The sequence below is a fragment of the Mesoplodon mirus genome (genome assembly GCF_964341445.2).
Source record: "Mesoplodon mirus genome assembly, chromosome: X".
Lineage (NCBI taxonomy): Eukaryota > Metazoa > Chordata > Mammalia > Artiodactyla > Ziphiidae > Mesoplodon > Mesoplodon mirus.
In genome coordinates, this window is record NC_138981.1 from 99,616,471 (window position 1) to 99,759,608 (window position 143,138).

Genomic DNA, 143,138 nt, shown 5'->3' on the forward strand with positions numbered 1-143,138 from the left:
ACTTGTTCTTGAAGCTGAGGTTCCCTTTAATCCTAACTACGTATGACCATGTGTGTGGGTATTTGTCTTGAAATCGTGATGGGATACATTTCAGGCAGCAGGATTCTGAGAGCAGAATTGGTGAGCACGTAGATTTCAGGAACGGTGTTTGTCAGCCTAGGCCTCTCCTGCCTCCTACAAGGGTGCAGCAAAGCATGAAGGGGCCAGGATTTGTATCCCAGTGATTTCGGGGAGACAGCAATGAGCAGCAACTTGGAGTGAGATCTTAGTTCCCTGACCAGAGATAGAACTCTAGTCGTGACGGTGAGAGTGCCGAATCCTAACCACTGGACCACGAGGGCCAGGGGCTAGGGTCTGTGCCCCAGTTCTTGTCTGCCTCGAAAAAAATTTTTACAAAGAGACAGAAGGTAGAGAGGAAAGTAAGGTATTTATTACAAAAGCAGAGTAAGTACATGCTGACAGACACACAGGTGAGCTCAGAGAAAGTCGCGCCTTTGGGAAGTTTAAATCGTTTATAAGGGGGCAGTCTTCCAGGTCTTTGTTTTCCTCTGGCCATTCGTCTTGTTTTGACCCAATAGCTGATTTGTCTCAGGGCCCTCCCTTATGTGCACGTGCATCCTTCAGCCAAGGTGGATTTCAGCGCGAGGACCTTTGGGAAGTTAGCAAAACTTATTATTGATCTGGTGTCCCCTCCCTTTTTATCCCTGAGGAGCCTTTCTGTGCATGTGCAGTCAAGGTCTCCCTAACCCCAAAGATGAGAAATATGTGACCTCTTGACCTTTTGCCGAAGCAGGGTTTAGCCCCTCTCTGCCCCTGCCATTACTGTTATCTTAAAGTGTCCACAGGAGACACAGTCTAGCTATTTACCCTGTTCCTGATGTTATTTCTATCTCGAAGTATAAACAGGAGGCTGATAATAAATGTCTAACCTGGAGCCCATCTCTCTCCTGCCTTACCAGAAGGCCAGAGAGAATTGTGGAGTTCCAGGAGATGTAGGGGCCAAGGGAGTGAGCTTGATGCACTGAGTATTTGATCTCGGGTGGCCTCAGCCTGCAGCGGCTTGAAGCGGGGTTTTGGTTCCCAGCCAGAGACTGAGGTTGAGCCGCGGCAGAGAGCGCTGAATCCTAGCCGCTAGACCAGTGGCCAGTGACAAGGCCCTGGCCCTTCGGCTTTGCCGAAAAGAATTCCCACAAAGATGGAAAGTAGTGAAACAAAGTGTTTAATAGGAGGAAGAAGAGTACTGTACATGTGGATAGACACACGGTTGGACTCAGAGAGAGAATCGTGCCCTCGTGGTAGTTTAAATCACTTATATGGGGTATTTCTTCCGTGTTTCCTTTGGCCAATCATTTTGATTTGTCTGGTTCTGAGTCCATATTTGGTATATCTCAGGACCCTCCCGTGTGTGCATGCATCTCTTAGCCAAGATGGATTCCAGCGAAGAGGCCTATGGGTAGCTTGACATCACTCCCCTTTTGACCTCCAAGGAGCTTCATAGTCAGGAAGGTCTCCTTGACTTTGAGAATGAGAAATACGTGGTCTTTTATCTCTTATCTGGGCTCAGCCTCTCTTCATCTTGGAGTATCGGTCCACAGGAAACAAATTCCAGCCGCTCACCCTGGGGCCCATCTATCTCCTGCCTCATATTGAGCTTGTAAATCAAAATCCATCCACAGGTAGGGGTGGAGACACTGAGTGGAAGTAATCTTCAAGAACCTGAGCCAAACACTTTTCCTTCCTCATCAGGTACATGCAATTTGCATATCCTATTATCTGCTTATTAACCAGAGTGTCTTGTAACAATGGCAGATTGTGAAATAGGCACACACGGGCAGTTGAACACAAGCTCTGAGGGGTTCATCTTGCGATTACATCCCTGTAATGAAGAGGCAAAAGGTGAGGATGCGACAATGGGATATTCGGTAACATAATAAAATCAGGATTTGATCTAATGCAACATGACTTGCTCACAGCACAGGTAGAATATCAAATGATCCATGTGAAATTCAATCCTTGTATAATTTTCTTATTATATCCATTGTTCTCCTATTAATCTGAATGCCATACAGAACAGTATGTAAATTAGGTTTTCATTAACCTGATGCTTCCTTTTATCTTCAAAAAAAAAAAGAGAAAAAGAACCTGAGCCAAGGCAAAACTGGAGAGAACAGAAGCAAGTCAGAAAGCAGGTCATGATGGTCCTGGCCTGTGGCTGAGAAAGGAATTAGAGTATACTGAGCTCGCCTTTATTGGCATTGAAACTGGCCCAGCCCAGAGAAGGGTAGTTGGAGCTGGAGCTGAGGCTGGGAGTCTAGAAGCATCAAGTGTTATGAAGGTTTGCAGGTCAAGTTGGTCTCCGCTCTGTAGGGGAACAAAATTTGTCACCCCAAAATGTCTCTTTGGCATGCAGATTATTTCGAGCTGAAAATAATCAAGACGAAAAGACTCAGGAAGAAGATTTGACCTTCCCCTAAAGAATGTGGATAGAGGACCTATTCCAGGAAGGGAGCTATCACCATAGATAACTATAATATGAACTAGGTGTGTAGACAGGGAGGAACCTAGCAAAGTCTGTTTGTTACAATTCCTCTCTGTCTCCCACTGTCTCTGCCTGGCCCAGCATATATTTACCAAACATTTGCTTTTCCATCTCCATGTGAATTGCCTTCCTCCCCTGTGAAGTCCCAAACCACTACCCCTAACACCCTCTTTTGTCTTTAGCTGAAGATGGTATTAAAGGTGAGGGTTTCAGCCATTTTTGTGAATTACTCAGTTTTCCTGGGTCCCTCCCATGAATACGTTATTAAACTTTGTTTGATTTTCTCCTATTAATCTGTCTCATGCCAATTTAATTCTTAGACCAGGCAGAAGAACCTAGAAGAGTAGGAGAAAATGTCTTCCTCCCCGACAACCCTAAGATAAAATCAGAAGGTCCATGTATAGCAAGGAGAGAGCAATGGATTTGTAGCATGAGAGCCCCATGTGTGTGAATTTGTCACGTGAAACCCTGGCTCATAACGGCAAAAGCAAAGTCTATCTTCTGATGCAGGTCAACCCCTTGTTCATTACCTTGTCTCTTGGTTTGTTTCTACTCTCAATGGGCCACATTCATTGCCCTCTTTCTGTTTCAACACATACACTGACTAGCATGTACAGGCCAATGGCTACATGAAGTTCCAGATTAATACTTTTTGCTGTTTTGGGGTTCCTATATTTGAGCATTGCCTTATCACCAAGCCTATATCCTTTGGTAGACTCTCAAAACAAAGGCAGCTGTCTTTTGTTGGTAAAACATTTGATCTTGGATATGGTCTTTCCACTATTTGGAACCTTATTGACCATAAGTGATTTCTCTATCTCTGGCTTCATATCCAAATATTTACTTGTAGTCTGGTTTCATTATATTGATTACTAGTTTAGAAGGTTCATGTGGCTGCTTGATTAATTGTATCCTCTAGAAGTTGACGCTTTTTAAATTTTATTTATTTTTGGCTGCGGCGGGTCTTCATCGCTGCGCACAGGCTTTCTCTAGTTGCAGTGAGCAGGGGTTACTCTTCGTTGTGGTGCGCGGGCTTCTCATTGCAGCGGCTTCTCTTGTTGCAGAGCACGGGCTCTAGGTGTGCAGGCTTCAGTAGTTGCAGCACGTGGGCTCAGTAGTTGTGGCTCAGGGGCTTCTAGCGCACAGGCTCAGTAGTTGTGGCATACAGGCTCAGTTGCTCTGTGGCATGTGGGATCTTCCTGGACCAGGGCTCGAACCTGTGTCCCCTGCATTCGCAGGTGGATTCTTAACCACTGTGCCACCAGGGAAGTCCCCTAGAAGTTGACTCTTAAGTTGGTTTGTTAGTGTTATGGCTCAGAGTCAGATGATATCAAGTCCTCATGTAGCACCTAGACCTGGGCTTGAATAAGTACTTATGCTAAGTGAAATAAGCCAGACAAAAAGGACAAACATTATTAAATATTATATGCTTCCACTTATATGAGGTACTTAGAATAGGCAAATTCATAGAGACAGAAAGTAGAATGGTGGTTACCAGGGGCTGGAGGGGAGGAGTCAATGGGGAGTTACTGTTTAATGAGTAAAGACTTTCTGTTCAGGATGATGAACATGTTCACAAAATGGATAGTGGTGATGGTTGCACAACATTGTGAAAGTATTCAATGCCACTTAATTGTACACTTAAAAACTGGTTAAAATGGTAAATTTTGTTATATTATTTGATGATGATTAAGTAAAATAATATTCAGGAGAAAGATAGTTTCAATTGCCATATCTAAAAGCAATTAGGGGGCTTACCTGGTGGCACAGTGGTTAGGAATCCACCTGCCAATGCAGGGGACACGGGTTCAATCCCTGGCCCGAGAAGATCCCACACGCCACGGAGCAACTAAGCCCAAGAGCCACAATTACTGAGCCTGCGCTCTACAGCCCGCAAGCCACAACTACTGAGCCCGTATACCTAGACTTGCATTAGGACTCGAAATGAAACATTGGCTCTTCCTAGGTCTCAAGAGTGCTGGCTTTCCAACTATAAACCATTGGCTTTCATGGTTCTCAGGACTTTGGATTCAGACTAGAACTACACCGAAGGCTCTCCTGTGTCCCCAGCTTGCCAACTCACCCTGCAGATCTTGGGACTTGCCTGCCACCATAATCATGTGAGCCAATTCATATATATATATATGATATATATATATGATATATATACATGATACATATATATGATATATATACATATGATATATATATCCTATTGGTTCTGTTTCTCTGGAGACCTGAAAGTAATACAAAAGGGGACGCAAGTTTTCAAATTAAAATGAAAATTTTCTCTCAAAAACAGTTTTGCTTGTATAATACATTCCGTCACAAAATATTTAGGCAAATTTAAAAAAACTAATGCTCGAGTCTTTCCACACATGGAAATGATCTGTCTTAGGAAATCAGATCTGTAAAGTTATTTAAACTAAAATGTTGATATACAAGAAAGTCTGTTACTGGTCATGTTTTCCTTCCATTTAAAAGGTAATTTTCTATCACATCTTGACATGATAGAATATATATCTAGTTTCATTACCTGGGTTCAGCTTGCTGGAATTCTGTTCCAAGCTCTTTGATCTTTGCTTCCTTTTTTGGCATCTTATTTTGAGCTTAGGTTCAGGCTCTGAATTCTTCATTTATCTGCAATGATCATCACCATAAACACACACTTGATAACATATAATTTCCTGAAAGCATTAAACAACATTACATATAAAGTAAATGGAACATTCTTTGCTTCTTTAATTCCCAGCCTTTCACTCATGATTATTTTCATGAAAATTTAAAACCACTGTGTGGGGACAGGGCTAGTGCTGGTGGTGGTAGTGGTAGAAATGAAGAAATATGCCCTCAACCCAAGGCAAACAGCACCATTTTCACCGCTGGAAAAGAAAAATTATAAAAAATTTTTAAATGGGTGGGCCACATTTTCCTTCAAGTATCATGGACATTTTTATTGTTTACTGATGAAGATTAGATCTTAATAATTTATGCTGTTTTTTAATGTTATATACCATGTATTTAAGTTTAATCAATTGGAAAATGAAGGCTAAGGATAAGCTGTCAGTTCAACTTCTTAAATATATTTAACCTTGAAAAGAGATCACACTTCTAGAACATTCGAATCGATGCACATTAACACAAATTATAATCATTCTATTTCATTCTTAATTTTCTAGCTTTCTAAAAGATGTGCACCACGAAATCAGACAGTAGAATGATATTTGCCATAACGGCATTCTCCTTGAGATGGCAAATCAAAACACTTGTATACAATGTTATGAGATGGAACGTGAGAGGTAAAACCCAGTGTTAAGCCAGAGAGATCAGCTGAATGGTGGACATTCTTCTGCAGTGCCCTACCAAAACTCCTATCTCACTCAAGCCTCTAAGCAAGTCCAAACAAGCCTGCATACTTAGCATGAACACTTCTTAAGTTCAGCGAAGGAATGACATCTTATTTCACCTTTGCTGCAAGGTCACCTCAAGTCATTTTAGAAAGCTGGAGGCATATCCCAATAATGCTACTTCTATTTCTAAGAGTGAAAGATCATGTGGAACAATAAAAATTACATTAACTGTTAGTAAATATTCATTCTTAGAGTATGTTTGAACTTTAGAAATTATAAAAGGCATTCAGATCCAAGTCTGAAGAAAGAGTGGGTGAGCAGTATGGGGTCAAACCTGAAATACTACTTAATAATTGTTTTATCCATTCATACCAGAATCCCTGGAAAACGTGCCACAAGTGGTTGATCCAAATCTTCTCTAGTTTCATTAGATTTCAAACCCTCCCCAGAGCTTTCATGATCAATCAGTGATCTGATTTCCTAGTTCACTGAGATGTCAGCTTGTTCAACTTCACTACTCTCCGTGTCATGATTTCTCTGAATCCACACTCCCATCTCCCCTCCTGAAATTAGCTTCTCCTCGTGGGCTTTTTGAGCATAGTGCCTACACAAGCACACTGTCCACAACTTCCTAATGTAAATGTTCCATTGCTACCTTTGCAGAGAGGCACACAATCTTTCTGCTTGTAATTTAAAAGCAACCACACATAGAATCAGAATCACACAGGTCTGAAATATGTGAGTGGGAAGGAAGACCCTTCTTTGAAGTCCACTAATCCTTATCCTCCACGGTTAACGATGAAGAAGCTAAGATGCAAGGAGTGTGACTTACTTAAAGCCACAGCCAGGTAGTAGCATTGCTGAGATAAGATCTTACTGCTTATCATTCTATAACTAACTTCTTTCTTTTTTTTTTTGCTTTATATTGCTTCTTTAAGTGACAGAACAAGAGAGGAATACAAATAGTCATTGGGAGAACATACATGGTTTCATTCTAAATGTTAGTGAAGAGAATAAAGCATCAAACAAACACTAAAATGACTTTGTTATTATTTTCAGTGCTCCTTTCCCCAAAATATATCCTTACAGAAAGCTTTGGCAGATAGATTGTCACAGTTTGCTCCAGTCCTGTGTGACTGTTCACAGTGCCTAAAACTGAGTGGATTCTAAGATTCTCAAAGTGAGTGTTGAATGTGCTACTTAAAATAAGAACATTGGATATATAAAGGTCTATTAATCACAAAGCATGCATTTTTTTCACCAATATAAATGAAAGCTTCATGCAAACATGTGATGCTCAAGTTGTTAGAATCTATTCTAGTGACAGAAAAAGCAAAGGCATGTCTTTAGAAACCCTTAAGTAACCTCTGTGTTGCTCTGTGATGCTGGAGTGATAGAGGAAAAGTGATAATTTAATCTCCATGAAAACACAGTTTTGAAGAAATATGAAAGCACTTTAGTTTCTTGTCAGACAGATGAAAACTAGAGCTTTGAGCTTGTGCTTCAATCCTTCTCCCTTCTACCAATAGGAAAGAAATACTAAAGATTCATAGGATGTAAAAAGAAAAGGCATGAAACTTGGGTAGAACCTAGTATAACTGTAGCTATGCTTTCATGAAACAAGCAAAAGACAATCTAGGTATTTACAAAGCTGGCAATTGGGCTTCCTTGGTGGTGCAGTGGTTAGGAATCCGCCTGCCAATGCAGGGGACACGGGTTTGAGCCTTGGTTCAGGAAGATCCCACATGCTGCAGAGCAGCTAGGCCTGTGTGCCATAACTAGTGAGCCTGCGCTCTAGAGCCGGTGCTCCGCGACGAGAGAGGCCACCGCAATGAGAGGCCCACGCACGGCAATGAAGAGAGGCCACCGCAATGAGAGGCCCACGCACGGCAATGAAGAGTAGCCCCCGCTCACCTCAACTAAAAAAAGAAAGCCCACGTGCAGCCACAAAGACCCAACGCAGCCATAAATAAATAAATTAATTACTTAATTTAAAAAAAGGCTGGCAATTGCTCAAAAGCATTTGTGTAAGACATTAACATTAAAAGAAAAGAACCTCAACTTTCACCAAATCTACACGAGTTAGGAATATCCTTTTTAAAACGTGTAGTAGACAATCCGAAGAAGCTGAATGAGCTCACTCTAAGCAGAGAGGGTGGGGGGACTTGGTTTTTGTTGCTATCAAGAAGGCTGACTTTAGAGACCACAGAACATAGAACTGGATAGCCATCTCACAGATCTCCCAAGGAACTACCCACTGTAAGCAAGTGAAAGCTGAAGGAACACAGTGCGGATGTATTGAGGTTGATTGCTTCTAACCATATCTAATGTAACTTCATTTCATTTGTCACTTTAATATAATATGGCTAGTGTTTTTCTTCAATATGTATTAAGGGTGATGAGGAAGGAACAGAAGATTACACTGTAAGTGTATTTTATTAGGAAAAAGAAATTTCGGAGGTTATGGTTTGGGTCCAGAAGTATACAGTAGTTTATAATTGAAACAGTATTTAAAAGGTTTTGCAAAAGAGAAAGAAGAGGATATGTGATTAAATTAAAACTTTTAATCTAACATTTAATGATCCTTATCATTTAAAAAATTCCAACTGCTGTTTTTATCTTCTTCAAATTGGACTAGTCCATACAAGAATTAGGAAAGGAGCCTCTTTATCTCTGAATTAGAAGGGACGCCAAGAAGAATCCAAACAAACAGGCCTTGCTAAATGACCCCCCATTTACTACAATTACCTTATTTTCCTTAATCTATCATATTCCTCCATGACTGTCCACTCTTCATCACACCTAGCATAAGATACACAAGTCTAACCATTTGCTCATGAAGGATCCCATGTCACATAAAACTTATACCAAATAAATTTGTACGCCTTTCTTCTGTTAATCTGTTTTTATCAGTTTCATTTTCAGACCTAGCCGGGGACCCTAAGAAGGTTGAAAAAATACTTTTGCCTTTCTTACAATACATAACATTGACCATTTTCTAGATGGAGTGGACTTGCTAATCATGTGGTCACCCTATGTTTAACTTCTGGTGGAAGTGCCGAACTGCTTTACATGGTGTCCGCACCATTTTACATTCCCACCAGCCAGTGTATGAGGGGTTCAGTTCCTGCACATCCTTATTACACTTCTTATTTTCCATTTTTAAAATTAAAGCTGCCCTGGTAGACGTGAAGTGGCATCTCTTGTGATTTTGATGTTGATTTCCCTAATGACTAATGACGTTGAACATCTTCTCTTGCCCTCAGTGGCCATTTGCATGGAGAGAGCAATGGATTTGCAGCATGAGACCCCCCGCCTCCCCACCTCCCCCCCCCTTGCCCCTTGTGTGTGTGAACCCCTCCCAGCTCACATTGGCAAAGCCACGTAGCCTCTTTGGACCTCGATTTCCTGGCACAATGAGTAGTTACTGCATCTGTGTTCATCCAGGGAATGGAGACAGAAAAAAAGACTTTGGCTTGGATCTCTGCATGGAGAAACAGCCACTGCCCCCCAGAGTGAAGGAAAAGAAACTCACAGAGGAATCCAGATGGCCAGCTGAGATCCAGAGCCCAGGGACTGGTCAGGTAATTCCGCGTGGGGAGGAGGTGGAAGCTCTCTTCACTTTCCACCCTCAACAAGGTGGGCAAGTTGTAGCAGAGCATGAAACCCTCCCTTCACTCCCTAGGAGTTGAAGGCAGCTTCGCTTTGTGAGATTTCCTGTGTTGACCTGAAATGCAAAAAGGCAGCTGCCTGGCCAGAACTAAGCACCTCAGGGTCCTCACTGTCCTCCTCCCTTCTGCCCTGGAAATTCCCACCAGCTCTGCCCAAACAGCAGGGAATGGGTCAGAAAAGAGTCTGTGAGTCAGAGCCTGAGCCAAGGCTGGGACCAGCCGGACAGCAGGTGGTCTTGGGGGGCCCGGGCCTGTGCAGGTCCTCAGTGGGGGAGCAGAATGGAGGCAGGAAATCCTGAGGAGTTAGGGGCAGTCAGCAGGCCAGTTGTGCTGCCCTGGGGTCGTTGCAGAGCCCATGGATTTCTTTTAAGTGTTTCTTGGAAGGGTGGTTACACTGGGGAGTAGATCTGGGCATGGTGACTTTAGTTCTCCCTTGAAAAACTTCTGTATTTCTGGAGATATTTTTGCTTAAGAAATAACCAAGCAAGAATTACATTTGTCAATGGAAATAAAGAGTTAACAAAAACATCTTCACAGCCTCGACTGTTTTAGTCACCAAAAAGCTGCCGGTTACCCACGATCCTAGAGACAACTGTTTCTAAAGATCTTTCTTTGAATCTCTCTCCCGTGCTCTCTCTCCTCCGCTGCACCCCTCTGCAGGGAACAAGGTACTGGGTGGACACAAGCCCCAGTTTAACACTCCTCACCTCGGAGTGGCGGCATCACCTGTCATCTTCCTTTTCCTCTCTATGCTACGTGTGTCTCCTTGATGTGAACGTTATTTCTCTAGAGGAGCGTGTTCCTTTTCTCAACAGGAAAAAATAAGTCAAGGCACCCGCCAGGCAGGAGAAACCTGCGAGTCGCTGCGACTCCTTCGGACGCAGCACATCCCCACCCACCTAGGCGGTGTGGACACCACCTGCAGCAGCCCCGGAAAACCGCTTCGGAGGCGCTGGCTCCCTAACAGGTCCTTGGCAAAGAGCGGGAAGTGACGGGGCTTAGGGAGTGCCCTGCTCTTGGGACTCTGCCTCTTACCTGAGGAGGGAGCAATTCAAGTATTAATAACCTCAAGCATATGAAGGATACAAACTCGTCACATCGTTTGCAAGTGTACTTAAACTTCTTTCCTCTAAATAGTTTTGCGACTGTTGAACGGTAAAATTTCCCTTTTACTGTTCCTTCGCACACATCGTTGGCGGCAGGGACCCTACAAGGGGGACAAGTTGGTTCTCCCGAGCAGAGAGCAAAACACCGGAGGTTTCCTCTCAGACTTTCCCAAACTCACCTCTCCCACCTCTCGGCTCCTGGGACCAATTGAGGATGTCCCACCCCTCCCCTGGGCGGGGCCAACACCGAGGAACCCGGATTCCCAACCCCTCCTCTCCCCCTTCCCCTCCGCCCCGCCGCGCCCCACCTCCCGGGCTTCTCTGAGGAGACGCGGACGACAGGGGGCGGGGGTCGTCTACGCGGGGTCACGCAGGCGCCGCTTTACGGCAGGGGTGGGCGTGGGCGCCGTCGAGTCCCGCCGGCCCCCGCGCAAAGTTCAGAGCTGACCGGGTGTTTTCCGCTGGAGCGTGGCCTCAGCCAGGTGGGTCCCCTCAGCCTCCTTCGTTTCCTTTCCCTGACGCGGGGCGACGCGGGGCCGGGGGCTGGGCTCCGTCCGGCAGCCTTTCTGATCCCGGGGACCCTCCCCGTCCTCTAGCGTCTGGGCAGCCTATGCCTGGCGTGCGACGTAGGCCAATGGTGGCTGCATCCTGGCCGGCTCGGGGGGAGGCGGGGACGGGCCGAGGGGGCGCCGCGTGGGCCCGGCCGGGGTCTGGCGTTTAGGCGAGGCTGGCTGAGCGTGGGCGCCGGAATTGTACCGCCGCCTGAGTTCTGTGCCCTGGCGCCAGTAGGGAGAGCGTCCAAGGAGAGCCCCTCGGGAAGCGGTTCTCTGTGGTCAGAGGGCGGGGCGGGCAGGAGGAGAGTGCGGGGCCGCCAACTCCTTCTCCCTTTCCTCCCCATTTACGTGGCCGCAGGAGGGTCGGCTTGGTTGGGTGGGATTGAGTGCGCTGCCGACAGGGACTGGGCTCCCCGGAATGTATCCCTAGAGAAGTAGCATGTCCTTTCATGAATTTTTGACCTAAAAAACTGCTAGCTCCATTTTCACGTATGCATTTAACCACATGGAAGAATAAACCCCCAAATTTTCAGGGTCTCTCTGCAAGTGATGGGAATACTGGTGCTTTATGTTTTTATCTATTTACAGTTCTGTGCAAAACAGAAGGCCTTTTATTAATGAAAGAAGCAATGAAGCTTTTTAAAGAAATAATTTCAGGTTATCAAAGATAGAAGTTCATGGTCATAATACAAAATATGAATAAGGTGAGCAAGCTGTATGTGGACAAAAAACTCCAAAAGGAAAAAACCCACAAATTTTTTTTATGACACTGTTAAGGGTGCGTGTTCGTGCAAATGCTTGTTTCTTGTTACTGATAATTGGCAGAAGATTGGCCTTATTACCAAAATTTAAAAATTCGAAGAACTTCCGTAGAGATTTGATGGCATGAGAGGGCAATCGAAATTAAAGGGTCAGGGATTTTCATATAAAGGACTGTACTTTGTTTACAGTGGGATTATAACCATTTCATGGGTAAAGGGGATTTGAGACAAGTCACACTCAAGAGAGGTGAGGAAATGGCAGGTAATACAGGCCCCTCTGAAAGGGCAGGTCTTGGTTGGGAACTTATACTTTGTATGAAATTATACAGTAGTGTAGTTTTTGTTTGTATTTCCTTTATATGTGCGGCTGGGGAATCTTTTTGTGTATTTAAGAGCCTTTTGTGGCTCTTTTTCTGTGAACTAGTAATGTCTTTTTCTCTTGGTTGTTACTCTTAAATGATATCTAGAAGCTTGCTCTCTATGTTAGGAAGACTACTGATGTGAATTAAATATTTTTTTCCCGTTTATCAGTGCTTTTCTAACTTCGATTATGCTTTTTTCGTTAGCATGGTAAATTTTAGGTGTTCACATTTATCCTTTGTTTTTTTTAATGGATTTTTGGGTCAGACGTACAAAAGGCTTTTCCTGCTCCCGAGCTATAAAGGAATCTTGCCCATTATTTCTTCTAGTAGTTAGTTGTATGGTTCTGTGCATTGTACCTTTAATTCTTGGATGCCTGTACACTTCATCGTGGTGTATTGTGAGAGGTGTGGGACTATGAGCCTATTCTAGATGGGTATCACTTTGTCCCAAGGCTGTCTGTACTCATTGATTTGGGAGGCTGCCTCAGCGTATACTGAATTCTTGTATATCTTCACGTCTGTTCTTGAACTTTGTGTTCTACTATATATTTTCACATGTGGTATGACTAGTTCTCTCACAACATGGCTATTCATTGTCATAACGCTCTTGGATATCTCTGCCTGTTTGTTTTCCCTTATTAACAGTGGAAAATAACAAAGTGTTCAAAAGCCTTTTGGATTTTCTTTGGGATTAGAATGGATTGCTTGATTAACTGATGAAGAATTGTTATGTTCTGGAGTCTAAGTCTGTTTATCCGAGAATGTAGTACATCTTTATTCTTGTTTAAGTCTACTTGTCTGTCCTACGGGAATTTTACTAAAGTTTTCCTCCCGTAGATTTTCATGTGTGTATTAACATTGCCCTAAGCATATAATCTTTCATCACTGATAATTTAAAATCCTGTAAACTTTGTTTCTAACTGGATATTTATTTATGGAATTGGCTTATAAAAGACATTGGTAAAGCACTTGATTGTCAGGACTTTTGTTAATTTTCTCGGTTTCAGTGAATGGTATATTTTCCATATTCTAATCAACCCTTCGAAAGGTTAGAACTTTGTGAAACGTACCCCTCCGAGTGCTGGATTTTTGAGCACTGGGTGGGTAAAGTCGGGGAAAAAGAAGTTAAAAATCAACGTCTCTGAAATGTTTTCCCTCTTACGCGCACTGTTGCAGAGTCAAGTGTCACTAATTTTCTAAAACACCTCGTTGTAGGGATACCGAAACCCTTGGTTTCCCTTTTTTTTTACACACTTCTAAGATTTCTAAACATTTTGCAAGTTAATGTTAAGTGGAAAGGATGCTGAGACCCTCCTATTTATTAAGCCAGTGACTAGGTCCTGACCCACACAAGCTCCCTACCCAAGGCTGTGAGCAAGGTGGTATAACTGTGCCCTTTTGACCAAAGTTAACACCCGGACATATAAAGAGGCCTGTCTGCTTGAGGTCCCAGGTGTCTTTCCAAACAGGAGGAACTTGAAATCAATAGGAAACAAGGAATTAGGGGCTCAGTTGATTATTATGGACAAGAAGTATTGATAACAGACTTTGATCCGGTGATTCCAGAAGAGGATGAATATCTCAATAAATGTATAATGAAAGGGTAGAGACATCCTTCCCAATACATAACAAGATGGGCTTAAGAAACTCTAGAGATTAAGACCCAGACATTATTAACAGGGTCAGAACAAAACAACCGTAATATATTTGCATTACCCTTCCTTTGCATTGCCTAGTAAAAGGGATAAACATCTTCTCTGTTGAAACAAACGGTTACCAAATACTGATGATTTTCTTCTGGAAAGACTTCTTCCACTGATATTTTTTGTTCTTTTATGACGCAGAGACCCTACATTAGTGATTGGGTGGGTGAAGCTATAAAATGCTTTTAAAAAGGAAATGCTAGACTTGGCATTACCTAAAGATAGGGCTTTTTACACTGATTTAGAGCAATTTATATTTAATTTATATTTATAATTTATATTTAATTCCTGGCATTGTGTTAAACAGTGGTAAACAGAGTGACCCTCCACCAACACTGGTTCCTTTGGTGTCTCTGATACGGAATGTACCTCCTCTGGGCTGACCTGTGTGTAAAACCATCAGGCTGGCCTCTCTGTGACTGTAGACTGTACCTCAGCTAGCACTAGTAAGCAGGGGCTAGGACCACGTGTGGTGCATCTGCTGAGGTCTCTTGCCCTACTCCAGTGCTAAGGACACAAAAACGGATAGGGAATAGGTTCAGATCCACTGCTAGCTACCTGGATGAGGATCCTTTCGTTTTTCTGGCCAGGAGACAGGCTAAGATGACCAAAGGAGATGAGGGAGGGGTGATGAGGAAGGGCAGAATGGCATTTCTGGTGCAATACTGCCATCAAGAGGAACTCATTCCCACATGCCAAACACACTGCACTGAGACGCCACAGTGGAGGCCCCGCAGGATGGAGGGCCAGACGTTGAGGCGCGCCCCTCTGAAGTGGCCAGGTTGATGAGCCATGTTGCTTTTGCCAGGTTGGGCAGGGGTTGGCATTTCGTTTTTCCCTGGGCCAAGGGCAGAGGGAGAGGGCCTGGGGGAGGGGAAGGGGAAGGGGAAGGGCAGGTTGCCACTCGTGGTGCAGTACTGCCATCAAGAGGAACGGGTCCGCCGATGCCGCGAACCCCTATGCCGCGAACCCCGTACCCGTCCCTTCGTGGGGAGGAGTGACAAGGGATCGAAGTCGGGAACACTGGACAGTGGCCCCTGGAAGTCAAGAGCCCCGCCTGGGAAGGGGCGGGAAGCATGGCCCAAGGCCCGGCGGTGCCGTGGACGCTCCAGAGACGGGCAGTGGCACAGGGCGCACAGCCCGGCCGCCTGGCGTGTGGGGCTACAGGAAGCGGAGTCTCGGTGGACCCTGGAGGCCGCCACTTCCGGGCGGGACTAGAGGAAGCTGCTCCGAAGGAGGCCAGGCGATGGTTCTCCGGGCACTTGGCCGCGTGTCCCTTCCCCTCGGAGCCAGAGCAGGTTCGGCCTGGGCGGGCCCAGGGCCCCGGAAGCCTCTCTGGGCCGCGGGGCGGCCCAGCCAGAGACCACCGCGGGCCACGGGAGTTGTGCCGCCCTTGGCGGCAGCGGCCGAGGCGGGCCCAGTGACCTTTTGCTCTCCAGCTCAGAGAGGACACGTGGAGCCTGGCTACCCAGTGCCGAGGGTGCCCGAGGCCCAGTGAGAGCTGGCAGTCGGAGTCCAGAAGGGGACGGCGCTCGCGGGACGCAGGAGCCACCGCAGGAGGAGACCTTCACCTGTGCCCAAGAGTCTAGTCGGTGGCTGCGGTGCCATCTCCCAGGGTCTCCGGGATTGTGGCCCAGGCCTGGCCTGGCCTGTCCCGAGGGCTCCCGGACCGGGTTCCCGGAGAGGAGAGGGCAGGACCCGAGAGGAGAGAAGCTGAGGTGAGCCCCGCCGAGTGGACCCCCGGGCCAGGCATTTGCAGCACGCTTCAGCGTTCTCCCCACGAGGCCCTGAGCCTCAGTTCAGCGACGAGAAGGCAAGGCCCCGGCTTGCACTGCGGCCTGGCCCTCCAGGCCTCGGCCCTGTGCTTGCACCTGCAGCCCAGCCAGGGAATCAAGGGGAAGAGATCTGAAGAGGCTGCCTGAAGCTCACGTCTGTTGGACTGAGAGAAACGCCTCCCCGCCTTGCCCTCTCCCCCATGACCACCACTCATCCAGCTTGTCTGCGAAGGCCAGGAACGAGGTGCATGCCCCTGGGCACACGGGGCTGCCTTCAAGTCCCGGGCTGACCCGATAGGCCGCTTCTGGAACAAGCTGTGCGGTGTCTCGTTCCTGCCCTTTGCCCAGCTCTTCCCTGCCCGGGTGGGGGTGCGTGGTGGGCTGGTTTGGGGGCCCGGTCCCAGGGCGGGGGAGGGTCGGGGTGCGGTGTGGAGGGAGGGCTTCCGACTGGGAGCAAGTCTCCAGGCTGGACCCCTCCCTCCCTCCACACGTACCCCTCCTGGAAGGGTGCTGAAACCCGCCCCGCGCCCCTCTCTTTTCGCGCCTGTGAGTGGCCCGACACGTTGTCAGGCGACCTTACGTGGGCAGAGCCTTTCCTTGGGGCCTGGTCCTGAGGGAGCTATGCGCTCTGACTGTTCGCCGGCCCCAGGTGCTCTCAGTGTGCCCCTCTGGCCGGGGCCAGCGGCTGCCTCTGCAGAACGTGGAGCCGCTTGTGAAGAATCCCAGGAGTCTTCCCCAAACGAGAGGACCCCCGGGTCGTCCACAGGGAGGGAGGCCCAGGAATAGGGCGTCCCCCGGCCGCAAAGCTCCTGTTCCCGAGGAAGACGGACCTGGAGCCCCTCGCTGCGGACGGTGCCGTCCCTCTGTGCGTACCGATCATGGCCCACTTCCATCCCATCGCGGGTGGGTCCTGGATACCCTGTGTCCCAAGGCCCAGGAAGGGCCTCCCGGGATCCGGCGGGCCCTGGGACCCGGACTCTCTTGGAGGGAGCCAGAAGTAAACAGACCGAAACACAGCTGGAACTGTGAGAGAGTGGAACGTGCAGTGTGCCCCTGCATTACTCTTCCTGGTCTGCGTCTGGCAGCAAGCAGGAAGGAGGAAAGGTTCTCCGGGCTGTCTGCGGGGTGCTGCCCCCGACAGGGGACCGGGCGGCCACCTCCTCCCCTCTCCCCGTGGTCCACGGTGGCTGGGCCCGGGGCCACCGCCGGGGCACCGGCAACGGGTCCTGGGTCCCCGGTGGCCCTGAGACCCCAGGGACCCCACTGGCCGACCTCACTCCTGCCGGGAGGCCCAGGATCCAGGGCCCAGATGCCCTGGGGTGGAGCTTCAGCTCCTTGTTCCTGAACATGGCGGCTGCCGAGGCCCCGGCCCCGAGAGTGGGGAGCGCGGGCGGGCCGGGCCTGGCAGCCAGGGGCTCCTCGGTGGGCGAGCCCGGCCCCGAACCCCACCGCGTGTCGCTTCCACACCTACTCTGGAGGCGTGCCCGGCGGCCAGGTTCGGCCCGGGAGTCCTCTGAGTGCTCCAAAGGCAGCCCTCCTCCCGTCACAGGCCTTCCCCAAGGTATATCCACAGGCAGGGGCTGGAGGCCGTGCTCAAAAAGCTTCCGCTTGATGGCACTGTTGCTCCAGAAATGCCCAGCACCTTCGCGAGCGCGGCCTCTCCCTCCGCCCTTTGCGGATCAAAAAAGGCCCAGGGACAGAGGCCCAGGGAGGCCCAAGAGCCATCCTAGCCTTCCGAGTGGGGTGGGCCCTGCTGGGGGGTTGGGGGAGGTGGTGTCTCTTCCTTTGGGGGCTTCTCCTTGGCAGTAGGAGCGCACAGGTAGAGGCATCCCAAGGAACCCTTGCATCGGTGGGTCCATCTCCACACCCCTCTGGGAGCGGTTTCGAGTCCACGTTGCCTGGGCCACATGTCCTGGCGACCGGGACCCTGTCATGTCTGCACACCTTAGGACGGGCACCCACCTGGTTCGTGTCGGGCAGAACCCTAGCTCTCTCAGGACATTGATTCCCAGCTAGAGGTGGCACAAGGACCTGGGTTTCTCCTCTTCCTGCGTGGTTGCCTCTCTGCTGTTCTCATCCAGGTACGTGAACTGGCTTAAGGGCTCAGGAGCAGGCCCGAGAGGGTCTAGGCCACTGTGGCAGCGGGAGGAACTGACGGGGTGCCAGGGAGCTGGGGCAGATTGCCCCTGCTCAGCTCCAGGGGTGTCAGTCAGGCAGTCACTCTGCCATGGAGTGCCCGGGGTAGGGGGTGCAGGGAGGTGGTTTGGAGTTGCTGGGACAGGGGTAGGTCCGGTCCGCAAAGGCAGGTGACCTTGGGGAGGGCCATCTGTTCAGCAGACCCTTCTGGGGAGCTCTCCACGGGAGTGTGTCTGTACTCTGGCCTCAAACCCCCCGGACTCGTTCCCTGCTCCACTCGTTCATTCGTAAACACGCAGGTACACGGACGTGTGCGTGGGCGCGCGTGCGTATCACGCGTGCGTCATATGTAAGCACGTGTACGTACGCTTCTAGAGCGTGTACAAAAGGTCCCTTCTCTTGTACTTTTTCCCTGTAAGCGCCTCGGGGGCGCCGCCGTGGATAGAACTTTCTGCCAGTCAAAGCCAAAGCCCTCACCGTTGCTCGGTGGCCGCTCCCAAGTTGTCCCCGTGTGCGGAGGGAAGCACGCGTCCTTTCTGCCAGCGTATGTATGCTCCCGGGGTTGAATGCAGGTGAAGCCAACGGGCCGCAGAGGGCTGTGTGCATGTCGCCTGCTCCCTGATCCCACCAGGCTCACGTAGTGATAGGTAGTCTTCTGCCTTTTCGGCTGCTCTCACGGCACTATGGGCGTGCCGTGGCGTTGGCACGTCTGTGCGGAGTCGACGTCGTGTTCCGCTAGGTCCCCTCTGGTTCTTTTCGGACAGCTGCCCAGGGTAGGGTGCCCTTGTGTGTGCCCGGAGGCAGGAGCATAGGATGTCTCACGTGCCCCTCGTCTTTGGGCGCTGGGCTTCCGCCTTGTTCCTCCCTCTCCTCTCGTGTCTCCCACGGAACCGGCTCTGAGGCGCGGGCCACTGAGTCGTAGTTACCAGGGTGTGGGTGAGCGAGAGCAGGGTACGTTTTCCGGCGTCCGCCTCCACCCAGAGGAGAGGAGCAGGGTAAATCTCAAGTGGGCCACGTCCCAGAGCACGTGCCCTTATGCCCGGAAAGTCCGTGCGGTGGACCTTTGTGCGGCCCGAGGGGAGACGAGTTGGTGCCCCTTTACCCACGCGTCGTAGGAGCCGCTGGCAAGTTGTGGAGGACGCGCGCGGGCTTGCCAGGATGCCTGGGGGTGTCCCGCCGTAGTCCCACGGGTGCAGAGGCGAGGAGACACGCTCTGCGCCTGTAAACGCCAGGGTGTGATGGCTGTGCTTCCCACCGGAAAGCGTTTTGGGGGGATGACGGGATCAAGGGTTTCACCGGACGCGCTTCTTTGTGTACAGACTGCTTCTGTCTTAACGGCCCCCCCTGCCCCGGATGGCACCCGTGCCATTTCGGAAGGACGAGTGGAGCTGATTCTTCATGCTTGCGCCTTGTTCGGAAGTGTTTGGTTGACCCGGGGGTGCCGGTACGAATAGGAACCGAAGGCACTCTCTCTCAGGGTTACTCTGGCGGGGGTGTACGCGGACCGCCCCCCACCCCCACCCCGTTCACCAGCACCGTGGCGGTCCCACACTGAGTGATGGGCGTTGTTTGTCTCTTTATCATTGCAGAGGAGACAGAGCGGAAGAAAGGAGGAAGAGGGAAATCGGGGACGTCGGTCACCTCCAGGCGCTGGTGTTCTGGGTGAGTGCGTGCTCCTTGTTCTCTCCCCTTACGCCGTCTGAAATAGTCTATTTCATCAGAGGAAAAAGGCAGTGATTCTGGTAGTTCGGCAAGGCTCAAGAAGGAGGGACTCCCAGGTGGGATCGCGTGGCACGGGGACACCGGTGTACTGTGCCGGAGTTCTTGGCCATGGTAGGAAAGGCCCTCGAGTCAGATCCTGACTGGGGAGCCGGAAGAAAGAGGTGCATGGGCGAGCCTCTAAGAGCATCTGTGTACGGTTACCCTAGGTGATGGGTACGTGGCATTTGAGGTCAGTGCCCTGCGGGAGCGGGGAGAGTGAAAAGGGATCGGGCCCGGGCCGCTTGCACCGGCACCAGGACCCGGGCTGGGCTCCAGCCTCCGTGAAGCCAACCGCCCGTGACGTGATCACTCGGCGCCCCACCTCACCCCCGAGATGCAGCAGTGCCAGCCCAGCCCGACGTGGGGGCCGGCGGTGGGAGACCCTTTGAGGGAGAGCCAGGCCTCGTGGGCTTTTTGCCTCCTGTGCTCTGAGGGGAGCCCGTGATAGCTGTTCCTCCCGTCCTCTCCCGATCGCTCTTGGGCCCAGCTCTCTCCACCACGGCCCTCCACCAAGCCAGGAAGGACTCGGGAACGTGCCCTTGCGGGATGATGAAGAGGGGGCGCCCGCTGGGCGGCGTGGAGGTCTGGCCCGGGGCAGCCCGCTGTAGGGCTCCTTGCACTCCCCAAGTCTGCCTCTTGGACAGAGGCGACCAAGGAACTTGACAGTGCGGGGCCTTTCAGGAGGTGTACGTACGTCCCTTCTTCCGTGTGGGAAGTGTGGCCTGAGTGGGTGCGTGACCAGCAGCCGGAGGTGTTTTCTTTCTGTCTCTGTATGTTCCTTCTCCCTCCTGTCTTCTGTTGAAACAGTCTTGCCGGGAGCAGGGCGCCTCCTACCCTGGCTCAGAGTAATTGAAGGCTTCTCCAGGTGGGCTGCTGAGCGTGTGGCGCCGTGGTTTAGCGAGGCGTCACGGCACAGGGGTCGGCGGCGTGGCTGCCGTTTGGTGGTTAGCGAAGGGCGGAGACAGGGTTCGAGCAGCAAGGGCAGCGTGGCCTTTCTGGGGTGACTCTGCCTTCCCGAGGACCCTGTTTGGCCATCCCAAGAGCCCTTCACGGTACTATCTGGGCGTCGAGTCAAGTCATCCGGCGTGGGGCGTGGGTCCCGGAAGACGTGCACTCGGCACGGCGGGGCTCTTTTGGGTTTTCTTTCCTCGACGCACCTCAGTACCGCGGCTTGAAAGAATTGCCAAGGCCCGGAGGCGCAGCCGATTCGGAGTTAGAGGAAGAGAGGAAGACGTGCTGAGACAAAAGCGAGGGAAGAGGAGAGAAGACGCGATCACTTCCCGTCCCGTCCCGTCCCTCCGGTTCCTTCCAGCACGGAGGACGCGTGGTGCTTCCCAAGGCGGCGGTGAACCCGAGCTCTCTTCTCTTTCCAAGGCCTCGTGTCCCCGGAGCACTTGGCATCCAGAGTGTGTTCCTTCAGCCAACATGGGTGGGGCCGGTGGCAGCAGTGGACCCAGTGGCCCGCCCCGCCCTCCATCCAAGACAGCACAACCAGGCAGGCGCTGAGAGGACGCTTAAGGGCAGGAACCTGTGTCTAAACCACATTCCCCAGTGCACCGGAAAGAAACGAAAGAGGGGTCCCCGGTGGCTCCCAGTCGCTCCGAGGTGTAAAGCACAGCGAGTTGGCGGGAGACGACACCCACCCACACACCCACCCCGGGGGTGTCTTCCCATCCCTGGCCTTCCCCTGGGCGGTGTCAGGAGACTGACCCGCTCCGGCGTCTCTGGGGCAGCGCCCGGCCGCCCTCCCTTCGGACCCGTGTGTGCCACCGTCCACGCCTGAACACCAAACCCCACTCCCACCCCCCCGCCCCCGGGCCGCCATGGGAGAAGAGCCAGGTCCTCGGGGGCCGTCCATCGTCTTGCCATAGGAGGCCGAGCTCGCCCCGCACCGCGTCTGTGCCTGTGGGCCGCCGCCGGCCCTTTGCTTCGGGCTGCTTGCCCGTCGGTGACTGGTGAGAAGGTGCCTCGCCAGGCACCGGCCAGACGTGACTGGATCTGTGTGCTCACACTCAGAGTGTTTCCCGAGGTCTTAGGCAAATGTGGGTTGCTAAAGACACAGCTGCCGGTCCCCGGCTGGGTGCCTGGATGCGGAGTCATAAAGGCAGGCGAAGAGGGCCCCACAGAGACGAGGCTCCGCAGGATGGAGGGCCAGACGTTGAGGCGCGCCCCTCTGAAGTGGCCAGGTTGATGAGCCATGTTGCTTTTGCCAGGTTGGGCAGGGGTTGGCATTTCGTTTTTCCCTGGGCCAAGGGCAGAGGGAGAGGGCCTGGGGGAGGGGAAGGGGAAGGGGAAGGGCAGGTTGCCACTCGTGGTGCAGTACTGCCATCAAGAGGAACGGGTCCGCCTATGCCGCGAACCCCGTACCCGTCCCTTCGTGGGGAGGAGTGACAAGGGATCGAAGTCGGGAACACTGGACAGTGGCCCCTGGAAGTCAAGAGCCCCGCCTGGGAAGGGGCGGGAAGCATGGCCCAAGGCCCGGCGGTGCCGTGGACGCTCCAGAGACGGGCAGTGGCACAGGGCGCACAGCCCGGCCGCCTGGCGTGTGGGGCTACAGGAAGCGGAGTCTCGGTGGACCCTGGAGGCCGCCACTTCCGGGCGGGACTAGAGGAAGCTGCTCCGAAGGAGGCCAGGCGATGGTTCTCCGGGCACTTGGCCGCGTGTCCCTTCCCCTCGGAGCCAGAGCAGGTTCGGCCTGGGCGGGCCCAGGGCCCCGGAAGCCTCTCTGGGCCGCGGGGCGGCCCAGCCAGAGACCACCGCGGGCCACGGGAGTTGTGCCGCCCTTGGCGGCAGCGGCCGAGGCGGGCCCAGTGACCTTTTGCTCTCCAGCTCAGAGAGGACACGTGGAGCCTGGCTACCCAGTGCCGAGGGTGCCCGAGGCCCAGTGAGAGCTGGCAGTCGGAGTCCAGAAGGGGACGGCGCTCGCGGGACGCAGGAGCCACCGCAGGAGGAGACCTTCACCTGTGCCCAAGAGTCTAGTCGGTGGCTGCGGTGCCATCTCCCAGGGTCTCCGGGATTGTGGCCCAGGCCTGGCCTGGCCTGTCCCGAGGGCTCCCGGACCGGGTTCCCGGAGAGGAGAGGGCAGGACCCGAGAGGAGAGAAGCTGAGGTGAGCCCCGCCGAGTGGACCCCCGGGCCAGGCATTTGCAGCACGCTTCAGCGTTCTCCCCACGAGGCCCTGAGCCTCAGTTCAGCGACGAGAAGGCAAGGCCCCGGCTTGCACTGCGGCCTGGCCCTCCAGGCCTCGGCCCTGTGCTTGCACCTGCAGCCCAGCCAGGGAATCAAGGGGAAGAGATCTGAAGAGGCTGCCTGAAGCTCACGTCTGTTGGACTGAGAGAAACGCCTCCCCGCCTTGCCCTCTCCCCCATGACCACCACTCATCCAGCTTGTCTGCGAAGGCCAGGAACGAGGTGCATGCCCCTGGGCACACGGGGCTGCCTTCAAGTCCCGGGCTGACCCGATAGGCCGCTTCTGGAACAAGCTGTGCGGTGTCTCGTTCCTGCCCTTTGCCCAGCTCTTCCCTGCCCGGGTGGGGGTGCGTGGTGGGCTGGTTTGGGGGCCCGGTCCCAGGGCGGGGGAGGGTCGGGGTGCGGTGTGGAGGGAGGGCTTCCGACTGGGAGCAAGTCTCCAGGCTGGACCCCTCCCTCCCTCCACACGTACCCCTCCTGGAAGGGTGCTGAAACCCGCCCCGCGCCCCTCTCTTTTCGCGCCTGTGAGTGGCCCGACACGTTGTCAGGCGACCTTACGTGGGCAGAGCCTTTCCTTGGGGCCTGGTCCTGAGGGAGCTATGCGCTCTGACTGTTCGCCGGCCCCAGGTGCTCTCAGTGTGCCCCTCTGGCCGGGGCCAGCGGCTGCCTCTGCAGAACGTGGAGCCGCTTGTGAAAAATCCCAGGAGTCTTCCCCAATCGAGAGGACCCCCGGGTCGTCCACAGGGAGGGAGGCCTAGGAATAGGGCGTCCCCCGGCCGCAAAGCTCCTGTTCCCGAGGAAGACGGACCTGGAGCCCCTCGCTGCGGACGGTGCCGTCCCTCTGTGCGTACCGATCACGGCCCACTTCCATCCCATCGCGGGTGGGTCCTGGATACCCTGTGTCCCAAGGCCCAGGAAGGGCCTCCCGGGATCCGGCGGGCCCTGGGACCCGGACTCTCTTGGAGGGAGCCAGAAGTAAACAGACCGAAACACAGCTGGAACTGTGAGAGAGTGGAACGTGCAGTGTGCCCCTGCATTACTCTTCCTGGTCTGCGTCTGGCAGCAAGCAGGAAGGAGGAAAGGTTCTCCGGGCTGTCTGCGGGGTGCTGCCCCCGACAGGGGACCGGGCGGCCACCTCCTCCCCTCTCCCCGTGGTCCACGGTGGCTGGGCCCGGGGCCACCGCCGGGGCACCGGCAACGGGTCCTGGGTCCCCGGTGGCCCTGAGACCCCAGGGACCCCACTGGCCGACCTCACTCCTGCAGGGAGGCCCAGGATCCAGGGCCCAGATGCCCTGGGGTGGAGCTTCAGCTCCTTGTTCCTGAACATGGCGGCTGCCGAGGCCCCGGCCCCGAGAGTGGGGAGCGCGGGCGGGCCGGGCCTGGCAGCCAGGGGCTCCTCGGTGGGCGAGCCCGGCCCCGAACCCCACCGCGTGTCGCTTCCACACCTACTCTGGAGGCGTGCCCGGCGGCCAGGTTCGGCCCGGGAGTCCTCTGAGTGCTCCAAAGGCAGCCCTCCTCCCGTCACAGGCCTTCCCCAAGGTATATCCACAGGCAGGGGCTGGAGGCCGTGCTCAAAAAGCTTCCGCTTGATGGCACTGTTGCTCCAGAAATGCCCAGCACCTTCGCGAGCGCGGCCTCTCCCTCCGCCCTTTGCGGATCAAAAAAGGCCCAGGGACAGAGGCCCAGGGAGGCCCAAGAGCCATCCTAGCCTTCCGAGTGGGGTGGGCCCTGCTGGGGGGTTGGGGGAGGTGGTGTCTCTTCCTTTGGGGGCTTCTCCTTGGCAGTAGGAGCGCACAGGTAGAGGCATCCCAAGGAACCCTTGCATCGGTGGGTCCATCTCCACACCCCTCTGGGAGCGGTTTCGAGTCCACGTTGCCTGGGCCACATGTCCTGGCGACCGGGACCCTGTCATGTCTGCACACCTTAGGACGGGCACCCACCTGGTTCGTGTCGGGCAGAACCCTAGCTCTCTCAGGACATTGATTCCCAGCTAGAGGTGGCACAAGGACCTGGGTTTCTCCTCTTCCTGCGTGGTTGCCTCTCTGCTGTTCTCATCCAGGTACGTGAACTGGCTTAAGGGCTCAGGAGCAGGCCCGAGAGGGTCTAGGCCACTGTGGCAGCGGGAGGAACTGACGGGGTGCCAGGGAGCTGGGGCAGATTGCCCCTGCTCAGCTCCAGGGGTGTCAGTCAGGCAGTCACTCTGCCATGGAGTGCCCGGGGTAGGGGGTGCAGGGAGGTGGTTTGGAGTTGCTGGGACAGGGGTAGGTCCGGTCCGCAAAGGCAGGTGACCTTGGGGAGGGCCATCTGTTCAGCAGACCCTTCTGGGGAGCTCTCCACGGGAGTGTGTCTGTACTCTGGCCTCAAACCCCCCGGACTCGTTCCCTGCTCCACTCGTTCATTCGTAAACACGCAGGTACACGGACGTGTGCGTGGGCGCGCGTGCGTATCACGCGTGCGTCATATGTAAGCACGTGTACGTACGCTTCTAGAGCGTGTACAAAAGGTCCCTTCTCTTGTACTTTTTCCCTGTAAGCGCCTCGGGGGCGCCGCCGTGGATAGAACTTTCTGCCAGTCAAAGCCAAAGCCCTCACCGTTGCTCGGTGGCCGCTCCCAAGTTGTCCCCGTGTGCGGAGGGAAGCACGCGTCCTTTCTGCCAGCGTATGTATGCTCCCGGGGTTGAATGCAGGTGAAGCCAACGGGCCGCAGAGGGCTGTGTGCATGTCGCCTGCTCCCTGATCCCACCAGGCTCACGTAGTGATAGGTAGTCTTCTGCCTTTTCGGCTGCTCTCACGGCACTATGGGCGTGCCGTGGCGTTGGCACGTCTGTGCGGAGTCGACGTCGTGTTCCGCTAGGTCCCCTCTGGTTCTTTTCGGACAGCTGCCCAGGGTAGGGTGCCCTTGTGTGTGCCCGGAGGCAGGAGCATAGGATGTCTCACGTGCCCCTCGTCTTTGGGCGCTGGGCTTCCGCCTTGTTCCTCCCTCTCCTCTCGTGTCTCCCACGGAACCGGCTCTGAGGCGCGGGCCACTGAGTCGTAGTTACCAGGGTGTGGGTGAGCGAGAGCAGGGTACGTTTTCCGGCGTCCGCCTCCACCCAGAGGAGAGGAGCAGGGTAAATCTCAAGTGGGCCACGTCCCAGAGCACGTGCCCTTATGCCCGGAAAGTCCGTGCGGTGGACCTTTGTGCGGCCCGAGGGGAGACGAGTTGGTGCCCCTTTACCCACGCGTCGTAGGAGCCGCTGGCAAGTTGTGGAGGACGCACGCGGGCTTGCCAGGATGCCTGGGGGTGTCCCGCCGTAGTCCCACGGGTGCAGAGGCGAGGAGACACGCTCTGCGCCTGTAAACGCCAGGGTGTGATGGCTGTGCTTCCCACCGGAAAGCGTTTTGGGGGGATGACGGGATCAAGGGTTTCACCGGACGCGCTTCTTTGTGTACAGACTGCTTCTGTCTTAACGGCCCCCCCTGCCCCGGATGGCACCCGTGCCATTTCGGAAGGACGAGTGGAGCTGATTCTTCATGCTTGCGCCTTGTTCGGAAGTGTTTGGTTGACCCGGGGGTGCCGGTACGAATAGGAACCGAAGGCACTCTCTCTCAGGGTTACTCTGGCGGGGGTGTACGCGGACCGCCCCCCACCCCCACCCCGTTCACCAGCACCGTGGCGGTCCCACACTGAGTGATGGGCGTTGTTTGTCTCTTTATCATTGCAGAGGAGACAGAGCGGAAGAAAGGAGGAAGAGGGAAATCGGGGACGTCGGTCACCTCCAGGCGCTGGTGTTCTGGGTGAGTGCGTGCTCCTTGTTCTCTCCCCTTACGCCGTCTGAAATAGTCTATTTCATCAGAGGAAAAAGGCAGTGATTCTGGTAGTTCGGCAAGGCTCAAGAAGGAGGGACTCCCAGGTGGGATCGCGTGGCACGGGGACACCGGTGTACTGTGCCGGAGTTCTTGGCCATGGTAGGAAAGGCCCTCGAGTCAGATCCTGACTGGGGAGCCGGAAGAAAGAGGTGCATGGGCGAGCCTCTAAGAGCATCTGTGTACGGTTACCCTAGGTGATGGGTACGTGGCATTTGAGGTCAGTGCCCTGCGGGAGCGGGGAGAGTGAAAAGGGATCGGGCCCGGGCCGCTTGCACCGGCACCAGGACCCGGGCTGGGCTCCAGCCTCCGTGAAGCCAACCGCCCGTGACGTGATCACTCGGCGCCCCACCTCACCCCCGAGATGCAGCAGTGCCAGCCCAGCCCGACGTGGGGGCCGGCGGTGGGAGACCCTTTGAGGGAGAGCCAGGCCTCGTGGGCTTTTTGCCTCCTGTGCTCTGAGGGGAGCCCGTGATAGCTGTTCCTCCCGTCCTCTCCCGATCGCTCTTGGGCCCAGCTCTCTCCACCACGGCCCTCCACCAAGCCAGGAAGGACTCGGGAACGTGCCCTTGCGGGATGATGAAGAGGGGGCGCCCGCTGGGCGGCGTGGAGGTCTGGCCCGGGGCAGCCCGCTGTAGGGCTCCTTGCACTCCCCAAGTCTGCCTCTTGGACAGAGGCGACCAAGGAACTTGACAGTGCGGGGCCTTTCAGGAGGTGTACGTACGTCCCTTCTTCCGTGTGGGAAGTGTGGCCTGAGTGGGTGCGTGACCAGCAGCCGGAGGTGTTTTCTTTCTGTCTCTGTATGTTCCTTCTCCCTCCTGTCTTCTGTTGAAACAGTCTTGCCGGGAGCAGGGCGCCTCCTACCCTGGCTCAGAGTAATTGAAGGCTTCTCCAGGTGGGCTGCTGAGCGTGTGGCGCCGTGGTTTAGCGAGGCGTCACGGCACAGGGGTCGGCGGCGTGGCTGCCGTTTGGTGGTTAGCGAAGGGCGGAGACAGGGTTCGAGCAGCAAGGGCAGCGTGGCCTTTCTGGGGTGACTCTGCCTTCCCGAGGACCCTGTTTGGCCATCCCAAGAGCCCTTCACGGTACTATCTGGGCGTCGAGTCAAGTCATCCGGCGTGGGGCGTGGGTCCCGGAAGACGTGCACTCGGCACGGCGGGGCTCTTTTGGGTTTTCTTTCCTCGACGCACCTCAGTACCGCGGCTTGAAAGAATTGCCAAGGCCCGGAGGCGCAGCCGATTCGGAGTTAGAGGAAGAGAGGAAGACGTGCTGAGACAAAAGCGAGGGAAGAGGAGAGAAGACGCGATCACTTCCCGTCCCGTCCCGTCCCTCCGGTTCCTTCCAGCACGGAGGACGCGTGGTGCTTCCCAAGGCGGCGGTGAACCCGAGCTCTCTTCTCTTTCCAAGGCCTCGTGTCCCCGGAGCACTTGGCATCCAGAGTGTGTTCCTTCAGCCAACATGGGTGGGGCCGGTGGCAGCAGTGGACCCAGTGGCCCGCCCCGCCCTCCATCCAAGACAGCACAACCAGGCAGGCGCTGAGAGGACGCTTAAGGGCAGGAACCTGTGTCTAAACCACATTCCCCAGTGCACCGGAAAGAAACGAAAGAGGGGTCCCCGGTGGCTCCCAGTCGCTCCGAGGTGTAAAGCACAGCGAGTTGGCGGGAGACGACACCCACCCACACACCCACCCCGGGGGTGTCTTCCCATCCCTGGCCTTCCCCTGGGCGGTGTCAGGAGACTGACCCGCTCCGGCGTCTCTGGGGCAGCGCCCGGCCGCCCTCCCTTCGGACCCGTGTGTGCCACCGTCCACGCCTGAACACCAAACCCCACTCCCACCCCCCCGCCCCCGGGCCGCCATGGGAGAAGAGCCAGGTCCTCGGGGGCCGTCCATCGTCTTGCCATAGGAGGCCGAGCTCGCCCCGCACCGCGTCTGTGCCTGTGGGCCGCCGCCGGCCCTTTGCTTCGGGCTGCTTGCCCGTCGGTGACTGGTGAGAAGGTGCCTCGCCAGGCACCGGCCAGACGTGACTGGATCTGTGTGCTCACACTCAGAGTGTTTCCCGAGGTCTTAGGCAAATGTGGGTTGCTAAAGACACAGCTGCCGGTCCCCGGCTGGGTGCCTGGATGCGGAGTCATAAAGGCAGGCGAAGAGGGCCCCACAGAGACGAGGCTCCGCAGGATGGAGGGCCAGACGTTGAGGCGCGCCCCTCTGAAGTGGCCAGGTTGATGAGCCATGTTGCTTTTGCCAGGTTGGGCAGGGGTTGGCATTTCGTTTTTCCCTGGGCCAAGGGCAGAGGGAGAGGGCCTGGGGGAGGGGAAGGGGAAGGGGAAGGGCAGGTTGCCACTCGTGGTGCAGTACTGCCATCAAGAGGAACGGGTCCGCCTATGCCGCGAACCCCGTACCCGTCCCTTCGTGGGGAGGAGTGACAAGGGATCGAAGTCGGGAACACTGGACAGTGGCCCCTGGAAGTCAAGAGCCCCGCCTGGGAAGGGGCGGGAAGCATGGCCCAAGGCCCGGCGGTGCCGTGGACGCTCCAGAGACGGGCAGTGGCACAGGGCGCACAGCCCGGCCGCCTGGCGTGTGGGGCTACAGGAAGCGGAGTCTCGGTGGACCCTGGAGGCCGCCACTTCCGGGCGGGACTAGAGGAAGCTGCTCCGAAGGAGGCCAGGCGATGGTTCTCCGGGCACTTGGCCGCGTGTCCCTTCCCCTCGGAGCCAGAGCAGGTTCGGCCTGGGCGGGCCCAGGGCCCCGGAAGCCTCTCTGGGCCGCGGGGCGGCCCAGCCAGAGACCACCGCGGGCCACGGGAGTTGTGCCGCCCTTGGCGGCAGCGGCCGAGGCGGGCCCAGTGACCTTTTGCTCTCCAGCTCAGAGAGGACACGTGGAGCCTGGCTACCCAGTGCCGAGGGTGCCCGAGGCCCAGTGAGAGCTGGCAGTCGGAGTCCAGAAGGGGACGGCGCTCGCGGGACGCAGGAGCCACCGCAGGAGGAGACCTTCACCTGTGCCCAAGAGTCTAGTCGGTGGCTGCGGTGCCATCTCCCAGGGTCTCCGGGATTGTGGCCCAGGCCTGGCCTGGCCTGTCCCGAGGGCTCCCGGACCGGGTTCCCGGAGAGGAGAGGGCAGGACCCGAGAGGAGAGAAGCTGAGGTGAGCCCCGCCGAGTGGACCCCCGGGCCAGGCATTTGCAGCACGCTTCAGCGTTCTCCCCACGAGGCCCTGAGCCTCAGTTCAGCGACGAGAAGGCAAGGCCCCGGCTTGCACTGCGGCCTGGCCCTCCAGGCCTCGGCCCTGTGCTTGCACCTGCAGCCCAGCCAGGGAATCAAGGGGAAGAGATCTGAAGAGGCTGCCTGAAGCTCACGTCTGTTGGACTGAGAGAAACGCCTCCCCGCCTTGCCCTCTCCCCCATGACCACCACTCATCCAGCTTGTCTGCGAAGGCCAGGAACGAGGTGCATGCCCCTGGGCACACGGGGCTGCCTTCAAGTCCCGGGCTGACCCGATAGGCCGCTTCTGGAACAAGCTGTGCGGTGTCTCGTTCCTGCCCTTTGCCCAGCTCTTCCCTGCCCGGGTGGGGGTGCGTGGTGGGCTGGTTTGGGGGCCCGGTCCCAGGGCGGGGGAGGGTCGGGGTGCGGTGTGGAGGGAGGGCTTCCGACTGGGAGCAAGTCTCCAGGCTGGACCCCTCCCTCCCTCCACACGTACCCCTCCTGGAAGGGTGCTGAAACCCGCCCCGCGCCCCTCTCTTTTCGCGCCTGTGAGTGGCCCGACACGTTGTCAGGCGACCTTACGTGGGCAGAGCCTTTCCTTGGGGCCTGGTCCTGAGGGAGCTATGCGCTCTGACTGTTCGCCGGCCCCAGGTGCTCTCAGCGTGCCCCTCTGGCCGGGGCCAGCGGCTGCCTCTGCAGAACGTGGAGCCGCTTGTGAAAAATCCCAGGAGTCTTCCCCAAACGAGAGGACCCCCGGGTCGTCCACAGGGAGGGAGGCCTAGGAATAGGGCGTCCCCCGGCCGCAAAGCTCCTGTTCCCGAGGAAGACGGACCTGGAGCCCCTCGCTGCGGACGGTGCCGTCCCTCTGTGCGTACCGATCACGGCCCACTTCCATCCCATCGCGGGTGGGTCCTGGATACCCTGTGTCCCAAGGCCCAGGAAGGGCCTCCCGGGATCCGGCGGGCCCTGGGACCCGGACTCTCTTGGAGGGAGCCAGAAGTAAACAGACCGAAACACAGCTGGAACTGTGAGAGAGTGGAACGTGCAGTGTGCCCCTGCATTACTCTTCCTGGTCTGCGTCTGGCAGCAAGCAGGAAGGAGGAAAGGTTCTCCGGGCTGTCTGCGGGGTGCTGCCCCCGACAGGGGACCGGGCGGCCACCTCCTCCCCTCTCCCCGTGGTCCACGGTGGCTGGGCCCGGGGCCACCGCCGGGGCACCGGCAACGGGTTCTGGGTCCCCGGTGGCCCTGAGACCCCAGGGACCCCACTGGCCGACCTCACTCCTGCAGGGAGGCCCAGGATCCAGGGCCCAGATGCCCTGGGGTGGAGCTTCAGCTCCTTGTTCCTGAACATGGCGGCTGCCGAGGCCCCGGCCCCGAGAGTGGGGAGCGCGGGCGGGCCGGGCCTGGCAGCCAGGGGCTCCTCGGTGGGCGAGCCCGGCCCCGAACCCCACCGCGTGTCGCTTCCACACCTACTCTGGAGGCGTGCCCGGCGGCCAGGTTCGGCCCGGGAGTCCTCTGAGTGCTCCAAAGGCAGCCCTCCTCCCGTCACAGGCCTTCCCCAAGGTATATCCACAGGCAGGGGCTGGAGGCCGTGCTCAAAAAGCTTCCGCTTGATGGCACTGTTGCTCCAGAAATGCCCAGCACCTTCGCGAGCGCGGCCTCTCCCTCCGCCCTTTGCGGATCAAAAAAGGCCCAGGGACAGAGGCCCAGGGAGGCCCAAGAGCCATCCTAGCCTTCCGAGTGGGGTGGGCCCTGCTGGGGGGTTGGGGGAGGTGGTGTCTCTTCCTTTGGGGGCTTCTCCTTGGCAGTAGGAGCGCACAGGTAGAGGCATCCCAAGGAACCCTTGCATCGGTGGGTCCATCTCCACACCCCTCTGGGAGCGGTTTCGAGTCCACGTTGCCTGGGCCACATGTCCTGGCGACCGGGACCCTGTCATGTCTGCACACCTTAGGACGGGCACCCACCTGGTTCGTGTCGGGCAGAACCCTAGCTCTCTCAGGACATTGATTCCCAGCTAGAGGTGGCACAAGGACCTGGGTTTCTCCTCTTCCTGCGTGGTTGCCTCTCTGCTGTTCTCATCCAGGTACGTGAACTGGCTTAAGGGCTCAGGAGCAGGCCCGAGAGGGTCTAGGCCACTGTGGCAGCGGGAGGAACTGACGGGGTGCCAGGGAGCTGGGGCAGATTGCCCCTGCTCAGCTCCAGGGGTGTCAGTCAGGCAGTCACTCTGCCATGGAGTGCCCGGGGTAGGGGGTGCAGGGAGGTGGTTTGGAGTTGCTGGGACAGGGGTAGGTCCGGTCCGCAAAGGCAGGTGACCTTGGGGAGGGCCATCTGTTCAGCAGACCCTTCTGGGGAGCTCTCCACGGGAGTGTGTCTGTACTCTGGCCTCAAACCCCCCGGACTCGTTCCCTGCTCCACTCGTTCATTCGTAAACACGCAGGTACACGGACGTGTGCGTGGGCGCGCGTGCGTATCACGCGTGCGTCATATGTAAGCACGTGTACGTACGCTTCTAGAGCGTGTACAAAAGGTCCCTTCTCTTGTACTTTTTCCCTGTAAGCGCCTCGGGGGCGCCGCCGTGGATAGAACTTTCTGCCAGTCAAAGCCAAAGCCCTCACCGTTGCTCGGTGGCCGCTCCCAAGTTGTCCCCGTGTGCGGAGGGAAGCACGCGTCCTTTCTGCCAGCGTATGTATGCTCCCGGGGTTGAATGCAGGTGAAGCCAACGGGCCGCAGAGGGCTGTGTGCATGTCGCCTGCTCCCTGATCCCACCAGGCTCACGTAGTGATAGGTAGTCTTCTGCCTTTTCGGCTGCTCTCACGGCACTATGGGCGTGCCGTGGCGTTGGCACGTCTGTGCGGAGTCGACGTCGTGTTCCGCTAGGTCCCCTCTGGTTCTTTTCGGACAGCTGCCCAGGGTAGGGTGCCCTTGTGTGTGCCCGGAGGCAGGAGCATAGGATGTCTCACGTGCCCCTCGTCTTTGGGCGCTGGGCTTCCGCCTTGTTCCTCCCTCTCCTCTCGTGTCTCCCACGGAACCGGCTCTGAGGCGCGGGCCACTGAGTCGTAGTTACCAGGGTGTGGGTGAGCGAGAGCAGGGTACGTTTTCCGGCGTCCGCCTCCACCCAGAGGAGAGGAGCAGGGTAAATCTCAAGTGGGCCACGTCCCAGAGCACGTGCCCTTATGCCCGGAAAGTCCGTGCGGTGGACCTTTGTGCGGCCCGAGGGGAGACGAGTTGGTGCCCCTTTACCCACGCGTCGTAGGAGCCGCTGGCAAGTTGTGGAGGACGCGCGCGGGCTTGCCAGGATGCCTGGGGGTGTCCCGCCGTAGTCCCACGGGTGCAGAGGCGAGGAGACACGCTCTGCGCCTGTAAACGCCAGGGTGTGATGGCTGTGCTTCCCACCGGAAAGCGTTTTGGGGGGATGACGGGATCAAGGGTTTCACCGGACGCGCTTCTTTGTGTACAGACTGCTTCTGTCTTAACGGCCCCCCCTGCCCCGGATGGCACCCGTGCCATTTCGGAAGGACGAGTGGAGCTGATTCTTCATGCTTGCGCCTTGTTCGGAAGTGTTTGGTTGACCCGGGGGTGCCGGTACGAATAGGAACCGAAGGCACTCTCTCTCAGGGTTACTCTGGCGGGGGTGTACGCGGACCGCCCCCCCCCCCACCCCGTTCACCAGCACCGTGGCGGTCCCACACTGAGTGATGGGCGTTGTTTGTCTCTTTATCATTGCAGAGGAGACAGAGCGGAAGAAAGGAGGAAGAGGGAAATCGGGGACGTCGGTCACCTCCAGGCGCTGGTGTTCTGGGTGAGTGCGTGCTCCTTGTTCTCTCCCCTTACGCCGTCTGAAATAGTCTATTTCATCAGAGGAAAAAGGCAGTGATTCTGGTAGTTCGGCAAGGCTCAAGAAGGAGGGACTCCCAGGTGGGATCGCGTGGCACGGGGACACCGGTGTACTGTGCCGGAGTTCTTGGCCATGGTAGGAAAGGCCCTCGAGTCAGATCCTGACTGGGGAGCCGGAAGAAAGAGGTGCATGGGCGAGCCTCTAAGAGCATCTGTGTACGGTTACCCTAGGTGATGGGTACGTGGCATTTGAGGTCAGTGCCCTGCGGGAGCGGGGAGAGTGAAAAGGGATCGGGCCCGGGCCGCTTGCACCGGCACCAGGACCCGGGCTGGGCTCCAGCCTCCGTGAAGCCAACCGCCCGTGACGTGATCACTCGGCGCCCCACCTCACCCCCGAGATGCAGCAGTGCCAGCCCAGCCCGACGTGGGGGCCGGCGGTGGGAGACCCTTTGAGGGAGAGCCAGGCCTCGTGGGCTTTTTGCCTCCTGTGCTCTGAGGGGAGCCCGTGATAGCTGTTCCTCCCGTCCTCTCCCGATCGCTCTTGGGCCCAGCTCTCTCCACCACGGCCCTCCACCAAGCCAGGAAGGACTCGGGAACGTGCCCTTGCGGGATGATGAAGAGGGGGCGCCCGCTGGGCGGCGTGGAGGTCTGGCCCGGGGCAGCCCGCTGTAGGGCTCCTTGCACTCCCCAAGTCTGCCTCTTGGACAGAGGCGACCAAGGAACTTGACAGTGCGGGGCCTTTCAGGAGGTGTACGTACGTCCCTTCTTCCGTGTGGGAAGTGTGGCCTGAGTGGGTGCGTGACCAGCAGCCGGAGGTGTTTTCTTTCTGTCTCTGTATGTTCCTTCTCCCTCCTGTCTTCTGTTGAAACAGTCTTGCCGGGAGCAGGGCGCCTCCTACCCTGGCTCAGAGTAATTGAAGGCTTCTCCAGGTGGGCTGCTGAGCGTGTGGCGCCGTGGTTTAGCGAGGCGTCACGGCACAGGGGTCGGCGGCGTGGCTGCCGTTTGGTGGTTAGCGAAGGGCGGAGACAGGGTTCGAGCAGCAAGGGCAGCGTGGCCTTTCTGGGGTGACTCTGCCTTCCCGAGGACCCTGTTTGGCCATCCCAAGAGCCCTTCACGGTACTATCTGGGCGTCGAGTCAAGTCATCCGGCGTGGGGCGTGGGTCCCGGAAGACGTGCACTCGGCACGGCGGGGCTCTTTTGGGTTTTCTTTCCTCGACGCACCTCAGTACCGCGGCTTGAAAGAATTGCCAAGGCCCGGAGGCGCAGCCGATTCGGAGTTAGAGGAAGAGAGGAAGACGTGCTGAGACAAAAGCGAGGGAAGAGGAGAGAAGACGCGATCACTTCCCGTCCCGTCCCGTCCCTCCGGTTCCTTCCAGCACGGAGGACGCGTGGTGCTTCCCGAGGCGGCGGTGAACCCGAGCTCTCTTCTCTTTCCAAGGCCTCGTGTCCCCGGAGCACTTGGCATCCAGAGTGTGTTCCTTCAGCCAACATGGGTGGGGCCGGTGGCAGCAGTGGACCCAGTGGCCCGCCCCGCCCTCCATCCAAGACAGCACAACCAGGCAGGCGCTGAGAGGACGCTTAAGGGCAGGAACCTGTGTCTAAACCACATTCCCCAGTGCACCGGAAAGAAACGAAAGAGGGGTCCCCGGTGGCTCCCAGTCGCTCCGAGGTGTAAAGCACAGCGAGTTGGCGGGAGACGACACCCACCCACACACCCACCCCGGGGGTGTCTTCCCATCCCTGGCCTTCCCCTGGGCGGTGTCAGGAGACTGACCCGCTCCGGCGTCTCTGGGGCAGCGCCCGGCCGCCCTCCCTTCGGACCCGTGTGTGCCACCGTCCACGCCTGAACACCAAACCCCACTCCCACCCCCCCGCCCCCGGGCCGCCATGGGAGAAGAGCCAGGTCCTCGGGGGCCGTCCATCGTCTTGCCATAGGAGGCCGAGCTCGCCCCGCACCGCGTCTGTGCCTGTGGGCCGCCGCCGGCCCTTTGCTTCGGGCTGCTTGCCCGTCGGTGACTGGTGAGAAGGTGCCTCGCCAGGCACCGGCCAGACGTGACTGGATCTGTGTGCTCACACTCAGAGTGTTTCCCGAGGTCTTAGGCAAATGTGGGTTGCTAAAGACACAGCTGCCGGTCCCCGGCTGGGTGCCTGGATGCGGAGTCATAAAGGCAGGCGAAGAGGGCCCCACAGAGACGAGGCTCCGCAGGATGGAGGGCCAGACGTTGAGGCGCGCCCCTCTGAAGTGGCCAGGTTGATGAGCCATGTTGCTTTTGCCAGGTTGGGCAGGGGTTGGCATTTCGTTTTTCCCTGGGCCAAGGGCAGAGGGAGAGGGCCTGGGGGAGGGGAAGGGGAAGGGGAAGGGCAGGTTGCCACTCGTGGTGCAGTACTGCCATCAAGAGGAACGGGTCCGCCGATGCCGCGAACCCCGTACCCGTCCCTTCGTGGGGAGGAGTGACAAAGGATCGAAGTCGGGAACACTGGACAGTGGCCCCTGGAAGTCAAGAGCCCCGCCTGGGAAGGGGCGGGAAGCATGGCCCAAGGCCCGGCGGTGCCGTGGACGCTCCAGAGACGGGCAGTGGCACAGGGCGCACAGCCCGGCCGCCTGGCGTGTGGGGCTACAGGAAGCGGAGTCTCGGTGGACCCTGGAGGCCGCCACTTCCGGGCGGGACTAGAGGAAGCTGCTCCGAAGGAGGCCAGGCGATGGTTCTCCGGGCACTTGGCCGCGTGTCCCTTCCCCTCGGAGCCAGAGCAGGTTCGGCCTGGGCGGGCCCAGGGCCCCGGAAGCCTCTCTGGGCCGCGGGGCGGCCCAGCCAGAGACCACCGCGGGCCACGGGAGTTGTGCCGCCCTTGGCGGCAGCGGCCGAGGCGGGCCCAGTGACCTTTTGCTCTCCAGCTCAGAGACGACACGTGGAGCCTGGCTACCCAGTGCCGAGGGTGCCCGAGGCCCAGTGAGAGCTGGCAGTCGGAGTCCAGAAGGGGACGGCGCTCGCGGGACGCAGGAGCCACCGCAGGAGGAGACCTTCACCTGTGCCCAAGAGTCTAGTCGGTGGCTGCGGTGCCATCTCCCAGGGTCTCCGGGATTGTGGCCCAGGCCTGGCCTGGCCTGTCCCGAGGGCTCCCGGACCGGGTTCCCGGAGAGGAGAGGGCAGGACCCGAGAGGAGAGAAGCTGAGGTGAGCCCCGCCGAGTGGACCCCCGGGCCAGGCATTTGCAGCACGCTTCAGCGTTCTCCCCACGAGGCCCTGAGCCTCAGTTCAGCGACGAGAAGGCAAGGCCCCGGCTTGCACTGCGGCCTGGCCCTCCAGGCCTCGGCCCTGTGCTTGCACCTGCAGCCCAGCCAGGGAATCAAGGGGAAGAGATCTGAAGAGGCTGCCTGAAGCTCACGTCTGTTGGACTGAGAGAAACGCCTCCCCGCCTTGCCCTCTCCCCCATGACCACCACTCATCCAGCTTGTCTGCGAAGGCCAGGAACGAGGTGCATGCCCCTGGGCACACGGGGCTGCCTTCAAGTCCCGGGCTGACCCGATAGGCCGCTTCTGGAACAAGCTGTGCGGTGTCTCGTTCCTGCCCTTTGCCCAGCTCTTCCCTGCCCGGGTGGGGGTGCGTGGTGGGCTGGTTTGGGGGCCCGGTCCCAGGGCGGGGGAGGGTCGGGGTGCGGTGTGGAGGGAGGGCTTCCGACTGGGAGCAAGTCTCCAGGCTGGACCCCTCCCTCCCTCCACACGTACCCCTCCTGGAAGGGTGCTGAAACCCGCCCCGCGCCCCTCTCTTTTCGCGCCTGTGAGTGGCCCGACACGTTGTCAGGCGACCTTACGTGGGCAGAGCCTTTCCTTGGGGCCTGGTCCTGAGGGAGCTATGCGCTCTGACTGTTCGCCGGCCCCAGGTGCTCTCAGCGTGCCCCTCTGGCCGGGGCCAGCGGCTGCCTCTGCAGAACGTGGAGCCGCTTGTGAAAAATCCCAGGAGTCTTCCCCAAACGAGAGGACCCCCGGGTCGTCCACAGGGAGGGAGGCCTAGGAATAGGGCGTCCCCCGGCCGCAAAGCTCCTGTTCCCGAGGAAGACGGACCTGGAGCCCCTCGCTGCGGACGGTGCCGTCCCTCTGTGCGTACCGATCACGGCCCACTTCCATCCCATCGCGGGTGGGTCCTGGATACCCTGTGTCCCAAGGCCCAGGAAGGGCCTCCCGGGATCCGGCGGGCCCTGGGACCCGGACTCTCTTGGAGGGAGCCAGAAGTAAACAGACCGAAACACAGCTGGAACTGTGAGAGAGTGGAACGTGCAGTGTGCCCCTGCATTACTCTTCCTGGTCTGCGTCTGGCAGCAAGCAGGAAGGAGGAAAGGTTCTCCGGGCTGTCTGCGGGGTGCTGCCCCTGACAGGGGACCGGGCGGCCACCTCCTCCCCTCTCCCCGTGGTCCACGGTGGCTGGGCCCGGGGCCACCGCCGGGGCACCGGCAACGGGTTCTGGGTCCCCGGTGGCCCTGAGACCCCAGGGACCCCACTGGCCGACCTCACTCCTGCAGGGAGGCCCAGGATCCAGGGCCCAGATGCCCTGGGGTGGAGCTTCAGCTCCTTGTTCCTGAACATGGCGGCTGCCGAGGCCCCGGCCCCGAGAGTGGGGAGCGCGGGCGGGCCGGGCCTGGCAGCCAGGGGCTCCTCGGTGGGCGAGCCCGGCCCCGAACCCCACCGCGTGTCGCTTCCACACCTACTCTGGAGGCGTGCCCGGCGGCCAGGTTCGGCCCGGGAGTCCTCTGAGTGCTCCAAAGGCAGCCCTCCTCCCGTCACAGGCCTTCCCCAAGGTATATCCACAGGCAGGGGCTGGAGGCCGTGCTCAAAAAGCTTCCGCTTGATGGCACTGTTGCTCCAGAAATGCCCAGCACCTTCGCGAGCGCGGCCTCTCCCTCCGCCCTTTGCGGATCAAAAAAGGCCCAGGGACAGAGGCCCAGGGAGGCCCAAGAGCCATCCTAGCCTCCCGAGTGGGGTGGGCCCTGCTGGGGGGTTGGGGGAGGTGGTGTCTCTTCCTTTGGGGGCTTCTCCTTGGCAGTAGGAGCGCACAGGTAGAGGCATCCCAAGGAACCCTTGCATCGGTGGGTCCATCTCCACACCCCTCTGGGAGCGGTTTCGAGTCCACGTTGCCTGGGCCACATGTCCTGGCGACCGGGACCCTGTCATGTCTGCACACCTTAGGACGGGCACCCACCTGGTTCGTGTCGGGCAGAACCCTAGCTCTCTCAGGACATTGATTCCCAGCTAGAGGTGGCACAAGGACCTGGGTTTCTCCTCTTCCTGCGTGGTTGCCTCTCTGCTGTTCTCATCCAGGTACGTGAACTGGCTTAAGGGCTCAGGAGCAGGCCCGAGAGGGTCTAGGCCACTGTGGCAGCGGGAGGAACTGACGGGGTGCCAGGGAGCTGGGGCAGATTGCCCCTGCTCAGCTCCAGGGGTGTCAGTCAGGCAGTCACTCTGCCATGGAGTGCCCGGGGTAGGGGGTGCAGGGAGGTGGTTTGGAGTTGCTGGGACAGGGGTAGGTCCGGTCCGCAAAGGCAGGTGACCTTGGGGAGGGCCATCTGTTCAGCAGACCCTTCTGGGGAGCTCTCCACGGGAGTGTGTCTGTACTCTGGCCTCAAACCCCCCGGACTCGTTCCCTGCTCCACTCGTTCATTCGTAAACACGCAGGTACACGGACGTGTGCGTGGGCGCGCGTGCGTATCACGCGTGCGTCATATGTAAGCACGTGTACGTACGCTTCTAGAGCGTGTACAAAAGGTCCCTTCTCTTGTACTTTTTCCCTGTAAGCGCCTCGGGGGCGCCGCCGTGGATAGAACTTTCTGCCAGTCAAAGCCAAAGCCCTCACCGTTGCTCGGTGGCCGCTCCCAAGTTGTCCCCGTGTGCGGAGGGAAGCACGCGTCCTTTCTGCCAGCGTATGTATGCTCCCGGGGTTGAATGCAGGTGAAGCCAACGGGCCGCAGAGGGCTGTGTGCATGTCGCCTGCTCCCTGATCCCACCAGGCTCACGTAGTGATAGGTAGTCTTCTGCCTTTTCGGCTGCTCTCACGGCACTATGGGCGTGCCGTGGCGTTGGCACGTCTGTGCGGAGTCGACGTCGTGTTCCGCTAGGTCCCCTCTGGTTCTTTTCGGACAGCTGCCCAGGGTAGGGTGCCCTTGTGTGTGCCCGGAGGCAGGAGCATAGGATGTCTCACGTGCCCCTCGTCTTTGGGCGCTGGGCTTCCGCCTTGTTCCTCCCTCTCCTCTCGTGTCTCCCACGGAACCGGCTCTGAGGCGCGGGCCACTGAGTCGTAGTTACCAGGGTGTGGGTGAGCGAGAGCAGGGTACGTTTTCCGGCGTCCGCCTCCACCCAGAGGAGAGGAGCAGGGTAAATCTCAAGTGGGCCACGTCCCAGAGCACGTGCCCTTATGCCCGGAAAGTCCGTGCGGTGGACCTTTGTGCGGCCCGAGGGGAGACGAGTTGGTGCCCCTTTACCCACGCGTCGTAGGAGCCGCTGGCAAGTTGTGGAGGACGCGCGCGGGCTTGCCAGGATGCCTGGGGGTGTCCCGCCGTAGTCCCACGGGTGCAGAGGCGAGGAGACACGCTCTGCGCCTGTAAACGCCAGGGTGTGATGGCTGTGCTTCCCACCGGAAAGCGTTTTGGGGGGATGACGGGATCAAGGGTTTCACCGGACGCGCTTCTTTGTGTACAGACTGCTTCTGTCTTAACGGCCCCCCCTGCCCCGGATGGCACCCGTGCCATTTCGGAAGGACGAGTGGAGCTGATTCTTCATGCTTGCGCCTTGTTCGGAAGTGTTTGGTTGACCCGGGGGTGCCGGTACGAATAGGAACCGAAGGCACTCTCTCTCAGGGTTACTCTGGCGGGGGTGTACGCGGACCGCCCCCCACCCCCACCCCGTTCACCAGCACCGTGGCGGTCCCACACTGAGTGATGGGCGTTGTTTGTCTCTTTATCATTGCAGAGGAGACAGAGCGGAAGAAAGGAGGAAGAGGGAAATCGGGGACGTCGGTCACCTCCAGGCGCTGGTGTTCTGGGTGAGTGCGTGCTCCTTGTTCTCTCCCCTTACGCCGTCTGAAATAGTCTATTTCATCAGAGGAAAAAGGCAGTGATTCTGGTAGTTCGGCAAGGCTCAAGAAGGAGGGACTCCCAGGTGGGATCGCGTGGCACGGGGACACCGGTGTACTGTGCCGGAGTTCTTGGCCATGGTAGGAAAGGCCCTCGAGTCAGATCCTGACTGGGGAGCCGGAAGAAAGAGGTGCATGGGCGAGCCTCTAAGAGCATCTGTGTACGGTTACCCTAGGTGATGGGTACGTGGCATTTGAGGTCAGTGCCCTGCGGGAGCGGGGAGAGTGAAAAGGGATCGGGCCCGGGCCGCTTGCACCGGCACCAGGACCCGGGCTGGGCTCCAGCCTCCGTGAAGCCAACCGCCCGTGACGTGATCACTCGGCGCCCCACCTCACCCCCGAGATGCAGCAGTGCCAGCCCAGCCCGACGTGGGGGCCGGCGGTGGGAGACCCTTTGAGGGAGAGCCAGGCCTCGTGGGCTTTTTGCCTCCTGTGCTCTGAGGGGAGCCCGTGATAGCTGTTCCTCCCGTCCTCTCCCGATCGCTCTTGGGCCCAGCTCTCTCCACCACGGCCCTCCACCAAGCCAGGAAGGACTCGGGAACGTGCCCTTGCGGGATGATGAAGAGGGGGCGCCCGCTGGGCGGCGTGGAGGTCTGGCCCGGGGCAGCCCGCTGTAGGGCTCCTTGCACTCCCCAAGTCTGCCTCTTGGACAGAGGCGACCAAGGAACTTGACAGTGCGGGGCCTTTCAGGAGGTGTACGTACGTCCCTTCTTCCGTGTGGGAAGTGTGGCCTGAGTGGGTGCATAGTAGAATTGTGCGTACAGAGCAATTTATGAAGCAAACAGTTAGTGAGAATCTACTGTGTTAAGGTACAATCTTCACATTGTGTACATTTCCTTGACACAAGCTGTCTTGAAAACAGTGCTTAATCAGTTGCAGACCACCTTCTTAAGATTGACAAAGGCTCCCATGGATACTTGCAGAGAATGTAGGTGGAAATATAAAGTTTACAGATGATGGTAGTAAAAAAATTAATCACTAGATTAATTAATCAGTTCTAAAGTCTAGAACCCTAAGAAAAATTTTAAGTGTATAATGGGATCTTGTTGTCATAAATAATGTAGGTGGATACTTAAGGTTGTCTTCTTTGAAATGATAGCATTTGAGATTTAGAGGTGTAAAAAGCTTTTGGAATTATTAAAATTATTGAGTATTTTCTTTTTGAAAGGAAATAACTGTGGACCACATTTTTCAAATCATCATCAATTTCTTTTCAACAGTTTTTGCTTCTATAACCTACCCTGTTGCAGTTTTAAAAATCAATGAGTTTTTTCCCCGATGTACCTTTTTGAAAAATCCTAATATGTAGTTTCATTACCTGGGTTTTATGCTGGAATTCTGTTCCAAGGTTATTCCTATTTTTGAAGCTTGTCTTGAGTTTCCGGTTGGGTTCTGAATTCTTCATTTTTCTGCAATGGTCACCACTGTAAATGTACACATACTTTCAGGAAAGCTTTACTAATATGTATTAAATAAATGGAGCACTTTTTGCCTGCTGAGGTTTCAGACACATATAAATACAAGGCATTGTTGATTATAAAAGTACCCCCGTGGAGTTGTAGGGGCAGAGGGCTGGTGGTGGAAGTGGTAGCAAGATGAAATATGCCCCCGACCTAAAATAAAAACGCCATCAACACCAAATGGTGGTGAAGATGTGGAGCAACAGGAACATTCACTGCCAGTGGGAATGCAAAATGTTCTAGACACTTCAGAAGATAGTCTGGCACTGTTGTAGGAAGGTACACATACTCCTACCATAAAATCCATCACACAGAAACGTGTACACGAATGTTTGTAGCAGTTTTATTCATAATTGCCAAAACTTGGAAGCAACCAAGATGTCCTTCAGACAAACTTCGGTGCAGAATAAAAGAAAGGAGCTATGAAGCTACAAAGGTACATGTGGAGGAATCCTAAATGCACATTGCTAAATTAAAAAAGCCAACCTGGGCTTCCCTGGTGGCACAGTGGTTGGGAGTCTGCCTGCCGATGCAGGGCACGCAGGTTTGTGCCCCGGTCCAGGAGGATCCCACATGCCGCGGAGTGGCTGGGCCCGTGAGCCGTGGCCGCTGAGCCTGCGCGTCCGGAGCCTGTGCTCCGCAACGTGGGAGGCCACAGCAGTGAGAGGCCCGCGTACCGCAAAAAAAAAAAAAAAAAAAAAGCCAACCTGAAAAAAAAAAAACATACTGTAGCAAGAAAAGGCAAAAACTATGGAGACAGTGAAAAGATAAGTGGTTATCAGGGATTCCATGGGAGGGATGGAGAGATGAATAGGTGGAACACGGGATTTTTTTTAGGGGGGCGATAAAACTCTAATGGTGGACGCATATCATTATGTATTTGTCAAAACCCATAGAAGTATGACACAAATGTTGAACCCCAATGTAAACTAGAGTTTGTTACCAGTTATAACAAATGTGCAACATTAATGGAAGCTGTTAACAGGGGAAGCTGGAGTGAGGGGTAGGCAAGTGTTTATACTGAATTCTCTGTACTTTGCACTCATTCTTCTGTAAGCCTAAAACTACTAAAAAATATAATTTTTAAAAAAGCTATCAAGCAGTTCATTTCTTAAATATATAACATTGAAAAGAGATTGCACTGTACATTAATACAAATTAGAAAGTTTTTACAACCTTAATTGAGCATCCAAAAAGAGATGCTCCCCAAAATCTGAGTGTAGAATGATATGTGCTATATGATGATTAACTGAAACAGTTGTATAGAATGTTACGAGAGTGAAGGTGAGAGGTTAAAATACGGTGTTAGGCAAAAGATACCCATCTGAATGGGGGTGAAGGGTACTAGAGTATGCTACTCCAAAATATTCCTCTTTGTAATATTTTGAGATAAAGGCCATTGAGAACCCGCCAACACGTGAAAAGCTCCAAAAACAGGGCACAGGCTTTCCTTCTACAAAGGAAATTTCCATTTATAAGGGAAATTTCTTTGTAAAAAGTGTCTCTCTCTTCCTTACCAGGAAGAGGAGGACTTGCAAACTCTTATTTAACTTTGACGTGTAACATTGTTTAAGGTGTACAACTATGATGCATATAACATTGTTTAAGGTGTACAGCTATGATGATTTGTATACATATATCTGGCAAAATAATTACCACAATAAGGTTAGTTAACACATCTGTCTCCTCACACAACCGTCTCCTCACATAGCTTTTTGTGTGTGTGGTGAGAACTTTTAAGATTTGCTCTTAGCAACTTTCAAGTATACAAGAAATTATCATGCTGTACATTAAATCTCCAGCACTTATTCAATCATCTTATAACTAGAAATTTGTACTTTTTGCCCATCTTCACCTATTTCCCCTGCCCCTAGCAGATCCCACATATAGATGAGTATAGTATTTGTCTCTCGGCTTGTTTCACTTAGCATAATGCCTTCAAGGTTTATCCATGTTGCCGCAAGTAGTAGAATTCCTTCTTTTCTGTGACTGAACAGTAATTCATTGTGTGTGTGTGTGTGTGTGTGTGTATGTATCACATTCTCTTGGCTTTTCCTTTTTTTCCTGGCCGCGTCGCACAACTTGTGGGATTTTTAGTTCCCCGACCAGGGATTGAACGGGGGCCCTCAGCAGTGAGAGCACAGAGCCGTAACCACTTGACTGCTGAGGAATTCCCTATATCACATTTTCTTTCTTTATCCATTCCTCCCTTGATGGACACCTAGTTGTTTCCATGTTTTGGCTATTGTATTGATAAATAATGCTGCAGTGAAGATGGGAGTGCAGATAGCTCTTTGAGATAAATGGATTCTTTTCCTTCAGATATATACCCAGAAGTGGGATTGCTGGATCATATGGTAGTTTTATTTTTGAGAAACCTCTATACTGTTCCATAGTGGCTAAACCAGTTTATGTTCCCACTAACAATGCACAAGGGTTCCCTTTTTTTCTACATCCTTGCCAGTACGTGTTAGCTATTATCTTTTGCTAACTCTTCTCAATGGAGAAGGCATGACTTAAATATCTGCATGAGCAACTTTACTAAAAACACCCTTGTTTACCATACTTTTCCTGGTCAGCTTCCCAAAACCTGCCTCCCCAACCCAGAAGCCCCCAAATCCCCATTCCTTGTTTAGCCTAAGATGGTATATAGGCTCAACTTCTAACCACCCCTTTGGGTTACTTACTGCTGAATGCTCCCATTTACTTGGGCATTACACATGTTAATCAACTTCTATTTATTTGTTTTTCTCTTCAGGTGTAAAACCTAGGATTTCTTTTTCCTCCCTTAAAAGGGACATTCATCTGGTGAATCCTGTCCCAGTTATCTCATCACTCCTCTAAATAGGTTCAAACAAGCCTGAATACTTACAGTGAACACAGCTTAAGTCTGTCTATGAACAGGTAATATTCACATCTCCTTTGCCCTCTGTTGCAAGTGTCAGCTTGAGTCAGTCATTTTAAAAGGCTATATATACATGCATCATTTATTTCTGTGTTCCTAGCTAGAACTGTCATTAGAGTCTGTGGAAAAAAAATTACCTTAGTTTTGGGTAAATATTCATTCTCAGAGCATATTTGACCATGAGAAATTATAAAAGCCATTTAGATCCAAGTCGGAAGGAAAAGCGGTGAACAATATGATAATATTAATGTTTGGGGTCAAACCTGAAATACTACTTAATAATTTTATCCACTCATACCCAATGTGCCAGTGGCTAATCCAAATATCTAGTTTCATTAAATTTCAAACCCTCCCCAGAGCTTTCATGATCAATCAATCAATGATCTGATTTCCTAGTTCACTGATTTGTCAGCTTATTCAACTTCACTACTATCCATGTCATTTCTCTGAATCCACACTCCCATCTCCCCTCCTGAAATTAGCTTCTCCTCGTGGGCTTTTTGAGCATAGTGCCTACACAAGCACACTGTCCACAACTTCCTAATGTAAATGTTCCATTGCTACCTTTGCAGAGAGGCACACAATCTTTCTGCTTGTAATTTAAAAGCAACCACACATAGAATCAGAATCACACAGGTCTGAAATATGTGAGTGGGAAGGAAGACCCTTCTTAGAAGTCCACTAATCCTTATCCTCCACGTTTAACGATGAAGAAGCTAAGATGCAAGGAGTGTGACTTACTTAAAGCCACAGCCAGGTAGTAGCATTGCTGAGATAAGATCTTACTGCTTATCATTCTATAACTAACTTCTTTCTTTTTTTTTTGCTTTATATTGCTTCTTTAAGTGACAGAACAAGAGAGGAATACAAATAGTCATTGGGAGAACATACATGGTTTCATTCTAAATGTTAGTGAAGAGAATAAAGCATCAAACAAACACTAAAATGACTTTGTTATTATTTTCAGTGCTCCTTTCCCCAAAATATATCCTTACAGAAAGCTTTGGCAGATAGATTGTCACAGTTTGCTCCAGTCCTGTGTGACTGTTCACAGTGCCTAAAACTGAGTGGATTCTAAGATTCTCAAAGTGAGTGTTGAATGTGCTACTTAAAATAAGAACATTGGATATATAAAGGTCTATTAATCACAAAGCATGCATTTTTTTCACCAATATAAATGAAAGCTTCATGCAAACATGTGATGCTCAAGTTGTTAGAATCTATTCTAGTGACAGAAAAAGCAAAGGCATGTCTTTAGAAACCCTTAAGTAACCTCTGTGTTGCTCTGTGATGCTGGAGTGATAGAGGAAAAGTGATAATTTAATCTCCATGAAAACACAGTTTTGAAGAAATATGAAAGCACTTTAGTTTCTTGTCAGACAGATGAAAACTAGAGCTTTGAGCTTGTGCTTCAATCCTTCTCCCTTCTACCAATAGGAAAGAAATACTAAAGATTCATAGGATGTAAAAAGAAAAGGCATGAAACTTGGGTAGAACCTAGTATAACTGTAGCTATGCTTTCATGAAACAAGCAAAAGACAATCTAGGTATTTACAAAGCTGGCAATTGGGCTTCCTTGGTGGTGCAGTGGTTAGGAATCCGCCTGCCAATGCAGGGGACACGGGTTTGAGCCTTGGTTCAGGAAGATCCCACATGCTGCAGAGCAGCTAGGCCTGTGTGCCATAACTAGTGAGCCTGCGCTCTAGAGCCGGTGCTCCGCGACGAGAGAGGCCACCGCAATGAGAGGCCCACGCACGGCAATGAAGAGAGGCCACCGCAATGAGAGGCCCACGCACGGCAATGAAGAGTAGCCCCCGCTCACCTCAACTAAAAAAAGAAAGCCCACGTGCAGCCACAAAGACCCAACGCAGCCATAAATAAATAAATTAATTACTTAATTTAAAAAAAGGCTGGCAATTGCTCAAAAGCATTTGTGTAAGACATTAACATTAAAAGAAAAGAACCTCAACTTTCACCAAATCTACACGAGTTAGGAATATCCTTTTTAAAACGTGTAGTAGACAATCCGAAGAAGCTGAATGAGCTCACTCTAAGCAGAGAGGGTGGGGGGACTTGGTTTTTGTTGCTATCAAGAAGGCTGACTTTAGAGACCACAGAACATAGAACTGGATAGCCATCTCACAGATCTCCCAAGGAACTACCCACTGTAAGCAAGTGAAAGCTAAGGAACGCAGTGCGGATGTATTGAGGTTGATTGCTTCTAACCATATCTAATGTAACTTCATTTCATTTGTCACTTTAATATAATATGGCTAGTGTTTTTCTTCAATATGTATTAAGGGTGATGAGGAAGGAACAGAAGATTACACAGTAAGTGTATTTTATTAGGAAAAAAATTTCGGAGGTTATGGTTTGGGTACAGAAGTATAAAGTAGTTTGTAATTGAAACAGTATTTAAAAGGTTTTGCAAAAGAGAAAAGAGGATATGTGATTAAATTAAAACTGTTTTAATCTAACATTTAATGATCCTTATCATTTAAAAAATTCCAACTGCTGTTTTTATCTTCTTCAAATTGGACTAGTCCATACAAGAATTAGGAAAGGAGCCTCTTTATCTCTGAATTAGAAGGGACGCCAAGAAGAATCCAAACAAACAGGCCTTGCTAAATGACCCCCCATTTACTACAATTACCTTATTTTCCTTAATCTATCATATTCCTCCATGACTGTCCACTCTTCATCACACCTAGCATAAGATACACAAGTCTAACCATTTGCTCATGAAGGATCCCATGTCACATAAAACTTATACCAAATAAATTTGTACGCCTTTCTTCTGTTAATCTGTTTTTATCAGTTTCATTTTCAGACCTAGCCGGGGACCCTAAGAAGGTTGAAAAAATACTTTTGCCTTTCTTACAATACATAACATAGACCAATTTGTAGATGACCATTTTATGTCTATTGCCATTAAAGAGAAATTGGCCTATCCCACACATAAATCATAAGCTACCACATACTCTTTCCTTAGCTAACTTACTGAATTCAACATTAGGTTTGTTGAGGACCATAACCAAGCATCCATGAATACATTTTAAGCACACTCTTACCATTTAAAAATGATTCCAGTATTTTTCAACTTCTACGTTATGAGTACAGGATTCTATAAAATTTCTTTCATGATTTGTTATAGGTGGAAATGTGCCAGGGACTCCAAATTTACTATGATTAACATTCAAAATACCTTAAACAAAAGCATTAATAGGAGAACATATAATAACACTCGTCAGTATGAGATTCCTGTGAAAGACTGTACTTCGGTAACATTCGACCTGGGGCATAAAGTATCAAAAACATAAGGAAAGAAATTTCTCAGGTACATTCAAGTATATCGGGAGCAAGTTGTTTTCCAACATACGTAATTTTCTTAATAATAAATTATCCCTAGTTAAGCATGAGATAAATAACTAGAGAACCTCTTTGGAGCAAAATGTAGTTCTCATTAGTACACATAACCAAGGAAGCAAAAACGTTTTTGGGTGTGATGGATGTGTTCATTATTCTGCGTGTGGTGATCATCTCTCAGGTGGAACATGTCAATAGTTATCAAAGTGTACACTGTAAACAGGGCAGTTTATCTTCTGCCTATTATACTCCTATTAATAAAGCTCAGAAGGAACATACCTGTGTGTCTAGGGCAAAGTAACCAAGGAGGAAAGAGGTTGAGTGATCAGGGCAAAGAGTAGCCTGATCTTGTTCATTGCTGGCCATGCTTGGTAAATAGTTTCATTCTAATTTCAATGGGAAATTATTGGAGAGCTTCAGGCAGGGGCCTGATATGATTTGAATGGTGGAAGGCACTAGAATCACAGATGTGTGAAATTGGAAGAGACAGTGAACTCCCTAAGTCTAGGTGCTCTTAAGAGAGGTCCATAGGTTTCCTTAAACTTCCTGAAGTAGCTGCTAATTTGTGTATGTATGTACAGATATGCACTTTTTAAAAATTAATTTCCACAGTATTCATCAGCTTCTCGAAAAGGTCCTTGACTATAAAAATGTAGGAACTTTTCATTGATTTACCCAGAAATTAGAGATATCAAAACCTGGAGAAGTACAAGGATGTGTTCAAAATCAGAGGTGGCAGGTTGATGAGGTCATAAGGGGATTATGATGCTGACTACCCTCTCTGGTCCCCTCATCTCTCCCTGCCCCAACCGCTGATTCACAGAATATAGTCATCATAAAAAGCTGGCATACAGCACATGAAGCCAATGTCTGCTGAACCCTGACCCGCTCACGCACACCAACAGGAGAGCGCGCCAATGGTATGGTCCATAAGAGGTGATCAGCCAGCACAACTACTGCAAACAGTCCCTTATGACTCCCCCATGAAACCTGTATAACTTTCTAAATCACCTATGGGTGTATTACTGTTAAAATCACAAAAGAACAACACATCATAAACAATAATAAGCTATTCCTCTTTCAATATTACTGAGCCTGCCCTGTGCTGTAGACCAGAATACTACAGAATTGGCATTTGACAGCTCTAGTTTTCCTCCTGTAAAGAAACGACAAATGAGTGTATGCTGGATCCTTCCTAGTAGAGATTTCAATAAGGTATAAAAAAAACTTCTTAAACTAGGAGGCGCTATATAGCAAGGTACATTTCACATGAGAAGTTTCACATCATCCTTCTCAGAGATTCCAGTGTAGGATGACAGAAGGTCCTTTTCTCAGCAATCCAGGGGACAAACAGGACCCCCTCAAAATTCTTTATGAAAATGTCGGGCTATTTTTTATAGCTTTAAAAGGTCCCAGGTTACTGAAATAACCCTGCCTTTGCTCAGTCTTGAGCATGAAGAATGTGCCTCCATGGCACCAGTATAAACTGGATTAAAACAATTCAGAAAGTCACCTTTGTAAAAAGCAAGGGGGTAAAACACAAAGTACCCCTGGGAGTTATGTTCCATACCTATCAGATGTGTGAAATCGACTCTAGTAAAATAATGGCCTTTTCTGGGCTTCGAGTTTAAACTGAGTTCAGGGGTGTTGGAACTTACCAAATAGGTTGATATTTGAATCGTACCGGCAGAACTCTCCTGATCATCACGATGAACAATTACAGCGACTGAGTATACCTGGATGCGGTGCTAGCCAGACACTAACAAGAGGAAATTTAGTGAGAGACCTGCCTTGAGAGGGGAGCCTATTGTACGGAAGGGGGAAACAGAATCAAAGTACAACTGAGGGCTGTACTGCGTACCTATCAGAAGTGTGAAATCAGTTTCTGATCTTCGTCTGTGCTTGAACTCTGGATCCACACCAAGGCAGTGCACGAGCTGTTGATCGTGCCCTTTGATCTTACCAAACTGTGACCTGAAAAGGAAAGAAAGTATTGTTGAATACCTTGGCCACAGATACAGATTAATTTCCCTAAGTAAGAATTCAGCATGAAAAAAGTAAAAAACAAAAGAACAAAACAAAAACACAGCAGCCTCTTCCTAGTTCTGCAAAAGAAACCCATCCAGCCACTGCCTACCCTTAGGAGAAATAAGCTTACAGCTACAGATGGTCTGGACTTTATACTGCAAACCCACGGTGATGTAATCCACTGTGACCATTTGGTCACTTCATATGGTAATTTGCTGGCACTGAGGCTTGTGGTCAGAGATACTGATCAGCCTTTCTGCTTCCCTAACCTACTGTCCCTGAGGTTAGTGAAATAAATAAACTGTCAGCCCTACATCCACAGATACAGAAATGTTCTCCCACTTATAACTGATTGATTTCCACGAGGCATGAGCGTCCTGGCCCAAGGGGCAAATGACAGTTTGGGTTTTGTTCAGCACTGTCAGTCACGTAGCTATAAACAACTTACAGAAGTGGACTGAGCCACTTCAGTAAGATGCTCTGTAGGGACCAATCTATACATATTACAAAACGATCCAGTTTACAGGAGCACACACTTAGTGTGCATGGCTAGAACCTCGATTTATTCAAAGTGGCTAAGGTCTTCAACCATATCCTCATCAAGGTAATTGTGGCCCTAACCCTGACCAATTCCAAACGGACAGAATACACCACAGTGCCTCCTGCTTCAAAACTGGAGGGTCAATGACTATTTGTAAGTGTCTAAATGATTTAACAGCATAACATTAGTAAGAGGCACACAGGATGTGATCCTCAGAGGATCATCCCCCAGATCTCTACAGGGTCCCCCACCCCCACCCCGTCTCTTCCTTCAGGTCTTTATGTCCCCTTCTCAGTGAGGCCTTCATACAACCTACCTGCAGGTGAAGATCCTTCCCCCGGACCTATTCCCCTTCCCTGCCTTCGTGTGCTGCACAGCACACGTCATTATAATACACGTGGTGGATCTTATTGAGCTTACCTTTCAGTCTCCCCCACTAGAATGTGAGCCCCATGTGAGCAAGGACTTTAGGTCTCTTTCGTGTCTGTATTTCCAGCACGAAGAACAGTAGTATCTGGCACATAGTAGGTGCTCAGCAAATGATGAAGGTCACCTTTGGCCACCAGCCCTAATGTTCATGCCATTCCCAGAGCTGACCCTGTTACCTGTACAGTGTGCGTCTTTCAGAATCTCCTCCCTGTATTTACATTCTCACACAAGAGATCATTAAAAATAGATACCCTACGCTTTAATGAAGTGGTTGAATAATTCTACAATACTTAAAACAAAAACCACCTGTTTCCAGTCCTAACTGGAGACACAACCAATTACAGCTCTGTAAATGCAATCAGAATCAACTCTTTTAGGTTGGTGTTTTCACCCATATGACTCAATAACATATTCAAAATATGATTATCAGTTTCGGTTGGCATAGTTTTTCTTGTCATTCTCGTATGCGCTTTTCATAAATAATTTTAAGCAAATTAGATGGAACATAACTCCACTTACCCACTATAGGGGAGGAAAAAACTTCTACACTTCTAAGTTCTACACTTGGCCTTAGAAATTTAAATTAGATTAAGAGGAGGGAAAAAAACAATTTTAATTACTTACATAGGAATGGGAATTTCACAAAAGTTATCTCTGGAAGTGTGGCTCTAAATGGAAATTTTCTTTATAAATGTAAATGTCCTTTAGAAGAGGTAAAGAGTTTCTCCTGCCTCTGTTGGGATTTGGTTGCTTAGCTCAAAAGAATCCACATGCCAAAGTGGCATATTTTGGGGTGACATTCTGAACCCCTTCACCACCCACCAGCTTCAAATATAACCACTTTCTAATTGTTTTTGCTTTTTTGCTACAGTATTTCAAACATATTGACTTCACCCATAAATCCTAAGTTATACACTCCATATGATCTAATGTATCATACACTGTAACAGATAAGGTCTTAAAAATGCCCAAAATACACCATCACTGCATTGAACAAAGGTTACAGTTATTCCCTAATGCCCCATAAAAACATCCATGTCCCATTTAACTGTATTATACCTACCTTCGTAGTTATGAAATGCTATCTCCTTGTGATTTTAATTTCTATTTCCATAATGACTAATGATGTTGAGCATCTTTTCTTGTACTTATTGGCCATTTTCAGAGAGTGTGATGAGGTCAGGCATATTGGCATATTGAATATTTTAAGCTGGAGGAATTTGAGAAACGGCATTTGCAAGGACTTTTTTTTTTTTTTTTTTTGCGGTACGCGGGCCTCTCACTGCTGTGGCCTCTTCCGTTGCGGAGCACAGGCTCCGGACGCGCAGGCTCAGTGGCCATGGCTCACGGGCCCAGCCGCTCCGCGGCACGTGGGATCTTCCCGGACCGGGGCACGAACCCGGGTCCCCTGCATGTCCCCTGCATCGGCAGGTGGACTCCCAGCCACTGTGCCACCAGGGAAGTCCCTGCAAGGACTTTTTGATCTTCCTCTGAAGCTGGTCATAAACCCTCATGTGAGCAGTGCCCTCCCTTTACCTGGCGGAAAGGAGCATTCTTATCTCTGAATTAGAAGGGACACAGAGGAATGTGAATGAACAGGACTTGCTAAATTTCCCCCATTTTACTACACTTAACTCATACTCTGTCCTATCAGGCCTTCCATGATTTTTCACTATCAAAGAAACACTCAGGTTTATCCATTTCTTCAGGTCTTCATTTTCTTATGCAGGCTCCTGAGTCACATACATTTACATTAAACAAATCTGTATGCTTTTTGTCTTGTTAATCTGTTTCTTGTTACTGGAATCCCAGTAGAGAAGTTAGAAGGGTAGGGAAAAATATTTTTTTCATTTCCTACAAGAGTAATGGATTGGCAGCCTGAGAGCCATGTGTGCGTGAATCCATCCTGTGGCACCCTGGTTCACCCTGGCAAAACCACTTAGTTTCTGTGGACCTTGGTTTTCTGGCACAATGAGTACTTATTGAATCTGTGTCTGTCAAGGGAACAGGGACAGAAAAAAGGCTTTGAGTTGCTTCTTTTCATGGGGGAATTGCCGTTATTCCCCAAGGTGCAGAACATGGAAAATAATGAGGTCAGTCCATAGAGGGGCAGCTGAGACTCATAGGTGAAGGCTTTGTTAGGTAATTCCATCTGTGGAGGAGGTGGAACCTCTCTTTACTTTCCACCCTCAACAAGGTGGGCAAGTTGTGGCAGAGCATGAACACTTTCACCCAACACGTTCCCCCACCAGGTGAAGGCAGCTGGGCTTTGTGAGATTTCCGGTGTTGACCTGAAATGCAAAAAGGCAGCTGCCTGGCCAGAACTGAGCACCTCAGGGCCCTTGTTGTCCTCCTTCTCTTATTGAAATCGAGGGCAGTCATCATTTAGACCCTTAAACTATAACTTGCTTAATAAATAATACTGTGTGACCTGCCTTCACCAATCAAGCTCATCTTAATTGTTCTTGCAAATTGCATACCCTGCAAGCTTCACGCAGCTTAGACAGTATATCACAAGACTCCTTTAACCACCCCCTATAGACAACACCTCTGACTACGGGTTGCTTAGATTTTCAGGAACTTGGAGCGAGTCTTAAGCAGTTCAAACCGGTCAAGACCACCGACTATTCAACTGGGCCTGCGCAAGTGTCTGATGGATGACTTTTTGGTGTCAGAGGGCCAAAAACTCCACCCTCAGATCATGCTAACACCACCATTTTCTGAACATGCGTCCCACAAAGCAGCATGTAGTTCAGTTGTGTCTGTGCAGAATGATTACTTCACCTTCTTCTTACCTCCAATCAGCTTTCTCCACTCTTCAGACCACCCTGCTTCTTTATCCTCTAAATATCCTGAGTCCCTGGCCTTCAGGGAGGCAGTTTTGAAATTTGTTCTCCAGTCCCCGCACTTGGCTGCTTCACGAATAAGCTCTTTCTCTGCTGCAAACCTTGGCATCTTAGTGTTTGATTTGCTTCACATTGGGCAAACAAATCTGATTCGGTAACATTGCCCTGGAAATTTCTACCACCTCTGCCCAAAAAGTAGAGAATATGTGAGAAAAGGGGCTATGATTCAGAGCCTGAGACAAGGATGGGAGTAGCTGGACAGCTTGTGCAGGTCCTCAGTGGGGGAACAGAATGGAGGCAGAAAATTCTGCGGCGTTAGGGGCAGTCAGCAGGCCAGTTGTGCTGCCGTGTGGTTGATGCAGAGCCCATGGATTTTTAAAATAAGTGTTTCTTTTAAGGGTGGTTACACTGGGGAGTGGATCTGGACGGGTGAGTTCAGTCTTCCGTAATAGTGAAGATGGGTTGTTTTTTTCCTTAAAAAATAATGAAGTATTTGTCAATGGAAATAGAGAGTCAAAAATATCCTTACACAGTTGTTGAGTAACCCAATACAGTTGACCCTTGAACAACACGGGTTTGAACTACATGGGTCCACTTATACATGGATATTTTTCAGTAGTAAATACTACAATCTACAGGATGCAAAGTTGGTTGAATCCATGGATACAAAACCATAGAAAGAAAAAAAAAACCATAGATACAGAGGAACCACATACACAGAGGGCTGACTGTAAGTAACAGACAGATTTTCAACTGCAGGGAGGGTTGGCAGCCTTAACCCCCACATTGTTCAAGGGTCGGGAACAACCTGCTGCGATGATACATGCCCCAAATTAACACTTCTTATCTCTGCGTGGTGGCTTCAGTGGTTAACTTCCTTTTCCCCTCTATACTACACTATCTCCATTATGCAAACCTTACTTTTCATGAAGAGCATTTTTTTTTCAAAACGAAGGAAAATATAAATAAAGGTACCAGTCAGGCAGAAAAAACCTGCAAGTCACTGTGACCCATACATCCTCCACCCACCTAGGTGGTGTGGACACCACCTACACCAGCCCTGGGAAGGCTGTGGAAGAGGCGCTGGCTCCCTAGCAGGTCCCTGGCAAAGAGCGGGAGGTGATAAGGCACAGGGAGTGCCTGCTCTTGGGAACTTGCTTCTCACCTGGGATGGGAGCAACTAAGGAGGCTAGCATAACCTCAGGCTTATGAGTGATACCAACTTAACAACATCTTTTTTTTTTTGCGGTACACGGGCCTCTCACTGTTGCGGCCTCTCCCCTTGCGGAGCACAGGCTCCGGACGCGCAAGCTCAGGCTCAGTGGCCATGGCTCACGGGCCCAGCCGCTCCATGGCATGTGGGATCCTCCGGGACCAGGGCACAAACCCATGTCCCCTGCATCGGCAGGCGGACCCCGAACCACTGCGCCACCAGGGAAGCCCCTAACAACATCTTTTGAAAGTGTACTTGTTTAAACTTCTTTTAGCTCTAAATAGTTTTGTGAATGGTGAATGGTAAAGTTTTCCACTTATTGTTCCATGACAGACATCATTTGCAGATATCATTTGCCCAATGCAAGGAAGGAAAAATAATTATCTTTCTACCCTTCCCAAGTTCTTATCTGGGGCCACTATAACAAAAGAGAGATTAACAAGAGAAAAACAAGTTTATTAACATGTGTATCACTTGTGACACATGGAAGTCCCCAGAGTTGAATAAAAGGTTTGGTTAGAACTTGAGTTTACATAGTATTTTAGCAAAAGAACAATATATGTTTAGAGAAGTGATAATGGAAAAGAACCTTGAAATTTCTAGAGTGCCAATTGTGACAAGGGAAATATATGGGAAACTAATATAGATAAGGGCTAGTTGGTAAAGTTTGTTATGTAGATTCCTCTGGTGCTGTTTCCAAATTGAGAAGGTCTAATGTTTTTTCCAGGGATTAACTTTTCTCCTTCCTGGTTGAAAAGGGAGGAGGGACACCTTTGAAAATGTATGTCCTGCTTTTTAGGCAAATAAGGGGAGGGCAGGAAGTTTTTCTTGTAACTACTTCTTTGTATTTGCCCTTCACCTTAAAATAATCCTTATGCCAAAGTGGCACATTTTTAGGTGGCATATTCTGCCACCCTTTGTTACATTCTGTTTATATTTGGTTATTTATATGAAATTTCACATGCATTTTGAACCCTAGACAAATCTGAATAACAAATGTAGGCTAGATCATTACAGTCATACAAATTAAATAAGTGTAAAATCTGCTATATGCATTTGTTTGCTGTTGGTCATTTATACACGGTTTTAAAAAAAACAGGTTAAATAACCAGGCTCTGTTTATTACTGGGCACTGGAATTTGGAGGAGGATCTTTCAATCATTGCAATCAGTCCCTGTGCTGGGATTTTTTTTAAGACAAACTAGGAATTTCAATTATGATTTTTAAACTTAGAGGTTTTTAGAACTGATGGTTGCCTAACAGTATAGGGCATAAGGATGAATTTTTAACCTAAAGTTATAGCTCCATTTCCATGTGTGTGTTAATAGTATGAAAAAGCAAACCCCAAACTTTTAGGGTCTTTCTGCAAGTGATGGGAAAAGTAGTGGTCAGTGTTTTTATCTGTTTATAGATCTATGAAATAAGAGGATAATGCAACAATTAAGTTTTTTAAAGAAATAAAAATTTAAGAACAATCTAAGAAAAAGCTTCTTTTTCAAAAGGAATAAACTACTGAGGAATAAACGCAACCAAAGAAGTGAAAGACATACACTGAAAACAAGAAAACACTGACGAAAAACTTTAAAGAATACACAAATGTATGGAAACATATCCTGTATTCATGGATTGGAGGACTTAATATTGTTAAGATGTCAATAGTACCCAAAGCTATCTACACATTTAATGCAATCCCTATCAAAATCCCAACAGCATTTTTTACAGAAATAGAAAAATTCTAAAATTCTTAAGTAATTTCAAGAGACCTCCAAATAAACAGTCTTGAAAATGAACAAAGCTGGAGGTCTCACACTTCCTGACTTCAAAACTTAAAACAAAAGGTGTTACACTAATCAAAGCAGTGTAGTACTGGCATGAAGACAGACATGTAGACCAATGGAGAAGACTAGAGGGCCCAGAAAACATCATCTTGTATATGACCAAGTGATTTTCGACAGGGTGCCGATACTGCTCAATGGCAAAACAGTCTCTTCAACAATACTACTGGGCCAATTGTATAACCACATACAAAAGAAAGATACCATATACTAAAATTAACTCAAAATATATAAAAGAACTAAATGTAAGAAGCAAAACCATAAGACTCGTAGAAGAAAACAGGTGAAACTTTCTTGACAGTAGTTTTGGAATTTCTTGGATATGACATGAGAAGCACAGGCAGCTGTGGACAGGGAATGTTGCCTGCCATTCCACTAAACAAAGAATGTTGCCCACCATTCCAGTTCTACAGGGATCAAGCCATCAGCCACTGCAACCACCCCTTGAAGGTACACCCTGAGGGAAATTCAGGATGGAGAAAAACAGGAAGCATTCTGCACTTTGGAAACTGGCCCTAGATAATGAAGATAAGGAATAATTTCAGTGAGCCAAGATTCTTGCATCTTCCCATACATAGAAAAGCGCTAAAATCATTAACTTCAGATGTCTGTTTTTTGTGATTAACAGTAATCGTTTAAATGTTTTTTCCAGCAAAAAAAAAGTCCTTTATGTCCTGGCTCCTCCCTTACTTCTTTAGCAGTTCCTCAAAGCTCTCTGAGAGTCTGTCTCCCAGGCTATAGTCCTCACTAAGATCCCACAATAAAACTTAGGCACAACCTAAAAGTTGGGAGTTTTTTCTTTAGTCAACACAACAAGAGCAAAAATAGACAAATGAGACTACATCACACTAAAACCTGCTGTGAATCATAGGACACAATCAAGAGATAATCTACAGAATAGAAGAAATGGAAATCACATATCTGATAAGGTGTTATTATCTAAAATATACAAAAAACTCCTACAAACTTAAAAACAAAAACCTGATTAGCAAATGAGCAGGACTTTAAATAGACATTTCTGTAAAGATAAATACAGATGGCCAACCAGAAAATGCAAAGGTGCTTAACATCAATGATCTCTAGAGAAATGCAAATCGAAAGCAAAATGAGATGTCACCTCCAACACATTAACGTAGCTACTATCAAAATAAAACAAAATACGGACATAGATGAGAATGTACAGAAATTCAAACCCTTGTGCACTGCTGCTAGGATTAGAAAATGAAATAACCACTGTGGAAACCAGTATATCAGATCCTATAAAAATTGAATATAGAACTTCCATATGACCAAGTAATCCAGATTCTAAATGCATATCCAAAATACTTAAAAGCAGTGTCTTCAGGAGATATCTGCAAACTCATGTTTCTAGCAGCACTATTCACAATAGTGAAGAGGTGGAAACAGCCCAAATGTTGGTCTTCAGGCGGATGGATGGATAAAATATGAGATGTACAGAAAATGCAATATGATTCATCCCTTCAAAGGAAGAAAGTCCTGAGACATGGAAAAATATGGATAAAACTTGAGAAAAAAATGCAAGTGAAATAAGCCACTCACAAACACAAAAATACTGTCCTCCATGAAATGATTCTTGAACTGCATGACTTTGATTCTCCAAGGAAAAAGAATCAAATGGTCAAAGGCAAAATTCTAACTAAAGGTTTTTGACATTTGCTAGTCACAGGTTGTCATTAACATGCAAAAAACTGCATAGCTGTGTACAAGTATGGTATAATGACTCTTGACTCTTTAGCTTTCCATTGTGAGCTCACCATCTTATATTGCTCTTTCAGTATAGTGTCTCAATGCAGTTAGCCCTCAGTATCCATGGGGGATTGGTTCCAGGAACCCTGTGGATACCAAAATCGGCAGATACGCATATCCTTTACAATTAGCCCTCTATATCCGCGAGTTCCATATCTGTGGATGTGGAACCCACGGATATGGACAGCTGACTGTAATTCTTGTCAATTACTTAAAGCGTCATGATGAGGTTCCCTATGGGACAGCTACCGGTCATGAGGATGCAAACACTTCTGCTATATTTTCAGTCCACCAAAGAATGCCTTACAGCTGGAAGGAGCTGGTGTCCCTTCTCGTCAGAGCTAAAGCGATTTCAGTCTCTCAAACAATTTGTTTAGACTTTATATATGAAAACAACTTTAATTTTAAGCAAAATTTAAAATGTCACCCAATCCAGTCACGCTGAAGTTCCCCTTAAGCTTTCCCTATCTAGGAAATTCCTACAAGTTCCCTTTCACTTAGGAAATGTACCAGTATCCTCTTAAGACTCCAAGTTGGTCTTCAGGTGGATGGATAAAGAAAATATGACATGTACAGAAAACTGAATATTATTCACCCCTTAAAAGGAAGTAAGTCCTGTGACATGGAAAACTATAGATAAAACTTGAGGACAAAATGCACATGAAATAAGCCACTCACAAACACAAAAATACTTGGGTTCAGTACTTAACACAAGTGAAAATATGCAGCGGTTAAGAATCCGACTGCCAGTGCAGAGGACACGGGTTCAATCCCTGATCTGGGAAGATCCCACATGCCGCGGAGCAACTAAGCCCGTGTGCCACAACTACTGAGGCTGGGCTCTAGAGCCCACGAACCACAACTACTGAGCCTGTGTGCTGCAACTCCTTGAGGCCGCATGCCTGGAGCCCGTGCTCCGCAATAACAGAAACCACCACGATGAGAAGCCCACGCACCGCAACGAAGAGCAGCCCCCGCTTGCCACGGCTACAGAAAGCCAGTGCCCCAACGCAGCCAAAATAAATAAATAAATAATGAAATGCACTTCACACATGAATAAAATATCTCCTTTAAAACATTTTTTAATTGTCTTTTCAAAGAACCAGCTGTCAATTTTCTCATTCATTTTTTCCTCTATTCTATACTTCATGTAAGCTACGTTAATTTTTGTTTTTTTAGTTTTCTTTTTTACTGCACAGCACATTTTTTTTTAGGTATAACTGACAACATTACATTATTTTCAGGTGTAAAACATAATAATTTGACATTTCTATATTTTGTGAAAATGATGACCACAATAAGTCTAGTCAACACCAATCACCACGGAGTTACAAATTTTTGTGTGTGATGAGAATTTTTAAGACCTACTCTCTTAGCAACTGTTAAATATGCAATGCAGTATTGGTAGCTATAGTCACCATGCTGTACCTTACATCCCCATGACTTATATACCTTATAACTGGAGGTTTGTACCTTTGGACCCCCTTCTCACATTTTGCCCATCGCCCCACTCCAGTCTTTCACAACCACCAATCCGTTCTCTGCACCTGTGGCCTTGTTTTTTCTTGTTGTTATCATTTTTTTCTTTGTAAGATTCCACATGTAAGTGAGACTGAACACTATTTATCTTTCTCTGTCTTATTCCACTCAGCGTAATGCCGTTGAGGTCCATCCATGTTACCACAAATGCAAGAGTTCATTCTTTTTTATGGCTGAATAATGTTCCACTGTAAATATATACACATTTCCTTGATCCATTCATCTGTTGGTGGACACTTAGGTTTAAGCTGCATTAATCTTAATAACTGTCTTCCTTCTCCTAGCTTGCGGTTTCCTTTGTGGATATCTTCCTGGATCTCTTCTTGTTCTTTAGTAAAGGGTTCACTAGTTGATTTAAGTTTCTTCTTTTTTAATAAACATGTTTACACATTTGGAATTCTGTAAAAATACCGCAAAATATACCCTAAGATTCACTTCTTTAAAGTGAGAAGTGACATGCTTTTTACTAGAATCACCAACTTAAACGCTCCTCTTCTAGGTCAATTATAGAACATTTTAATCACACCGAACAAAAAAGAAGCCCCATATGATTATCAGTCATTCCTATATCCCACCAACAGATATGGAGGCAGCAGGCGCGAACATAGGGTCATGAGGAAAAAAACACAGTTCTCTTGGCAAAGTAAGTGGTAAACTCCAGCAGAACAAAAGGCTCTGTACTCCATAAGTCCCATCTTTAACGAGTGTGACATTGGTGCAATATACATGAATACCTTACAAGCAGACAAAAACAACCACAAATAAAAACACAGAACATCTCTTTCACTCAGATAAAAGGGCACCAGCAGTACTGTCATTATCCAGAGAAAGACCGACCTCACAGACATTCCGGGCATAAGGGCACGTGCTCTGGGACGTGGCCCACTTGAGATTTACCCTGCTCCTCTCCTCTGGGTGGAGGCGGACGCCGGAAAACGTACCCTGCTCTCGCTCACCCACACCCTGGTAACTACGACTCAGTGGCCCGCGCCTCAGAGCCGGTTCCGTGGGAGACACGAGAGGAGAGGGAGGAACAAGGCGGAAGCCCAGCGCCCAAAGACGAGGGGCACGTGAGACATCCTATGCTCCTGCCTCCGGGCACACACAAGGGCACCCTACCCTGGGCAGCTGTCCGAAAAGAACCAGAGGGGACCTAGCGGAACACGACGTCGACTCCGCACAGACGTGCCAACGCCACGGCACGCCCATAGTGCCGTGAGAGCAGCCGAAAAGGCAGAAGACTACCTATCACTACGTGAGCCTGGTGGGATCAGGGAGCAGGCGACATGCACACAGCCCTCTGCGGCCCGTTGGCTTCACCTGCATTCAACCCCGGGAGCATACATACGCTGGCAGAAAGGACGCGTGCTTCCCTCCGCACACGGGGACAACTTGGGAGCGGCCACCGAGCAACGGTGAGGGCTTTGGCTTTGACTGGCAGAAAGTTCTATCCACGGCGGCGCCCCCGAGGCGCTTACAGGGAAAAAGTACAAGAGAAGGGACCTTTTGTACACGCTCTAGAAGCGTACGTACACGTGCTTACATATGACGCACGCGTGATACGCACGCGCGCCCACGCACACGTCCGTGTACCTGCGTGTTTACGAATGAACGAGTGGAGCAGGGAACGAGTCCGGGGGGTTTGAGGCCAGAGTACAGACACCCTCCCGTGGAGAGCTCCCCAGAAGGGTCTGCTGAACAGATGGCCCTCCCCAAGGTCACCTGCCTTTGCGGACCGGACCTACCCCTGTCCCAGCAACTCCAAACCACCTCCCTGCACCCCCTACCCCGGGCACTCCATGGCAGAGTGACTGCCTGACTGACACCCCTGGAGCTGAGCAGGGGCAATCTGCCCCAGCTCCCTGGCACCCCGTCAGTTCCTCCCGCTGCCACAGTGGCCTAGACCCTCTCGGGCCTGCTCCTGAGCCCTTAAGCCAGTTCACGTACCTGGATGAGAACAGCAGAGAGGCAACCACGCAGGAAGAGGAGAAACCCAGGTCCTTGTGCCACCTCTAGCTGGGAATCAATGTCCTGAGAGAGCTAGGGTTCTGCCCGACACGAACCAGGTGGGTGCCCGTCCTAAGGTGTGCAGACATGACAGGGTCCCGGTCGCCAGGACATGTGGCCCAGGCAACGTGGACTCGAAACCGCTCCCAGAGGGGTGTGGAGATGGACCCACCGATGCAAGGGTTCCTTGGGATGCCTCTACCTGTGCGCTCCTACTGCCAAGGAGAAGCCCCCAAAGGAAGAGACACCACCTCCCCCAACCCCCCAGCAGGGCCCACCCCACTCGGAAGGCTAGGATGGCTCTTGGGCCTCCCTGGGCCTCTGTCCCTGGGCCTTTTTTGATCCGCAAAGGGCGGAGGGAGAGGCCGCGCTCGCGAAGGTGCTGGGCATTTCTGGAGCAACAGTGCCATCAAGCGGAAGCTTTTTGAGCACGGCCTCCAGCCCCTGCCTGTGGATGTACCTTGGGGAAGGCCTGTGACGGGAGGAGGGCTGCCTTTGGAGCACTCAGAGGACTCCCGGGCCGAACCTGGCCGCCGGGCACGCCTCCAGAGTAGGTGTGGAAGCGACACGCGGTGGGGTTCGGGGCCGGGCTCGCCCACCGAGGAGCCCCTGGCTGCCAGGCCCGGCCCGCCGCGCTCCCCACTCTCGGGGCCGGGGCCTCGGCAGCCGCCATGTTCAGGAACAAGGAGCTGAAGCTCCACCCCAGGGCATCTGGGCCCTGGATCCTGGGCCTCCCGGCAGGAGTGAGGTCGGCCAGTGGGGTCCCTGGGGTCTCAGGGCCACCGGGGACCCAGGACCCGTTGCCGGTGCCCCGGCGGTGGCCCCGGGCCCAGCCACCGTGGACCACGGGGAGAGGGGAGGAGGTGGCCGCCCGGTCCCCTGTCGGGGGCAGCACCCCGCAGACAGCCCGGAGAACCTTTCCTCCTTCCTGCTTGCTGCCAGACGCAGACCAGGAAGAGTAATGCAGGGGCACACTGCACGTTCCACTCTCTCACAGTTCCAGCTGTGTTTCGGTCTGTTTACTTCTGGCTCCCTCCAAGAGAGTCCGGGTCCCAGGGCCCGCCGGATCCCGGGAGGCCCTTCCTGGGCCTTGGGACACAGGGTATCCAGGACCCACCCGCGATGGGATGGAAGTGGGCCATGATCGGTACGCACAGAGGGACGGCACCGTCCGCAGCGAGGGGCTCCAGGTCCGTCTTCCTCGGGAACAGGAGCTTTGCGGCCGGGGGACGCCCTATTCCTAGGCCTCCCTCCCTGTGGACGACCCGGGGGTCCTCTCGTTTGGGGAAGACTCCTGGGATTTTTCACAAGCGGCTCCACGTTCTGCAGAGGCAGCCGCTGGCCCCGGCCAGAGGGGCACACTGAGAGCACCTGGGGCCGGCGAACAGTCAGAGCGCATAGCTCCCTCAGGACCAGGCCCCAAGGAAAGGCTCTGCCCACGTAAGGTCGCCTGACAACGTGTCGGGCCACTCACAGGCGCGAAAAGAGAGGGGCGCGGGGCGGGTTTCAGCACCCTTCCAGGAGGGGTACGTGTGGAGGGAGGGAGGGGTCCAGCCTGGAGACTTGCTCCCAGTCGGAAGCCCTCCCTCCACACCGCACCCCGACCCTCCCCCGCCCTGGGACCGGGCCCCCAAACCAGCCCACCACGCACCCCCACCCGGGCAGGGAAGAGCTGGGCAAAGGGCAGGAACGAGACACCGCACAGCTTGTTCCAGAAGCGGCCTATCGGGTCAGCCCGGGCCTTGAAGGCAGCCCCGTGTGCCCAGGGGTATGCACCTCGTTCCTGGCCTTCGCAGACAAGCTGGATGAGTGGTGGTCATGGGGGAGAGGGCAAGGCGGGGAGGCGTTTCTCTCAGTCCAACAGACCTGAGCTTCAGGCAGCCTCTTCAGATCTCTTCCCCTTGATTCCCTGGCTGGGCTGCAGGTGCAAGCACAGGGCCGAGGCCTGGAGGGCCAGGCCGCAGTGCAAGCCGGGGCCTTGCCTTCTCGTCGCTGAACTGAGGCTCAGGGCCTCGTGGGGAGAACGCTGAAGCGTGCTGCAAATGCCTGGCCCGGGGGTCCACTCGGCGGGGCTCACCTCAGCTTCTCTCCTCTCGGGTCCTGCCCTCTCCTCTCCGGGAACCCGGTCCGGGAGCCCTCGGGACAGGCCAGGCCAGGCCTGGGCCACAATCCCGGAGACCCTGGGAGATGGCACCGCAGCCACCGACTAGACTCTTGGGCACAGGTGAAGGTCTCCTCCTGCGGTGGCTCCTGCGTCCCGCGAGCGCCGTCCCCTTCTGGACTCCGACTGCCAGCTCTCACTGGGCCTCGGGCACCCTCGGCACTGGGTAGCCAGGCTCCACGTGTCGTCTCTGAGCTGGAGAGCAAAAGGTCACTGGGCCCGCCTCGGCCGCTGCCGCCAAGGGCGGCACAACTCCCGTGGCCCGCGGTGGTCTCTGGCTGGGCCGCCCCGCGGCCCAGAGAGGCTTCCGGGGCCCTGGGCCCGCCCAGGCCGAACCTGCTCTGGCTCCGAGGGGAAGGGACACGCGGCCAAGTGCCCGGAGAACCATCGCCTGGCCTCCTTCGGAGCAGCTTCCTCTAGTCCCGCCCGGAAGTGGCGGCCTCCAGGGTCCACCGAGACTCCGCTTCCTGTAGCCCCACACGCCAGGCGGCCGGGCTGTGCGCCCTGTGCCACTGCCCGTCTCTGGAGCGTCCACGGCACCGCCGGGCCTTGGGCCATGCTTCCCGCCCCTTCCCAGGCGGGGCTCTTGACTTCCAGGGGCCACTGTCCAGTGTTCCCGACTTCGATCCCTTGTCACTCCTCCCCACGAAGGGACGGGTACGGGGTTCGCGGCATAGGGGTTCGCGGCATCGGCGGACCCGTTCCTCTTGATGGCAGTACTGCACCACGAGTGGCAACCTGCCCTTCCCCTTCCCCTTCCCCTCCCCCAGGCCCTCTCCCTCTGCCCTTGGCCCAGGGAAAAACGAAATGCCAACCCCTGCCCAACCTGGCAAAAGCAACATGGCTCATCAACCTGGCCACTTCAGAGGGGCGCGCCTCAACGTCTGGCCCTCCATCCTGCGGAGCCTCGTCTCTGTGGGGCCCTCTTCGCCTGCCTTTATGACTCCGCATCCAGGCACCCAGCCGGGGACCGGCAGCTGTGTCTTTAGCAACCCACATTTGCCTAAGACCTCGGGAAACACTCTGAGTGTGAGCACACAGATCCAGTCACGTCTGGCCGGTGCCTGGCGAGGCACCTTCTCACCAGTCACCGACGGGCAAGCAGCCCGAAGCAAAGGGCCGGCGGCGGCCCACAGGCACAGACGCGGTGCGGGGCGAGCTCGGCCTCCTATGGCAAGACGATGGACGGCCCCCGAGGACCTGGCTCTTCTCCCATGGCGGCCCGGGGGCGGGGGGCTGGGAGTGGGGTTTGGTGTTCAGGCGTGGACGGTGGCACACACGGGTCCGAAGGGAGGGCGGCCGGGCGCTGCCCCAGAGACGCCGGAGCGGGTCAGTCTCCTGACACCGCCCAGGGGAAGGCCAGGGATGGGAAGACACCCCCGGGGTGGGTGTGTGGGTGGGTGTCGTCTCCCGCCAACTCGCTGTGCTTTACACCTCGGAGCGACTGGGAGCCACCGGGGACCCCTCTTTCGTTTCTTTCCGGTGCACTGGGGAATGTGGTTTAGACACAGGTTCCTGCCCTTAAGCGTCCTCTCAGCGCCTGCCTGGTTGTGCTGTCTTGGATGGAGGGCGGGGCGGGCCACTGGGTCCACTGCTGCCACCGGCCCCACCCATGTTGGCTGAAGGAACACACTCTGGATGCCAAGTGCTCCGGGGACACGAGGCCTTGGAAAGAGAAGAGAGCTCGGGTTCACCGCCGCCTCGGGAAGCACCACGCGTCCTCCGTGCTGGAAGGAACCGGAGGGACGGGACGGGACGGGACGGGAAGTGATCGCGTCTTCTCTCCTCTTCCCTCGCTTTTGTCTCAGCACGTCTTCCTCTCTTCCTCTAACTCCGAATCGGCTGCGCCTCCGGGCCTTGGCAATTCTTTCAAGCCGCGGTACTGAGGTGCGTCGAGGAAAGAAAACCCAAAAGAGCCCCGCCGTGCCGAGTGCACGTCTTCCGGGACCCACGCCCCACGCCGGATGACTTGACTCGACGCCCAGATAGTACCGTGAAGGGCTCTTGGGATGGCCAAACAGGGTCCTCGGGAAGGCAGAGTCACCCCAGAAAGGCCACGCTGCCCTTGCTGCTCGAACCCTGTCTCCGCCCTTCGCTAACCACCAAACGGCAGCCACGCCGCCGACCCCTGTGCCGTGACGCCTCGCTAAACCACGGCGCCACACGCTCACCAGCCCACCTGGAGAAGCCTTCAATTACTCTGAGCCAGGGTAGGAGGCGCCCTGCTCCCGGCAAGACTGTTTCAACAGAAGACAGGAGGGAGAAGGAACATACAGAGACAGAAAGAAAACACCTCCGGCTGCTGGTCACGCACCCACTCAGGCCACACTTCCCACACGGAAGAAGGGACGTACACCTCCTGAAAGGCCCCGCACTGTCAAGTTCCTTGGTCGCCTCTGTCCAAGAGGCAGACTTGGGGAGTGCAAGGAGCCCTACAGCGGGCTGCCCCGGGCCAGACCTCCACGCCGCCCAGCGGGCGCCCCCTCTTCATCATCCCGCAAGGGCACGTTCCCGAGTCCTTCCTGGCTTGGTGGAGGGCCGTGGTGGAGAGAGCTGGGCCCAAGAGCGATCGGGAGAGGACGGGAGGAACAGCTATCACGGGCTCCCCTCAGAGCACAGGAGGCAAAAAGCCCACGAGGCCTGGCTCTCCCTCAAAGGGTCTCCCACCGCCGGCCCCCACGTCGGGCTGGGCTGGCACTGCTGCATCTCGGGGGTGAGGTGGGGCGCCGAGTGATCACGTCACGGGCGGTTGGCTTCACGGAGGCTGGAGCCCAGCCCGGGTCCTGGTGCCGGTGCAAGCGGCCCGGGCCCGATCCCTTTTCACTCTCCCCGCTCCCGCAGGGCACTGACCTCAAATGCCACGTACCCATCACCTAGGGTAACCGTACACAGATGCTCTTAGAGGCTCGCCCATGCACCTCTTTCTTCCGGCTCCCCAGTCAGGATCTGACTCGAGGGCCTTTCCTACCATGGCCAAGAACTCCGGCACAGTACACCGGTGTCCCCGTGCCACGCGATCCCACCTGGGAGTCCCTCCTTCTTGAGCCTTGCCGAACTACCAGAATCACTGCCTTTTTCCTCTGATGAAATAGACTATTTCAGACGGCGTAAGGGGAGAGAACAAGGAGCACGCACTCACCCAGAACACCAGCGCCTGGAGGTGACCGACGTCCCCGATTTCCCTCTTCCTCCTTTCTTCCGCTCTGTCTCCTCTGCAATGATAAAGAGACAAACAACGCCCATCACTCAGTGTGGGACCGCCACGGTGCTGGTGAACGGGGTGGGGGGGGGGGGCGGTCCGCGTACACCCCCGCCAGAGTAACCCTGAGAGAGAGTGCCTTCGGTTCCTATTCGTACCGGCACCCCCGGGTCAACCAAACACTTCCGAACAAGGCGCAAGCATGAAGAATCAGCTCCACTCGTCCTTCCGAAATGGCACGGGTGCCATCCGGGGCAGGGGGGGCCGTTAAGACAGAAGCAGTCTGTACACAAAGAAGCGCGTCCGGTGAAACCCTTGGTCCCGTCATCCCCCCAAAACGCTTTCCGGTGGGAAGCACAGCCATCACACCCTGGCGTTTACAGGCGCAGAGCGTGTCTCCTCGCCTCTGCACCCGTGGGACTACGGCGGGACACCCCCAGGCATCCTGGCAAGCCCGCGCGCGTCCTCCACAACTTGCCAGCGGCTCCTACGACGCGTGGGTAAAGGGGCACCAACTCGTCTCCCCTCGGGCCGCACAAAGGTCCACCGCACGGACTTTCCGGGCATAAGGGCACGTGCTCTGGGACGTGGCCCACTTGAGATTTACCCTGCTCCTCTCCTCTGGGTGGAGGCGGACGCCGGAAAACGTACCCTGCTCTCGCTCACCCACACCCTGGTAACTACGACTCAGTGGCCCGCGCCTCAGAGCCGGTTCCGTGGGAGACACGAGAGGAGAGGGAGGAACAAGGCGGAAGCCCAGCGCCCAAAGACGAGGGGCACGTGAGACATCCTATGCTCCTGCCTCCGGGCACACACAAGGGCACCCTACCCTGGGCAGCTGTCCGAAAAGAACCAGAGGGGACCTAGCGGAACACGACGTCGACTCCGCACAGACGTGCCAACGCCACGGCACGCCCATAGTGCCGTGAGAGCAGCCGAAAAGGCAGAAGACTACCTATCACTACGTGAGCCTGGTGGGATCAGGGAGCAGGCGACATGCACACAGCCCTCTGCGGCCCGTTGGCTTCACCTGCATTCAACCCCGGGAGCATACATACGCTGGCAGAAAGGACGCGTGCTTCCCTCCGCACACGGGGACAACTTGGGAGCGGCCACCGAGCAACGGTGAGGGCTTTGGCTTTGACTGGCAGAAAGTTCTATCCACGGCGGCGCCCCCGAGGCGCTTACAGGGAAAAAGTACAAGAGAAGGGACCTTTTGTACACGCTCTAGAAGCGTACGTACACGTGCTTACATATGACGCACGCGTGATACGCACGCGCGCCCACGCACACGTCCGTGTACCTGCGTGTTTACGAATGAACGAGTGGAGCAGGGAACGAGTCCGGGGGGTTTGAGGCCAGAGTACAGACACACTCCCGTGGAGAGCTCCCCAGAAGGGTCTGCTGAACAGATGGCCCTCCCCAAGGTCACCTGCCTTTGCGGACCGGACCTACCCCTGTCCCAGCAACTCCAAACCACCTCCCTGCACCCCCTACCCCGGGCACTCCATGGCAGAGTGACTGCCTGACTGACACCCCTGGAGCTGAGCAGGGGCAATCTGCCCCAGCTCCCTGGCACCCCGTCAGTTCCTCCCGCTGCCACAGTGGCCTAGACCCTCTCGGGCCTGCTCCTGAGCCCTTAAGCCAGTTCACGTACCTGGATGAGAACAGCAGAGAGGCAACCACGCAGGAAGAGGAGAAACCCAGGTCCTTGTGCCACCTCTAGCTGGGAATCAATGTCCTGAGAGAGCTAGGGTTCTGCCCGACACGAACCAGGTGGGTGCCCGTCCTAAGGTGTGCAGACATGACAGGGTCCCGGTCGCCAGGACATGTGGCCCAGGCAACGTGGACTCGAAACCGCTCCCAGAGGGGTGTGGAGATGGACCCACCGATGCAAGGGTTCCTTGGGATGCCTCTACCTGTGCGCTCCTACTGCCAAGGAGAAGCCCCCAAAGGAAGAGACACCACCTCCCCCAACCCCCCAGCAGGGCCCACCCCACTCGGAAGGCTAGGATGGCTCTTGGGCCTCCCTGGGCCTCTGTCCCTGGGCCTTTTTTGATCCGCAAAGGGCGGAGGGAGAGGCCGCGCTCGCGAAGGTGCTGGGCATTTCTGGAGCAACAGTGCCATCAAGCGGAAGCTTTTTGAGCACGGCCTCCAGCCCCTGCCTGTGGATGTACCTTGGGGAAGGCCTGTGACGGGAGGAGGGCTGCCTTTGGAGCACTCAGAGGACTCCCGGGCCGAACCTGGCCGCCGGGCACGCCTCCAGAGTAGGTGTGGAAGCGACACGCGGTGGGGTTCGGGGCCGGGCTCGCCCACCGAGGAGCCCCTGGCTGCCAGGCCCGGCCCGCCGCGCTCCCCACTCTCGGGGCCGGGGCCTCGGCAGCCGCCATGTTCAGGAACAAGGAGCTGAAGCTCCACCCCAGGGCATCTGGGCCCTGGATCCTGGGCCTCCCGGCAGGAGTGAGGTCGGCCAGTGGGGTCCCTGGGGTCTCAGGGCCACCGGGGACCCAGGACCCGTTGCCGGTGCCCCGGCGGTGGCCCCGGGCCCAGCCACCGTGGACCACGGGGAGAGGGGAGGAGGTGGCCGCCCGGTCCCCTGTCGGGGGCAGCACCCCGCAGACAGCCCGGAGAACCTTTCCTCCTTCCTGCTTGCTGCCAGACGCAGACCAGGAAGAGTAATGCAGGGGCACACTGCACGTTCCACTCTCTCACAGTTCCAGCTGTGTTTCGGTCTGTTTACTTCTGGCTCCCTCCAAGAGAGTCCGGGTCCCAGGGCCCGCCGGATCCCGGGAGGCCCTTCCTGGGCCTTGGGACACAGGGTATCCAGGACCCACCCGCGATGGGATGGAAGTGGGCCATGACCGGTACGCACAGAGGGACGGCACCGTCCGCAGCGAGGGGCTCCAGGTCCGTCTTCCTCGGGAACAGGAGCTTTGCGGCCGGGGGACGCCCTATTCCTAGGCCTCCCTCCCTGTGGACGACCCGGGGGTCCTCTCGTTTGGGGAAGACTCCTGGGATTTTTCACAAGCGGCTCCACGTTCTGCAGAGGCAGCCGCTGGCCCCGGCCAGAGGGGCACACTGAGAGCACCTGGGGCCGGCGAACAGTCAGAGCGCATAGTTCCCTCAGGACCAGGCCCCAAGGAAAGGCTCTGCCCACGTAAGGTCGCCTGACAACGTGTCGGGCCACTCACAGGCGCGAAAAGAGAGGGGCGCGGGGCGGGTTTCAGCACCCTTCCAGGAGGGGTACGTGTGGAGGGAGGGAGGGGTCCAGCCTGGAGACTTGCTCCCAGTCGGAAGCCCTCCCTCCACACCGCACCCCGACCCTCCCCCGCCCTGGGACCGGGCCCCCAAACCAGCCCACCACGCACCCCCACCCGGGCAGGGAAGAGCTGGGCAAAGGGCAGGAACGAGACACCGCACAGCTTGTTCCAGAAGCGGCCTATCGGGTCAGCCCGGGCCTTGAAGGCAGCCCCGTGTGCCCAGGGGTATGCACCTCGTTCCTGGCCTTCGCAGACAAGCTGGATGAGTGGTGGTCATGGGGGAGAGGGCAAGGCGGGGAGGCGTTTCTCTCAGTCCAACAGACCTGAGCTTCAGGCAGCCTCTTCAGATCTCTTCCCCTTGATTCCCTGGCTGGGCTGCAGGTGCAAGCACAGGGCCGAGGCCTGGAGGGCCAGGCCGCAGTGCAAGCCGGGGCCTTGCCTTCTCGTCGCTGAACTGAGGCTCAGGGCCTCGTGGGGAGAACGCTGAAGCGTGCTGCAAATGCCTGGCCCGGGGGTCCACTCGGCGGGGCTCACCTCAGCTTCTCTCCTCTCGGGTCCTGCCCTCTCCTCTCCGGGAACCCGGTCCGGGAGCCCTCGGGACAGGCCAGGCCAGGCCTGGGCCACAATCCCGGAGACCCTGGGAGATGGCACCGCAGCCACCGACTAGACTCTTGGGCACAGGTGAAGGTCTCCTCCTGCGGTGGCTCCTGCGTCCCGCGAGCGCCGTCCCCTTCTGGACTCCGACTGCCAGCTCTCACTGGGCCTCGGGCACCCTCGGCACTGGGTAGCCAGGCTCCACGTGTCGTCTCTGAGCTGGAGAGCAAAAGGTCACTGGGCCCGCCTCGGCCGCTGCCGCCAAGGGCGGCACAACTCCCGTGGCCCGCGGTGGTCTCTGGCTGGGCCGCCCCGCGGCCCAGAGAGGCTTCCGGGGCCCTGGGCCCGCCCAGGCCGAACCTGCTCTGGCTCCGAGGGGAAGGGACACGCGGCCAAGTGCCCGGAGAACCATCGCCTGGCCTCCTTCGGAGCAGCTTCCTCTAGTCCCGCCCGGAAGTGGCGGCCTCCAGGGTCCACCGAGACTCCGCTTCCTGTAGCCCCACACGCCAGGCGGCCGGGCTGTGCGCCCTGTGCCACTGCCCGTCTCTGGAGCGTCCACGGCACCGCCGGGCCTTGGGCCATGCTTCCCGCCCCTTCCCAGGCGGGGCTCTTGACTTCCAGGGGCCACTGTCCAGTGTTCCCGACTTCGATCCCTTGTCACTCCTCCCCACGAAGGGACGGGTACGGGGTTCGCGGCATAGGGGTTCGCGGCATCGGCGGACCCGTTCCTCTTGATGGCAGTACTGCACCACGAGTGGCAACCTGCCCTTCCCCTTCCCCTTCCCCTCCCCCAGGCCCTCTCCCTCTGCCCTTGGCCCAGGGAAAAACGAAATGCCAACCCCTGCCCAACCTGGCAAAAGCAACATGGCTCATCAACCTGGCCACTTCAGAGGGGCGCGCCTCAACGTCTGGCCCTCCATCCTGCGGAGCCTCGTCTCTGTGGGGCCCTCTTCGCCTGCCTTTATGACTCCGCATCCAGGCACCCAGCCGGGGACCGGCAGCTGTGTCTTTAGCAACCCACATTTGCCTAAGACCTCGGGAAACACTCTGAGTGTGAGCACACAGATCCAGTCACGTCTGGCCGGTGCCTGGCGAGGCACCTTCTCACCAGTCACCGACGGGCAAGCAGCCCGAAGCAAAGGGCCGGCGGCGGCCCACAGGCACAGACGCGGTGCGGGGCGAGCTCGGCCTCCTATGGCAAGACGATGGACGGCCCCCGAGGACCTGGCTCTTCTCCCATGGCGGCCCGGGGGCGGGGGGCTGGGAGTGGGGTTTGGTGTTCAGGCGTGGACGGTGGCACACACGGGTCCGAAGGGAGGGCGGCCGGGCGCTGCCCCAGAGACGCCGGAGCGGGTCAGTCTCCTGACACCGCCCAGGGGAAGGCCAGGGATGGGAAGACACCCCCGGGGTGGGTGTGTGGGTGGGTGTCGTCTCCCGCCAACTCGCTGTGCTTTACACCTCGGAGCGACTGGGAGCCACCGGGGACCCCTCTTTCGTTTCTTTCCGGTGCACTGGGGAATGTGGTTTAGACACAGGTTCCTGCCCTTAAGCGTCCTCTCAGCGCCTGCCTGGTTGTGCTGTCTTGGATGGAGGGCGGGGCGGGCCACTGGGTCCACTGCTGCCACCGGCCCCACCCATGTTGGCTGAAGGAACACACTCTGGATGCCAAGTGCTCCGGGGACACGAGGCCTTGGAAAGAGAAGAGAGCTCGGGTTCACCGCCGCCTCGGGAAGCACCACGCGTCCTCCGTGCTGGAAGGAACCGGAGGGACGGGACGGGACGGGACGGGAAGTGATCGCGTCTTCTCTCCTCTTCCCTCGCTTTTGTCTCAGCACGTCTTCCTCTCTTCCTCTAACTCCGAATCGGCTGCGCCTCCGGGCCTTGGCAATTCTTTCAAGCCGCGGTACTGAGGTGCGTCGAGGAAAGAAAACCCAAAAGAGCCCCGCCGTGCCGAGTGCACGTCTTCCGGGACCCACGCCCCACGCCGGATGACTTGACTCGACGCCCAGATAGTACCGTGAAGGGCTCTTGGGATGGCCAAACAGGGTCCTCGGGAAGGCAGAGTCACCCCAGAAAGGCCACGCTGCCCTTGCTGCTCGAACCCTGTCTCCGCCCTTCGCTAACCACCAAACGGCAGCCACGCCGCCGACCCCTGTGCCGTGACGCCTCGCTAAACCACGGCGCCACACGCTCACCAGCCCACCTGGAGAAGCCTTCAATTACTCTGAGCCAGGGTAGGAGGCGCCCTGCTCCCGGCAAGACTGTTTCAACAGAAGACAGGAGGGAGAAGGAACATACAGAGACAGAAAGAAAACACCTCCGGCTGCTGGTCACGCACCCACTCAGGCCACACTTCCCACACGGAAGAAGGGACGTACACCTCCTGAAAGGCCCCGCACTGTCAAGTTCCTTGGTCGCCTCTGTCCAAGAGGCAGACTTGGGGAGTGCAAGGAGCCCTACAGCGGGCTGCCCCGGGCCAGACCTCCACGCCGCCCAGCGGGCGCCCCCTCTTCATCATCCCGCAAGGGCACGTTCCCGAGTCCTTCCTGGCTTGGTGGAGGGCCGTGGTGGAGAGAGCTGGGCCCAAGAGCGATCGGGAGAGGACGGGAGGAACAGCTATCACGGGCTCCCCTCAGAGCACAGGAGGCAAAAAGCCCACGAGGCCTGGCTCTCCCTCAAAGGGTCTCCCACCGCCGGCCCCCACGTCGGGCTGGGCTGGCACTGCTGCATCTCGGGGGTGAGGTGGGGCGCCGAGTGATCACGTCACGGGCGGTTGGCTTCACGGAGGCTGGAGCCCAGCCCGGGTCCTGGTGCCGGTGCAAGCGGCCCGGGCCCGATCCCTTTTCACTCTCCCCGCTCCCGCAGGGCACTGACCTCAAATGCCACGTACCCATCACCTAGGGTAACCGTACACAGATGCTCTTAGAGGCTCGCCCATGCACCTCTTTCTTCCGGCTCCCCAGTCAGGATCTGACTCGAGGGCCTTTCCTACCATGGCCAAGAACTCCGGCACAGTACACCGGTGTCCCCGTGCCACGCGATCCCACCTGGGAGTCCCTCCTTCTTGAGCCTTGCCGAACTACCAGAATCACTGCCTTTTTCCTCTGATGAAATAGACTATTTCAGACGGCGTAAGGGGAGAGAACAAGGAGCACGCACTCACCCAGAACACCAGCGCCTGGAGGTGACCGACGTCCCCGATTTCCCTCTTCCTCCTTTCTTCCGCTCTGTCTCCTCTGCAATGATAAAGAGACAAACAACGCCCATCACTCAGTGTGGGACCGCCACGGTGCTGGTGAACGGGGTGGGGGGGGGGGGCGGTCCGCGTACACCCCCGCCAGAGTAACCCTGAGAGAGAGTGCCTTCGGTTCCTATTCGTACCGGCACCCCCGGGTCAACCAAACACTTCCGAACAAGGCGCAAGCATGAAGAATCAGCTCCACTCGTCCTTCCGAAATGGCACGGGTGCCATCCGGGGCAGGGGGGGCCGTTAAGACAGAAGCAGTCTGTACACAAAGAAGCGCGTCCGGTGAAACCCTTGGTCCCGTCATCCCCCCAAAACGCTTTCCGGTGGGAAGCACAGCCATCACACCCTGGCGTTTACAGGCGCAGAGCGTGTCTCCTCGCCTCTGCACCCGTGGGACTACGGCGGGACACCCCCAGGCATCCTGGCAAGCCCGCGCGCGTCCTCCACAACTTGCCAGCGGCTCCTACGACGCGTGGGTAAAGGGGCACCAACTCGTCTCCCCTCGGGCCGCACAAAGGTCCACCGCACGGACTTTCCGGGCATAAGGGCACGTGCTCTGGGACGTGGCCCACTTGAGATTTACCCTGCTCCTCTCCTCTGGGTGGAGGCGGACGCCGGAAAACGTACCCTGCTCTCGCTCACCCACACCCTGGTAACTACGACTCAGTGGCCCGCGCCTCAGAGCCGGTTCCGTGGGAGACACGAGAGGAGAGGGAGGAACAAGGCGGAAGCCCAGCGCCCAAAGACGAGGGGCACGTGAGACATCCTATGCTCCTGCCTCCGGGCACACACAAGGGCACCCTACCCTGGGCAGCTGTCCGAAAAGAACCAGAGGGGACCTAGCGGAACACGACGTCGACTCCGCACAGACGTGCCAACGCCACGGCACGCCCATAGTGCCGTGAGAGCAGCCGAAAAGGCAGAAGACTACCTATCACTACGTGAGCCTGGTGGGATCAGGGAGCAGGCGACATGCACACAGCCCTCTGCGGCCCGTTGGCTTCACCTGCATTCAACCCCGGGAGCATACATACGCTGGCAGAAAGGACGCGTGCTTCCCTCCGCACACGGGGACAACTTGGGAGCGGCCACCGAGCAACGGTGAGGGCTTTGGCTTTGACTGGCAGAAAGTTCTATCCACGGCGGCGCCCCCGAGGCGCTTACAGGGAAAAAGTACAAGAGAAGGGACCTTTTGTACACGCTCTAGAAGCGTACGTACACGTGCTTACATATGACGCACGCGTGATACGCACGCGCGCCCACGCACACGTCCGTGTACCTGCGTGTTTACGAATGAACGAGTGGAGCAGGGAACGAGTCCGGGGGGTTTGAGGCCAGAGTACAGACACACTCCCGTGGAGAGCTCCCCAGAAGGGTCTGCTGAACAGATGGCCCTCCCCAAGGTCACCTGCCTTTGCGGACCGGACCTACCCCTGTCCCAGCAACTCCAAACCACCTCCCTGCACCCCCTACCCCGGGCACTCCATGGCAGAGTGACTGCCTGACTGACACCCCTGGAGCTGAGCAGGGGCAATCTGCCCCAGCTCCCTGGCACCCCGTCAGTTCCTCCCGCTGCCACAGTGGCCTAGACCCTCTCGGGCCTGCTCCTGAGCCCTTAAGCCAGTTCACGTACCTGGATGAGAACAGCAGAGAGGCAACCACGCAGGAAGAGGAGAAACCCAGGTCCTTGTGCCACCTCTAGCTGGGAATCAATGTCCTGAGAGAGCTAGGGTTCTGCCCGACACGAACCAGGTGGGTGCCCGTCCTAAGGTGTGCAGACATGACAGGGTCCCGGTCGCCAGGACATGTGGCCCAGGCAACGTGGACTCGAAACCGCTCCCAGAGGGGTGTGGAGATGGACCCACCGATGCAAGGGTTCCTTGGGATGCCTCTACCTGTGCGCTCCTACTGCCAAGGAGAAGCCCCCAAAGGAAGAGACACCACCTCCCCCAACCCCCCAGCAGGGCCCACCCCACTCGGAAGGCTAGGATGGCTCTTGGGCCTCCCTGGGCCTCTGTCCCTGGGCCTTTTTTGATCCGCAAAGGGCGGAGGGAGAGGCCGCGCTCGCGAAGGTGCTGGGCATTTCTGGAGCAACAGTGCCATCAAGCGGAAGCTTTTTGAGCACGGCCTCCAGCCCCTGCCTGTGGATGTACCTTGGGGAAGGCCTGTGACGGGAGGAGGGCTGCCTTTGGAGCACTCAGAGGACTCCCGGGCCGAACCTGGCCGCCGGGCACGCCTCCAGAGTAGGTGTGGAAGCGACACGCGGTGGGGTTCGGGGCCGGGCTCGCCCACCGAGGAGCCCCTGGCTGCCAGGCCCGGCCCGCCGCGCTCCCCACTCTCGGGGCCGGGGCCTCGGCAGCCGCCATGTTCAGGAACAAGGAGCTGAAGCTCCACCCCAGGGCATCTGGGCCCTGGATCCTGGGCCTCCCGGCAGGAGTGAGGTCGGCCAGTGGGGTCCCTGGGGTCTCAGGGCCACCGGGGACCCAGGACCCGTTGCCGGTGCCCCGGCGGTGGCCCCGGGCCCAGCCACCGTGGACCACGGGGAGAGGGGAGGAGGTGGCCGCCCGGTCCCCTGTCGGGGGCAGCACCCCGCAGACAGCCCGGAGAACCTTTCCTCCTTCCTGCTTGCTGCCAGACGCAGACCAGGAAGAGTAATGCAGGGGCACACTGCACGTTCCACTCTCTCACAGTTCCAGCTGTGTTTCGGTCTGTTTACTTCTGGCTCCCTCCAAGAGAGTCCGGGTCCCAGGGCCCGCCGGATCCCGGGAGGCCCTTCCTGGGCCTTGGGACACAGGGTATCCAGGACCCACCCGCGATGGGATGGAAGTGGGCCATGACCGGTACGCACAGAGGGACGGCACCGTCCGCAGCGAGGGGCTCCAGGTCCGTCTTCCTCGGGAACAGGAGCTTTGCGGCCGGGGGACGCCCTATTCCTAGGCCTCCCTCCCTGTGGACGACCCGGGGGTCCTCTCGTTTGGGGAAGACTCCTGGGATTTTTCACAAGCGGCTCCACGTTCTGCAGAGGCAGCCGCTGGCCCCGGCCAGAGGGGCACACTGAGAGCACCTGGGGCCGGCGAACAGTCAGAGCGCATAGTTCCCTCAGGACCAGGCCCCAAGGAAAGGCTCTGCCCACGTAAGGTCGCCTGACAACGTGTCGGGCCACTCACAGGCGCGAAAAGAGAGGGGCGCGGGGCGGGTTTCAGCACCCTTCCAGGAGGGGTACGTGTGGAGGGAGGGAGGGGTCCAGCCTGGAGACTTGCTCCCAGTCGGAAGCCCTCCCTCCACACCGCACCCCGACCCTCCCCCGCCCTGGGACCGGGCCCCCAAACCAGCCCACCACGCACCCCCACCCGGGCAGGGAAGAGCTGGGCAAAGGGCAGGAACGAGACACCGCACAGCTTGTTCCAGAAGCGGCCTATCGGGTCAGCCCGGGACTTGAAGGCAGCCCCGTGTGCCCAGGGGTATGCACCTCGTTCCTGGCCTTCGCAGACAAGCTGGATGAGTGGTGGTCATGGGGGAGAGGGCAAGGCGGGGAGGCGTTTCTCTCAGTCCAACAGACCTGAGCTTCAGGCAGCCTCTTCAGATCTCTTCCCCTTGATTCCCTGGCTGGGCTGCAGGTGCAAGCACAGGGCCGAGGCCTGGAGGGCCAGGCCGCAGTGCAAGCCGGGGCCTTGCCTTCTCGTCGCTGAACTGAGGCTCAGGGCCTCGTGGGGAGAACGCTGAAGCGTGCTGCAAATGCCTGGCCCGGGGGTCCACTCGGCGGGGCTCACCTCAGCTTCTCTCCTCTCGGGTCCTGCCCTCTCCTCTCCGGGAACCCGGTCCGGGAGCCCTCGGGACAGGCCAGGCCAGGCCTGGGCCACAATCCCGGAGACCCTGGGAGATGGCACCGCAGCCACCGACTAGACTCTTGGGCACAGGTGAAGGTCTCCTCCTGCGGTGGCTCCTGCGTCCCGCGAGCGCCGTCCCCTTCTGGACTCCGACTGCCAGCTCTCACTGGGCCTCGGGCACCCTCGGCACTGGGTAGCCAGGCTCCACGTGTCGTCTCTGAGCTGGAGAGCAAAAGGTCACTGGGCCCGCCTCGGCCGCTGCCGCCAAGGGCGGCACAACTCCCGTGGCCCGCGGTGGTCTCTGGCTGGGCCGCCCCGCGGCCCAGAGAGGCTTCCGGGGCCCTGGGCCCGCCCAGGCCGAACCTGCTCTGGCTCCGAGGGGAAGGGACACGCGGCCAAGTGCCCGGAGAACCATCGCCTGGCCTCCTTCGGAGCAGCTTCCTCTAGTCCCGCCCGGAAGTGGCGGCCTCCAGGGTCCACCGAGACTCCGCTTCCTGTAGCCCCACACGCCAGGCGGCCGGGCTGTGCGCCCTGTGCCACTGCCCGTCTCTGGAGCGTCCACGGCACCGCCGGGCCTTGGGCCATGCTTCCCGCCCCTTCCCAGGCGGGGCTCTTGACTTCCAGGGGCCACTGTCCAGTGTTCCCGACTTCGATCCCTTGTCACTCCTCCCCACGAAGGGACGGGTACGGGGTTCGCGGCATAGGGGTTCGCGGCATCGGCGGACCCGTTCCTCTTGATGGCAGTACTGCACCACGAGTGGCAACCTGCCCTTCCCCTTCCCCTTCCCCTCCCCCAGGCCCTCTCCCTCTGCCCTTGGCCCAGGGAAAAACGAAATGCCAACCCCTGCCCAACCTGGCAAAAGCAACATGGCTCATCAACCTGGCCACTTCAGAGGGGCGCGCCTCAACGTCTGGCCCTCCATCCTGCGGAGCCTCGTCTCTGTGGGGCCCTCTTCGCCTGCCTTTATGACTCCGCATCCAGGCACCCAGCCGGGGACCGGCAGCTGTGTCTTTAGCAACCCACATTTGCCTAAGACCTCGGGAAACACTCTGAGTGTGAGCACACAGATCCAGTCACGTCTGGCCGGTGCCTGGCGAGGCACCTTCTCACCAGTCACCGACGGGCAAGCAGCCCGAAGCAAAGGGCCGGCGGCGGCCCACAGGCACAGACGCGGTGCGGGGCGAGCTCGGCCTCCTATGGCAAGACGATGGACGGCCCCCGAGGACCTGGCTCTTCTCCCATGGCGGCCCGGGGGCGGGGGGCTGGGAGTGGGGTTTGGTGTTCAGGCGTGGACGGTGGCACACACGGGTCCGAAGGGAGGGCGGCCGGGCGCTGCCCCAGAGACGCCAGAGCGGGTCAGTCTCCTGACACCGCCCAGGGGAAGGCCAGGGATGGGAAGACACCCCCGGGGTGGGTGTGTGGGTGGGTGTCGTCTCCCGCCAACTCGCTGTGCTTTACACCTCGGAGCGACTGGGAGCCACCGGGGACCCCTCTTTCGTTTCTTTCCGGTGCACTGGGGAATGTGGTTTAGACACAGGTTCCTGCCCTTAAGCGTCCTCTCAGCGCCTGCCTGGTTGTGCTGTCTTGGATGGAGGGCGGGGCGGGCCACTGGGTCCACTGCTGCCACCGGCCCCACCCATGTTGGCTGAAGGAACACACTCTGGATGCCAAGTGCTCCGGGGACACGAGGCCTTGGAAAGAGAAGAGAGCTCGGGTTCACCGCCGCCTCGGGAAGCACCACGCGTCCTCCGTGCTGGAAGGAACCGGAGGGACGGGACGGGACGGGACGGGAAGTGATCGCGTCTTCTCTCCTCTTCCCTCGCTTTTGTCTCAGCACGTCTTCCTCTCTTCCTCTAACTCCGAATCGGCTGCGCCTCCGGGCCTTGGCAATTCTTTCAAGCCGCGGTACTGAGGTGCGTCGAGGAAAGAAAACCCAAAAGAGCCCCGCCGTGCCGAGTGCACGTCTTCCGGGACCCACGCCCCACGCCGGATGACTTGACTCGACGCCCAGATAGTACCGTGAAGGGCTCTTGGGATGGCCAAACAGGGTCCTCGGGAAGGCAGAGTCACCCCAGAAAGGCCACGCTGCCCTTGCTGCTCGAACCCTGTCTCCGCCCTTCGCTAACCACCAAACGGCAGCCACGCCGCCGACCCCTGTGCCGTGACGCCTCGCTAAACCACGGCGCCACACGCTCACCAGCCCACCTGGAGAAGCCTTCAATTACTCTGAGCCAGGGTAGGAGGCGCCCTGCTCCCGGCAAGACTGTTTCAACAGAAGACAGGAGGGAGAAGGAACACACAGAGACAGAAAGAAAACACCTCCGGCTGCTGGTCACGCACCCACTCAGGCCACATTTCCCACACGGAAGAAGGGACGTACACCTCCTGAAAGGCCCCGCACTGTCAAGTTCCTTGGTCGCCTCTGTCCAAGAGGCAGACTTGGGGAGTGCAAGGAGCCCTACAGCGGGCTGCCCCGGGCCAGACCTCCACGCCGCCCAGCAGGCGCCCCCTCTTCATCATCCCGCAAGGGCACGTTCCCGAGTCCTTCCTGGCTTGGTGGAGGGCCGTGGTGGAGAGAGCTGGGCCCAAGAGCGATCGGGAGAGGACGGGAGGAACAGCTATCACGGGCTCCCCTCAGAGCACAGGAGGCAAAAAGCCCACGAGGCCTGGCTCTCCCTCAAAGGGTCTCCCACCGCCGGCCCCCACGTCGGGCTGGGCTGGCACTGCTGCATCTCGGGGGTGAGGTGGGGCGCCGAGTGATCACGTCACGGGCGGTTGGCTTCACGGAGGCTGGAGCCCAGCCCGGGTCCTGGTGCCGGTGCAAGCGGCCCGGGCCCGATCCCTTTTCACTCTCCCCGCTCCCGCAGGGCACTGACCTCAAATGCCACGTACCCATCACCTAGGGTAACCGTACACAGATGCTCTTAGAGGCTCGCCCATGCACCTCTTTCTTCCGGCTCCCCAGTCAGGATCTGACTCGAGGGCCTTTCCTACCATGGCCAAGAACTCCGGCACAGTACACCGGTGTCCCCGTGCCACGCGATCCCACCTGGGAGTCCCTCCTTCTTGAGCCTTGCCGAACTACCAGAATCACTGCCTTTTTCCTCTGATGAAATAGACTATTTCAGACGGCGTAAGGGGAGAGAACAAGGAGCACGCACTCACCCAGAACACCAGCGCCTGGAGGTGACCGACGTCCCCGATTTCCCTCTTCCTCCTTTCTTCCGCTCTGTCTCCTCTGCAATGATAAAGAGACAAACAACGCCCATCACTCAGTGTGGGACCGCCACGGTGCTGGTGAACGGGGTGGGGGGGGGGGGGCGGTCCGCGTACACCCCCGCCAGAGTAACCCTGAGAGAGAGTGCCTTCGGTTCCTATTCGTACCGGCACCCCCGGGTCAACCAAACACTTCCGAACAAGGCGCAAGCATGAAGAATCAGCTCCACTCGTCCTTCCGAAATGGCACGGGTGCCATCCGGGGCAGGGGGGGCCGTTAAGACAGAAGCAGTCTGTACACAAAGAAGCGCGTCCGGTGAAACCCTTGATCCCGTCATCCCCCCAAAACGCTTTCCGGTGGGAAGCACAGCCATCACACCCTGGCGTTTACAGGCGCAGAGCGTGTCTCCTCGCCTCTGCACCCGTGGGACTACGGCGGGACACCCCCAGGCATCCTGGCAAGCCCGCGCGCGTCCTCCACAACTTGCCAGCGGCTCCTACGACGCGTGGGTAAAGGGGCACCAACTCGTCTCCCCTCGGGCCGCACAAAGGTCCACCGCACGGACTTTCCGGGCATAAGGGCACGTGCTCTGGGACGTGGCCCACTTGAGATTTACCCTGCTCCTCTCCTCTGGGTGGAGGCGGACGCCGGAAAACGTACCCTGCTCTCGCTCACCCACACCCTGGTAACTACGACTCAGTGGCCCGCGCCTCAGAGCCGGTTCCGTGGGAGACACGAGAGGAGAGGGAGGAACAAGGCGGAAGCCCAGCGCCCAAAGACGAGGGGCACGTGAGACATCCTATGCTCCTGCCTCCGGGCACACACAAGGGCACCCTACCCTGGGCAGCTGTCCGAAAAGAACCAGAGGGGACCTAGCGGAACACGACGTCGACTCCGCACAGACGTGCCAACGCCACGGCACGCCCATAGTGCCGTGAGAGCAGCCGAAAAGGCAGAAGACTACCTATCACTACGTGAGCCTGGTGGGATCAGGGAGCAGGCGACATGCACACAGCCCTCTGCGGCCCGTTGGCTTCACCTGCATTCAACCCCGGGAGCATACATACGCTGGCAGAAAGGACGCGTGCTTCCCTCCGCACACGGGGACAACTTGGGAGCGGCCACCGAGCAACGGTGAGGGCTTTGGCTTTGACTGGCAGAAAGTTCTATCCACGGCGGCGCCCCCGAGGCGCTTACAGGGAAAAAGTACAAGAGAAGGGACCTTTTGTACACGCTCTAGAAGCGTACGTACACGTGCTTACATATGACGCACGCGTGATACGCACGCGCGCCCACGCACACGTCCGTGTACCTGCGTGTTTACGAATGAACGAGTGGAGCAGGGAACGAGTCCGGGGGGTTTGAGGCCAGAGTACAGACACACTCCCGTGGAGAGCTCCCCAGAAGGGTCTGCTGAACAGATGGCCCTCCCCAAGGTCACCTGCCTTTGCGGACCGGACCTACCCCTGTCCCAGCAACTCCAAACCACCTCCCTGCACCCCCTACCCCGGGCACTCCATGGCAGAGTGACTGCCTGACTGACACCCCTGGAGCTGAGCAGGGGCAATCTGCCCCAGCTCCCTGGCACCCCGTCAGTTCCTCCCGCTGCCACAGTGGCCTAGACCCTCTCGGGCCTGCTCCTGAGCCCTTAAGCCAGTTCACGTACCTGGATGAGAACAGCAGAGAGGCAACCACGCAGGAAGAGGAGAAACCCAGGTCCTTGTGCCACCTCTAGCTGGGAATCAATGTCCTGAGAGAGCTAGGGTTCTGCCCGACACGAACCAGGTGGGTGCCCGTCCTAAGGTGTGCAGACATGACAGGGTCCCGGTCGCCAGGACATGTGGCCCAGGCAACGTGGACTCGAAACCGCTCCCAGAGGGGTGTGGAGATGGACCCACCGATGCAAGGGTTCCTTGGGATGCCTCTACCTGTGCGCTCCTACTGCCAAGGAGAAGCCCCCAAAGGAAGAGACACCACCTCCCCCAACCCCCCAGCAGGGCCCACCCCACTCGGAAGGCTAGGATGGCTCTTGGGCCTCCCTGGGCCTCTGTCCCTGGGCCTTTTTTGATCCGCAAAGGGCGGAGGGAGAGGCCGCGCTCGCGAAGGTGCTGGGCATTTCTGGAGCAACAGTGCCATCAAGCGGAAGCTTTTTGAGCACGGCCTCCAGCCCCTGCCTGTGGATGTACCTTGGGGAAGGCCTGTGACGGGAGGAGGGCTGCCTTTGGAGCACTCAGAGGACTCCCGGGCCGAACCTGGCCGCCGGGCACGCCTCCAGAGTAGGTGTGGAAGCGACACGCGGTGGGGTTCGGGGCCGGGCTCGCCCACCGAGGAGCCCCTGGCTGCCAGGCCCGGCCCGCCGCGCTCCCCACTCTCGGGGCCGGGGCCTCGGCAGCCGCCATGTTCAGGAACAAGGAGCTGAAGCTCCACCCCAGGGCATCTGGGCCCTGGATCCTGGGCCTCCCGGCAGGAGTGAGGTCGGCCAGTGGGGTCCCTGGGGTCTCAGGGCCACCGGGGACCCAGGACCCGTTGCCGGTGCCCCGGCGGTGGCCCCGGGCCCAGCCACCGTGGACCACGGGGAGAGGGGAGGAGGTGGCCGCCCGGTCCCCTGTCGGGGGCAGCACCCCGCAGACAGCCCGGAGAACCTTTCCTCCTTCCTGCTTGCTGCCAGACGCAGACCAGGAAGAGTAATGCAGGGGCACACTGCACGTTCCACTCTCTCACAGTTCCAGCTGTGTTTCGGTCTGTTTACTTCTGGCTCCCTCCAAGAGAGTCCGGGTCCCAGGGCCCGCCGGATCCCGGGAGGCCCTTCCTGGGCCTTGGGACACAGGGTATCCAGGACCCACCCGCGATGGGATGGAAGTGGGCCATGATCGGTACGCACAGAGGGACGGCACCGTCCGCAGCGAGGGGCTCCAGGTCCGTCTTCCTCGGGAACAGGAGCTTTGCGGCCGGGGGACGCCCTATTCCTAGGCCTCCCTCCCTGTGGACGACCCGGGGGTCCTCTCGTTTGGGGAAGACTCCTGGGATTTTTCACAAGCGGCTCCACGTTCTGCAGAGGCAGCCGCTGGCCCCGGCCAGAGGGGCACACTGAGAGCACCTGGGGCCGGCGAACAGTCAGAGCGCATAGCTCCCTCAGGACCAGGCCCCAAGGAAAGGCTCTGCCCACGTAAGGTCGCCTGACAACGTGTCGGGCCACTCACAGGCGCGAAAAGAGAGGGGCGCGGGGCGGGTTTCAGCACCCTTCCAGGAGGGGTACGTGTGGAGGGAGGGAGGGGTCCAGCCTGGAGACTTGCTCCCAGTCGGAAGCCCTCCCTCCACACCGCACCCCGACCCTCCCCCGCCCTGGGACCGGGCCCCCAAACCAGCCCACCACGCACCCCCACCCGGGCAGGGAAGAGCTGGGCAAAGGGCAGGAACGAGACACCGCACAGCTTGTTCCAGAAGCGGCCTATCGGGTCAGCCCGGGCCTTGAAGGCAGCCCCGTGTGCCCAGGGGTATGCACCTCGTTCCTGGCCTTCGCAGACAAGCTGGATGAGTGGTGGTCATGGGGGAGAGGGCAAGGCGGGGAGGCGTTTCTCTCAGTCCAACAGACCTGAGCTTCAGGCAGCCTCTTCAGATCTCTTCCCCTTGATTCCCTGGCTGGGCTGCAGGTGCAAGCACAGGGCCGAGGCCTGGAGGGCCAGGCCGCAGTGCAAGCCGGGGCCTTGCCTTCTCGTCGCTGAACTGAGGCTCAGGGCCTCGTGGGGAGAACGCTGAAGCGTGCTGCAAATGCCTGGCCCGGGGGTCCACTCGGCGGGGCTCACCTCAGCTTCTCTCCTCTCGGGTCCTGCCCTCTCCTCTCCGGGAACCCGGTCCGGGAGCCCTCGGGACAGGCCAGGCCAGGCCTGGGCCACAATCCCGGAGACCCTGGGAGATGGCACCGCAGCCACCGACTAGACTCTTGGGCACAGGTGAAGGTCTCCTCCTGCGGTGGCTCCTGCGTCCCGCGAGCGCCGTCCCCTTCTGGACTCCGACTGCCAGCTCTCACTGGGCCTCGGGCACCCTCGGCACTGGGTAGCCAGGCTCCACGTGTCGTCTCTGAGCTGGAGAGCAAAAGGTCACTGGGCCCGCCTCGGCCGCTGCCGCCAAGGGCGGCACAACTCCCGTGGCCCGCGGTGGTCTCTGGCTGGGCCGCCCCGCGGCCCAGAGAGGCTTCCGGGGCCCTGGGCCCGCCCAGGCCGAACCTGCTCTGGCTCCGAGGGGAAGGGACACGCGGCCAAGTGCCCGGAGAACCATCGCCTGGCCTCCTTCGGAGCAGCTTCCTCTAGTCCCGCCCGGAAGTGGCGGCCTCCAGGGTCCACCGAGACTCCGCTTCCTGTAGCCCCACACGCCAGGCGGCCGGGCTGTGCGCCCTGTGCCACTGCCCGTCTCTGGAGCGTCCACGGCACCGCCGGGCCTTGGGCCATGCTTCCCGCCCCTTCCCAGGCGGGGCTCTTGACTTCCAGGGGCCACTGTCCAGTGTTCCCGACTTCGATCCCTTGTCACTCCTCCCCACGAAGGGACGGGTACGGGGTTCGCGGCATAGGGGTTCGCGGCATCGGCGGACCCGTTCCTCTTGATGGCAGTACTGCACCACGAGTGGCAACCTGCCCTTCCCCTTCCCCTTCCCCTCCCCCAGGCCCTCTCCCTCTGCCCTTGGCCCAGGGAAAAACGAAATGCCAACCCCTGCCCAACCTGGCAAAAGCAACATGGCTCATCAACCTGGCCACTTCAGAGGGGCGCGCCTCAACGTCTGGCCCTCCATCCTGCGGAGCCTCGTCTCTGTGGGGCCCTCTTCGCCTGCCTTTATGACTCCGCATCCAGGCACCCAGCCGGGGACCGGCAGCTGTGTCTTTAGCAACCCACATTTGCCTAAGACCTCGGGAAACACTCTGAGTGTGAGCACACAGATCCAGTCACGTCTGGCCGGTGCCTGGCGAGGCACCTTCTCACCAGTCACCGACGGGCAAGCAGCCCGAAGCAAAGGGCCGGCGGCGGCCCACAGGCACAGACGCGGTGCGGGGCGAGCTCGGCCTCCTATGGCAAGACGATGGACGGCCCCCGAGGACCTGGCTCTTCTCCCATGGCGGCCCGGGGGCGGGGGGCTGGGAGTGGGGTTTGGTGTTCAGGCGTGGACGGTGGCACACACGGGTCCGAAGGGAGGGCGGCCGGGCGCTGCCCCAGAGACGCCGGAGCGGGTCAGTCTCCTGACACCGCCCAGGGGAAGGCCAGGGATGGGAAGACACCCCCGGGGTGGGTGTGTGGGTGGGTGTCGTCTCCCGCCAACTCGCTGTGCTTTACACCTCGGAGCGACTGGGAGCCACCGGGGACCCCTCTTTCGTTTCTTTCCGGTGCACTGGGGAATGTGGTTTAGACACAGGTTCCTGCCCTTAAGCGTCCTCTCAGCGCCTGCCTGGTTGTGCTGTCTTGGATGGAGGGCGGGGCGGGCCACTGGGTCCACTGCTGCCACCGGCCCCACCCATGTTGGCTGAAGGAACACACTCTGGATGCCAAGTGCTCCGGGGACACGAGGCCTTGGAAAGAGAAGAGAGCTCGGGTTCACCGCCGCCTCGGGAAGCACCACGCGTCCTCCGTGCTGGAAGGAACCGGAGGGACGGGACGGGACGGGACGGGAAGTGATCGCGTCTTCTCTCCTCTTCCCTCGCTTTTGTCTCAGCACGTCTTCCTCTCTTCCTCTAACTCCGAATCGGCTGCGCCTCCGGGCCTTGGCAATTCTTTCAAGCCGCGGTACTGAGGTGCGTCGAGGAAAGAAAACCCAAAAGAGCCCCGCCGTGCCGAGTGCACGTCTTCCGGGACCCACGCCCCACGCCGGATGACTTGACTCGACGCCCAGATAGTACCGTGAAGGGCTCTTGGGATGGCCAAACAGGGTCCTCGGGAAGGCAGAGTCACCCCAGAAAGGCCACGCTGCCCTTGCTGCTCGAACCCTGTCTCCGCCCTTCGCTAACCACCAAACGGCAGCCACGCCGCCGACCCCTGTGCCGTGACGCCTCGCTAAACCACGGCGCCACACGCTCACCAGCCCACCTGGAGAAGCCTTCAATTACTCTGAGCCAGGGTAGGAGGCGCCCTGCTCCCGGCAAGACTGTTTCAACAGAAGACAGGAGGGAGAAGGAACATACAGAGACAGAAAGAAAACACCTCCGGCTGCTGGTCACGCACCCACTCAGGCCACACTTCCCACACGGAAGAAGGGACGTACACCTCCTGAAAGGCCCCGCACTGTCAAGTTCCTTGGTCGCCTCTGTCCAAGAGGCAGACTTGGGGAGTGCAAGGAGCCCTACAGCGGGCTGCCCCGGGCCAGACCTCCACGCCGCCCAGCGGGCGCCCCCTCTTCATCATCCCGCAAGGGCACGTTCCCGAGTCCTTCCTGGCTTGGTGGAGGGCCGTGGTGGAGAGAGCTGGGCCCAAGAGCGATCGGGAGAGGACGGGAGGAACAGCTATCACGGGCTCCCCTCAGAGCACAGGAGGCAAAAAGCCCACGAGGCCTGGCTCTCCCTCAAAGGGTCTCCCACCGCCGGCCCCCACGTCGGGCTGGGCTGGCACTGCTGCATCTCGGGGGTGAGGTGGGGCGCCGAGTGATCACGTCACGGGCGGTTGGCTTCACGGAGGCTGGAGCCCAGCCCGGGTCCTGGTGCCGGTGCAAGCGGCCCGGGCCCGATCCCTTTTCACTCTCCCCGCTCCCGCAGGGCACTGACCTCAAATGCCACGTACCCATCACCTAGGGTAACCGTACACAGATGCTCTTAGAGGCTCGCCCATGCACGTCTTTCTTCCGGCTCCCCAGTCAGGATCTGACTCGAGGGCCTTTCCTACCATGGCCAAGAACTCCGGCACAGTACACCGGTGTCCCCGTGCCACGCGATCCCACCTGGGAGTCCCTCCTTCTTGAGCCTTGCCGAACTACCAGAATCACTGCCTTTTTCCTCTGATGAAATAGACTATTTCAGACGGCGTAAGGGGAGAGAACAAGGAGCACGCACTCACCCAGAACACCAGCGCCTGGAGGTGACCGACGTCCCCGATTTCCCTCTTCCTCCTTTCTTCCGCTCTGTCTCCTCTGCAATGATAAAGAGACAAACAACGCCCATCACTCAGTGTGGGACCGCCACGGTGCTGGTGAACGGGGTGGGGGGGGGGGCGGTCCGCGTACACCCCCGCCAGAGTAACCCTGAGAGAGAGTGCCTTCGGTTCCTATTCGTACCGGCACCCCCGGGTCAACCAAACACTTCCGAACAAGGCGCAAGCATGAAGAATCAGCTCCACTCGTCCTTCCGAAATGGCACGGGTGCCATCCGGGGCAGGGGGGGCCGTTAAGACAGAAGCAGTCTGTACACAAAGAAGCGCGTCCGGTGAAACCCTTGGTCCCGTCATCCCCCCAAAACGCTTTCCGGTGGGAAGCACAGCCATCACACCCTGGCGTTTACAGGCGCAGAGCGTGTCTCCTCGCCTCTGCACCCGTGGGACTACGGCGGGACACCCCCAGGCATCCTGGCAAGCCCGCGCGCGTCCTCCACAACTTGCCAGCGGCTCCTACGACGCGTGGGTAAAGGGGCACCAACTCGTCTCCCCTCGGGCCGCACAAAGGTCCACCGCACGGACTTTCCGGGCATAAGGGCACGTGCTCTGGGACGTGGCCCACTTGAGATTTACCCTGCTCCTCTCCTCTGGGTGGAGGCGGACGCCGGAAAACGTACCCTGCTCTCGCTCACCCACACCCTGGTAACTACGACTCAGTGGCCCGCGCCTCAGAGCCGGTTCCGTGGGAGACACGAGAGGAGAGGGAGGAACAAGGCGGAAGCCCAGCGCCCAAAGACGAGGGGCACGTGAGACATCCTATGCTCCTGCCTCCGGGCACACACAAGGGCACCCTACCCTGGGCAGCTGTCCGAAAAGAACCAGAGGGGACCTAGCGGAACACGACGTCGACTCCGCACAGACGTGCCAACGCCACGGCACGCCCACAGTGCCGTGAGAGCAGCCGAAAAGGCAGAAGACTACCTATCACTACGTGAGCCTGGTGGGATCAGGGAGCAGGCGACATGCACACAGCCCTCTGCGGCCCGTTGGCTTCACCTGCATTCAACCCCGGGAGCATACATACGCTGGCAGAAAGGACGCGTGCTTCCCTCCGCACACGGGGACAACTTGGGAGCGGCCACCGAGCAACGGTGAGGGCTTTGGCTTTGACTGGCAGAAAGTTCTATCCACGGCGGCGCCCCCGAGGCGCTTACAGGGAAAAAGTACAAGAGAAGGGACCTTTTGTACACGCTCTAGAAGCGTACGTACACGTGCTTACATATGACGCACGCGTGATACGCACGCGCGCCCACGCACACGTCCGTGTACCTGCGTGTTTACGAATGAACGAGTGGAGCAGGGAACGAGTCCGGGGGGTTTGAGGCCAGAGTACAGACACACTCCCGTGGAGAGCTCCCCAGAAGGGTCTGCTGAACAGATGGCCCTCCCCAAGGTCACCTGCCTTTGCGGACCGGACCTACCCCTGTCCCAGCAACTCCAAACCACCTCCCTGCACCCCCTACCCCGGGCACTCCATGGCAGAGTGACTGCCTGACTGACACCCCTGGAGCTGAGCAGGGGCAATCTGCCCCAGCTCCCTGGCACCCCGTCAGTTCCTCCCGCTGCCACAGTGGCCTAGACCCTCTCGGGCCTGCTCCTGAGCCCTTAAGCCAGTTCACGTACCTGGATGAGAACAGCAGAGAGGCAACCACGCAGGAAGAGGAGAAACCCAGGTCCTTGTGCCACCTCTAGCTGGGAATCAATGTCCTGAGAGAGCTAGGGTTCTGCCCGACACGAACCAGGTGGGTGCCCGTCCTAAGGTGTGCAGACATGACAGGGTCCCGGTCGCCAGGACATGTGGCCCAGGCAACGTGGACTCGAAACCGCTCCCAGAGGGGTGTGGAGATGGACCCACCGATGCAAGGGTTCCTTGGGATGCCTCTACCTGTGCGCTCCTACTGCCAAGGAGAAGCCCCCAAAGGAAGAGACACCACCTCCCCCAACCCCCCAGCAGGGCCCACCCCACTCGGAAGGCTAGGATGGCTCTTGGGCCTCCCTGGGCCTCTGTCCCTGGGCCTTTTTTGATCCGCAAAGGGCGGAGGGAGAGGCCGCGCTCGCGAAGGTGCTGGGCATTTCTGGAGCAACAGTGCCATCAAGCGGAAGCTTTTTGAGCACGGCCTCCAGCCCCTGCCTGTGGATGTACCTTGGGGAAGGCCTGTGACGGGAGGAGGGCTGCCTTTGGAGCACTCAGAGGACTCCCGGGCCGAACCTGGCCGCCGGGCACGCCTCCAGAGTAGGTGTGGAAGCGACACGCGGTGGGGTTCGGGGCCGGGCTCGCCCACCGAGGAGCCCCTGGCTGCCAGGCCCGGCCCGCCGCGCTCCCCACTCTCGGGGCCGGGGCCTCGGCAGCCGCCATGTTCAGGAACAAGGAGCTGAAGCTCCACCCCAGGGCATCTGGGCCCTGGATCCTGGGCCTCCCGGCAGGAGTGAGGTCGGCCAGTGGGGTCCCTGGGGTCTCAGGGCCACCGGGGACCCAGGACCCGTTGCCGGTGCCCCGGCGGTGGCCCCGGGCCCAGCCACCGTGGACCACGGGGAGAGGGGAGGAGGTGGCCGCCCGGTCCCCTGTCGGGGGCAGCACCCCGCAGACAGCCCGGAGAACCTTTCCTCCTTCCTGCTTGCTGCCAGACGCAGACCAGGAAGAGTAATGCAGGGGCACACTGCACGTTCCACTCTCTCACAGTTCCAGCTGTGTTTCGGTCTGTTTACTTCTGGCTCCCTCCAAGAGAGTCCGGGTCCCAGGGCCCGCCGGATCCCGGGAGGCCCTTCCTGGGCCTTGGGACACAGGGTATCCAGGACCCACCCGCGATGGGATGGAAGTGGGCCATGACCGGTACGCACAGAGGGACGGCACCGTCCGCAGCGAGGGGCTCCAGGTCCGTCTTCCTCGGGAACAGGAGCTTTGCGGCCGGGGGACGCCCTATTCCTAGGCCTCCCTCCCTGTGGACGACCCGGGGGTCCTCTCGTTTGGGGAAGACTCCTGGGATTTTTCACAAGCGGCTCCACGTTCTGCAGAGGCAGCCGCTGGCCCCGGCCAGAGGGGCACACTGAGAGCACCTGGGGCCGGCGAACAGTCAGAGCGCATAGTTCCCTCAGGACCAGGCCCCAAGGAAAGGCTCTGCCCACGTAAGGTCGCCTGACAACGTGTCGGGCCACTCACAGGCGCGAAAAGAGAGGGGCGCGGGGCGGGTTTCAGCACCCTTCCAGGAGGGGTACGTGTGGAGGGAGGGAGGGGTCCAGCCTGGAGACTTGCTCCCAGTCGGAAGCCCTCCCTCCACACCGCACCCCGACCCTCCCCCGCCCTGGGACCGGGCCCCCAAACCAGCCCACCACGCACCCCCACCCGGGCAGGGAAGAGCTGGGCAAAGGGCAGGAACGAGACACCGCACAGCTTGTTCCAGAAGCGGCCTATCGGGTCAGCCCGGGACTTGAAGGCAGCCCCGTGTGCCCAGGGGTATGCACCTCGTTCCTGGCCTTCGCAGACAAGCTGGATGAGTGGTGGTCATGGGGGAGAGGGCAAGGCGGGGAGGCGTTTCTCTCAGTCCAACAGACCTGAGCTTCAGGCAGCCTCTTCAGATCTCTTCCCCTTGATTCCCTGGCTGGGCTGCAGGTGCAAGCACAGGGCCGAGGCCTGGAGGGCCAGGCCGCAGTGCAAGCCGGGGCCTTGCCTTCTCGTCGCTGAACTGAGGCTCAGGGCCTCGTGGGGAGAACGCTGAAGCGTGCTGCAAATGCCTGGCCCGGGGGTCCACTCGGCGGGGCTCACCTCAGCTTCTCTCCTCTCGGGTCCTGCCCTCTCCTCTCCGGGAACCCGGTCCGGGAGCCCTCGGGACAGGCCAGGCCAGGCCTGGGCCACAATCCCGGAGACCCTGGGAGATGGCACCGCAGCCACCGACTAGACTCTTGGGCACAGGTGAAGGTCTCCTCCTGCGGTGGCTCCTGCGTCCCGCGAGCGCCGTCCCCTTCTGGACTCCGACTGCCAGCTCTCACTGGGCCTCGGGCACCCTCGGCACTGGGTAGCCAGGCTCCACGTGTCCTCTCTGAGCTGGAGAGCAAAAGGTCACTGGGCCCGCCTCGGCCGCTGCCGCCAAGGGCGGCACAACTCCCGTGGCCCGCGGTGGTCTCTGGCTGGGCCGCCCCGCGGCCCAGAGAGGCTTCCGGGGCCCTGGGCCCGCCCAGGCCGAACCTGCTCTGGCTCCGAGGGGAAGGGACACGCGGCCAAGTGCCCGGAGAACCATCGCCTGGCCTCCTTCGGAGCAGCTTCCTCTAGTCCCGCCCGGAAGTGGCGGCCTCCAGGGTCCACCGAGACTCCGCTTCCTGTAGCCCCACACGCCAGGCGGCCGGGCTGTGCGCCCTGTGCCACTGCCCGTCTCTGGAGCGTCCACGGCACCGCCGGGCCTTGGGCCATGCTTCCCGCCCCTTCCCAGGCGGGGCTCTTGACTTCCAGGGGCCACTGTCCAGTGTTCCCGACTTCGATCCCTTGTCACTCCTCCCCACGAAGGGACGGGTACGGGGTTCGCGGCATAGGGGTTCGCGGCATCGGCGGACCCGTTCCTCTTGATGGCAGTACTGCACCACGAGTGGCAACCTGCCCTTCCCCTTCCCCTTCCCCTCCCCCAGGCCCTCTCCCTCTGCCCTTGGCCCAGGGAAAAACGAAATGCCAACCCCTGCCCAACCTGGCAAAAGCAACATGGCTCATCAACCTGGCCACTTCAGAGGGGCGCGCCTCAACGTCTGGCCCTCCATCCTGCGGAGCCTCGTCTCTGTGGGGCCCTCTTCGCCTGCCTTTATGACTCCGCATCCAGGCACCCAGCCGGGGACCGGCAGCTGTGTCTTTAGCAACCCACATTTGCCTAAGACCTCGGGAAACACTCTGAGTGTGAGCACACAGATCCAGTCACGTCTGGCCGGTGCCTGGCGAGGCACCTTCTCACCAGTCACCGACGGGCAAGCAGCCCGAAGCAAAGGGCCGGCGGCGGCCCACAGGCACAGACGCGGTGCGGGGCGAGCTCGGCCTCCTATGGCAAGACGATGGACGGCCCCCGAGGACCTGGCTCTTCTCCCATGGCGGCCCGGGGGCGGGGGGCTGGGAGTGGGGTTTGGTGTTCAGGCGTGGACGGTGGCACACACGGGTCCGAAGGGAGGGCGGCCGGGCGCTGCCCCAGAGACGCCAGAGCGGGTCAGTCTCCTGACACCGCCCAGGGGAAGGCCAGGGATGGGAAGACACCCCCGGGGTGGGTGTGTGGGTGGGTGTCGTCTCCCGCCAACTCGCTGTGCTTTACACCTCGGAGCGACTGGGAGCCACCGGGGACCCCTCTTTCGTTTCTTTCCGGTGCACTGGGGAATGTGGTTTAGACACAGGTTCCTGCCCTTAAGCGTCCTCTCAGCGCCTGCCTGGTTGTGCTGTCTTGGATGGAGGGCGGGGCGGGCCACTGGGTCCACTGCTGCCACCGGCCCCACCCATGTTGGCTGAAGGAACACACTCTGGATGCCAAGTGCTCCGGGGACACGAGGCCTTGGAAAGAGAAGAGAGCTCGGGTTCACCGCCGCCTCGGGAAGCACCACGCGTCCTCCGTGCTGGAAGGAACCGGAGGGACGGGACGGGACGGGACGGGAAGTGATCGCGTCTTCTCTCCTCTTCCCTCGCTTTTGTCTCAGCACGTCTTCCTCTCTTCCTCTAACTCCGAATCGGCTGCGCCTCCGGGCCTTGGCAATTCTTTCAAGCCGCGGTACTGAGGTGCGTCGAGGAAAGAAAACCCAAAAGAGCCCCGCCGTGCCGAGTGCACGTCTTCCGGGACCCACGCCCCACGCCGGATGACTTGACTCGACGCCCAGATAGTACCGTGAAGGGCTCTTGGGATGGCCAAACAGGGTCCTCGGGAAGGCAGAGTCACCCCAGAAAGGCCACGCTGCCCTTGCTGCTCGAACCCTGTCTCCGCCCTTCGCTAACCACCAAACGGCAGCCACGCCGCCGACCCCTGTGCCGTGACGCCTCGCTAAACCACGGCGCCACACGCTCACCAGCCCACCTGGAGAAGCCTTCAATTACTCTGAGCCAGGGTAGGAGGCGCCCTGCTCCCGGCAAGACTGTTTCAACAGAAGACAGGAGGGAGAAGGAACACACAGAGACAGAAAGAAAACACCTCCGGCTGCTGGTCACGCACCCACTCAGGCCACATTTCCCACACGGAAGAAGGGACGTACACCTCCTGAAAGGCCCCGCACTGTCAAGTTCCTTGGTCGCCTCTGTCCAAGAGGCAGACTTGGGGAGTGCAAGGAGCCCTACAGCGGGCTGCCCCGGGCCAGACCTCCACGCCGCCCAGCAGGCGCCCCCTCTTCATCATCCCGCAAGGGCACGTTCCCGAGTCCTTCCTGGCTTGGTGGAGGGCCGTGGTGGAGAGAGCTGGGCCCAAGAGCGATCGGGAGAGGACGGGAGGAACAGCTATCACGGGCTCCCCTCAGAGCACAGGAGGCAAAAAGCCCACGAGGCCTGGCTCTCCCTCAAAGGGTCTCCCACCGCCGGCCCCCACGTCGGGCTGGGCTGGCACTGCTGCATCTCGGGGGTGAGGTGGGGCGCCGAGTGATCACGTCACGGGCGGTTGGCTTCACGGAGGCTGGAGCCCAGCCCGGGTCCTGGTGCCGGTGCAAGCGGCCCGGGCCCGATCCCTTTTCACTCTCCCCGCTCCCGCAGGGCACTGACCTCAAATGCCACGTACCCATCACCTAGGGTAACCGTACACAGATGCTCTTAGAGGCTCGCCCATGCACCTCTTTCTTCCGGCTCCCCAGTCAGGATCTGACTCGAGGGCCTTTCCTACCATGGCCAAGAACTCCGGCACAGTACACCGGTGTCCCCGTGCCACGCGATCCCACCTGGGAGTCCCTCCTTCTTGAGCCTTGCCGAACTACCAGAATCACTGCCTTTTTCCTCTGATGAAATAGACTATTTCAGACGGCGTAAGGGGAGAGAACAAGGAGCACGCACTCACCCAGAACACCAGCGCCTGGAGGTGACCGACGTCCCCGATTTCCCTCTTCCTCCTTTCTTCCGCTCTGTCTCCTCTGCAATGATAAAGAGACAAACAACGCCCATCACTCAGTGTGGGACCGCCACGGTGCTGGTGAACGGGGTGGGGGGGGGGGGGCGGTCCGCGTACACCCCCGCCAGAGTAACCCTGAGAGAGAGTGCCTTCGGTTCCTATTCGTACCGGCACCCCCGGGTCAACCAAACACTTCCGAACAAGGCGCAAGCATGAAGAATCAGCTCCACTCGTCCTTCCGAAATGGCACGGGTGCCATCCGGGGCAGGGGGGGCCGTTAAGACAGAAGCAGTCTGTACACAAAGAAGCGCGTCCGGTGAAACCCTTGATCCCGTCATCCCCCCAAAACGCTTTCCGGTGGGAAGCACAGCCATCACACCCTGGCGTTTACAGGCGCAGAGCGTGTCTCCTCGCCTCTGCACCCGTGGGACTACGGCGGGACACCCCCAGGCATCCTGGCAAGCCCGCGCGCGTCCTCCACAACTTGCCAGCGGCTCCTACGACGCGTGGGTAAAGGGGCACCAACTCGTCTCCCCTCGGGCCGCACAAAGGTCCACCGCACGGACTTTCCGGGCATAAGGGCACGTGCTCTGGGACGTGGCCCACTTGAGATTTACCCTGCTCCTCTCCTCTGGGTGGAGGCGGACGCCGGAAAACGTACCCTGCTCTCGCTCACCCACACCCTGGTAACTACGACTCAGTGGCCCGCGCCTCAGAGCCGGTTCCGTGGGAGACACGAGAGGAGAGGGAGGAACAAGGCGGAAGCCCAGCGCCCAAAGACGAGGGGCACGTGAGACATCCTATGCTCCTGCCTCCGGGCACACACAAGGGCACCCTACCCTGGGCAGCTGTCCGAAAAGAACCAGAGGGGACCTAGCGGAACACGACGTCGACTCCGCACAGACGTGCCAACGCCACGGCACGCCCATAGTGCCGTGAGAGCAGCCGAAAAGGCAGAAGACTACCTATCACTACGTGAGCCTGGTGGGATCAGGGAGCAGGCGACATGCACACAGCCCTCTGCGGCCCGTTGGCTTCACCTGCATTCAACCCCGGGAGCATACATACGCTGGCAGAAAGGACGCGTGCTTCCCTCCGCACACGGGGACAACTTGGGAGCGGCCACCGAGCAACGGTGAGGGCTTTGGCTTTGACTGGCAGAAAGTTCTATCCACGGCGGCGCCCCCGAGGCGCTTACAGGGAAAAAGTACAAGAGAAGGGACCTTTTGTACACGCTCTAGAAGCGTACGTACACGTGCTTACATATGACGCACGCGTGATACGCACGCGCGCCCACGCACACGTCCGTGTACCTGCGTGTTTACGAATGAACGAGTGGAGCAGGGAACGAGTCCGGGGGGTTTGAGGCCAGAGTACAGACACACTCCCGTGGAGAGCTCCCCAGAAGGGTCTGCTGAACAGATGGCCCTCCCCAAGGTCACCTGCCTTTGCGGACCGGACCTACCCCTGTCCCAGCAACTCCAAACCACCTCCCTGCACCCCCTACCCCGGGCACTCCATGGCAGAGTGACTGCCTGACTGACACCCCTGGAGCTGAGCAGGGGCAATCTGCCCCAGCTCCCTGGCACCCCGTCAGTTCCTCCCGCTGCCACAGTGGCCTAGACCCTCTCGGGCCTGCTCCTGAGCCCTTAAGCCAGTTCACGTACCTGGATGAGAACAGCAGAGAGGCAACCACGCAGGAAGAGGAGAAACCCAGGTCCTTGTGCCACCTCTAGCTGGGAATCAATGTCCTGAGAGAGCTAGGGTTCTGCCCGACACGAACCAGGTGGGTGCCCGTCCTAAGGTGTGCAGACATGACAGGGTCCCGGTCGCCAGGACATGTGGCCCAGGCAACGTGGACTCGAAACCGCTCCCAGAGGGGTGTGGAGATGGACCCACCGATGCAAGGGTTCCTTGGGATGCCTCTACCTGTGCGCTCCTACTGCCAAGGAGAAGCCCCCAAAGGAAGAGACACCACCTCCCCCAACCCCCCAGCAGGGCCCACCCCACTCGGAAGGCTAGGATGGCTCTTGGGCCTCCCTGGGCCTCTGTCCCTGGGCCTTTTTTGATCCGCAAAGGGCGGAGGGAGAGGCCGCGCTCGCGAAGGTGCTGGGCATTTCTGGAGCAACAGTGCCATCAAGCGGAAGCTTTTTGAGCACGGCCTCCAGCCCCTGCCTGTGGATGTACCTTGGGGAAGGCCTGTGACGGGAGGAGGGCTGCCTTTGGAGCACTCAGAGGACTCCCGGGCCGAACCTGGCCGCCGGGCACGCCTCCAGAGTAGGTGTGGAAGCGACACGCGGTGGGGTTCGGGGCCGGGCTCGCCCACCGAGGAGCCCCTGGCTGCCAGGCCCGGCCCGCCGCGCTCCCCACTCTCGGGGCCGGGGCCTCGGCAGCCGCCATGTTCAGGAACAAGGAGCTGAAGCTCCACCCCAGGGCATCTGGGCCCTGGATCCTGGGCCTCCCGGCAGGAGTGAGGTCGGCCAGTGGGGTCCCTGGGGTCTCAGGGCCACCGGGGACCCAGGACCCGTTGCCGGTGCCCCGGCGGTGGCCCCGGGCCCAGCCACCGTGGACCACGGGGAGAGGGGAGGAGGTGGCCGCCCGGTCCCCTGTCGGGGGCAGCACCCCGCAGACAGCCCGGAGAACCTTTCCTCCTTCCTGCTTGCTGCCAGACGCAGACCAGGAAGAGTAATGCAGGGGCACACTGCACGTTCCACTCTCTCACAGTTCCAGCTGTGTTTCGGTCTGTTTACTTCTGGCTCCCTCCAAGAGAGTCCGGGTCCCAGGGCCCGCCGGATCCCGGGAGGCCCTTCCTGGGCCTTGGGACACAGGGTATCCAGGACCCACCCGCGATGGGATGGAAGTGGGCCATGACCGGTACGCACAGAGGGACGGCACCGTCCGCAGCGAGGGGCTCCAGGTCCGTCTTCCTCGGGAACAGGAGCTTTGCGGCCGGGGGACGCCCTATTCCTAGGCCTCCCTCCCTGTGGACGACCCGGGGGTCCTCTCGTTTGGGGAAGACTCCTGGGATTTTTCACAAGCGGCTCCACGTTCTGCAGAGGCAGCCGCTGGCCCCGGCCAGAGGGGCACACTGAGAGCACCTGGGGCCGGCGAACAGTCAGAGCGCATAGTTCCCTCAGGACCAGGCCCCAAGGAAAGGCTCTGCCCACGTAAGGTCGCCTGACAACGTGTCGGGCCACTCACAGGCGCGAAAAGAGAGGGGCGCGGGGCGGGTTTCAGCACCCTTCCAGGAGGGGTACGTGTGGAGGGAGGGAGGGGTCCAGCCTGGAGACTTGCTCCCAGTCGGAAGCCCTCCCTCCACACCGCACCCCGACCCTCCCCCGCCCTGGGACCGGGCCCCCAAACCAGCCCACCACGCACCCCCACCCGGGCAGGGAAGAGCTGGGCAAAGGGCAGGAACGAGACACCGCACAGCTTGTTCCAGAAGCGGCCTATCGGGTCAGCCCGGGACTTGAAGGCAGCCCCGTGTGCCCAGGGGTATGCACCTCGTTCCTGGCCTTCGCAGACAAGCTGGATGAGTGGTGGTCATGGGGGAGAGGGCAAGGCGGGGAGGCGTTTCTCTCAGTCCAACAGACCTGAGCTTCAGGCAGCCTCTTCAGATCTCTTCCCCTTGATTCCCTGGCTGGGCTGCAGGTGCAAGCACAGGGCCGAGGCCTGGAGGGCCAGGCCGCAGTGCAAGCCGGGGCCTTGCCTTCTCGTCGCTGAACTGAGGCTCAGGGCCTCGTGGGGAGAACGCTGAAGCGTGCTGCAAATGCCTGGCCCGGGGGTCCACTCGGCGGGGCTCACCTCAGCTTCTCTCCTCTCGGGTCCTGCCCTCTCCTCTCCGGGAACCCGGTCCGGGAGCCCTCGGGACAGGCCAGGCCAGGCCTGGGCCACAATCCCGGAGACCCTGGGAGATGGCACCGCAGCCACCGACTAGACTCTTGGGCACAGGTGAAGGTCTCCTCCTGCGGTGGCTCCTGCGTCCCGCGAGCGCCGTCCCCTTCTGGACTCCGACTGCCAGCTCTCACTGGGCCTCGGGCACCCTCGGCACTGGGTAGCCAGGCTCCACGTGTCGTCTCTGAGCTGGAGAGCAAAAGGTCACTGGGCCCGCCTCGGCCGCTGCCGCCAAGGGCGGCACAACTCCCGTGGCCCGCGGTGGTCTCTGGCTGGGCCGCCCCGCGGCCCAGAGAGGCTTCCGGGGCCCTGGGCCCGCCCAGGCCGAACCTGCTCTGGCTCCGAGGGGAAGGGACACGCGGCCAAGTGCCCGGAGAACCATCGCCTGGCCTCCTTCGGAGCAGCTTCCTCTAGTCCCGCCCGGAAGTGGCGGCCTCCAGGGTCCACCGAGACTCCGCTTCCTGTAGCCCCACACGCCAGGCGGCCGGGCTGTGCGCCCTGTGCCACTGCCTGTCTCTGGAGCGTCCACGGCACCGCCGGGCCTTGGGCCATGCTTCCCGCCCCTTCCCAGGCGGGGCTCTTGACTTCCAGGGGCCACTGTCCAGTGTTCCCGACTTCGATCCCTTGTCACTCCTCCCCACGAAGGGACGGGTACGGGGTTCGCGGCATAGGGGTTCGCGGCATCGGCGGACCCGTTCCTCTTGATGGCAGTACTGCACCACGAGTGGCAACCTGCCCTTCCCCTTCCCCTTCCCCTCCCCCAGGCCCTCTCCCTCTGCCCTTGGCCCAGGGAAAAACGAAATGCCAACCCCTGCCCAACCTGGCAAAAGCAACATGGCTCATCAACCTGGCCACTTCAGAGGGGCGCGCCTCAAAGTCTGGCCCTCCATCCTGCGGGGCCTCCACTGTGGCGTCTCAGTGCAGTGTGTTTGGCATGTGGGAATGAGTTCCTCTTGATGGCAGTATTGCACCAGAAATGCCATTCTGCCCTTCCTCATCACCCCTCCCTCATCTCCTTTGGTCATCTTAGCCTGTCTCCTGGCCAGAAAAACGAAAGGATCCTCATCCAGGTAGCTAGCAGTGGATCTGAACCTATTCCCTATCCGTTTTTGTGTCCTTAGCACTGGAGTAGGGCAAGAGACCTCAGCAGATGCACCACACGTGGTCCTAGCCCCTGCTTACTAGTGCTAGCTGAGGTACAGTCTACAGTCACAGAGAGGCCAGCCTGATGGTTTTACACACAGGTCAGCCCAGAGGAGGTACATTCCGTATCAGAGACACCAAAGGAACCAGTGTTGGTGGAGGGTCACTCTGTTTACCACTGTTTAACACAATGCCAGGAATTAAATATAAATTATAAATATAAATTAAATATAAATTGCTCTAAATCAGTGTAAAAAGCCCTATCTTTAGGTAATGCCAAGTCTAGCATTTCCTTTTTAAAAGCATTTTATAGCTTCACCCACCCAATCACTAATGTAGGGTCTCTGCGTCATAAAAGAACAAAAAATATCAGTGGAAGAAGTCTTTCCAGAAGAAAATCATCAGTATTTGGTAACCGTTTGTTTCAACAGAGAAGATGTTTATCCCTTTTACTAGGCAATGCAAAGGAAGGGTAATGCAAATATATTACGGTTGTTTTGTTCTGACCCTGTTAATAATGTCTGGGTCTTAATCTCTAGAGTTTCTTAAGCCCATCTTGTTATGTATTGGGAAGGATGTCTCTACCCTTTCATTATACATTTATTGAGATATTCATCCTCTTCTGGAATCACCGGATCAATGTCTGTTATCAATACTTCTTGTCCATAATAATCAACTGAGCCCCTAATTCCTTGTTTCCTATTGATTTCAAGTTCCTCCTGTTTGGAAAGACACCTGGGACCTCAAGCAGACAGGCCTCTTTATATGTCCGGGTGTTAACTTTGGTCAAAAGGGCACAGTTATACCACCTTGCTCACAGCCTTGGGTAGGGAGCTTGTGTGGGTCAGGACCTAGTCACTGGCTTAATAAATAGGAGGGTCTCAGCATCCTTTCCACTTAACATTAACTTGCAAAATGTTTAGAAATCTTAGAAGTGTGTAAAAAAAAAGGGAAACCAAGGGTTTCGGTATCCCTACAACGAGGTGTTTTAGAAAATTAGTGACACTTGACTCTGCAACAGTGCGCGTAAGAGGGAAAACATTTCAGAGACGTTGATTTTTAACTTCTTTTTCCCCGACTTTACCCACCCAGTGCTCAAAAATCCAGCACTCGGAGGGGTACGTTTCACAAAGTTCTAACCTTTCGAAGGGTTGATTAGAATATGGAAAATATACCATTCACTGAAACCGAGAAAATTAACAAAAGTCCTGACAATCAAGTGCTTTACCAATGTCTTTTATAAGCCAATTCCATAAATAAATATCCAGTTAGAAACAAAGTTTACAGGATTTTAAATTATCAGTGATGAAAGATTATATGCTTAGGGCAATGTTAATACACACATGAAAATCTACGGGAGGAAAACTTTAGTAAAATTCCCGTAGGACAGACAAGTAGACTTAAACAAGAATAAAGATGTACTACATTCTCGGATAAACAGACTTAGACTCCAGAACATAACAATTCTTCATCAGTTAATCAAGCAATCCATTCTAATCCCAAAGAAAATCCAAAAGGCTTTTGAACACTTTGTTATTTTCCACTGTTAATAAGGGAAAACAAACAGGCAGAGATATCCAAGAGCGTTATGACAATGAATAGCCATGTTGTGAGAGAACTAGTCATACCACATGTGAAAATATATAGTAGAACACAAAGTTCAAGAACAGACGTGAAGATATACAAGAATTCAGTATACGCTGAGGCAGCCTCCCAAATCAATGAGTACAGACAGCCTTGGGACAAAGTGATACCCATCTAGAATAGGCTCATAGTCCCACACCTCTCACAATACACCACGATGAAGTGTACAGGCATCCAAGAATTAAAGGTACAATGCACAGAACCATACAACTAACTACTAGAAGAAATAATGGGCAAGATTCCTTTATAGCTCGGGAGCAGGAAAAGCCTTTTGTACGTCTGACCCAAAAATCCATTAAAAAAAACAAAGGATAAATGTGAACACCTAAAATTTACCATGCTAACGAAAAAAGCATAATCGAAGTTAGAAAAGCACTGATAAACGGGAAAAAAATATTTAATTCACATCAGTAGTCTTCCTAACATAGAGAGCAAGCTTCTAGATATCATTTAAGAGTAACAACCAAGAGAAAAAGACATTACTAGTTCACAGAAAAAGAGCCACAAAAGGCTCTTAAATACACAAAAAGATTCCCCAGCCGCACATATAAAGGAAATACAAACAAAAACTACACTACTGTATAATTTCATACAAAGTATAAGTTCCCAACCAAGACCTGCCCTTTCAGAGGGGCCTGTATTACCTGCCATTTCCTCACCTCTCTTGAGTGTGACTTGTCTCAAATCCCCTTTACCCATGAAATGGTTATAATCCCACTGTAAACAAAGTACAGTCCTTTATATGAAAATCCCTGACCCTTTAATTTCGATTGCCCTCTCATGCCATCAAATCTCTACGGAAGTTCTTCGAATTTTTAAATTTTGGTAATAAGGCCAATCTTCTGCCAATTATCAGTAACAAGAAACAAGCATTTGCACGAACACGCACCCTTAACAGTGTCATAAAAAAAATTTGTGGGTTTTTTCCTTTTGGAGTTTTTTGTCCACATACAGCTTGCTCACCTTATTCATATTTTGTATTATGACCATGAACTTCTATCTTTGATAACCTGAAATTATTTCTTTAAAAAGCTTCATTGCTTCTTTCATTAATAAAAGGCCTTCTGTTTTGCACAGAACTGTAAATAGATAAAAACATAAAGCACCAGTATTCCCATCACTTGCAGAGAGACCCTGAAAATTTGGGGGTTTATTCTTCCATGTGGTTAAATGCATACGTGAAAATGGAGCTAGCAGTTTTTTAGGTCAAAAATTCATGAAAGGACATGCTACTTCTCTAGGGATACATTCCGGGGAGCCCAGTCCCTGTCGGCAGCGCACTCAATCCCACCCAACCAAGCCGACCCTCCTGCGGCCACGTAAATGGGGAGGAAAGGGAGAAGGAGTTGGCGGCCCCGCACTCTCCTCCTGCCCGCCCCGCCCTCTGACCACAGAGAACCGCTTCCCGAGGGGCTCTCCTTGGACGCTCTCCCTACTGGCGCCAGGGCACAGAACTCAGGCGGCGGTACAATTCCGGCGCCCACGCTCAGCCAGCCTCGCCTAAACGCCAGACCCCGGCCGGGCCCACGCGGCGCCCCCTCGGCCCGTCCCCGCCTCCCCCCGAGCCGGCCAGGATGCAGCCACCATTGGCCTACGTCGCACGCCAGGCATAGGCTGCCCAGACGCTAGAGGACGGGGAGGGTCCCCGGGATCAGAAAGGCTGCCGGACGGAGCCCAGCCCCCGGCCCCGCGTCGCCCCGCGTCAGGGAAAGGAAACGAAGGAGGCTGAGGGGACCCACCTGGCTGAGGCCACGCTCCAGCGGAAAACACCCGGTCAGCTCTGAACTTTGCGCGGGGGCCGGCGGGACTCGACGGCGCCCACGCCCACCCCTGCCGTAAAGCGGCGCCTGCGTGACCCCGCGTAGACGACCCCCGCCCCCTGTCGTCCGCGTCTCCTCAGAGAAGCCCGGGAGGTGGGGCGCGGCGGGGCGGAGGGGAAGGGGGAGAGGAGGGGTTGGGAATCCGGGTTCCTCGGTGTTGGCCCCGCCCAGGGGAGGGGTGGGACATCCTCAATTGGTCCCAGGAGCCGAGAGGTGGGAGAGGTGAGTTTGGGAAAGTCTGAGAGGAAACCTCCGGTGTTTTGCTCTCTGCTCGGGAGAACCAACTTGTCCCCCTTGTAGGGTCCCTGCCGCCAACGATGTGTGCGAAGGAACAGTAAAAGGGAAATTTTACCGTTCAACAGTCGCAAAACTATTTAGAGGAAAGAAGTTTAAGTACACTTGCAAACGATGTGACGAGTTTGTATCCTTCATATGCTTGAGGTTATTAATACTTGAATTGCTCCCTCCTCAGGTAAGAGGCAGAGTCCCAAGAGCAGGGCACTCCCTAAGCCCCGTCACTTCCCGCTCTTTGCCAAGGACCTGTTAGGGAGCCAGCGCCTCCGAAGCGGTTTTCCGGGGCTGCTGCAGGTGGTGTCCACACCGCCTAGGTGGGTGGGGATGTGCTGCGTCCGAAGGAGTCGCAGCGACTCGCAGGTTTCTCCTGCCTGGCGGGTGCCTTGACTTATTTTTTCCTGTTGAGAAAAGGAACACGCTCCTCTAGAGAAATAACGTTCACATCAAGGAGACACACGTAGCATAGAGAGGAAAAGGAAGATGACAGGTGATGCCGCCACTCCGAGGTGAGGAGTGTTAAACTGGGGCTTGTGTCCACCCAGTACCTTGTTCCCTGCAGAGGGGTGCAGCGGAGGAGAGAGAGCACGGGAGAGAGATTCAAAGAAAGATCTTTAGAAACAGTTGTCTCTAGGATCGTGGGTAACCGGCAGCTTTTTGGTGACTAAAACAGTCGAGGCTGTGAAGATGTTTTTGTTAACTCTTTATTTCCATTGACAAATGTAATTCTTGCTTGGTTATTTCTTAAGCAAAAATATCTCCAGAAATACAGAAGTTTTTCAAGGGAGAACTAAAGTCACCATGCCCAGATCTACTCCCCAGTGTAACCACCCTTCCAAGAAACACTTAAAAGAAATCCATGGGCTCTGCAACGACCCCAGGGCAGCACAACTGGCCTGCTGACTGCCCCTAACTCCTCAGGATTTCCTGCCTCCATTCTGCTCCCCCACTGAGGACCTGCACAGGCCCGGGCCCCCCAAGACCACCTGCTGTCCGGCTGGTCCCAGCCTTGGCTCAGGCTCTGACTCACAGACTCTTTTCTGACCCATTCCCTGCTGTTTGGGCAGAGCTGGTGGGAATTTCCAGGGCAGAAGGGAGGAGGACAGTGAGGACCCTGAGGTGCTTAGTTCTGGCCAGGCAGCTGCCTTTTTGCATTTCAGGTCAACACAGGAAATCTCACAAAGCGAAGCTGCCTTCAACTCCTAGGGAGTGAAGGGAGGGTTTCATGCTCTGCTACAACTTGCCCACCTTGTTGAGGGTGGAAAGTGAAGAGAGCTTCCACCTCCTCCCCACGCGGAATTACCTGACCAGTCCCTGGGCTCTGGATCTCAGCTGGCCATCTGGATTCCTCTGTGAGTTTCTTTTCCTTCACTCTGGGGGGCAGTGGCTGTTTCTCCATGCAGAGATCCAAGCCAAAGTCTTTTTTTCTGTCTCCATTCCCTGGATGAACACAGATGCAGTAACTACTCATTGTGCCAGGAAATCGAGGTCCAAAGAGGCTACGTGGCTTTGCCAATGTGAGCTGGGAGGGGTTCACACACACAAGGGGCAAGGGGGGGGGAGGTGGGGAGGCGGGGGGTCTCATGCTGCAAATCCATTGCTCTCTCCATGCAAATGGCCACTGAGGGCAAGAGAAGATGTTCAACGTCATTAGTCATTAGGGAAATCAACATCAAAATCACAAGAGATGCCACTTCACGTCTACCAGGGCAGCTTTAATTTTAAAAATGGAAAATAAGAAGTGTAATAAGGATGTGCAGGAACTGAACCCCTCATACACTGGCTGGTGGGAATGTAAAATGGTGCGGACACCATGTAAAGCAGTTCGGCACTTCCACCAGAAGTTAAACATAGGGTGACCACATGATTAGCAAGTCCACTCCATCTAGAAAATGGTCAATGTTATGTATTGTAAGAAAGGCAAAAGTATTTTTTCAACCTTCTTAGGGTCCCCGGCTAGGTCTGAAAATGAAACTGATAAAAACAGATTAACAGAAGAAAGGCGTACAAATTTATTTGGTATAAGTTTTATGTGACATGGGATCCTTCATGAGCAAATGGTTAGACTTGTGTATCTTATGCTAGGTGTGATGAAGAGTGGACAGTCATGGAGGAATATGATAGATTAAGGAAAATAAGGTAATTGTAGTAAATGGGGGGTCATTTAGCAAGGCCTGTTTGTTTGGATTCTTCTTGGCGTCCCTTCTAATTCAGAGATAAAGAGGCTCCTTTCCTAATTCTTGTATGGACTAGTCCAATTTGAAGAAGATAAAAACAGCAGTTGGAATTTTTTAAATGATAAGGATCATTAAATGTTAGATTAAAAGTTTTAATTTAATCACATATCCTCTTCTTTCTCTTTTGCAAAACCTTTTAAATACTGTTTCAATTATAAACTACTGTATACTTCTGGACCCAAACCATAACCTCCGAAATTTCTTTTTCCTAATAAAATACACTTACAGTGTAATCTTCTGTTCCTTCCTCATCACCCTTAATACATATTGAAGAAAAACACTAGCCATATTATATTAAAGTGACAAATGAAATGAAGTTACATTAGATATGGTTAGAAGCAATCAACCTCAATACATCCGCACTGTGTTCCTTCAGCTTTCACTTGCTTACAGTGGGTAGTTCCTTGGGAGATCTGTGAGATGGCTATCCAGTTCTATGTTCTGTGGTCTCTAAAGTCAGCCTTCTTGATAGCAACAAAAACCAAGTCCCCCCACCCTCTCTGCTTAGAGTGAGCTCATTCAGCTTCTTCGGATTGTCTACTACACGTTTTAAAAAGGATATTCCTAACTCGTGTAGATTTGGTGAAAGTTGAGGTTCTTTTCTTTTAATGTTAATGTCTTACACAAATGCTTTTGAGCAATTGCCAGCCTTTTTTTAAATTAAGTAATTAATTTATTTATTTATGGCTGCGTTGGGTCTTTGTGGCTGCACGTGGGCTTTCTTTTTTTAGTTGAGGTGAGCGGGGGCTACTCTTCATTGCCGTGCGTGGGCCTCTCATTGCGGTGGCCTCTCTTCATTGCCGTGCGTGGGCCTCTCATTGCGGTGGCCTCTCTCGTCGCGGAGCACCGGCTCTAGAGCGCAGGCTCACTAGTTATGGCACACAGGCCTAGCTGCTCTGCAGCATGTGGGATCTTCCTGAACCAAGGCTCAAACCCGTGTCCCCTGCATTGGCAGGCGGATTCCTAACCACTGCACCACCAAGGAAGCCCAATTGCCAGCTTTGTAAATACCTAGATTGTCTTTTGCTTGTTTCATGAAAGCATAGCTACAGTTATACTAGGTTCTACCCAAGTTTCATGCCTTTTCTTTTTACATCCTATGAATCTTTAGTATTTCTTTCCTATTGGTAGAAGGGAGAAGGATTGAAGCACAAGCTCAAAGCTCTAGTTTTCATCTGTCTGACAAGAAACTAAAGTGCTTTCATATTTCTTCAAAACTGTGTTTTCATGGAGATTAAATTATCACTTTTCCTCTATCACTCCAGCATCACAGAGCAACACAGAGGTTACTTAAGGGTTTCTAAAGACATGCCTTTGCTTTTTCTGTCACTAGAATAGATTCTAACAACTTGAGCATCACATGTTTGCATGAAGCTTTCATTTATATTGGTGAAAAAAATGCATGCTTTGTGATTAATAGACCTTTATATATCCAATGTTCTTATTTTAAGTAGCACATTCAACACTCACTTTGAGAATCTTAGAATCCACTCAGTTTTAGGCACTGTGAACAGTCACACAGGACTGGAGCAAACTGTGACAATCTATCTGCCAAAGCTTTCTGTAAGGATATATTTTGGGGAAAGGAGCACTGAAAATAATAACAAAGTCATTTTAGTGTTTGTTTGATGCTTTATTCTCTTCACTAACATTTAGAATGAAACCATGTATGTTCTCCCAATGACTATTTGTATTCCTCTCTTGTTCTGTCACTTAAAGAAGCAATATAAAGCAAAAAAAAAAAGAAAGAAGTTAGTTATAGAATGATAAGCAGTAAGATCTTATCTCAGCAATGCTACTACCTGGCTGTGGCTTTAAGTAAGTCACACTCCTTGCATCTTAGCTTCTTCATCGTTAACCGTGGAGGATAAGGATTAGTGGACTTCAAAGAAGGGTCTTCCTTCCCACTCACATATTTCAGACCTGTGTGATTCTGATTCTATGTGTGGTTGCTTTTAAATTACAAGCAGAAAGATTGTGTGCCTCTCTGCAAAGGTAGCAATGGAACATTTACATTAGGAAGTTGTGGACAGTGTGCTTGTGTAGGCACTATGCTCAAAAAGCCCACGAGGAGAAGCTAATTTCAGGAGGGGAGATGGGAGTGTGGATTCAGAGAAATCATGACACGGAGAGTAGTGAAGTTGAACAAGCTGACATCTCAGTGAACTAGGAAATCAGATCACTGATTGATCATGAAAGCTCTGGGGAGGGTTTGAAATCTAATGAAACTAGAGAAGATTTGGATCAACCACTTGTGGCACGTTTTCCAGGGATTCTGGTATGAATGGATAAAACAATTATTAAGTAGTATTTCAGGTTTGACCCCATACTGCTCACCCACTCTTTCTTCAGACTTGGATCTGAATGCCTTTTATAATTTCTAAAGTTCAAACATACTCTAAGAATGAATATTTACTAACAGTTAATGTAATTTTTATTGTTCCACATGATCTTTCACTCTTAGAAATAGAAGTAGCATTATTGGGATATGCCTCCAGCTTTCTAAAATGACTTGAGGTGACCTTGCAGCAAAGGTGAAATAAGATGTCATTCCTTCGCTGAACTTAAGAAGTGTTCATGCTAAGTATGCAGGCTTGTTTGGACTTGCTTAGAGGCTTGAGTGAGATAGGAGTTTTGGTAGGGCACTGCAGAAGAATGTCCACCATTCAGCTGATCTCTCTGGCTTAACACTGGGTTTTACCTCTCACGTTCCATCTCATAACATTGTATACAAGTGTTTTGATTTGCCATCTCAAGGAGAATGCCGTTATGGCAAATATCATTCTACTGTCTGATTTCGTGGTGCACATCTTTTAGAAAGCTAGAAAATTAAGAATGAAATAGAATGATTATAATTTGTGTTAATGTGCATCGATTCGAATGTTCTAGAAGTGTGATCTCTTTTCAAGGTTAAATATATTTAAGAAGTTGAACTGACAGCTTATCCTTAGCCTTCATTTTCCAATTGATTAAACTTAAATACATGGTATATAACATTAAAAAACAGCATAAATTATTAAGATCTAATCTTCATCAGTAAACAATAAAAATGTCCATGATACTTGAAGGAAAATGTGGCCCACCCATTTAAAAATTTTTTATAATTTTTCTTTTCCAGCGGTGAAAATGGTGCTGTTTGCCTTGGGTTGAGGGCATATTTCTTCATTTCTACCACTACCACCACCAGCACTAGCCCTGTCCCCACACAGTGGTTTTAAATTTTCATGAAAATAATCATGAGTGAAAGGCTGGGAATTAAAGAAGCAAAGAATGTTCCATTTACTTTATATGTAATGTTGTTTAATGCTTTCAGGAAATTATATGTTATCAAGTGTGTGTTTATGGTGATGATCATTGCAGATAAATGAAGAATTCAGAGCCTGAACCTAAGCTCAAAATAAGATGCCAAAAAAGGAAGCAAAGATCAAAGAGCTTGGAACAGAATTCCAGCAAGCTGAACCCAGGTAATGAAACTAGATATATATTCTATCATGTCAAGATGTGATAGAAAATTACCTTTTAAATGGAAGGAAAACATGACCAGTAACAGACTTTCTTGTATATCAACATTTTAGTTTAAATAACTTTACAGATCTGATTTCCTAAGACAGATCATTTCCATGTGTGGAAAGACTCGAGCATTAGTTTTTTTAAATTTGCCTAAATATTTTGTGACGGAATGTATTATACAAGCAAAACTGTTTTTGAGAGAAAATTTTCATTTTAATTTGAAAACTTGCGTCCCCTTTTGTATTACTTTCAGGTCTCCAGAGAAACAGAACCAATAGGATATATATATCATATGTATATATATCATATATATGTATCATGTATATATATCATATATATATATCATATATATATATATGAATTGGCTCACATGATTATGGTGGCAGGCAAGTCCCAAGATCTGCAGGGTGAGTTGGCAAGCTGGGGACACAGGAGAGCCTTCGGTGTAGTTCTAGTCTGAATCCAAAGTCCTGAGAACCATGAAAGCCAATGGTTTATAGTTGGAAAGCCAGCACTCTTGAGACCTAGGAAGAGCCAATGTTTCAGTTTGAGTACTAATGCATGAAAAAAGATGATGTTCTGGTTCAAAGGCAGTTAGACAGGAAGAATTCTCTCTTATTAGTTGGAGGATCTGTAATTTTGTTGTAATCAGGCCTTAAACTGATTGGATTAGGCCCACCCACGTTAGGGAGTGCAATCTGCTTTACTCAGTCTCCCACTTCAAATGTTAATCTCATTCATCCAATAACACCCTCACAGAAACACCCAGGATAATGTTTGACAAAACATCTGGGCACCCTGTTGCTCAGTCATGTAGACACATAAAATTAACCATCAGAACTACATTTCCTTTCATGAAGAAAATCTTCAATTACTTTAATGATCCCAAAAGGTTTTGTAGACTTCCATAATCTTGACTACCATCATTTCAAAACCTATCAACTTTACATTCCCAAGTACATTCTCTCTGAGGAAAGCTTTCGTGTATACTTAAGTCTTTATTAAGTAGTCTACACTTTACAACTGATTAAGTACTCTCCTCAAGATGGCTTATGTTTGAAGAGAATATTCAGAATGTGATGATTGCATCTTTTTTAAAAATTTAATTAATTTATTTATTTTTGGCTATGTTGGGTCTTCGTTTATGTGCATGGGCTTTCTCTAGTTGCCGCGAGCAGGGGCCACTCTTCATCGCGGTGCGTGGGTCTCTCTTGTTGTGAGCATAAGCTCCAGATGCGCAGGCTCAGTAGTTGTGGCTCACGGGCCTAGTTGCTCCGCGGCATGTGAGATCTTCCCAGACCAGGGCTCGAACCGTGTCCCCTGCATTGGCAGGCAGATTCTCAACCACTGCGCCACCAGGGAAGCCCATGATTGCATCTTAACGTAGTGGATCCTCAATAGGTGTTTGTTGCTTGAATTGGTCTGTTTCTACCATTCTACTGAAAGGTTATGTAAAAACTCAACAGTGAACTCCAAATGACCCAATCTGCTGGCCTTTTCTTGGCCTAACTCTGCTTTACTGTATCTGTAATATATGTTAATTTTTCGGTAAAGCTTTCATTTTTTCCTCCATCTTCCTACTTCACTTTTCACATCTCTAAGAAGTCAGTTACTCTCCCTTTTTTTCACTTCCCAAATTAGGGCATTCACCTAGGTTCTTTCCTTGTCTCATGACAAATGACATACATTCATGAGCAGGTAGTCTGCTATAGTAGAAAAGGAACTGAATTAGGTATGTGAAGAACTGCATTCAAATCCTAATCATGTTTAACACTAAATTTGTGACGTTTGACCAGTCACAAACTTCTGGAGTCTCAGTTTTGTCGTCTATAAACAGATGAAACTACTTGCCTTACCTATATTACTGGGTTATAGTGAGGATTAAAAGGGATAATAGGGAATTCCCTGGTGGTCCAGTGGTTAAGACTCAGTGCTCTCACTACCGTGGGCCTGGGTTTGATCCCTGGTCAGGGAACTAAGATCCCCCAAACTGTGCAGCATGGCCAAAAAGAAAAAAGGATAATAGATGTAAAAACTTTGATAACATATATTGCTATGCAAGGGATATTACTTATGTTATTAGAAGACAGCTAGATTATTGGCACTGTGGGACAGATACCTTGTGTAAAGCTAATTAGCCCTCAAAGGGATCAAACCATGACCTTCTATTAATTATCCATATTTGAACCAACTAGTCTAACAGGTCCAGGCCAGATAGAGTATTTCTTTGCATATGTTTATTATGAAATCTAATTTTTCAATTTTGGAATAGTATTTCACAAAGTTTTTTTGAGGATTCCAACTCTCCTAGCATTAGAGTACTAGCAGAAGTAGTCATTGTGTAGAGTTTAACATGTTAATCCAACATCTGTACAACTCTTTTGCATGTACTGTTAAGTCCTTGAATATTGATAAATTAATAAGTAGTGTAAAATCTCTGCATATTTTATTGCAAGCATTTGAACATTGGATTATTTATATTAGAGGAGTATGGGCCCTCAGGTTACCTATAAAATTTCAGGACATCTTTTGCCACATCCACAGGCAGATGGAGGGCCATCCCCACCACCAGCTCTCCTAGTGCTACTTCTATCTACAGGATTTGCTCCTCCTCCTCCAATTCCTTTGGTAAACCATCACCATCATCATCATTGTTCAAGGACCTCTTCCTCCATCACTACCTTTGTTTGGGGACCTCTTGCTTCAACTTAAGGAATGAAGTATAAATAAATGCATAAACCTGAACTCTATGGATTGATTCTTGAACCCTATGACATGATTCTCCATGAAGAGAATCAAATGGTCAAAGGCAAAACATTGACTAGGGTTTATGGCATCCTCTAGCCATTGGTGATTAATGTGCAAACAACTGCATACCTGTCTGTAGGAAAGAATAAAATTACTGACTCATTTGCTTTCTTTTCTGAACTCACCATCTTATGTTCCTTTTTCAGTATAGTATCTCAATAACTGGAAACTACATAGGGAATATGAAATTCATGTAGAAGGCAAAGAAGAAACAATAAAATTGTACAAGGATAATTGTACTAGTTTCCTGAGGCTGCCATAACAAATTACTACAAACTGGGTATCTTAAAACAACAAAAACTTATCTCTCACAGTTCTGGAGTACAGAAGTCCAAAGTCAATTGTTGCATGATCCACATTCCCTCTGGAGGCTCTAGGGACAATCTCTTTCTTGCTTCTTCCAGCTTCTGATGGCTGTTGGCATTCCTTGGGTTGTGGCACCATCTCTCTCTGTTCTATTTTCACATTGCCTTATCCGCCTTGTGTCTGTAAACTCCCTCTACCTCTCTTTAATAAAGGGATTACATTTAGGGCTCACCCAGATAATCCAGAATAAGTGCCTCTTCTCAAGATCCTTAACTTAATCACATCTTTTGCCATATAAGGTAATCACAGATTCTGGGGATTAGGATGTGGACCTATCTTTTGGGGGTCACCATTCATCCCACTACAGTAATATAGAAAACACAACCTTAAATGAAAAGCAATTTTGATTCCATTATCATATTTAAGTACTATAATGTAAGTGTTTTTTAAAAATTATTGACCCTTGTCATCTTAGTTATTTTTGTTCTTAAAATAATGATGTTTACTATTGAGATTGAAATTTTTATAGTGTAGAATAGGTGACAACATTCTGTGGTGACAATAACCTAATTATTTTGTATATGGTATAGTAAAGTGCCATTTTCGTGAGTATTGTTTTGCTTAATCATCATCAAATAATGTATTTTTTAAAAAGCTTACTGCAGGAAGTGACCAAGATGGTGGAGTAGGAAGACCCTTAGCACATCTCCTCCCATGGGCACATCAAAATTACAACTATATACAGAGCAACTATTGATGAGAAAGACCAGAATACTAGTAGAAAATATCTTTTACAACTAAAGATATAAAGAAGGAACCACATTGACATGGGTAGGAGGAGCAGAGATGTGATATAGTCATGACCTGTACCCCTGAGTAGGTGACCCACAAATGGGAGGATAATTACAATTGCAGAGGTTCTACCGAAGGAGCAAGAGGCCTAAGCCCAACATTGGGCTCTCCAGCCCAGGGGTCCTGTACCAGGAAGATGAGCCCCCAGAACATTTGGCTTTGAAGCCCAGTGGGGCTTACTTTCAGGAGAGCCAGAGGGCTGTGGGAAATAGAGACTCCACTCTTTTTTTTTTTTTTTTTTTTTTTTTTTTTTTTTTTTTGCGGTATGTGGGCCTCTCACTGTTGTGGCCTCTCCCGTTGCGGAGCACAGGCTCCGGACGCGCAGGCTCAGCGGCCATGGCTCACGGGCCCAGCCGCTCCGCGGCATATGGGATCCTCCCAGACCGGGGCACGAACCCGTATCCCCTGCATCGGCAGGCGGACTCTCAACCACTGCGCCACCAGGGAGGCCCGAGACTCCACTCTTAAAGGGTGCACACAGAACCTCACATGCTCCAGGACTCAGGGCAGAAGCAGTAATTTTTTTTTCTAACATCTTTATTGGAGTATAATTGCTTTACAATGGTGTGTTACTTTCTGCTTTATAACAAAGTGAATCAGCTATTCGTACACATATATCCCCATATCCCCTGCCTCTTGCATCTCCTTCCCACCCTCCCTATCCCATCCCTCTAGGTGGTCACAAAACACCAAGCTAATCTCCCTGTGCTATGCAGCTGCTTCCCACTAGCTATCTGTTTTACATTTGGTAGTGTATATATGTCCATGCCACTCTCTCACTTCGTCCCAGCTTACCCTTCCCTCTCCGCGTGTCCTCATGTCCATTCTCTACATCTGCATCTTTATTCCTGTCCTGCCCCTAGGTTCTTCAGAACCTTTTTTTTTTTAGATTCCATATATATGTGTTAGCATACGGTATTTGTTTTTGTCTTTCTGACTTCACTCTGTATGACAGTTTCTAGGTCCATCCACCACACTACAAATAACTCAATTTGTTTCTTTTTATGGCTGAGTAATATTCCATTGTATATATGTGCCACATCTTCTTTATCCATTCATCTGTCGATGGACACTTAGGTTGCTTCCATGTCCTGGCTATTGTAAATAGAGCTGTAATGAACATTGTGGTACATGACTCTTTTTGAATTATGGTTTTCTCAGGGCATATGCCTGAGATTGCTGGGTTGTATGGTGTTCTATTTTTAGTTTTTTAAGGAACCTCCATACTGTTCTCCATAGTGGCTGTATCAATTTACATTTCCACCAACAGCGCAAGAGGGTTCCCTTTTCTCCACACCCTCTCCAGCATTTACTGTATGTAGATTTTTTGATGATGGCCATTCTGACCGGTGTGAGGTGATACCTCATTGTAGTTTTCTTTTTTTATTAGTTTCTGCTTTATAACAAAGTGAATCAGTTATACATATACATCTGTTCCCATATCCCTTCCCTCTTGAGTCTCCCTCCCTCCCACCCTCCCTATCCCACCCCTCCAGGTGGTCACAAAGCACCGAGCTGATCTCCCTGTGCTATGCGGCTGCTTCCCACTAGCTATCTACCTTACGTTTGGTAGTGTATATATGTCCATGCCTCTCTCTCGCTTTGTCACAGCTTACCCTTCCCCCTCCCCATATCCTCAAGTCCATTCTCAAGTAGGTCTGTGTCTTTATTCCTGTTTTACCCCTAGGTTCTTCATGACATGTTTTTTTCTTAAATTCCATATATATGTGTTAGCATACGGCCCATCAACCGATGAATGGATAAAGAAGATGTGGCACATATATACAATGGAATATTACTCAGCCATAAAAAGAAACGAAATTAAGCTATTTGTAATGAGGTGGATAGACCTAGAGTCTGTCATACAGAGTGAAGTAAGTCAGAAAGAGAAAGACAAATACCGTACGCTCATTGTAGTTTTGATTTGCATTTCTGTAATGATTAGTGATGTTGGGCATCCTTTCATGTGTTTGTTGGCAATCTGTATATCTTTGGAGAAATGTCTATTTAGGTCTTCTGCCCATTTTTGGATTGTTTTTTTTTTGTTTTTTTTGACATTAAGCTGCATGAGCTGCTTGTAAATTTTGGAGATTAATCCTTTGTCAGTTGCTTCGTTTACAAATATTTTCTCCCATTCTGAGGGTTGTCTTTTCATCTTGTTTATGGTTTCCTTTGCTGTGCAAAAGCTTTTAAGTTTCATTAGGTCCCTTTTTTTTTTTTTTTTTTGTGGTACACGGGCCTCTCACTGTTGTGGCCTCTCCCATTGAGGAGCACAGGCTCTGGACGCACAGGCCCAGTGGCCATGGCTTACAGGCCCAGCCGCTCCGCGGCATGTGGGATCTTCCCAGACTGGGGCACGAACTGTGTCCCCTGCATTGGCAGGCAGACTCTCAACCACTGCGCCACCAGGGAAGCCCTATTTTTGTCTTTATTTCCATTTCTCTAGGAGGTGGGTCTTTTCTCCATTGTATATTCTTGCCTCCTTTATCAAAGATAAGGTGACCATATGTGCATGGGTTTATCTCTGGGCTTTCTATCCTGTTCCATTTATCTATGTTTCTGTTTTTGTGCAAGTACCATAGTCTTGATTACTGTAGCTTTGTGGTATAGTCTGAAGTCAGGGAGCCTGTTTCCTCCAGCTCCGCTTTTCTTTCTCAATAAAGAAAAAAATGCTTTGGCTATTTGGTGTCTCTTGTGTTTCCATACAAACTGTGCAATTTTTTGTTCTAGTTCTGTGAAAAATGCCATTGGTAGTTTGATAAGGATTGCATTGAATCTGTAGATTGCTTTGGGTAGTATAGTCATTTTCACAATGTTGATTCTTCTAATCCAAGAACATGGTACATCTCTCCATCTGTTTGTATCATCTTTAATTACTTTCATCAGTGTCTTATAGTTTTCTGCATACAGGTCTTTTCTCTACTTAGGTAGGTTTATTCCTAGGTATTTTATTCTTTTTGTTGCAATGGTAAATGGGAGTGTTTCCTTAATTTCTCTTTCAGATTTTTCATCATTAGTGTATAGGAATGCAAGAGATTTCTGTGCATTAATTTTGTATCCAGAAGCAGTAATTTGAAAGGAGCCTAGGTCAGACCCACCTGCTGATCTTGAAAAGCCTCCCAGAGAGGCAGGAGGCAACTGGAGCTCACCCTGGGGCCATAGAACCTGGCAGCAGCCATTTTTGGGAGATTGTTCTACCACGTGGACACTGGTGCTGGCAAGCATCATTTTGGAATCCTCCCTCTAGCTTATTAGTGTTGGCACCCAGCCCCACCCACCCTCTTGTAGACAGCAATACTGGGACAGCTCAGGCCAAGCAAGTAGCTGGGTATGGACACAGCCTCATGCACCAGCAGGCCAGTCACCTTAAGACCCCTTGAACCCACATCCACCCCTGAAGCCAGAGACCACAGGACCCACCTCTGCCCACCAGAAAGGAGTATACTGCTGCCTGGCACTAGCCCTAGGATCAGCCTCACCCATCAGTTGGGCATGCACGAGCCCCAGGACTACCTGATTCCCCAGCTCCGCCCACCAGCAGCCTGACACCAATGTTGAGGACCCCAGGGCCCTGCAGCCAGAGACCCTGGGACCTGGATCTACCCACCAGCAGGCCAACACTAGATTCGGAGCCCCTGGCCCTGCAGCCACCCAACCTGAAACCTGTCTCTGGTCACCAGTCGACCAGCACTTTCCCTGGTACCCCTGGGGCTCTGCAGCCATCTGTCTCATTACTTGGCCCTGTCCACCAGTGGCTGGCAGCCTCTGCACAAGGTAGGGCCTGGCAACCAACCATACTTAGGGCCAGCCAAGTCTACCATATCTCACAGAGTAGTCAGCTCGCCACAACAGAAGGACCCACAGAGCCCACATAAGGGACACCCCTAGAGCATATAGCTCTGGTGACCAGAGAGGTGCACCGCTGGGATGCATAGAACATCTCCTACAAAAGGCCACTTCTCCAAGGTTGGGAAATATAACCAACCTACCAAATAAATAGAAATAAAAACAGCAAATTAGGCAACAGAGGAATATGTTCTAAATGAAGGAACAAAATAAAACCCCAGAAGAAGAACTAAGTGAAGTAGAGATAAGCAATCTATGCAGTAAAGAGTTCAAGATAATGAACATAAAGATGCTCAAAGAACTCAGGAGAAGATTGGATGAAAAGAAGTTTTTAGAAGTTTTTAACAAAGAGAAAATATAAAGAAGAACCAAGCACAGATGGAGAATACAATAACTGAAATTTTAAAATACATTAGAAGGAATCAACAGTAGATTAGATGATACAGAGGAATGGATCAAGGAGATGGAAGACAGAGTAGTGGAAATCACTGAAGCTGAACAGAAAAAAGAAAAAAGGATGAAAAGAAATTAGGACAGTTTAAGAGACCTCAGGGACAACATCAAGTGTATAGCATTCACATTATAGGGGGTCTCAGAAGGAGAAGAGGAAAAGGTGCAGAGAACATATTTGAAGCCATAATAGCTGAAAACTTCCATAACCTGGGAAAGGAAACAAACATCCAGATCCAGGAAGCACCTAGAGTTCCAAACAGGATTAATGCAAAGACGACCACACCAAGTCACATTGTACGACCACACCAAGTCACATTGTAATTAAAATGGCAAAAATTAAAGATTAAGAGAGAATATTAAAAGCCCCAAGGGAAAAGCAACAAGTTACGAACAAGGAAACTCCCATAAGGCTATCAGCTGACTTTTAAGCAGAAATTCTGAAGGCTAGAAGGGAGTGACACAATATATTTAAAGTGATGAAAGAGAAAACCTACAGCGAAGAATACTCTACTGGGCTGGCTTTCATTCAGATTTGATGGGGAGATGAAAAGTTTTATAGACAAGCAAAAACTAAGAGTTCAATACCACTAAACCAGGTGTATAAGATATGTTAAAGGGACTTCTCTAAGTGCAAACGAAAAGGCCACACCTAGAAATATGCAAATTATGAAAGAAAAAAAAGCTCATTGGTAAAGGCAAATATACAATAAAAGTAGTAAATAAACCATGTCCAAAGCTAGTAGGAAGTTTAAAAGACAAAAGTAGTAAAGTCATCTATATCCACAATAACTAGTTAAGGCATACACAAAACAAAAAGATGTAAAATATGATGTCAAAAACAGTAATTGTAGGGGAGGGGAATACAAATACAGGGTTGTAGTTAAAATGCATTTGAAATTAAGAGATCAACAACTTAAAATAATCACATACATACATGGTAACCACATACCAAAATCTATACTAGATAGACAAAAAAGAGAACAGAATCCAAACACAACACATTTGATAGTCATGAAATCACAAGGGAAGAGAGCAACAGAAAAAGAAAGGAACAGAAAAGAAATACAGTAACAACCATAAGACAATGAACAAGTAGCAATAAATACATACCTATCAAAAATTACTTTAAAAGTAACTGGACTAAATGCTCCAACAAAAAGACATAGAGTGGCTGAATGGATACCAAAAAAAAAAGGCCCATGTATATGCTGCCTACAAGAGACTCACTTCAGATCTAAAGACACACTGAAAGAGAGAGGACAGAAAAAGTTATTCCATGCATATGGAAATGAAAACAAAGCTGGGGTAGCAATAATTATATCAGATGAAATACACTTTGTTTTTTTATTATAAGTTTTTTTGGTATAAATTTATTTATTTATTTATTTATGGCTGCATTGGGTCTTTGTTGCTACACGTGGGCTTTCTCTAGGTGTGGCAAGCAGAGGCTACTGTTCGTTGTGGTGTGTGGGTTTCTCATTGCGGTGGCTTCTCTTGTTGCGGAGCACAGGCTCTAGGTGCACAGGCTTCAGTAGTTGTGGCACGTGGGCTCAGTAGTTGTGGCTCGCAGGCTCAATAGTTGTGGTGCATGGGCTTAGTTGCTCCACAGCATGTGGCATCTTCCAGGACCAGGAACTGAAGCTGTGTCCCCTGCATTGGCAGGTGGATTCTTAACCACTGTGCCAACAGGGAAGTCCCTGAAATACACTTTAAACCTAAGAATATTATGTAATATTCAAGGGATCAATCCAAGTAGAAGATATAACAATTGTGAATATGTAAGCACCTGACATAGAAGCACCTAAATACATAAAGCAAATATTAACAGACATAAAGGGAGAAATTGACAGTAACACAAAGTTACTAATAGTAGAGGACTTTATCATCCCACTTACAGCAATGGATAGATCATCAAGACAGAAAATCAATAAGGACACACTGGCCTTAAATGGCATATTAGAGTTAATGAACTTAATAAATATATATAGAACACTCCATCCAAAAACAGCAGAATATACATTCCTTTCAAGTGCATATGGAACATTCCCCAGGATAGATCACATGCTAGGCCAAAAGATAAGTCTCGGCAAATTTAGAAAATTGAAATCATATGCAGCATTTCTCCTGACCACAATGCTATAAGACTATAAATCAACTAAAAGGAGAAAACTGCAAAAACACAAATACATGGAGGCTAAACAATATATTGGGTTGAACAAAAAGTTTGGGTTTTTCCATAACATTTTAAACCTGAACAAACTTTTTGGTCAACCCAACACTACTAAAACAACTAATGGATCACTGAAGAAATTGAAGAATAAAGTGAAAAATACCTGGAGACAAATGAAAAGACATGATCCAAAATCTATGGGATGAAGCAAAAGCTGTGCTAAGAAGAAAGTTTATAGTGATACAAGCCTACCTCAGGAAAGAAGAAAAATCTCAAATAAACAACCTAACCTTACACTTAAAGGAGCTAGAAAAAGAAGAGCAAGCAAACCCAAAATTGGTAGAAGGAAAGAAATCATAAAGATCAGAGCAGAAATAAATAAAATAAAGACTAAGAAAATAATACAAAAGATCAATGAAACTAAGAGCTGGTTCTATGAAAAGACAAAAAAAAATTGATAAGCCTTTAGCCAGACTCATCAAGAAAAAAGAGAGAGGGCCCAAACCAATAAAATCACAGACAACTGATACAACTGATACCACAGACATACTGTGAACAGTTATTCACCAATAAAATGGACAACCTAGAAGAAATGGACAAGTTCCTAGAAATGTACAATATCCCATGACTGAATCAGGAAGAAATAGAAAATTTAGGCAGACCAATTTTGAGTAGTGAAATTCAATCAGGAATAAAACAACTCCCAACAAACAAAATTCCAGGCCCAGACAGTTTCAAAGGGGGAATTCTACCAAACATTTAGAAAAGAGTTAACATCTACCCTCCTCAAACTATGCCAAAAAATTGCAGAAGAAAGAATGCTTCTGAACTCATTCTATGAGGCCAACATCACCCTGATACCAAAACCAGACAAAGATATCACAAAAAAAGAAAATTCCAGGCCAATTTTACTGATGAACACAGATGCAAAAATTCTCAACAAAGTATTAGCAAACTAAATTCAACAATACATTAAATGGATCATATACCATAATCAAGGGGGATTTCACCTAGGGATGAAAGGATAGTTCAATATCTGCACATCAATCAATGTGATAAACCACATTAACAAATTGAAGAGCAAAAATCATATGATCATCTCAGTAGATGCAGAAAAAGCTTTTGACAAAATTCGACATCCATTTATGAGAAAAACTCTCAACATAGTGGGTATAGAGGGAACATACATCAACATAATAAAGGCCACATATGACAAGCCCACAGCTAACATACTCAGTGGTGAAAAGCTGAAAGCATTTCCTCTAAGATCGAGAACAAGGCAAGGATGCCCAATCTTGTCACTCCTATTCAACATAGTATTGGAAGTCCTAGCCACAGCTATTAGACAAGAAAAAGAAGTAAAAGTATTCCAAATTGGAAAGGACAAGATGCATGATACTATACATATCATATACTACTAGAACATATCAATGAATTCAGAAATGTTGCAGGATAAAAAATTAATATACAGAAATTTGTTGCATTTCTATACACTAGCAATGAACTAGCAGGAAGTGAAATTAAGAAACCAATCCTGTTTAAAATCACATGAAAAAGAATAAAATACCTTTGAATAAATCTAAGGAAGTAAAAGATCTCTACTTGGAAACCCATAAGACACTGATGAAAGAAATGGAGGATGGAAAGATATACCTTGTTCATGGATTGGAAAAATTAATAGTGTTAAAATGACCATACTACCCAAGGCAATCTACAGATTCAATGCCATCCCTATTAAAATACCAATGGCATTTTTCACAGAACTCAAACAAATAATTCTAAAATTTGTATGGAAACATAAAAGACCCCAAATAGCCCAAAGAATCTTGAGAAAGAACAAAGCTGGAGGTATCACACTCCCTGATTTCAAACTGTACTACAAACTACAGTAATCAAAACAATATGGTACTGGCACAAAAACAGAAACATAGATTAATGGAACAGAATAGAGAGCTGAGAAATTAATCCACACTTACATGGGAAATTAATCTGTGACAAAGGAGGCAAGAACATACAATGAGGAAAAGACAGCCTCTTCAGTAAATGGTGTTGGGAAAACTGGGCAACTATGTGCAAAATAATCAAACTGGATTACTCTCACACCATGCACAAATATAAATTTAAAATGGATTAAAGGCTTGAATGCAAGACCTGAAGCCACAAAACTTCTGGAAGAAAACATAGGCAGTAAACTCTTCGACATTGGTCTTAGTAATATTTCTCTGGATATGTCTCCTCAGGCAAGGGAAACAAAAGCAAAAATAAACAAATGTGACTACCTCAACTAAAAAGCTTTTGCACAGCAAAGAAAACTAACAAAACAAAACACCCATCTATTGAATTGGAGAAGATATTTTCAAACAATGTATCTGATAAAGGATTAATATCCAAAATATACAAATAATTCATACAACTCAATATCAAAAAACCCCAAACAACCAGAATAAAAGATGGACAGAAGAGCTGAATAGATATTTTTCCAAAGAAGACATACAGATGGACAACAGGAACCTGAAATTCTGTTCAATATCACTAACCATCATGGAAATGCAAATCAAAACCACAGTGAGATATCACTTAACACCTGTCAGAATGGCTATTATCAAAAAGACAACAAATAACAAGTGTTGGCGAGGATATTGAGAAAAGGGAACCCCTGTGTACTGTTGGTGAGAATGTAAGTTGGTGCAGCTACTATGGAAAACAGTGTGAAGATTCTTCAAAAATTTAAAAATAGTACTACCATATGACCCAGCAATTCCACTCCTGGATATTTATCTGAAGAGAACAAAAACAGTCATTTGAAAAGATATACGCATCCCTATGTTCATTGCACCATTACAATAACCAAGATCTGGAAGCAACCTAAGTACCCATCAATGGATGAATGGATAAAGAAGATGTAGTATATATATAAAATGGAATATTACTCAGCCATAATAAAGAATGAAATAATGCCATTTGCAGCTACATGGATGGACCTAGAGATTACCATACTAAGTGCAGTAAGTCAGAAAGAGAAAGAAAAATACTGTATGATTTCATTTATATGTGGAATCTAAAAAACAAAATAAATGAACAAACATGACAAAACAGAAACAGTTATAGATGTAGAGAACAAACTGGTGGTTGCCAGAGGGAACGAAGCGTCTGGGAGGAAAGAAATTGGTGAGGGAGATTAAGAAGTACAAACTTCTGGTTACAAAATAAATGTCATGGGTATGAAATGTAACAGTGTGGGGAATATAATCAATAACTATGTAATATCTTTGTATGGTGACATTGTAACTAGACTTGGTGATCATTTTGAAATTTCGAATCACTGTGTTGTGTAACAGAAACTAACATAGTGTTATAGGTCAACTACACTTTAAAAACAAACAAACTCATAGAAAAAGAGGTCATATTTGTGGTTACCAGAGTCAGCGTGTAGAGGGAGGGGGAATTGGATGAAGGTAGTCAAAAGGTACAAACTCCCAGTTATAAGATAAACAAGTACTGGAGATGTAATGTACAGCATGATAAATATAATTAACACTGCTGTGTGTTATATATGGAAGTTGTTAAGAGAGTAAATCCTGAGTTCCCATCACAAGGAAAAAATATTTTTTCTATTTCTTTAATCTTGTATTTATATGAGATGATGGATATTCACTAAACTTACTATGGTAATCCTTTCATGATGTATGTAAGCCAAATCTATATGCTGTATACCTTAAACTTATATCGTGCTGGAGAGTCAAGGAAGGAGCTGGAGAAAGGAATTTTTCAACATATATATATATATATAGCATCCTGGTAGAACCCCCACATGACCTGTATAAGAAATTGAAATCCTGCCCAGGTTTTCAGATTGGCCTCTGGGTAGCAAACAAATGAAGCAGAGTAGAATAGCTTTTCAAGGCCTGTGAAAACCAAATTATCATTTGAAACTTAGCCCACAAAAGTGGGCTATAACCAGAGTGCTAAATCTAAACTGCTTGCTAGAATATAAGATGTAAATATGATCTGGACACTCAGAACATAACACCTGCATGTCCAGGATACAATCATAAATCACTTATCATATGAAGAATCAGAAAAGCCTTGAATGAAAAAATACAATTAACAGATGCCAACATGCACATGAAGCAAATTAATTTGTTCTTTCTAATCAAGTATCTGTTCAAATATCATCTCAAAGAAGCCTTCCCTGATCACCTATAATCAGTAGCACCCTAGTTGTCACTCTAACCACTCAATATGATCAATAAAGTCCCAAGTAGACAGTAGAAGGCCCATACTCAAGAGCAGATTCTGTACCAACAGAGCATAGTGTTAAAGAAAATGTATTCTGACACTTGTTAAAATGGTGAGGAAGACTATTCAAAATTATTGCAATAAGAGTATTGCAATAGGGGAGAGAGAGAGTGGGCTCATCTCTGACTATAAGAAGGACACGTGGGAATAGCCAAGGAGAAGGGTGAGAGGATCAGTGGACAGAAAATTACTAAGAGGCGGTATCAAAGGTAGGGGCATTCTTGCTAAACAGACCTAACAGGATTCTTGCTAATGGCAGGCCAAGGACTTATACATCAAATGTGGGGGATGAGGAATTCGATCAGATATCAAGTGTGGGGGGATTCTCTCTAAACTGACTTAGCAGGATTCTTGCTAAAATTGGGCTGGGCAGGCCAAAGACAGGACTGGGGCCAAAGTCAAGGCATAGTTGAAAAGAGGGCTCCGAGGAACCTGACTAAGTTTGGCCAAAGAGAGAGTCTGTCAATAACTCCCTTCATTTTGAGAGCCTGCTGAAGTTAGTTCTTAGGTCATAGGGAAATGATCAAAGGTAGGAACCCCAGAAGATAAAGTATTCTTCCATTGGCCTGCACACAGTGGTCAGTGCATTTGTGAAATAGACTGAGGGTAATGAACACTGTCCATCAATAGTAGGAACAAACTGAGAGACATGGTAAATAAACAAGGGGTTGACTTGCAGAAGAAGAAAGACTTCCGTGATAAAACAGGTAGCAGTGGAAGGTGTGAAAGGGGATGGAAAAGCAACTGTGGGGCAAATAATAAACTACAGGTGGTCACAACCTCTAATATGATGTCATGCATAGAGAAGCAGGCTTGAGTAAGTCAGAAATAAAAATTGTGACAATGCCTGTGATAAGTGGAATCATTGGTCCCAATGCACTATACTGCCATCTGTAATCATAATTCATAGAGTGCATAGAGTCCCCAGATTGAGGAGGCTGATTAAAGTTAGGCCCCCCCAAAAAAAGTTAGGGCCCAGCATTAACCTCCTGCCCCACCCCAACCCCTACCACCAGTTGAAGGTGTGTGGGTTTTGTGAGATTTCCTGTGTCAACCTGAAACGCAGAAAGGAGCTGCCTGGCTAGGACAAAACGCCTCAGTGTCCTCATTGTCTTCTTCCCATGTGATCATGGTGTATGATCCTTTTAATGTATTGTTGGATTTGCTTTGCTAATATTTTGTTGAGACTTTTTGCATCTATGTTCATCAGTGATATTGGCCTGTAAATTTTTTTCGTGTGATATCTTTGTCTGGTTTTGGTATCAGGGTGATGCTGGTCTCATAGAATGAGTTTGGAAGTGTTCCTCTTGTTTTTTGGGAAGAGTTTGAGAAAGATTGGTATTCATTTTCCTTTAAATGTTTGGTAGAACTCACCAGTAAAACCATTTGGTCCTGGACTTATATTCATTGGGAGGTTTTTGATTAATGACTTGACTCAGTCTCCTTACTAGTAAATAGTCTGTTCAGATTTTCTATTTCTTCATGATTCAGTCTTAGAAGGTTGTATGTTTATAGGAATTTGTCCATTTCTTCTAGCTTGTCCAATTTGTTGGAGTATAATTGTAGTCTTTTATGATCTTTTGTATTTCTCTGTTATTGGTTGTAACATCTCTTTCATTTCTGATTTTATTTGAGTCCTCTCTCTGTTTTTCTTGGTGAGTATAGGTAAATGTTTAAAATTTTATCTTTTAAAAAACCAGCTCTTGGTTTCATTGATCTTTTTTATTACTTTTTTAGTCTCTTTTATTTCTGCTCTGATCTTCGTTTCCTTCTACTAACTTTGGGCTTAATTTCCTTCTTTTTCTAGGTCCTTGAGGTATAAAGTTAGGTTGTTCATTTGAGACCTTTCTTGTTTCTTTAGGTACACGTTTATCACTAAGAACGTCCCTCTTAAAACTGCTTTTGCTGCATCCAATAAGTTTTGGTATGTTGTATTTCCATTTTCATTTGTCTCAAGGTATTTTTTGACTTCTCTTTTGTTTCTTCTTTGATCCATTGGTTGTTCAGTAGCATGTTGTTTAATCTCCATATATTTGTGAGTTTTCCAGTTTTCTTCTCATAACTGATTTCTAGTTTTATACCATTGTGGTCATAAAAGATGTTAATATAATTTCAATTTTCTTAAATTAATTAAGACTTTTTTGTGTGGCCTAACATATGATCTGTCTTGGAGAATGTTCCATGTGTGCATGAGAAGAATGTGTATTATGTTGCTTTTGGATGGATTGTCTGTATATGTCTTTTAAGTCCATCTGGTCTAATGTGTGGTTTAAGACCAATGTTTCCTTATTGGTTTTCTGTCTGAATGATTTATCCATTGACTAAAGTGGGGTATTAAAGTCCCATACTATGATTATATTGTTTTCTATTTCTCCTTTTAGGTCTGGTAATATTTGCTTTATATATTTAGGTGCTCCTGTACTGGGTACATCAGCTATTATTTCTTTAAATAAGCTCTCTAGGGACTTCCCTGGTGTTCCAGTGGTTAAGAATCCACCTTCAAATGCAGGGGACATGGGTTTGATCCCCAGTCAGGGAACTAAGATCCCACATGCCACAGGGCAACTAAGCCCACGTGCTCTAGAGCTCACATGCTACAACTTGAGAGCCTGTGCACCACAACAAAGAGGCCACGTGCTGCAACGAAAGATCCCAAATTCCGCAACGAAGATCCCACGTGCCACAACTAAGACCCGATGCAGCCAAATAAATAAATATTTTTTAAAAAAACAAGCTCTCTACCCTTTCTCCCTTTCTTCTTCTCAGATTCCAGTGATGCATATATTTCTGTTTATGGTATCCCATAAGTCCCATATGTTTATTTCTTTCATTTTCATTCATTTTTCTTTTTGCTTCTCTGATTGAATAAGTTCAATTGACCTGCCTTCTAGATCACTGATTCTCTCTTCTGCTTGTTCAAGTCTGGTATCAAAGCTCTCTATTGAATTCTTTAGATCAGTCATTGTATTCATCAGTTCCTAAATTTCTGTTTCTTTTTAATGTTTTCTATCTCTTTGTTGAACTTCTCGTTTTATTCTTGTATTGTTTTCCTGATATAGGCATACCTGTTTTATTGTGCTTTGCAGATGTGGCATTTTTAACAAATTGAAGGTTTGTGGCAACCTTGAGTTGTCAGATGATGGTTAGCATTTTTTTTAGCAATAAGGTATTTTTAAATTAAGGTAGATACATTTTTTAGACATAATGCTATAACACATTTAATAGACTATAGTATTGTGTAAACATTTATATGCACTGAGAGACCAAAAAATTCGTGTGCCTTACTGTATTGTAATATTTGGTTTATTGCAGTGGCCTAGAGCTGAACCCACAATATCTCTAAAGTATGCCTGTATTGTTAAATTGCTTATTTGTGTTCTCTTGTACCTCCCTGAGCATCTTTAGAATAATTATTTTGAATTGTTTGTCCGGCAATTCCTGTATCTCCATTTCTTTGGGGCCAGTTACTGGAGGTTAACTGCATTCTTTTGGTGGAGACATGTTTTCCCGATCCTTTGTCATCCCTATAGCCTTGTGTAGGTGTCTGTGCATTTGAAGAAGCAGTCACCTCTTCCAGACTTTATGGACTGACTTCCATAAGTGAAGCCTTTCACCTTTGGGTGGGGTATGATTGAGCATGCTGTGACCCCTGGTCTAGTAGTGTAGGGCACCAAGTGCAGCGGTGTGTTTTGTCACCAGGTCTGTTAGGACATGATGTCTCTGGCCCAGGATGCTGTGTTCTACTGCATCAACAACTGTGTGATCCTTGGTGAGCACTCTGGGGTCCACAGTGGCTTCAAGGGCAGTTGTCTTCAGCAGTACCTCAAGTTCTGGTGGCCAGAGACCATGGCAGGCAGTGGTAGTGGCTGGATCCAGTATTTTGCACACACTCAGCTGTGGGAGCCAGCTACATGTGCCTATACAGTGGCAGGGTCCAGTTGCAGACACCCATGTAGTGATAGGGGTAAGGGCAGGTGTCTAGAATTGTGGCCAACTATGGGCTAACTGGCAGCTATGGAGGCCCTGGATTTTGGCATGCTCTCTTGATACTGCACACTTTCTCCTGAGTGTGCACACTGCAGGGGAGGTCTTGATAGGGGTTGGGCTGTGGGTGTGCAGGTACACAGCTGGAGGGGTTAGCTACAGGTGGGTATGGTGGTGCTGGCCCTTGACAGAGGCAGGGCTTGATCTGGGCCCACAAGCAGCTGTGGGGGCCCTGGCTGTTGGTGTGCTTTCCCATGGCTGCAAACTTTCCCTGTAGGTGTGTGTGCTGCAGTGGAGGTCAACAATGGGATTAGGCTGGTGGCATGAAGCACACAGCTGAAGGGGATAGCCCAGTCATGGGTACGGCAGTGAGAGTCAGCCAGGGGGGTCTAGGCTGGTGTCTTGCACTCGCATAGCCCTAGAGGCATGAGCTGGCTATTGGTGCGGTCCCAGGCTCTCACAGGAGTGGAAGAATTCAGGCAGCTGGTGTCTTATACTTGGACAGCTGGTGATTCTTGGGATGGCCCTTGGTGCAGTTTCCAACTCTGGCAGGGGTAGTGGTGGAGGGAGTCAGGTGGTTGGTGTCAGCAAATGCAAAAATCTGTGGGGTGAAAGCTGGTGAAATCTGCAGGGCATCTATACTGTCTGTGCTGACTGTTGACTTCAACAAAGGTGAAATCCGCTGAATTTGTCTGTATTGCAGCTCTCTGTACCACAATGGCTCTTGCTGCATTTCTGCTAATATTAGCCCTTGCTTTTCTTCTTTGTTCCTCACTGGCTCTGTAAGTCTCAGATATGCTGATCTGGGTGGGGTGAAATCAAAGTGGGACCTTCACACCCTGCCCCAAGAGGCTGGAGAAGCTGGTTGCTTACCCCACTCTTCCTTTCCTGGTGAGGGGAACTCTTTCTAGCTGGGAAGTTCCTTCTTGATGGTGAACAATTCCACTTGGGGGGATGGGATGATGCAGTCATAATGAAGTTGTCTTCCTTCTTTTCTTGTGCAATTATTCTCAGGTTTTTTTTTTTTCCACTGTGTTGCTAACATTTCCTAATGGACTCTGGAGGTTTCCCAGAGCTGTTTTTGTTCATGCCTAGTTGTCCAATAATTGACCTTTATAGCGGGACATGGAGGCTGGGTTCTCCTATGTCTCCATTTTGATCTCTTCTCCTAATTTGTATATATGTTTAACCATCCTTACCTTACAGGGAGAAATCCTACTTGTTCTTGGAGTACAATTTTTTTAGTATGCAGTTGAATTTGGTTTGTTAGTATTTTGAGGATAATTTTTGCATCTGTATTCATCAGAGATGTTGGCCGGCAAGTTTTCTTTTCTTTGGTGTCTTCATCTGGCTTTGGTATTAGGGTGATGCTGGCCTTATAGAATGAGTTCAAAAGTGTTCTTTTTTCTATTTTTTGCAAGAGTTTAAGATGAATTGATATTAATTCTTCTTTAAATGTTTGGTAAAATTTACCCATAAAAAATCATGTGATCCTGGCCTTTTCTTTTTTGGGAGACTTTTGATTACTTCTTCAATCTCCTTACTTGTTTTTGTTCTTTTCAGGCTTGGGAGGTGTATGTCTCCAAGAATGCCTCCATTTCTTCTAGGTTGTGCAATTTGTTGATGTGTAATTTTTCATCGTTTTCGTAATTTTTCATATGATGCTTTTTATTTTTGTTTAATCAGTTGTAATGACTCTTTCATTTTTGATCTTATTCTTTTGAGTCTCCTCTCTTTTATTCTTAGTCCAGCTAATGGTTTGTCAGTTTTGTTTATCAAACACAAAACCCAACTCTTTCAAAAAACTAACTCTTAGTTTCATCAATTTTTAAATTGTTTCTCTAATCTCTATTTTATTTATTTCTGTTCTATTCTCTATTATTTCCTTCTTTCTGCTAATTTTGCATTTAGATTCTTTTCTTTCTCTAGCTCTAATTAGGTTATTTCAGATCCTCTTTTTAAATGTATGACAATGCTATAATGTTCCCTCTTAGTACTGCTTTTGCTGGGTTCCATGAGTTTCAGTATGTTTTGTTTTGGTTTATCTTCAGATATTTTCTAATTTTCTTTTTGATTTCTTCTTTTCTCCTTTGGTTGTTCAGGACTGTGTTGTTTAATGTCCATGTATTTTTAAATTTTCCCATTTTCTTTCTTTTATTTATTTCCAGTTTCATTCCATTTTTATCAGCAGAGATAATTTGAATGATTTCAATCTTCTTAAATTTGTTAGGACTTGTTTTCTGACCTAGCATGCAATCTATCCTGGAGAACGTTTCATGTGCACTTGACAAAAATTGAGTATTCTGCTGCTGTTGGCAGAAATGTTCTTAGTTCCATTTGGTCTATAGTGTTGTTCAGTGCTGCTGTTTCCTTTTTTATATTCTCTCTGGATAATCTATCCATTATAGACAGTGGGGTATTGAAGTCTCCTACTATTATTGTATTTATGTCTATTTCTCTCTTCAGGTCTTCAATGTTTGCTTTATATTCTTGGGTGATTTCATGTTGAGTGCATATATATTTATAATTTTTATATGTTTCTGTTGAATTGATCCTTTTATCATTATATAATGACCTTCTTTTTCTCTTGTTACTGTTTTTGACTTAGTCTATTTTATTTATGTAAGTATGGCCATCCCTGTTCTCTTTCAATTATTATTTACATGGGCTATCTTTCTCCACCCCTTCACTTTCCCTTCCATGTGTCCTTAAATCTAAAGTGAGTCTATCATAGTCAGCACATTGTTGGGTCTCTTTTCAATCCACCAGACATTCTATGTCTTTTGATTGGGGAGTTTAGTTCATTCACATTTATTTTATTATTTTTTTGATATACTCATTTAAGAAAAATGAGGTAACATTGATTGATAACATTATATAAGTTTCATGTGTATAGCATTATATTTCTACTTCTGTATACCCTACCACATGCTCACCACCAAAAATTTATTTTCTGTCCATCACCATACAGTTCACCCCCTTTATCCATTTCACCCTTCCCCTCTGGGAACCACCACTCTGTTCCCTGTATCTACGTATTTGTTTTGTTTTGGTTTGGTTTGTTCATTTATTTTGTTTATTAGTTTTCATATTCCAGATATGAGTAAAATCATACAGTATTTGTCTTTCTCCATCTGACTTATTTCACTTAGCATAATACCCTCAAGGTCCATCCATGTTGTCACAAATGGCAATACTTCATCTTTTTTATGGCTGAGCAGTATTCCATTATGTATTTATAACACATCATCTTTATCTATTCATCTGTTGTTGGGCACTTAAGTTATTGTAAATAACGCCATGATGAACATGGGGGTGCAGATATCTTTTCAGATTAGTGTTTTCATATTCTTTGGATAAATACCCGGAAGTGGGATAGTTGGATCATATGGTAGTTCTATTCTAAAATTTTTGAGGACTCTCCATACTGTTTTGTTGTTTTTTTTGCCTCACCAATAGTTGACTCCTTTTTATTGCCGAGTAGTATTCCATTGTATGAATATTTCAGAGTTTCACCCCTTGAAGGACATGTGGGTTGTCTCTTTTTCTTTCTCTCTTGCTATTACAACTAAGGCTTCTATGGACATTTATGTACAGATTTTTCTGTGAACATAAATTTTCATTTTTTCTGGGATAAATGCCCTGGAGTATAGTTGCTGGGCTGTATGATAGGCGCATATTTGGTTTTGTAAGTAACTGACAAACTCTTTTCCAGATCCACACTGTTTTCCATAGTGGCTGTACCAATTTATATTCCCACAAACAGTGTACAAGTGTTCCCCTTTCTTTACATCCTTGTCAACACTTGTTATTTCCTGCCTTTTTATAATAGCCATTCTGTCGGGTGTGAAGTGATATCTCATTGTGGTTTTGATTTGCACTTCCCTAATAGTGATGTTGACCATGTTTGCACATGCTTGTTGGCCATCAGTATGTCTTTTGCGGAAAATGTTTATTCAGAACTTCTGCCTATTTTAAAATCAGGTTGGTTATTTTTTTGTTGTTGAGTTGTATGTTTTCTTTATATATTTTGGATATTAACCCCTTATTGGATATATCATTTGCAAATATCTTCCATTTGATAACTTGTTTTTTAGCTTTATTGGTTTCCTTTGCTGTGTAGAAGCTTTTTAGTTTGATGTAATCCCATTTGTTTATTTTTACTTTTGTTTCTCTTCTTGAGGAGACATATCTAGAAATATTGTTAAGACTGTTGTCAAAGGGAGTAGTGCCTATGTTTTCTCCTAGGAGTTTTATGGTTTCAGGTCTTACATTCAAGTCTTTAATTTATTTTGAATTTGTTTTTGTGCATGCTGTGAGAGAATAGTCCAGTTTGATTGTTTTGCATGTAGCTGTCCAGTTTTCCCATCACCATTTACTGACGAAACTATCCTTTCTCCATTGTATGTTCTTTGCTCCTTTGCTGTAAATTAATTGTCCAGCTCTTTCTTTTTTCTCAGAATTGCTTTGGCTATTTATGGTCTTTTGTGGTTCATATAAAATTTAGAATTTTTTGTTCTGTTTTGTGAAAAATATCCTTTGTGTTTTGACAGGGATTGCGTTGAATCTGTAGATTGCTTTAAGTAATAAGGACATTTTGTAGTTTGCTGAGCTTCCTTAAAACTACTGTTTTATATTTCTCATTAGGCAATTCATAGATCTGTTTCATTGATCTGTTTGTCTGTTTTTCTGCCAGTACCATGCTGTTTTGGTTACTATGGCTTTGTAGTATAGTTTGAAGTAAGGGCGTGTGATACCTCCAGCTCTTTCTTTTTTCTCAGAATTGCTTTGGCTATTTGTGGTCTTTTGTGGTTACATATAAAATTTAGAATTTTTGTTCTATTTTGTGAAAAACATCCTTGGTGTTTTGACAGGGATTGCATTGAAGCTGTAGATTGCTTTAAGTAATAAGGACATTTTGACAATGTTATTTCTTCTAATCCATGAGCATTTATTTGTGTCGTCTTCAATTTCTTTCAACAGTGTCTTATAGTTTTCAGTGTATAGGTCTTTCACCTCCTATATTTATTCCTAGGTATTTTATTCTTTTTTGTTGCAATTGTAAATGGAATTGTTTCCTTAATTTCTCTTTCTGCTAGCTCATTGTTAGTATATATAAACGCAGCAGATTTTTGTATATTGATTTTGTATCTGACAACTTTACTGTATTCATTTATTATTTCAAGTAGTTTTTTTGGTGGAGTCTTTAGGGCTTTCTATAGATAAAATCATGTCAGTTGCAAATAGTGACAGTTTTACACATTCCTTTCCAATTTGGATTCCCTTTATTTTTTGTTCTTGCCTGATTGCTCTGGCTAGGACTTCCAATATTATGTTGACCAAGAGTGATGAGAGTGGGCATCCTTGTCTTGTTCCAGATCTTAGAAGGATAGTTCTCAATTTTTCACCATTATGATATTAGTTGTGGGTTGGTCATTTGTTGTGAAGTTCATGGGCTCTGACACTGCAGATGTGGGGGGCAGGGGCCCTGGTTGTGGTTCCTCAGTGGCTGAAGGGACAGGGTCCTAGGCCCCACTGCTACGGCTGCCCAGTTACCTATGGCTACAGGTGCTGGTGTGGTTGGGTGGCTGGAGTCATGTGTGCTGCCTTCCCTAATGCTGCTGGGTTCTCTGAAGGTATGGGCTCTGCTGCTATTGTTAGAGGACTGGGACTGCAGGTACCATCCCTGCTGTTCCCTCAGTTCCACTTCCTCCATGTGTTCCAATCCACCCACATTTAGATGTACAGATGTGTGGAATTTTCTGGCATCCTGTTGTTTTGGGCGCAAGCACCTTTTTTGAGTTGTGGATGTTTTACTCATTGTAGACTGAAGGAGAGGGAAAAGGTAGCTTCTCATTCTGCCATGTTTCTGACCCCATTCACATTTAGAGTGTTTATTGATAGGTAAGGACTTACCATTGCCATTTTGTTAATTGTTTCTATCTCTTTTGTACTTTTCTTCTTCCTGTCTAATTCTCTGTTGTCTTTCTTTGTGGTTTGGTGATTTTTCCAGTATTAGGCACTTTGATTCTTTTATCTTCATCTTGTGTATTTTTTTGTGGTGCGCAGGCCTCTCACTGCTGTGGCCTCTCCCATTGCGGAGCACAGGCTCCGGACGTGCAGGCTTAGTGGCCATGGCTCACGGGCCTAGCCACTCCGCGGCATGTGGGATCTTCCCGGACCGGGGCACGAACCCATGTCCCCTGCATTGGCAGGAGGACTCTCAACCACTGCGCCACCAGGGAAGCCCCATCTTGTGTATTTACGTACTTTGTTTGGGTGGTAACCAGAAGGTTCACATCAACCATTTTTAGTTTTAAGCTGATAAAACTGAACTTCAATTGTGTACAGAAACTCTACCATATATTTCCCCCTCATACTTTATGTAATTGATGTCACATTTTACTTCTTTCTATATTGTGTTTTTATTAACAAATTTCTGTGCTTATAATTCTTACTACATTTGTCTTTTAATTTATATACTAGTGTTAAAAAAGATATATGCTATTACACTATTGTAGTATTAAATATTCTGAGTTTGTCTTCGTATTTACCTCTAGCAGTGGAATTTATACTTTCATATGCTTTTGGGTTGTTGATCAACATCTTTTCATTTCAATTTGAACTCTTTAGCAATTCTTGCAACACAGGGCTAGTAGTGAAAAACTACCTCAGTTTTTGTCTTGGAAAGTCTTTATCACTCTCTCATTCTTAAAGGACAGTTTTGCCAAGTACAGTGTTATTGGTTGGTAGTTTTTTTCTTTCAGTAATTTGAATATATCATCCCACTCTCTCCTGTCCTTCAAGGTTCCTTCTGAGAAATTCACTCATAGTCTCTTGGGGGCTCCCTTGTATATAAGTCACTTTTCTCTCTGCTTTCAAAATTCTCTCATTGTCTTTGCCTTTTTATAATTTGTCAATGTAGACTTCTTTACACCTATGTCAAGACTTTTGGGCTTCATGAGTCTGGTTGTCCATTTCCCTCTATAGACTTGGGTTGTTTTCAGCCATTATTTCTTTAAATAAGCTTTCTGTCCGTTTGTCTCTCTCCACCTTCTGGTACTCCCTTAATGCATATATTCATTCTTTTAATTGTGCCTCATAGGTCCCATATGCTTTCTTGTATCTTTTTTTTCCTTCTTTTTTCTTTTTGTTCTTCCATCTGGCTAACTTCAAATGACCAGGCTTAGATTTTACTGATTTTTTCTTCTGTTTGATCAAGTCTGTTGTTGAAGTTCTCTATTAAATTTTTCAGTTCAATCATTGCATTCTTCAGCTCCAGGATATCTTTTTAGTTCTTTTTTATCATTTCTGTTTCTTTATTCAATTTCTCATTTTGTTTTTATATTGTTCTCCTAATTTTGTTTAACTGTATATCCATGTCCCCTTGTAGTTTGCTGAGCTCCCTTAAAACTACTGTTTTATATTTCTCATTAGGCAATTCACAGATCTACATTTCTTTGGGTCGAGTTACTGGAAAATTATTATGTTCCCTTGGTGGTGTCATGTTACCTTGATTTTTCATTTTCCTTGAAGTGTTGCATGATCATTGTTTGTGTGTGGATTTAAATGTTACACTTATCCAAAAACACTCTTACAGAAACACTCAGAATAATGTTGACCAACTATCTGGGCACCCTGTGTCCCAGTGAAGTTGACACAAAATTAACCATAGCAATGCTTCAACTGGTAATGTTAATATTTTTAAGGAAGACATTGATGGCAATAATAAGTATGATGGTGATTATGATGACATTAATAAAGATGAATTTGGTAAGAATTGTTATGTTGAAGATAATGGTGATGAAGATGATGTTGAGAATGGAGACGTCGAAGATAACGATGATAATAAGGGAGATGATGATAGTGTTGATGATGATGGTGATGCTGATGCTGGTGATGATTATGGTGATGATTAAGATACTAAAGGTGTTTATGAAAATGATGGTTAAAGTGAAGTTGGTAATGATAGTGATAGGTGATAGTCATGGTGATGATGGTGAGATGGAGGAGGATGAGATTGTGAGAATAGTGAGGGTGATAGTAGTTATAATTAGGTTGATGATTATGGTTATGATGAAAGTGAGAAGTATTTTTAGGATGATATAGGGGAAAATATAAATTAAATATAAGAGGTTTGATTCTCTGTGTTGAAAATCAGGAAAGATACTTCTTTCTTGTCCCTTTATTTTTCCGAATTTCTTTCTTTGTCCTTTTCAAATGTATGTAAACCTATTTAATGCCTATATAAGCTTCTCATCAGTCTCCCAACTCAGGAAAGTTTTGTCAAGGACATGGGAGCCATTATGTAGATACAAAGAACAGATTAGTGGTTACCGGAGGGGAAAGGGTAGGGGGAGAAGGAGAAATGGGTAAAGGAGACCAACTGTATGGTGACAGATGGAAACTAAATATTTGGGGGTGAGCACACTGTAATATACACAGAAGTAGAAATATAATGTTGTACACATGAAACTTACATGATATTATAAACCAGTATTACCTCAACAAAAATAAATTTTTAGAAAAGGATATGAGAGCCATCCTTTAAGTGTAATCATCAGGGAAGTTAGCACCCAATACTCCTGTGTCCTGGGAGGAGATAAGCCTAACTTATTACTTGACTTCCAATAGCAAAACCTATCTAAAGTAATGGGTTGTATTCACTTAGCTATATAGGAAAGTGAGATTTCTTTCTGTCTTTGCAATCCGTTTAGTGGATTGTGTCATGATAATCCATCACATTTTGGTTTAGTGCTTATTCAGTAATAAAATTGTTTTCATTCTCACATACCTTTGCAGAGAGGCTTTTATGGGTTGGAAGGAGATTTTTTGTTTTAAATTATATTTACCCAACAGTTTTGTTGATGAGGATGGCATTGTCTTGCAGTTCCTCAGCTGAGCAGACCAGCTGAAGGTTGATCACCACACAACAGTCAGATAAAAGAACCAGAATTATAAAAAGTTTCCTTTCTAGCTCTCTGCTCTTTTAGAATACTAATCAGTTGAACAATCCTTTCCAAATTCAAGAATTTGTTATCGAATAAACATGGGTAATATGAGCTCTGAAATCCAGTCAGGCTCACTGTATTGTTGGAAAATTGGAAGACAGAATGTTACCTGCAGGTCTTTCTGTTAAAAGTGTAATATCTGTCTATCATGTTTTGGATGGATATATAAGAATATAGTATTGCAGTTGCTTGAGCGTGATTCTTTTGATTTGGATAGAGTAACATGTTTTCTGGGGTTCTTAGGCCTCATCCCACACAAATGAATTTGTGGTATTTATGGGGTAAAGAGTAGCCTAAGAAAACTTAAAAAACATTTTGGATTTTCAGAAACAGGATTGAGAAAAATAGAAGCTGAACTGTGTGAATTAAAGGCACTTTCCCTTGCAGGAATACCTCCTCTTCTTTGCTTTTCTCATTCCCTCTGCTTCCCAACATTTCTTTATGCCTCCCTGACTCAGTCTTACTCCAGGGAAAGGGAAGGTGATAATCGTTTAGACAAGTGGTTTCCTTCATCAGTACATTTCCCTGAGAAGAAGGATGAGGGCACAATTTCTTTAGCTAGTAATGAATTACCTGACTTATTTGAAGACAAATGTTTATATGTCTCATGGATTAGCCCTGGGTCTACTTCATGTCTTATCTCAGATTACACCTCCAAGAGTCCTTTATCACATGATAAAGGGACATGATCTGAAAATAACTGAGAACTTGGATAAATAACTTTGCACCCATATGAAGGCAACAGGATGGAGAGTAGCTTTGCTGGTTACATGGAAAAAGGCAAAAAACGGAAGGTGTTAAGCTGATGAAACAGACCAAAATGCTATATAATTTATATTCTTCTTATCAATGTGACAAAAATGAGCTCTTCCTATTTGTTTTTTTTTATACTGTTCTTGTTCATTTATAGTAATATAGGAGAAAATTAGTTACAGTGCCACACTGTGTTCTCAGAAATCATGGAGTGATAAATATTACAGAATTCATAGGGATAAGTTTTGGAATATGGAGTCCCTTCCTGCAGGGTCCTCTTCCTCCACCTTCTTCAGATGAAGTGGGTTTTCATTTCCCATTCTTCTTAGATTCTGACAGAATTGTTTGACATTTCTCAGGCCCCTTTTCCCCCAGCTATTTGTAGAAATCCTTACAATTATATTGTTGCCAATCAGGCAAGCTATTGGCTTCTCTATATTTTTGTACCTAGCCATCTTATTGAGTTCCTCCATTCTTTTTTTTTTAAGGAAACATTTTATTTATTCATCTATTTATTTATTTTATCATTCCACGTTTTTAAAATTTTTATTTTTTATTGAAGTATGATTTACAACGTTTACAATGTTGTGTTAGTTTCAGGTGTACAGTACCTTGATTCAGATATATATAGATATAGATATGAATATATTCTTTTTCAGATTCTTTTCCCTATAAGCGCTTGCTATTTGGATTGGCAGCAAAGCTGATGCCATTGAGAAGCTACCCCAGACTCCCAGGTAATTCACATACCTTTCTTGTGAACTGATAGTACTCATTTCAAGGCTTTTCCCTGGGACCCAGGAGTTGGCAGAAGTACTCCACAGTGTTTACAGCCCCATGCATAGTGTTGTGCACTGGCTGCTGCCTAGAATTCTGCAACTGGTAGCTGCGTGGAATTCTGCTACCAGAAGATTGTTCATTTGATGGAGCAAGCACTTCAGAGTCTGGAAGATCATATAAAGTGTTATGGTGGTCAAGGGAAGTTGGCTGTCTACAATCCCCGCACAAGTATGCAAGAGCTAAGAACTTTGGAGATCCATGAAGAGGGGTTGATAATGGCTGCACTTGAAGCCTTTCCATTAAAGCTGAGCTGGCAGAAGTTGCAGTGGTGTACCCAGAAGATGGGTGAGTCCCCCATCGATTTCATCAGTGATTTGTTGATGTTTTCTCTGTTTTTTGGCCTAGATCTAAGGGCAGATCAAACTCATCCTCTTACCCTAACTACCTTTTGTCTTGGCTCTTTTGTTGATTCTTAAAACTCATTTTAGGGAAAATGTAGTAAGGCAAGGACAGACTATTACTCAAATCTTAGCAGCATCTACTCATTTTTGGTACACCCAAGGGAAAAATTAAAAATGGAGAAATTCTGAGCGTCCAGGTTGATGAATGCATCCAGGTCCTGGGAGGGTGGTGCACCCCATTTCCATGCAGGCAGAAGCTCTTATGCTCTGGATCCTTCTTGACCTCACTCTATGTACTACTTCATCTAGCTGTTCCTCTGTGTTCTTTACAATATCCCTTTACAATAAACTGATAAAGGTAAAAGAAGAAGGAGACATTTAAAAACTACTGTGTTAGTTGCTTAGTTAGAACTATTTACTAAAGGGAATAACCCCTACTCTGGAGGACTTATGAAAGGGACAAAGGAGGAAGGGAAAATGTATGACCATATTGCCAAAAGTCAGAATATTAGAAGGGCGATTATAGAAAGAAACCTTTGAGGATGAAGGAATTGCATAAATAGGGAATCAGGAGAGTCCAGAAAGCTAGGGAATAATTGGCAAATGGCTTAAAATGGACAGATTTATGGAATCTCAAGAGTTGAGAACTGGTGATACTGGTGATACTTATTCTGCAATTTCCTCAGGAATTTCTATCACATTCCATTTAGTGATAGATCAACATAGGATGCTGGTATCTTATATCAGCCTTTTTCCTTGTTCATTTTTCTACTTGATTTTTTTTTCTTTATCTTGCACAGTTCCCATATTGTCAGGTCCTCTGACTGAGAAACATGTTTTGTTACTTTCTCCTGATTCTTCTGTAAATGTCTTTGGGAGAGTACAGCTGTGAAACTTAAAGGCTACCATATTCTGTACTCTGAATGGAGTGTCTGTGGAGCTCCTCTCAAGGAGGTATCAGAATTTGTTATTATACGTCCATTGAAAGAAAGGAGGTATGGTAGAGAATGGCAGTCTCACAACATGGTAGAAAAGCACCTTGAGTTGAAACAATGCATTGTTTTGGGCTCCAGAGAATAATATTGGTACTTGTCACATGCAAGATATAGAACTGAGATATAGAACCAATAAAAACATTTTACCAAAAGGATAAGCCATGGTCATGTGTAAAACAATATCCTTTGTTGAAAGCTCAATTAGAAGGAATAAAAGTAATTATAAAAGAATTAGAATAAAACAAGGGATACTTTAAAAAAGGCACTCACTATATAGTACTCCTATACTTCCAATAAAGAAGGAAATTAAACTTTGTAAAGATGGTTGTTCTCTATATAGATTTGTACAAGATCTTAGAGACCTAAAAAAAATTGTCCATTAACCCATGCAACTACTCTGACTTTGATAACTTTGTCTAAGTTTTTCTCTGTAATTGATCTATCTTCTGAATATCTGGTAATGATGAAGACTATAGTGAGGATTATGATGAGATGAAGATAAAGATGTTAATGAAGATGCTGCTGGTAATAATAGTGACTGTGATGAATAATAATGAAAATGAGGATGATGAAGGTGGTGATAATGGTGGCAATGATGCTACTGAAGGTCCTGTTGATGACAGTGATGATATGCATGAGGATAATGGATATGATGGTGATGATAATCGTAAACAAAAGGCTTATGATGGTGATGATGATGATGGTGGTGAAGATGAAGATGATGGTGGTGAAAATGAACATGATAATAAAGATGATGCTAATGGTAATTGTAATGAAGATGATGAAAACAGTGGTGCGGAGGATGATAGTGATGATAAAGATGATGACAGTGATAGTAATGATGATGTAAAGAATGCTGAGAATGCTGCTCCTCATGAAGATGGTAATGGTGATAACAATAAGAATGAAGATAGTGAGGTAGTGATGATGATGGTCATCTGGTGATGATGATGATGATGAATGCAAAGCTGATGAGGATATGGTGAAGGTGAAAATGATGAGAATGGTGATGATGGTGTGAGGAAGATGATGTTAATGACAATGGTGATGGAAATATTGTAAATGATAGTTGTAATGAAGATTATGGTGATGAGAATGGTGATGATGATAATGTAGATAATGATGGTGATGAAGCAGAAGATGATAATGATTCTAGAGATGAGGATATTGATGAAGATTGTGAAGATGATGATATGTTAATGATAAAGATGATGAAGTAGTGATTTAAATGATGAAAATGATAAAGATGATGGTTATGGTGAAGAAAATAAAGATGATTATAATAATGAAATGATGATGGTGTTCATGATGGTGATAATGGTAGAGAAGATGATGGTGGTGATAATGAAAATGATAATAATCATGATGATTGTAAGGTTGATCATGGTGATAATGATAGCAGTAATGCTGACTGTGATAACAGCAAAGGTATTTGTGATGATCTTGGCGATA

General features: G+C 51.8%; 1 protein-coding gene and 2 long non-coding RNA genes across 4 annotated transcripts; 1 reads left to right on the plus strand and 2 right to left on the minus strand.

The window, feature by feature from the left end:
• Positions 1-1,248: 1,248 nt before the first annotated feature.
• On the minus strand, positions 1,249-9,613 carry LOC309796684. Its single transcript, XR_014292488.1, has 3 exons — positions 9,425-9,613; positions 5,076-5,179; positions 1,249-1,876 (listed from the first exon to the last, which is right to left on the minus strand). It is a non-coding gene; the product is annotated as an uncharacterized lncRNA (long non-coding RNA).
• A 1,305-nt stretch (positions 9,614-10,918) lies between these two features.
• Positions 10,919-46,910, plus strand: LOC309796418. Of its 2 annotated transcripts, none has more exons than XR_014292453.1 (7): positions 10,919-11,148; positions 19,547-19,619; positions 26,609-26,681; positions 33,670-33,742; positions 40,732-40,804; positions 45,113-45,258; positions 46,112-46,908. It is a non-coding gene; the product is annotated as an uncharacterized lncRNA (long non-coding RNA). The 2 variants fall into 2 exon arrangements; XR_014292454.1 differs by lacking the exon at positions 10,919-11,148 and adding an exon at positions 17,286-17,902 and having other exon boundaries at positions 46,112-46,910.
• Positions 46,911-50,232: 3,322 nt separating this feature from the next.
• LOC309796273 (uncharacterized protein) lies at positions 50,233-106,330 on the minus strand (the record flags this gene model as incomplete). Its single annotated transcript, XM_082609317.1, has 9 exons — positions 50,233-50,384; positions 50,487-50,599; positions 68,131-68,203; positions 75,208-75,280; positions 82,285-82,357; positions 89,363-89,435; positions 96,439-96,511; positions 104,910-105,178; positions 106,327-106,330. The coding sequence occupies 9 exons, from the start codon at positions 106,328-106,330 to the stop codon at positions 50,374-50,376; spliced, it is 762 nt and encodes a 253-aa protein (XP_082465443.1). The 3' UTR covers positions 50,233-50,373.
• Between the last annotated feature and the right edge of the window lie 36,808 nt (positions 106,331-143,138).